This window comes from Schistocerca nitens, chromosome 7, assembly GCF_023898315.1.
Source record: "Schistocerca nitens isolate TAMUIC-IGC-003100 chromosome 7, iqSchNite1.1, whole genome shotgun sequence".
In the NCBI taxonomy this organism is placed as follows: Eukaryota; Metazoa; Arthropoda; class Insecta; order Orthoptera; family Acrididae; genus Schistocerca; species Schistocerca nitens.
This window is the reverse complement of record NC_064620.1, coordinates 521996945-522141123: the sequence shown is the minus strand read 5'-3', so window position 1 is coordinate 522141123 and position 144179 is coordinate 521996945. Positions and strand designations below refer to the sequence as shown.

General features: G+C 43.7%; 1 protein-coding gene across 1 annotated transcript; it reads right to left on the bottom strand.

Moving 5' to 3' along the window:
* Positions 1-37463: 37463 nt before the first annotated feature.
* Positions 37464-127073, bottom strand: LOC126195730 (facilitated trehalose transporter Tret1-2 homolog). Its single transcript, XM_049934359.1, has 5 exons — positions 127008-127073; positions 108181-108191; positions 105093-105372; positions 59369-59653; positions 37464-37964 (listed from the first exon to the last, which is right to left on the bottom strand). The coding sequence occupies exons 1-5, from the start codon at positions 127071-127073 to the stop codon at positions 37464-37466; spliced, it is 1143 nt and encodes a 380-aa protein (XP_049790316.1).
* Positions 127074-144179: the final 17106 nt, after the last annotated feature.

Here is a 144179-nt window from a genome sequence, read left to right as displayed (position 1 = left end):
CCTAAATATAAAACCATACGACATAAGCGAAGTAGACTAATTTTCGTGTCGAACGATCACTTACTTCAGATACCGTTCGAATAGTAACAATGGCAGCATTAAGCCTTTGAACAAAATCCTGAACGTGGGTTCAAAAATGGCTCTGAGCACTATGGGACTCAACTGCTGTGGTCATTAGTCCCCTAGAACTTAGAACTACTTAAACCTAACTAACCTAAGGACATCACACACATCCATGCCCGAGGCAGGATTCGAACCTGCGACCGTAGCAGTCGCACGGTTCCGGACTGCGCGCCTAGAACCGCGAGACCACCGCGGCCGGCCCTGAACGTGGGATTTCCACAACAGTTTACTATCTATCTGAACACCTATAAATCTGAACTGTTCAGTTTCACTAATCATATGCCTATTCTGATATAACGTGGTGTAGATTTAGGACTCTTATGCTATAAGCTGTTTTATGCTTTGTTGCTGTTGTTAATCGTCCTTCCTGGCATTTTTTTGTACCTAGAGGTTTTATCGTCAGATTTCACGTTGCCAGTAGTGATTGCTGGCTAAAGATGCTGGATGCTATAGTGTGTTGATGTTATAATTTTGGGTTTTACGTATGATTTTTGTAATAGATGTGTGTGTGGGTAGTTGTCTGTGCTCATCCGTCATCTTTGGTTAGGAGTTCAATAAAATGTTGTATGGAGGCGTTGTATTATGTATATGTAGATTTCTATCTCTTCAAGAGCGTTCATGATTAAATCTTTAAGTAGTATGTGTACAATTTTCATTACTAACTCCACTAGTTGTGCGTTGTGGTTATTGTTCTTTACGTGGTTGAAGGATGTAGATGGATTATTTTCAACGATTCTCGTGTGTTCTCGATATCGTATACTGAAGTTGCGACCTGTCTATCCTATGTAAAATTCATTGAAACCATGACACTCGATTTTGTATATGCCTGGGTTTGTGTGTATTGGTCATTTTGTTTTTCCTGAGCGGAATCTATGGTGGATATTGTTATTGGTTCTATGTTCGAATAGGATGCTTATACATTTAATTTGTTCGATATTTTGCCTAAATATGCTACAGGTATGTATGCTGGTTTGGTTTTTTTTGGCGTATTCCTGGAAAGTCTTATGTTCTTGCGAATTTTCACTTGCTTTCGCAGTTGGTCTGAAGATGGCAGTCTAGCCGAAATGGATCCATCAAAGTAAAAACACTACACTAATATAGCAGCAATCTGGATTTTATTACATAATCCTACTGTTTGTTGTGCAAATTATTAATCTAAGATGAAGAGACGATCCCTCTCAAATGATATTTCACCATTGGTTTTTGGCAAATTTACAGTGTGTTATTGAACTCTTTAGACAAACGAAGCCACTGCATGGCATTATGTTTGCCTCTGTTATGAGCCTTACACCTCATCACAATGAATGAAAAGCTGTAACTACAAGCTTCACACCTTTGGACTGCTGTGCACTCTTTCGAACGATAATCTTTGCGGCCGACAAGTAATTTTGCTGCGATTGATTGCTTCCTTTCAACACAATTTTATCAGCTGCCTGTGACTGCATGTTAGCTTTTCATTCTCTCACATCCCGTACTCAATTATTGGACGATGCTTCTAACGGACGTCACGAAAATTACTGGATGGTGCTCCTAACGAACGTTTAGAACAAAAAAGGTTTCTGGCTAGGTGGTGTAACTGTGCCGACTGCACCAGATCCCAGCTCAGTGACTGAAGAAACTTCTTATTTACACAGCGTTAAGAACAAAGGCACGAAACAGGTGAACGACTGTAAGACAGCACGCGATAATTTTACAAATAATCTCTTCAAGAAAAGTAAAGGATGGTTTTCTATATGTACTTCAATTCGTGAACCTGTGAACAACGTTCAGTAGGCGGTGCAAAACGTTAACCAAGTTTTATCGATTTGAGCAGTTGTGCATAGCGACTGCAGTGTATTTCAAAAACTGGAGAAGGAACTCAGCTATCAACAACAAATCCAATCTGTATTTTTATTGCAGGTCTAGATTTTAGCTATTGAACAGCTATATCTTCATTGTGTTTCAATCGAGCCATAAAGAATCGTCAGGCCTGTGACAACACATGTTACTATGCAGTTTTAAGACGTACATGGCCAGAGTCTGAAATCCACTGGTATAGCTACATATCCCCTTCACCTCTAGTTCAATTACCGTCTCATTAATTCTTCTTGCACTCCAGTCTGTTCCATAATCTATTAGTTAGTTTTCCTATCTCTCCTAGTATTTTACAACAAGCGAACAAGCGTCTCTCCATTGCTGTCTCTCCATTGCTCGTTGAGCTGTCCTCAGTTTTTGAATGCTTTCCCCATTAAAAAGCCAAGTCACACTGCCATTAACAAAAATTGGTAATACCTTTTCCTGTGAGAGTTACCGGGAGATTAATTTTGAAAACCACATTTAGCACTCCAGGCCATTTCCACTCTGAGGTTTAATTCTTTTCATATCCATATCTATATTTCTAAATTTCCCAGAACATTTTCCATATTTCGTCGATCAGATGATGTATTTCATCTGTTATCCATAGTTTTTTCGTAGTTATCTTCCTTGTACCTAAGGTCGTCTTTCCAATTTCTGTGACGGCCCTCTTTTCAGATGTGCATTCCTCTACAATTCTACTGTCTACTGAGCTATTCATAATCGCAGTGTCAACAGCCTCAGAGAACTTCAATCCTATCTCTTCATTTTTAGTACTTCCGTATTTATTTTTCCTGAATAGTCGCTTCAACTGCAGCCTACTCTTCATCACTACTACCTTGTGGTCTGAGATTATACACTTCTTGCCATTAAAATTGCTACACCACGAAGATGACGTGCTACAGACGCGAAATTTAACCGACAGGAAGAAAATGCTGTGATTTGCAAATGATTAGCTTTTCAGAGCATTCACACAAGGTTTGCACCGGTGGCGACACCTACAACGTGCTGACATGAGGAAAGTTTCCAACCGATTTCTCATACACAAACAGCAGTTGACCGGCGTTTCCCGGTGAAACGTTGTTGTTATGCCTCGTGTAAGGAGGAGAAATGCGTAACATCACGTTTCCGACTTTGATAGAGGTCGGATTGTAGCCTATCGCGATTGCGGTATATCGTATCGCGACATTGCCGCCCGCGTTGGTCGAGATCCAATATGAAATCGGTGGGTTCAGGAGGGTAATACGGAACGCCGTGCTGCATCCCAACGGCCTCGTATCGCTAGCAGTCGAGATGACAGGCATCTTATCCGCATGGGAGTAACGGATCGTGCAGCCACGTCTAGATCCCTGAGTCAACAGATGGGGACGTTTGCAAGACAACAACCATTTGCACAAACAGTTCGACGAAGTTTGCAGCAGCATGGACTATCAGCTCGGAGACCATGGCTGAGGTTACCCTTGACGCTGCATCGCAGACAGGAGCGCCTACGATGGTGTACTCAACGACGAACCTGGGTGCACGAATGGCAAAACATTTTTTCGGATGAATCCAGGTTCTTTTTACAGCATCATGATGGTCGCATCCGTGTTTGGCGACATCGCGGTGAACGCACATTGGAAGCATGTATTCGTCATCGACATACTGGCGTATCACCCGGCGTGATGGTATGGGGTGCCATTAGTTGCACGTCTCGGTGACCTCTTGTGCGCATTGACGGCACTCTGAACAGTGGATGTTACATTTCAGATGTGTTACGACCCGTGGCTCTACCCTTCATTCGATACCTGCGAAACCCTACATTTCAGCAGGATAATGCACGACCGCATGTTGCAGGTCCTGTACAGGCCTTTCTGGATACAGAAAATGTTCGACTGCTACCCTGGCCAGCACATTCTCCAGGTCTCTCACCTAATGAAAACGTCTGGTCAATGGTGGCCGAGCAACTGGCTCGTCACAATCTATTGTGCAATTACCATCGCAATGCTACTTGCAGGCAACTTCATTGACATTTAAGAAGACTGGGAATAAGGGGAGAAAATGAAACATATGCATGCATATAGCTATTTCTCGGTGTTCCAAGCCTTAAGATAAGTCCATTAGCCGGGACATCTGCACACACAACAGGCATGGCAGTATTGTGGGCTGCCTACCTCCGAGGCAGCCACTTCTTCGCTCTCCATCTAAAACAAGCAGAATAATGCACGACCGCATGTTGCAGGTCCTGTACGGGCCTTTCTGGATACAGAAAATATTCAACTGCTACCCTGGCTAGCACATTCTCATTTAAGAAGACTGGGAATAAGGGGAGAAAATGAAACATATGCATATAGCTATTTCTCGGTGTTCCAAGACTTAAGATAAGTGCATTAGCCGGGACATCTGCACACACAACAGGCGTGGCAGTATTGTGGGCTGCCTACCTCCGAGGCAGCCACTTCTTCGCTCTCCATCTAAAACATAAGCAGAATAATGCACGACCGCATGTTGCAGGTCCTGTACGGGCCTTTCTGGATACAGAAAATGTTCGACTGCTACCCTGGCCATCACTTTCTCCAGCGCTTAGTATGAAGGGGACCGTTCTTATTTCTTTTGAGTTACTGCTCCCTAACTCGTCACGTTACATAGTGTTAAGCATCCTTGTACAGCGCCATGTTGTCTGCTACTGTGTCTTCTATAACAAAAATTTAGTTGCTTCACCGCAATCAGTTTTCAGTTTATCGTTGAAATATCTCTACTCCATACCTTTCAGGATGCCTAAATCACTAAAAACATTACTTTGCACTCTGTGACGTTTGCATGTTCTTGTGCATTGGACCCAAGGAAACTATTCATAACGTGTTAGCACACAGTAATGAAACACCTTGTATGTGGGACTAATACGTTGCTGGATTTTGATTGGAACAGCATTTCCCGCATTTTGACAGTAAGACTCACCACGATCCACAACGTCTCTCGGGTAGAATGAACGACCGTGACAAAACGCTCTGCTTGTGTCTGTGGTTCATGTGTACTGTCCACATTAGTTGTATCTCATAAGTGTCACATCCTGTATAGCATTCCTCAAGCATCAGTTTTTGTAAGCTGCTAAGGAGGCATGCATTATGTTTTCTTTGGATAGCCGAAATTACTCTTGATTCCGGTATCTGCGTTTCCTACAAGTAGTTAACGCTCCACTTTAAAGCGTGACGGACCATAGCTCCTAAATATTTTATGGTTCAATGTCTTTTTGTGATTGATCTCTTGATGTAATCAAAGTAGCATGTGACTTCCCCACTTCTTCTTTCGTGAACTAGGTTTCTTTCCTTTAAGTTACGGTTCACTTGCTAGGCCATGCACTAATCTGGTCGGTATTCCATTTCTTTTTATCTTGTTCATTGGGGGGGGGGGGGGGGGTCACTATTGCGAGACTGTGTCGAACATTTTTCACGAGATACGAGACGACGAACATTGGAGGGAATTGGTTACTATAATCAGCTGCCTTTTAAATTTCATGGTTGATCACATGACCGCAGCTTGCGTCGTTGATCCCTACAGAGACGATTTCTCAGACCTTTCTTGGTGCGTTTTTGGCATTAATCCTCCACATTTGACATTGGCTGCTGACTTAATGTTATCTTGCCGCATTTTCTTGAAATGTATATATTCTGTTTCCAGTCATTGATCTCATATACACTTCATTATAATTACCGGTTACGGCGTCAGGGAGACTGGTAATCATAGTAAAGTGCGTTTTCGATCAATAACTGGAAATAACTGTAGTAAAAATAAAACCATGATTGCTGGCTCTGGGATTGACATTATATCCGTCTTTGCAAAATGTTATTTTCCTACCAGTTTTAACATTCCTTCCATCAAACAGTCATTTTATATTCGAACAGCCACTGGGCATTGATTACCTCCTCTACTTTAACTAAAACGAAAATTTCTAATCTGTTTCTAGGGGAGCTATGCCGCATCTGTCGCAAGTCGCTTCTTTAAATAATTTCTAAAAAATTGTTTTTTGGATGTGCTGAAGTGTCGAAGTATAACAAGGGAAACTTTTTCAAGGCTTATGAATGAAATAATGATAAAGAGTTTCCAAATATATTATACAGCATTTGTTGTAAGCTGCAGCCCCATTATCTGTCTACTTGGATCGTCGGAAGTGGTGATTGTAGTGTGGACAATGTCGTAACAATTCGATCTTTCAGCATGTGGTATTGCCTATACGAGAGCTCACGTAGGATTTTGATATCCCATGCGAAACTTATTCAGCCAAAAAGTAGGAGCCTGAGAAAAAAAGTGAAGTACCCGAAAGACATGTTCGAATGCCAATATATCTTCGTAAACGTGCATACACATGTCGGGTAAGTAAATGGTTAGTGTTGCAATTCCCTGTAATAGATAGAACGGCCACCAGAGTGCATCATCTTTGTTAATTTCCTTTGCTATCAAGTCTGGTAAGGTATATATGGGGCGTGAACAGCGTCACATGTTGAGTGATCACCATGAAGGACACGGAGATGTTGCGTACGTGTGTGAGACAGCGTTATTAGCTCCTGACAGGGTTTGAAAGCGGTCCCATTGTGGTCTCTATTTGACCAGCTGGTCGAACCTTGCAACATTCAGATTTATGGTGCATCTAAGACTTCCTTGGAGGTAGAAAACTTAGCGCTCTTAACGGAACAAAATCGACAACTGTAAAGGTAGTCTCGAAGGTATCCCAAGGGGTGTGACAGAACCGTTACAATTTATAATGTATACAAATGATCTAGTACAATGCGTCGGACCCTCTTTAAGGCTGTACGCAGGTTATGTAGTTGTGTATAACAAGATAGCAACTCTAGAAGACAGTATACAGGGTGGTCCATTGATAGTGACGGAGCCAAATATCTCACGAAATAAGCATCAAACGAAAAAACTACAGAGAACGAAACTCGTCTAGCTTGAAGGGGGAAACCAGATGGCGCTATGGTTGGCTCGCTAGATGGCGCTGCCATAAGTCAAACGGATATCAACTGCGTTTTTTTTTAAATAGGAACCCCCATTTATTATTACATATTCCTGTAGTACGTAAAGAAATACGAATGTTTTAGTTGGACCACTTTTTTCGCTTTGTGATAAATGGCGCTGTAATAGTCACAAACGTATAAGTACGTGGTATCACGCAACACTCCGCCAGTGCGAACGGTATTTGTTTCGTGATACATTACCCGTGTTAAAATGGACCGTTTACCAATTGCGGAAAAGGTCGATATCGTGTTGATGTATGACTATTGTGAACAAATTGCCCAACGGGCGTGTGCTATGTATGCTGCTCGATATCCTGGACATCATCCAATTGTCCGGACCGTTCGCCGGATAGTTACGTTATTTAAGGCAACAGGAAGTGTTCAGCCACATGTGAAACGCCAACCACGACCTGCAACAAATGATGATGCCCAAGCAGGTAGGTGTTTTAGATGCTGTCGCGGCTAATCCGCACATCAGTAGCAGACAAATTGCGCGAGAACCAGGAATTTAAAAAACGTCGGTGTTGAGAATGCTACATCACCATCGATTGCACCAGTACCATATTTATATGCACCAGGAATTGCATGGCGACGACTTTGAACGTCGTGTACAGTTCTGCCACTGGGCACAAGAGAAATTACGGGACGATGACAGATTTTTTGCACGCGTTCTATTTAGCGACGAAGCCTCATTCACCTTCAGCGGTAACGTAAACCGGCGTAGTATGCACTATTGGGGAACGGAAAATCCACGATGGCTGCGACAAGTGGAACATCAGCGACCTTGGCGGGTTAATGTATGGTGCGGCATTATGGGAGGAAGGATAATTGACCCCCATTTTTATCGATGGCAATCTAAATGGTGCAGTGTATGCTGATTTCCTACGTAATGTTGTACCGATGTTATTACAAGATGTTTCACTGCATGACAGAATGGCGACGTACTTGCAGCATGATGGATGTCCGGCACATAGCGCGCGTGCGGTTGAAGCGGTATTGAATAGCATATTTCATGCCAGGCGGATTGGTCATCGAAGCACCATACCACGGCCCGCACGTTCACCGGATCTGACGTCCCCGGATTTCTTTCTATGGGGAAAGTTGAATGATAGTTGCTATCGTGATCCACCGACAACGCCTGACAACATGCGTCAGCGCATTGTCAATGCATGTGCGAAAATTACGGAAGGCGAACTACTCGCTGTTGAGAGGAATGTCGTTACACGTATTGCCAAATGCATTGAGATTGACGGACATCATTTTGAGCATTTATAGCATTAATGTGGTATTTACACGTAATCATGCTGTAACAGCATGCGTTCTCAGAAATGATAAGTTCACAAAGGCACATGTATCACATTGGAACAACCGAAGTAAAATGTTCAAACGTACCTACGTTCTGTATGTTAATTTAAAAAACCTACCTGTTACCAACTGTTCGTCTAAAATTGTGAGGCATATGTTTGTGACTATTACAGCGCCATCTATCACAAAGCGAAAAAAGTGGTCCAACTAAAACATTCATATTTCTTTACGTACTACGGGAATATGTAATAAATAATGGGGGTTCCTATTTAAAAAAACGCAGTTGATATCCGTTTGACCTATGGCAGCGCCATATAGCGGGCCAACCAAAGCGCCATCTGGTTTCCCCCTTCAAGCTCGTGGAATGACCACAACGAGTGAGTTAGACAAATTATAGCTTACACAGAGGCTTACTGATAATCACTCTCCCCGCGAGCCATTCGCGAATGTAACAGGAAAGGGGAAAAACAGTTATTTGTAGCAGAAGTACCCTCTGCCACACACCGTCAGGTGGCATGCGAAGTACTGATGTGTATGTAGATGTAGATGCAGACCCTGAACCAAATTTAGACTGCATTTCCTGTAATACTGTCATCTCGTCGTCCTGTCGGAGGCTAGCAGCAGTGCGACTAGGGAATTACAGTCTCATGCATAGGCTGCCGTGAAAATCACAACACAGGTTGCTGCATTTGGAGCGGTGCCGTGACCCGAAATCATGCACTGCTGATGAATGGCTTCACATTGCTGTTCTATACTACGGTGGATGACCATCGTTGGCAAGTATGACGACAACATAGAGAGATGTGGGGAGCCATAGGGTATGACTTTAGGTTATGGCTGGCAGTGGTTGAAGGAATTTTAACCGCATGACGGTGTGTCACGGGCATCCTGCCTCCTAATGTGTTACCTCTCACGTGACAGTATCAAGTGATGTAGGCCAGTTGTAATATTTCTGGCTTTACAACCATTATAATCACCTACAAGAAGTGTAAGTAGGCTGTTTAGGTTTTTATGTTGCTTACACCATGTAGCGCTCTGATTTGCATTGTTGGAATATTTGCTATTGTAGCGTTGCGCAGTTCGAGGTGAACCGCCGGCAGTGGTGGTGTGGGGAGAGAGATGGCAGAGTTTTGAGAGCGGATGATCTGGACGTGTGTCCGTCAGAAAAACGGAATTTGTAAGACTGGATGTCATGAACTGATATATATATTATGACTTTTGATCACTATTAAGGTAAATACATTGTTTGTTCTCTATGAAAATCTTTCATTTGCTAACTATGCCTATCAGTAGTTAGTGCCTTCAGCAGTTAGAATCTTTTATTTAGCTGGCAGTATTGGCGCTCGCTGTATTGCAGTAGTTCGAGTAACGAAGATTTTGTGAGGTAAGTGATTCATGAAAGGTATAGGTTATTGTTAGTCTGGGCCATTCTTTTGTAGGGATTATTGAAAGTCAGATTGCGTTGCGCTAAAAATACTGTGTGTCAGTTTAGTGATGATCAGAATAAGTAAAGAGAGAAATGTCTGAGCACGTTCAGTTTTGCTCAGCTGTTTGAAAATCAAATAACGTAAGAGGTTTACCAGCACAGTAATTCATAAATTTTTCTAAGGGGCTGTTTCAGAAGATCTTAGTTGAGAAAGCTGTTGAGAAGGCTGTAGTGGGAAGATGAACTAACGTGATGTGAAGTTCCGGTGACAGATGGTTTATTCGGTACGGTTATCGTGCGAGTATTCGCGATTGGCTGCTATGTTCGGAAGTAGCGCTCCAAAAGGGTAAACTTCTGTTATCAATTGGAAAAACTAAACAGTGAATTTATTTACATTTCATGTAAAACATCTCTCAATAGCAGGCTATCATTCTATTATTTCAAAAGCGTTAATTACCAACAGATTAACAACTGCTAAACGAAAAGGCAGACGAAGCACTTCGAGTAGCGCCTAACTCGAGTGGCCGATGAAGTGGTTCGTCTGTAAGAATAGAGCTGGTTCGACAGTCTCGGAAAACAGAAATGCCTGTCTTGGTGACTATCAGTGAAGAACTTAATTTCACTGCTGGCAACTAAAATTGTTACACCAAGAAGAAATGCAGATGATAAACGGGTATTCATTGGACAAATATATTATACTAGAAATGACATGTGATTACATTTTCCCGTAATTTCGGTGCATAGATCCTGAGAAATCAGTACCCAGAACAACCACCTCTGGTCGTAATAACGGCCTTGATACGCCTGGACATTGAGTCACACAGAGCTTGGATGGCGTGTACAGGTACAGTTGCCCATGCAGCTTCAACACGATACCAAAGTTCGTCAAGAGTAGTGACTGGCGTATTGTGACGAGCCAGTTGCCCGGCCACCATTGACCAGACGTTTTCAATTGCTGAGAGATCTGGAGAATGTGCTGTCCAGGGCAGCAGTCGAACATTTTCTGTATACAGAAAGGCCCGTACAGGACCTGCAATATGCGGTCGTGCTTTATCCTGCTGAAATGTAGGGTTTCGCAGGGATCGAATGAAGGGTAGAGCCACGGGTCGTAACACATCTGAAATGTAACGTCCACTGTTCAAAGTGCCGTCAATGCGAACAAGAGGTGACCGAGACGTGTAACCAATGGCACCCCATACCATTATCGAAGTCGGAAACGTGATGGTACGCATTTCTCCTCCTTACACGAGGCATCACAACAACGTTTCACCAGACATCGCCGGTCAACTGCTGTTTGTGTATGAGAAATCGGTTAGAAACTTTCCTCATGTGAGCACGTTGTAGGTGTCACCACCGGCGCCAACCTTGTGTGAATGCTCTGAAAAGCTAATCATTTTCATATCACAGCATCTTCTTCGTGTCGATTAAATTTCGCGTCTGTAGCACGTCATCTTCGCGGTGTAGCAATTTTAATGGCCAGTAGTGTAGCAATCTATGGTTATGTTGTCATGTATCTGAGAACAGTTTGACAGTAATCACGAAAAAAGTAGTTCATTGTATTGGTTGTTTTCTACGAAAGTGTAAAAAATGGAAATTATTTGTGATTCGTATAGCGGACTACAATTTCACAGTTTTTCGTATTCTGACAGTAAAAAGCGAGTGGCATTTCGTCCGCAGCTCATGGTCGTGTGGTAGCGTTCTCGCTTCCCGCGCCCGGGTTCCCGGGTTCCATTCCCGCCGGGGTCAGGGATTTTCTCTGCCTCGTGATGACTGGGTGTTGTGTGATGTCCTTAGGTTAGTTAGGTTTAAGTAGTTCTAAGTTCTAGGGGACTGATGACCATAGATGTTAAGTCCCATTGTGCTCTGAGCCATTTGAACCATTTTTGAGTGGCATTTCGTATAAACAAATTAATTGAAAATTTAATTGTTTGTATAATATCTTTTCCTTGGTAACAGTTTATTACAGCCTAAAGATATCTCCCGACCTCCATGCTGTTTTCTGCGAAGGAGACAACTACAGAAGATGGGAGGTTTTTGAACATTATTCAGAACTTACGAAGTCCACTCAGGACGGTGTCCGGCTGGTGTGGCCGGCGCTTCAGTCCGGAACCCTGCTGCTGCTACGGTCACAGGTTCGAATCCTGCCTCGGGCATGGATGTGTGTGATGTCCTTAGGTTAGTTAGGTTTAAGTAGTTCTAAGTTCTAGGAGACTGATGATCTCAGATGTTAAGTCGTATAGTGCTCAGAACCATTTGAACCATTTGAAGTAACTAGGAACCTAGCGTGTACTGCAATATTGTTACAAATGAGATCAGTGACAAGCCATCTGTGGTAACATATAGGAGGTACGAAGGGAGGAAATTTTCGAGGGAAGGAATTTATCATATATACGTGAATCCATCTCACCCTATCATGATCTCTCTCTCTCTCTCTCTCTCTCTCGCTCTGTCTCTCTCTCTCTCCCTCCCTCTCCCTCACTCTTTCACCTGCCGAACATGGAATCCCTGGTAGGGAAATCTTTGAAGTGTAGCTGCTTTGGAATTGTGAGACTAGATTTCAGCAAGATCACAGATCTTTCCCGGATAGAAGATGAGTGGGACAAGCTTGGACATCAACTCCGCCAATATCCAGGATATCAAGGACCATTTAGCACAGTTGTGGGCCAACTTACCTCAGGAGAGGAAACAACGGCATTATGACAACCTTCACAACAGAGTCAGTGCATGCATCCAGGCCAGAGCGATGCAACGTCATTCTAATGTGGGCTCATATTGCCAAGTTCTTAGCAAATTTGACTCGGTTTTATAATTACTCAAGCAACGTCAGACACCCTCAACCAGTTTCGTTTTGGCTTCCCCTTCAAAATGGTTCACCTTTTTTGTCAGACTGTGCATTTAAGACTGATATCACTTCTGCCTACCTTTTAGTCTCTCCATGTTGAAAGTAATCGGTATATTTGGCATAATATTCCGCTAAATGTAATTGTGATGTCTCTTAGATATTCCATTTTTTTCAGAATGTCTAGGGTATTGAATGCTCGATGGAGAATGTAATTCGTTCGGCGTCGAAACAGTAAAACTAGAATTGAGGTAGAATTTTTGCATTCAATCTCCGTTACAAGGCAAGTAGTGCATATTTACTCTAATCTACCGCCAAAGTACATCAGAGTTGCACCAGAATGTATCGAATTTCCTTGACGATGTTAGGGAACTGTGCGATGCGGTTAAGGCACTGCAGTTAGTGCTAGATGGATGTGGAGTTAACATCCGTGTCTCAAAATCCCCGATCAACGTATCCATCATGTTCCAAAGTCACTTAAACCCATCTCTTGGCTGATCCCTTCTGCGTAACGCCCTTCCTCAGCTGATTGATGCCTGGCACCTAGTGACTAAACTCGACGCTACGCGGGGAGCAATACTCTCAGCTTCATTTTTCAACCGATGTTCAGATAGGTGGCCGTTCAACATGACGTAGTTGTACTGTTGCACCTCATGGAAACATGGCTGTTTTATGCTGAACGACCGTCTTTGATGTTAACGTTTGTTACGGTATGAAAAACATGTAATCATCATTTTTATAATCATGTGATATTACATCTTAACAGACAATGTGGTTGTTTTCATTTTCTTTTAAAATCACAAGTAAAGTAAATTGTTTTCGTCAGAGCACCAAACGACGCCCCTACGTACTCCTCTCTCTTCCTGCATCCTGATAAAAACTGACTATAAACACCAACAATACGCCCAGAGACTTTATTGAAGCGGATATCACACTGTTTATCGCACTTCGGGTTTAATATATAGCCCATTTATGTTCACGCTGGAAAAAGGTTAGGTCTATTTTTTTTCTGGTGTCACTTATAACGTTTAAATATCTCAGGAACTACCTCCAACGGAAATGAAATGTTTCTCCTTTTAATATTTATCACTGGAATAAGATCCAGAAATTTATTTCTGTTAACAGGGAAATGTCTGTGCAGTACCTATGTCAAAAAAAAAAAAAAAAAAAAAAAAAAAAAAAAAAAAAAAGCAACCGATTTCCATGATCAGTGGATGTCAATTACTTCTAAAGGTCTTACGAAAGCACAAGGAAAAGAAATTAATGTATGAGGAGCAAGGGTGAAATTTTGGGTGGGGGCGGGGGCAAATGATATGTCGCTTTTATGGAAAAATGTTGTCTAATTTTCCCTGCCTTCACAACTGCGCCAACTCCATCGGCAAACAGTTTAGATTGCATATGAATGATACATCGCACCCCGCCAAGAAAACTGACAAGTCGAATAACAGCAGTTTTTAGTTTGTAACTGAAAAAAAAGTGTGACGTGCCGCATCGTGTACAGAAATATAATGGAATTTATTGACAAAAAGCTTGTGATTTAAAGGATGCTTAAACTGATTCAATATAAGAATAATACAGAATTAGTTAAGTCGAGCTTTGCCGGGTTGTCTTCACTGGCGTCACGCAATGGCGTATTTTGAATACAGTGTGTTATTTTGGTTGAATACCGATCTGTTTTTATGAACGATGTTGTCTTTATATGGTCGCTGTTATTACCTTAGCATTTAAATTACAATTACATTGTAACTGTTTTTGTGTGCTGTCGTATAATCCTGTTTATCTGATTGATATGTACATTTGTTTTGAAGTGATTAAATGAGAAACGAGTTTGTGGGTGACATGTGGGGTTTCATCTAATACCGAAACAAATTTTGCAACTACTTTCTTAGGAAATGGGTATTGTGTAATTATTATACATAAAAATGATTGCGATACGTTTCCGACAGCTTTGAACCGTCTTCCCTTGATTTTTAAGTGGCATTATTTATTGCCTAGTATCTACTTACAGACTGGATCCAACACACTCGGTAATAATGATAATAGTAATAATAATAATACCCGTGGAGGCCCGGGAAAAGAATAGGCCTCCGGTATGCTCTGCCAGTCGTAAAAGGCGACGAAAAGAACAAACCACTAATAGGGCTAACCCCCCTTTTAGTGTGATTAGTAGGTTCAAGACAGAACTAATGAAGCCTCGGACAAGCGCTGTCATGGTCGGGGACGACGCTAGAACCCTATGCGCGTCCACAATGGTAACGACACTGCTAGCCACACGGAAAATGATTTAAATCCAAATAGAGATGTTTTGCAGGATATGCTTCCTGCAACCACTCTAGAAGGAAAACAAAGACAGAGGATGAGACGGTCAGATGAAGTTAACCGACACCTCATGTTCTGTTATTACGAAGCAACAAACTTAGGAACCAACACAACTGGATACAGATCACAAGTACACACAACATTTATTACCAGATAACCAGAATTAAAATTTTTAACAGAACAACGACTAGCTGATCAGATTCGTGTGATAATCAATTATAAGAGGATACCCCAGTCAGAATTAGAAAACATCAAACAACAAGTACTGATAATGGAACAAAATAATGTGCAATCAGAAGAAGAAGAAAATACAGTAATGGACTCAAACATCCCAGAGCAAACAAACAAAGAACAACACGAATCAATTAAACAATCAGAGGGAAACGAAATCTTAAGACAGCCACCAGAACAAGCACAAATAGAACACGAAGTGACACACATGTTAGATATAGAAAAATTTTTTCAGTTGACAACATAACAGACATGCACGGTGGATACAAGCAGAAACACTCATACAAGATGATACCACAAATGCCTGAAGTGATAATTTTGCAACATGAAGTCACCCGAGCAATTAATTCTACGCACAATTGGAAAGCCCCTGGAAATGATAAAATAGCAAATTCCTGGCTAAAGAAGTTCACATCAATACATTCACATCTAACTAAATTATTTAACAACTACATTGCAGACCCATACACATTCCCTGATACACTTACACATGGAATAACTTATCTGAAACCTAAAGTTCAAGCAAACACAGTAAACCCAGCAAAATATCGCCCCATAACATGCCTACCAACAATATACAAAATATTAACTTCAGTCATTACACAGAAATTAATGACACATACAGCACAGAACAAAATTATAAATGAAGAACAAAAAGGCTGTTGCAAAGGAGCACGAGGATGTAAAGAGCAACTGATAATAGATACAGAGGTGACATACCAAGCTACAAATAAACAAAGGTCGCTACACTACGCATACATTGATTATCAAAAAGCTTTTTATAGTGTACCCCACTCATGGTTACTACAAATATTGAAAATATACAAAGTAGATCCTAAATTGATACAGTTCCTAAACATAGTAATGAAAAATTGGAAAACCGCACTTAATATCCAAACAAATTCAAATAATATCACATCACAGCCAATCAGATTAAGCGTGGAATATACCAAGGAGACTCATTAAGTCCTTTCTGGTTCGGCCTTGCTCTGAACCCACTATCCAACATCCTAAATAATACAAATTATGGATATAATATCACTGGAACAATCCCACACAAAATCACACATTTGCTATACATGGATGATCTAAAACTACTGGCAGCAACAAATCAACGACTCAGCCAATTACTAAAGATAACAGAAGTATTCAGCAATGATATAAATATGGCTTTTGGAACAGACAAATGTAAGAAAAATAGCATAGTCAAGAGAAAACACACTAAACAAGAAGATTAGATATTGGATAACAACAGCGACTGCATAGAAGCGACGGAAAATAGAGATGCCTATAAATATCTAGGATACAGACAAAAAATAGGAATAGATAACACAAATATTAAAGAAGAACTAAAAGAAAAATAGAGACAAAGAATAACAAAAATACTGAAAACAGCATTGACAGCAAGAAACAAGACAAAAGCTATAAATACTTACGCTATACCAATATTGACCAATTCATTTGGAGTAGTGAAATGGAGTAACACAGACCTAGAAGCACTCAATACACTTACACGATCACAATGCCACAAATATAGAATACATCACATACATTCAGCAACAGAAAGACTCACATTAGGCAGAAAGGACATAAAAAACCTACATTATAGACAGGTAGACAATTTAAGAAAATTCTTTATAGAACGAGCATAAACTAGCAAAATACACAAAGCAATCACTCATATAAATACATCGGCTACACCACTGCAATTTCATAACCACTTCTACAACCCTTTGGATCACATAGCATCAACAGATACGAAGAAAGTAAATTGGAAAAAGAAAACACTACATGGCAAGCACCCGTATCATCTAACACAGCCACACATCGATCAAGACGCATCCAACACATGGCTAAGAAAAGGCAATATATACAGTGAGACGGAAGGATTCATGATTACAATACAGGATCAAACAATAAATACCAGATATTACAGAAAGCATATTATTAAAGATCCCAATACCACAACAGATAAATGCAGACTTTGCAAACAACAAATAGAAACAGTAGACCACATCACAAGCGGATGTACAATACTAGCAAATACAGAATACCCCAGAAGACATGACAATGTAGCAAAAATAGTACATCAACAACTTGCCATACAACATAAACTAATAAAACAACACGTTTCCACATACAAGTATGCACCACAAAATGTAGTGGTGAATGATGAATACAAATTATACTGGAACAGAACCATTATAACAGATAAAACAACACCACATAACAAACCTGACATAATATTCACCAATAAAAAGAAGAAATTAACACAACTAATCGAAATATCCATACCCAATACAACAAATATACAAAAGAAAACAGGAAAAAAATTGAAAAATACATCCAACTGGCTGAGGAAGTCAAGGACATGTGGCATCAGAATAAAGTTGACATTGTACCAATTATACTATCAACCACAGGAGTCATACCACACAATATCCACCAGTACATCAATGCAATACAGCTACATCCAAACGTATATATACAACAACAGAAATCTGTAATTATTGATACATGTTCAATTACCCGGAAGTTCCTAAATGCAATGTAACATATACCGTACAGTTAAAAGGAAGTGACGCTTGATCAAGGTCCGCGTCACTTTCCATTTTTAACCAGACATAACGTCTGAGAAAGGAAATATAATAATAATAATAATCACCATCTTCTGAGCCATTTGATAGCCACTAGTCCTTGCATTTAGATTCTCACTTATTCACATACAAATTGAGCTTGTATGTTTTCAAATGTCAACTACCCAGATCCCATTATATCGTCGCCCCCTTCATTCATTATCGCTTGAAACCCATTATTCAGCCACCTACCATTCATTCGCCTATCACAAAGTGTAACTTAGTTCTAAATATCCCGATTTCGTTCGACTGAAATCAGAAGATGAAGGCAAACGCTTGGAATTGAGTTGATATGTAAGAAATAACATGTAAACGTTACTGAAGGCGAATTTTTTTAATTTTTACCCGATTAAATACGTGATGTTATCTTAAACATTAGAAGCGGATGAAGTAATGTTAAAATTAATTTTTTTATACTGACGTATCATAACTATCAAGATGTAGTTGTGCCTATGGAAATAATAACGGATGTGTTTCTCCTTAGTGCACTACAGTGTGAAAATGGAATCACCATGAGCCTTGCACTCCTAGGGAAATTGCTAAATACAGGTCGCCACGACGCTAATTCAGTTCTAAGAACACCCAGTGTATAAAAATAAAACATTTCAACACATAAAATTAATTTTGTAGCATCCAGAGTAACAGAAGATATACTTCAGTTGATTGATGAAAGGAGGAAGTACAAACATGTTCCGGGAAAATCAGGAATACAGAAATACAAGTCGCTGAGGAATGAAATAAATAGGAAGTGCAGGGAAGCTAAGGCGAAATGGCTGCAGGAAAAATGTGAAGACATCGAAAAATATATGATTGTCGGAAGGACAGACTCAGCATACAGGAAAGTCAAAACAACCTTTGGTGACATTAAAAGCCACGGTGGTAACATTAAGAGTGCAACGGGAATTCCACTGTTAAATGCAGAGGAGAGAGCAGATAGGTGGAAAGAATACATTGAAAGCCTCTATGAGGGTGAAGATGTGTCTGGTGTGATAGAAGAAGAAACAGGAGTCGATTTAGAAGAGATAGGGGATCCAGTATTAGAATCGGAATTTAAAAGAGCTTTGGAGGACGGTCAAATAAGGAAGAAGGGATAGATAACATTCCATCAGAATTTCTAAAATCATTGGGGGAAGTGGCAACAAAACGACTATTCACGTTGGTGTGTAGAATATATGAGTCTGGCGACATACCATCTGACTTTCGGAAAGCATCATCCACACAATTCCGAAGACGGCAAGAGCTGACAAGTGCGAGAATTATCGCACAATCAGCTTAACAGCTCATGCATCGAAGCTGCTTACAAGAATAATATATAGAAGAATGGAAAAGAAAATTGAGAATGCGCTAGGTGACGATCAGTTTGGCTTTAGGAAAAGTAAAGGGACGAGAAAGGCAATTCTGACGTTACGGCTAATAATGGAAGCAAGGTTAAAGAAAAATCAAGACACTTTCATAGGATTTGCCGACCTGAAAAAAGCGTTCGACAATATAAAATGGTGCAAGCTGTTCGAGATTCTGAAAAAAGTAGGGGTAAGCTATAGGGAGAGACGGGTCATATACAATATGTACAACAACCAAGAGGGAATTATAAGAGTGGACGATCAAGAACGAAGTGCTCGTATTAAGAAGGGTGTAAGACAAGGCTGTAGCCTTTCGCCCCTACTCTTCAATCTGTACATCGAGGAAGCAATGATGGAAATAAAAGAAAGGTTCAGGAATGGAATGAAAATACAAGGTGAAAGGATATCAATGATACGATTCGCTGATGAAATTGCTATCCTGAGTGAAAGTGAAGAAGAATTAAATGATCTGCTGAACGGAATGAACAGTCTAATGAGTACACAGTATGGTCTGAGAGTAAATCGGAGAAAGACGAAGGTAATGAGAAGTAGTAGAAATGAGAACAGCGAGAAACTTAACATCAGGATTGATGGCCACGAAGTCAATGAAGTTAAGGAATTCTGCTACCTAGTCAGTAAAATAACCAATGACGGACGGAGCAAGGAGGACATCAAATGCAGACTCGCTATGGCAAAAAAGGCATTTCTGGCCAAGAGAAGTCTACTAATATCAAATACCGGCCTTAATTTGAGGAAGAAATTTCTGAGGATGTACGTCTGGAGTACAGCATTGTATGGTAGTGAAACATGGACTGTGGGAAAACCGGAACAGAAGAGAATCGAAGCATTTGAGATGTGGTGCTATAGACGAATGTTGAAAATTGGGTGGACTGATAAGGTAAGGAATGAGGAGAGGAAAGGAATATGTGGAAAACACTGATAAGGAGAAGGGACAGGATGATAGGACATATGCTAAGACATGAGGGAATGACTTCCATGGTACTAGAGGGAGCTGTAGAGAGCAAAAACTGTAGAGGAAGACAGAGATTGGAATACGTCAAGCAAATAATTGAGGACGTAGGTTGCAAGTGCTACTCTGAGATGAAGAGGTTAGCACAGGAAAGGAATTCGTGGCGGGCCGCATCAAACCAGTCAGCAGACTGATGAAAAAAAAAAAAAAAAAAAGCATCCAAGGAGTACGTGACAGTGCTATTCAACAGAGTGTAATGACGAACAGAAAGTCCCGGAATTTGTTTCGGTATGCAGCGAACCACCATCAGTATATAACGTGTGTGTTCCGGTTTAAACGCAATATGGATACATGTATAAAAAGCAACTCTGCCGAAGGCCTCATCAGCCTTGCCTTGCACGGGCTAGTGCAACCCAGTCAACACAACTGGTCATTGCGGTGTTAGCGAATCGTCAAAGCTAAATAATCCCTAATGAGGCGATCGTGTTCAACGTTTAGTATCAATAAATTTTAATTTACCCAGCTCTTCAGGTATCTTAACGAACACTAGAGTTCAGACAAATCTGCCCGAAGACTGATTCAACACAAAGTTTAAAGTAACACGAATGTATTTGTGCAGTAATGAGCAAATAAAGGAAAAATTGAGTCATTCATTCTAATATTTGTTACAGCGCACAGTCAATAAAAGCCACCAATGCATAAATAACAAAAAAATAGTGTATAAACTGATAAAGAACTTCCAAATATGGAAGTAGACTAGACAACATGACAAATATTTTAATTAACTGCGGATGATTCTTACGATCAAGGAGCAAGACTAATTAGACTGAATTTTTGAGAAATAACTTTCGCCAGTTATTCCATAATGGATATTACAATCTCAGACAGTCTAAATGTAATAAGTAAAACGTGAGTGGGTCAGCTACATGAAGGACTTGCATCTTGGCCAGGAACTGATCCAAGAGTAGTTTCCGCGCCTGACTGTGGCGGTAACAACCAGCTGACACTCGTCGCCAGCTTCGACATCAACAATGAACGATCCTGCAGCCGCCGGTTACAAGCCAACCCACAACGACGTGGTCGTTAATGATTCTTACGCTGTTCACGTGATACCATCACCGTCTCGACAACATTCGATATACTTAATGGATGCTACTCGCATGGATGCTACACTGTTTGGGACTCGGATTCTGGAACTCTTCTGCATACTACTGATTATGCGCTGTCCACTTGGGTTGGTTCAAATGGCTCTGAGCACTACGGGACTCAACATCTGAGGTCATCAGTCCCCTAGACTCAGAAGTACTTAAACCTAATTAACCTAAGGAAATCACACACATCCATGCCCGAGGCAGGATTCGAACGTGCGACCGTAACAGCAGCGTGGTTCCGGACTGAAGCGCCTAGAACCGCTCGGCCACAAAGGTCGGCCCACTCGGGTTGGTTTCTCTTTTTGCTCTCGGTTCACAGAGCTACAAACAGTCTACTCGGATCTGAACTTATACTGTGATTGTGTATGTATCTTGCATTCAGTCTTTCAATAAATTTGAGTTTGATGGTAGAAAAGAGAGAATAACGATCGTCAAATGAAGGCAGTTTTAGTTTTGATGCGCTTAAATTTTGAAATACATTGAGCTAGTAACAGAAGGAGCTTGAAAATCTGTAATTACCTGCTGAGGTTACAATACGGCGATTTTGCCTTCTTACATCGTGTAGATGGATGGCGGCGAAAATGAACATCCACGATTGACACAGTTGTACACACCCATTCACGCTCTTCCTTACACCATCGCTAGGCCCTCGATTCCAGTCGTGTTCTACTAATTCTTCTCTATCACCTATTAATCCAGCGGTGGAGTTGAATAATGTTTCTCTGTAGCATTTTGTGAACGATAACTTTCCTCTCACGTTTAAAATACTTTGCCTACCACACTAGTACTTTCCCAAAATCTCCACATATAAGGGACCATTGAATGAAAACAGGAGAGATCGAAAAAAGGAAACCGTTTATTATTTCAAAACTAATTCGCAAAATTGTCAATGCATTTGTCCCACCATGAGACAAGGCGGTCACTGCCTTCATGGAAAAGTGTTTGCGTTTGCATACGGAACCATGATTGTACCCAGGCGTGCACATTTTCGTTCTAAGCAAATCAACGGCTCCAATGTCTTTCTTTAGGGCTCCAAAACACGGAAATCGCAAGGAAAGAGATCGGGACTGTATAGTGGTTGTGTAAATGCTTCCCAGCGAAACTTCTTCGGGCGCATGTGTTGCCAAGGTTGTTTCGGCTGCAGAAGTTTCGCTGGGAAACCCTTACACATACTCCATACAGTCCTGATTTCTCCCCATAAGATGTCCAGATTGTTGGAGGCCTAAAGAAAGACATTCGTGGCCGTCGATTTGCTTCATATGATGCTTGGGTACAGTCACGGTTCCATAGGCAATAGCGAATATTTCTCCATGACGGCGATGATCATCTTCTGTCACAGTGGGATGAACGTATGAAAAGTTACGGCGATTACGTTGGAAGTAATAAACAGTTCCCTTACTCTTTTTCAATGTGTCTAGTTTTCATTTACTTCCACTTATACATTAAACTGTCACGCGGAAGTTTTTCTCTGTATTTCGGGCCAGGCTCAGCAAATACTATAGCGCTTTCGATACGGTTTTTAGTAATAGATAGACCGATTAATGAAGAAGATTTATGTGGACCCATCTACAAGAGGCAATAAGTATTGCAATACATTTTCTTCTGAAAGCAGCTTGGTTTTATTCAGGATTACAGTACATCATCTTATTCCCAACTCTTTTGGCTACGAAGCCGTATTTTTCAACATAACCTCTGCCCTACGTCACCTTACTGGAGAGCCTATATGGTTGCATTGTACAGCTCTACTGGCCCTTCAGTAAGTTACCCTTCATTGACCCAAACAGATGGAGGTTGTAAGGAGCGAGATCCGGCTATAGGATGGATGAGAAAGAACAGTCGTGTGAGGTCTTGTGAACTCTCTCGCGTGTGAAGACTTGTGTGAGGCCTTGCGTTGTCATAAAGAAAGAGAAGTTCGTTTGAATTTTTGTGGCGACGAACACTTTGAAGCCATTTCTTCGATTTGCCGAGGGTAGCACAATACGCTCCAGAGTTGATCGTTGCACCACGAGGGAGGACATCAAACAGAATAACCGTATCTGAGATCCATGACTTTGTCGTTTGAGGGTGCGGCCTTGAACGTTTTCTTCGGAGGAGAGGTGGTGTGACGCCACTCCTTAAATTGCTGTTTTGTTTCCGGTGAGAAGGGATGAATCCACTTTTCATCACCTATGACGACGTTTGAAAATAGTTGTCAAGATCAGCCTCGTAATGTGAAAGGGATTCCGCGCAGATGGTCCTTTATTCCTCTTCAAAGTCTTCCGTAAGGCTATGTGGAAGCCAGCAGGCATCTACATTTTAGTATCCCAACTGGCCAGTACCACCAAAAGAGACATCCAGTTGTGCAGTGAGGTGTTTGATTAAGGTCCGTCGATCGCCCTGAATGAAAGTGTCCGCACGTTTCAACATTGCAGGAGTCACCGCTGTGTGCGGTTGGCCGGACCGTTTTGCGCGACCTTGTTACGATGATGACGGACGCCTCGTACAATGACTCACCGTGCTTTTGTTCACTGCCAGGTCTCCGTAGACATTTTGCAAGCGGCTGTAAGTATCTGCGATGCTCTGGTTTTCCGCCAAAAGAGACTCAAAGATATCTCTCTGCTTGGAATGCACCTTCGTCACAGACGCCATTCAGGAAGGTACGTATAACGCTGCCACCTATCTGACTTCATGCAACTATAGGGGCTGAAGTGGGAGTATTCCACGATGTCCCACAACAAATTCCGCATTTTTTTTCAACCGAAAATGGCCGAGAAAATATGTGTTGCATTACTTAATGAACGTCTTTCGTATTATAAACAAGTCGTTCGGTCGTAGATGCTTACAAGGGAACCTCCCCATCGCACCCCCCTCAGATTTAGCTATAAGTTAGAACAGTGGATAGGCCTTGAAAAACTGAACACAGATCAATCGAGAAAACAGGAAGAAGTTGTGTGGAACTATGAAAAAAATTAGCAAATTATACGAACTGAGAAGTCCACGTGCAACATAGGCAACATCAAGGGTAATGTGCAGTCAGGAGCGCCGTGGACCTGTGGTTAGCATGAGCAGCTGCAGAATGAGAGGTCCATGGTTCAAGTCCTCCCCGAGTGAAAAATTTACTTTCTTTATTTTCGCAAACTTATGATCTGTCCGTTCGTTCATTGACGTCTCTGTTCACTGTAATAAGTTTAGTGTCTGTGTTTTGCGATCGCACCGCAAAACCGTGCGATTAGTAGACGAAAGGACGTGCCTCTCCAATGGGAACTGAAAAAATTTGATCGCAAGGTCATAGGTCAACCGATTCCTCCACAGGAAAACACGTCTGATATATTCTATACGATACTGTAGACGGCATGTGCGTCACATGACAGTAATATGTTGTCGACCCACCTAACTTGTACACTTGGCGAATGGGTAAAAAGATTCTTCTACCTTGCCCGATTTAGGTTTTCTTGTAGATGTGATAATCACTCCCAAAAAAGTGATCGCATCGAACGGACAGACGGACAGATAATAATTGCCTGAAAACAAAAAAATTAAAATTTTCAGTCGAGGGAAGACTTGAACCAAGGACCTCTCACTCCACAGCTGCTCACGCTAACCACAAGACCACGGCACTCCCGACTGCAAGTTACCCTTGAAGTTGCATATGTTACACGTGGACTACTCAGTTCGTATATTTTGCTAATTTTTTTCATAGTTCCACACGACTTCTTCCTGTTTTCTCGATTGAACGGTGTTCAGTTTTTCAAGGCCTATCCACTCTGCCAACTTATAAAAAAAACTGAGGGGGGTGCGATGGGGAGGTTCCCTTGTTAGTGCAATACGTGCGAACTTACACATCTGCGGAAGTTACGTATGTCTTCTGTAGAATTACGTAACTTGTTCTGAAATATAGTGCAGTGATACAGTGCAGTAGTTTGCCTTTTGATAAAAAAAAGTCTACTTTAAGGAAGGCAAGGATTTAGAAAAAAATGGTTCAAATGGCTCTGAGCACTATGGGACTTAACATCGGAGGTCATCATTCCCCTAGAACGTAGAACTATATAAACCTTACTAACCTAAGGACACCACACACATCCATGCCCGAGGTAAGATTCGAACCTGCGACCGTAGCGGCTGCGCGGTTCCAGACTGAAGCGCCTAGAACCGCTCGGCCACAACGGGCGGCAAGGATTTAGAAAGATCTCTTTCATGAAACCGATCCTTTTGTTTTGGCGCTCGAAAGGGTAGATGTGCGTTTGCCACGGCCGCAACATTTAGCAGTCTCTCGCCATTGATTTAGGTCTATAGTTTAAAACATCTACCACACTTATTATACAAAAAGAGCTCCGTTGACGGAAGCCAGCGAGTAATATGCGTCGCCGTTCCATCGTAAACTGTAAAGAGCATCACAGAGAACAATATCTTGCTTACAGTCTGAACAGACGATGTGTCCGTTTATTTGTGTTATGTATAGATTTACTAACAATTAAAACAATTTTTATTTGTTATTTCATCCCCCTCTCAACATAGTGGTGGGGGCTGTCAGGGACACCACATTTCGCTCTTCAGTAACGAGCCATTGTTTTTTTTAACAAAAAGTAAAATTTGCTAACAAGGATGATTAAAGCTGAAAATTTTGCAGATGGTTTTAAAAACGACAAAAAGGATGACTTTTTCAGGCGTCCACATAAAAGATATTAAGAGTTTTGTCTTTTTTTTAATCCAAATCATAGAACTAAAAGCTAAATAACAAAAATAAATATATATTAAAAATACAAAGAAAGGCGACATTCTTCGAAGAAGAAAGCACTGCACTTTCACATAATATCTGAATGACATTCTCTGGGAGATATGGATTTGGGAAGGAGAGAATATGTTCTATAGGGTTGAGGGGTTTGAGGAGTAAAAAAAAAAAAAAGGGTCCATTGTGTAAGACACTATGGAGGTGAAGGAAGGTATTGGAATGGAAAATGAGAAAACGGAAGGTGAGGAGGCGTTTGGTGCGTGGGTAGTGTTGTGTCGATTCCCTAAGGTCTCGACACAATGAGTGGCTAGGTGCACGCGAAACTAACGCAGACGGGCGTAAATTCTGAAACAGGAGACTGGATGAAAAACTATAAAGAAAAGAAGAGAGATTGTCATCTACTTAACTTTTAATGATGTTCTTCTTGTTGAAATACATCTCTTGCATAGTAGTAAGCAATTAGCAATGATACACATGGCGCCTTGCTAGGTAGTAGCGATGGACTAGCTGAAGGCTATTTAATCTGTCTCTCGGCAAATGAGAGGAAGACGTGATACGTCTTGTCGCAAGCTATGTCGTCCGTACAACTGGGGCGAGGTCATGTCCGTGTCTTGTGACCTGCCATGTGGTGGCGCTAGGTTTGCGATTACATAGTGGCGACACGCGGGTCCGACATGTACTACAGGACCGCGGCCGATTTAAGTTACCACCTAGCAAGTGTGGTGTCTAGCGGTGACACCACAGGTAGGACAGTGGTATCGGGAGGAAAGGGATAGGGAGCGATGGAGAGGTAGCAGAAAGGGGCACCCTGATGTGGAGTGGGACAGGTGGGTAAGATCTGTAGTTGGTAGGGCGGATAATCAGCGGGGCGGATCTCTTTGTCTGGGACAGGGAGTCGGTTGAAGTTCAGCTGGGATAGGATACGGAGTGTTTGTACAGGGTGTTTCAAAAATGACCGGTATATTTGAAACGGCAATAAAAACTAAACGAGCAGCGATAGAAATACACCGTTCGTTGCAATATGCTTGGGACAACAGTACATTTTCAGGCAGACAAACTTTCGAAATTACAGTAGTTACAATTTTCAACAACAGATGGCGCTGCGGTCTGGGAAACTCTATAGTACGATATTTTCCACATATCCACCATGCGTAGCAATAATATGGCGTAGTCTCTGAATGAAATTACCCGAAACCTTTGACAACGTGTCTGGCGGAATGGCTTCACATGCAGATGAGATGTACTGCTTCAGCTGTTCAATTGTTTCTGGATTCTGGCGGTACACCTGGTCTTTCAAGTGTCCCCACAGAAAGAAGTCACAGGGGTTCATGTCTGGCGAATAGGGAGGCCAATCCACGCCGCCTCCTGAATGTTTCGGATAGCCCAAAGCAATCACACGATCATCGAAATATTCATTCAGAAAATTAAAGACGTCGGCCGTGCGATGTGGCCGGACACCATCTTGCATAAACCACGAGGTGTTCGCAGTGTCGTCTAAGGCAGTTTGTACCGCCACAAATTCACGAAGAATGTCCAGATAGCGTGATGCAGTAATCGTTTCGGATCTGAAAAATGGGCCAATGATTTCTTTGGAAGAAATGGCGGCCCAGACCAGTACTTTTTGAGGATGCAGGGACGATGGGACTGCAACATGGGGCTTTTCGGTTCCCCATATGCGCCAGTTCTGTTTATTGACGAAGCCGTCCAGGTAAAAATAAGCTTTGTCAGTAAACCAAATGCTGCCCACATGCATATCGCCGTCATCAATCCTGTGCACTATATCGTTAGCGAATGTCTCTCGTGCAGCAATGGTAGCGGCGCTGAGGGGTTGCCGCGTTTGAATTTTGTATGGATAGAGGTGTAAACTCTGGCGCATGAGACGATACGTGGACGTTGGCGTCATTTGGACCGCAGCTGCAACACGGCGAACGGAAACCCGAGGCCGCTGTTGGATCACCTGCTGCACTAGCTGCGCGTTGCCCTCAGTGGTTGCCGTACGCGAACGCCCTACCTTTCCAGCACGTTCATCCGTCACGTTCCCAGTCCGTTGAAATTTTTCAAACAGATCCTTTATTGTATTGCTTTTCCGTCCTTTGGTTACATTAAACCTCCGTTGAAAACTTCGTCTTGTTGCAACAACACTGTGGTCTAGGCGGTGGAATTCCAACACCAGAAAAATCCTCTGTTCTAAGGAATAAACCATGTTGTCTACAGCACACTTGCACGTTGTGAACAGCACACGCTTACAGCAGAAAGACGACGTACAGAATGGCGCCCCCACAGACTGCGTTGTCTTCTATATCTTTCACATCACTTGCAGCGCCATCTGTTGTTGAAAATTGTAACTACTGTAATTTCGAAAGTTTGTCCGCCTGAAAATGTACTGTTGTCCCAAGCATATTGCAACAAACGGTGTATTTCTATCGCTGCTCGTTTAGATTTTATTACCGTTTCAAATATACCGGTCATTTTTGAAACACCCTGTAGGTACAGGGGCGGCGGGAAGTGTTTGTAAAGCCGCAGCAGCATACTGGGATTGTTTATCAGAGGAGAAAGAATAGTGTTATTGGAATCTAGTTTGCGGATAGTATAGACAAAGGTGTTCGATGTGGGCAAGGAAGGGTGGGCATTTGATGAGTATCCATATAGGGGAAGGTGAGCAGACGTGGAAAGAAAGACGCAGCGAATGACGTTCAAGGATTTGGAGGGACTTACAGAATTTTGGTGGGGCGGATATCCATGTAACATTAACACAGGAGAGGATAGGTTACTGCAAGGTTGTGTGAAGGTTATTATAAGTGTGTAATCCCCAGCTTCAAGCAGTTAATAGTTTTTAGAGAATCTATACATATTATAAATTAAAGTTAATAGTTTTTGAGAGTATCTATACGTATTATAAATTAAAACTCACTTCTCGTTTTTCTGTCTGTTCATTGTGGCTAATCTCATGAACTACGGTGGGGATTTTTATCTGATTTCCACAAATCTAGAAACTGATTCTTGAGGAAAGTTTGTGCATAAAATTAATTACCACTCAGTAATGATAAGTAGTACATGTATTGTTGTCCGTTACGTATTTCATTGGCATTTGGAGTGACACCTCAAGGCAGTGATGGGAGCTGGGAGCTGGTCAGCTGTACAGAAGGCGTGGAGGCGTGGAGAAAGCAGTAAACAGCCACCCCAGATCACTGAGCATCGAAGCTTGACAAGATTGAACGTCAGGTCTGGCGGTCTAGCGGTCATGTATGTGCCTAGAAACCAACAGGTCGTGGGATCGACTCCTGATCGGACCACGGAATTCAGTCTGCCTTTAAATCTAGCATTTAGATGTCAATGATGTGCAAATTCGCCAAGAACTACACGTGGTACGGATTCCACGTAAAAATTTACTTCCACTTACTCCGATTGGATGACTGCGGCAGTTTAGGGACACGCAAGTCGCCAGTCAGCCACATGAAATTATTATTACCAGAATCTATGCATGTCTTGTTCTTTTATACATATTATAAATCAAAGCCCCCTCTATGTTTTTCTGTTTGTATGTGAAGGCTAAAATGAGGAACAACTTAGAGGTTTTGATACAGTTTCCTGTAACAGATTGATTCACGAGGAAGGTTCGTGTATATTGTTACGTGGCATGACAGCTCTTTCCAAAAAATGTTGAGTAACCTGTTTAATAACCCAATATGCAGGTCCAACGAGTACCTCAAATCAAATGACTAATGCTGCATGAAAACTGCGGGCAGTAATAACGACTGCCAATGATTGCAGTTGTAGTTAACTCTTCCTCTTTTCCTGTTGGTACAGTGAAGCAGTCTTGTAAGCCTCGAGGCTTTTGGCTGTATGGTGAAAGGGAAGAGTCGCTAGGGGGAGCCATGTGTGCCATAAAGATGTTTCTGCTGAGAACGAGAGTTCCGTGCAGATAAATTCCGGGGAGAGCAATCCGCCGACCAAGCGCAGCAGGAGCAGCTAGCGATGCAGGCCAGCCTATCGTGAAACTCCTTTGCGTGTGAAGCGAAAATAATTCATTTTAGTGAATATACAGACCTGAAGACAGCAAAATATATGAGGCTATGAGTGTGGGATCAGCCATTAGGCCTGGAGGAGACATGCTGGAAGGTTTGTTTAGAATTTTCTAAGGAGACTTGTGATTTGGTCTTAGTAATTATTTTGGTAGTGGGAGAGAGTTGACATGTATGTGCACTTGCCTTCTCATTGGTCGTACCTAGTAATCTGTTACATAATGAGGGATATTTTCTGCCCTGTTCCCCACATCAAAGACTTTCAACGGAGAAATAACACAGCCAACTGATTGCAGATAATTTTCTAATACATTGACCTAGGTTTTGACACCTCAAAGTTGCCTTCATCAGTATTGAATTTTAACAACAGCGAAGTTACATTGCGAGAAGGAAATAGTCAAAGTTTCGGACAGACAAGCTCAAGTGAAAAACTAAAAATTATAAATGTTACAGCCTTTGGAACGTATACCTGATAACAGACATCAAACAGTCTGATATTCATTGCAAGGAATACGAGCGAAAGGCTGGAGTGTTATTAACTTTTCTCTACTCGAAACTTTGGCTGTTGCCTTCTCGCAAAGTACTTTTGCTGTTGTTAATATCTCATTTTTATGAAGACGTCCTTAGAGGAGTCTAAGCCTAGGCCAACGTATAAAAAAATTATTTTCAACTGGTTGGCTGTTTTATTCCTCCGTTGAAACTTATGTACGGTTCCAGAATGAGATTTTCACTCTTCAGCGGAGTGTGCGCTGATATGAAACTTCCTGGAGGATTAAAACTGTGTGCCGGATCGAGACTCGAACTCAGAACTTTTGCCTTTTTCGGGCAAGTGATCTACCATCTGAGCTACCCAAGCACGACTCATGCCCCGTCCTCACAGCTTTACTTCCGCCAGTACCTCGTCTCCTACCTTCCAAATTTTACAGAAGCTCTCCTGCGAACCTTGCAGAACTAGCACTCCTGAAAGAAAGGATATTGCGGAGACGTGGCTTAGCCACAGCTTATGGGATGTTTCCAGAATGAGATTTTCAATCTGCAGCGGAGAGACTCGAACTCGGGACCGGCACACAGTTTTAATCTGCCAGGAAGTTTTATGTACGGTTGCTGAAAGAGAGCCTTGTTGAAAACTGATAAATCAGATTGTTATAGTGACCCTTAGTTTCCTTTCGTAGTTAGATGGATCCCATTTTCAATATGTCCATGTGAGGTGTGGTACCCATTCTGCCATGCTTAATTGGTCCACCACTGGTAATTTCATTAGATTAGCCGTCATCCGCGACCTTGCTTTCTTTTAATTCGAACGATCCTATAGGGAGTTTTCTATCAGTGGGGGTAAAATCTGTAGCACCTCAGGGATGTACTAAGCTGCTCAGCTAACGCTTCACAATACGATAAGTCGTCCGGCCATAGGTACCCATAGCTAGCGGTGTGAAACTTCGGCAGTTCGCTGGTACACCATAGTACTCACAAATACTTTGCATGCACTTAGCATGGTACTAGTTTTGAAATACAACCCCAGAGAAAATGATTGAAACTACATTATACTTTGCAAAAGATAACGAATTATTTTCAGGCATGGTGTAGGCAAGTTATATACGTCTGCAACAGATGGCAGTGATTGTATTACACAGGTTAAAACGCAGATGCCAGACTAGAGCTCCTTGTCGAGGCCGTGAAGGCCCAAGGGATGTTACCGTCCGCCGTGTCACCCTCCTCCATGCAGCCTCATGCGAATCCGGTGTGGAGAGGCGTGAGCCGGGCCTGGCTCGTGTTCCCTCCATCATGTATTTTACACCCTGTTTTTAACGTCCTCCAGCCGGCCGAAGTGGCCGTGCGGTTAAAGGCGCTGCAGTCTGGAACCGCAAGACCGCTACGGTCGCAGGTTCGAATCCTGCCTCGGGCATGGATGTTTGTGATGTCCTTAGGTTAGTTAGGTTTAACTAGTTCTAAGTTATAGGGGACTAATGACCTCGGCAGTTGAGTCCCATAGTGCTCAGAGCCATTTTAACGTCCTCCCATCTCAGTACGTTAAGTTACTACTGTCACTGAATTGCTGCTTTGCTTGACCATGAGCGGCGTTAGCAGCGCGTATCGATATATCCCCTCTCGTAGTATCTTTGCTCGACTGCTATTACTTCCCGTTCGTTGTCTGTTGTAAGTTGGTTGGTCGCAGTTCGGGTTGCGAGTTCAGGTCTGCCAGTCAGTGGGAACGCGTCTGCAGCGCAGTCCGGACTTGGCAGTTGGGGAATTGCAATGCGGCAGTACTGCAGTCGGGCTGGAGCAGTGAGGTCTACGTCGACATGGCTCGCCCGACCATTGCCGCCACCCATCACTTGAGCCGGGCCACTGTCATGGTGGATCGTCGGTCGGCCGTCCTACCGGACGACACGTTTTGGCTCGCCGATCGTTCATGAGTCGGATGTGTGTGTGTGTGTGCATCGACTCCTGATTTGTCTTCGTGTGTGCTTAGTTACTGTTGGGAATCGTTCAGGTCTTCGTGCAAGTGTTTGTCAGGCTCTGTGTGTAGCTGTGTGGTTTTGATTGACAAGTTGTTTTAAATCTTGACGGCGTATTGGCTCTGAGAGGTCGGTCTTCTCATTGGGCGACGTGTAACTGGTTCTCCGAGCTCTTCTGGGCCCCTTCAGTTACCATCTTGTGGAAATTGGGTTGGTTCTTTCTTGGTGCAGGGACGTCGTTTAGCCGGTGGGAGTGTTTCCTCTGCATGGTTGGGTCCGAGCCAGTATTTCCGCTGTCGTGTGTCTGGAAGTGAGTGGGAGACGGTGCAGTCGCGACGGAGCAGCAGTCGCGGACGGACCAGCAGGAGTCGGTCGGTTGCTCCGGACGAGGGAAGTTATATCCGCGCGGTGCAGTCGCCTGGGGCCGATGGCGGTCCCTGCGCAGTGTCGGAGCGAGTGTGGAGCTGTCCGATCGCTACAAGCTTCGTGGTTCATCGACCCAGAACGTCAAAGTTGAGTAGTGGTTTCAACTACACAAGCCATGTCCATTCATGTTGTGGTGGTTAGTTTCGATGGTTTGCTGTTGGGGAGGTTTTCCTGTGAGCAACACTGAGTGTTTCTACTGCTAAAATTTAGCCGCCATGCGGTGCAATTAACTATTTTGGTCGACTACAATTTGAGTGCACCAGTGGAATTTTCTGTCTTGTGGCCATTAGTGTCCTGGTTATCTGCCCTGGGCACTAAAGTAATTGCAGGCAGCGTCCTTTCCTCACCAGTTGTCGCTGTCCAACATAGTGTGTAATTTTGACAGCTAATACATACATCATTGAGGATTATCACGTACGTAACATTTTGTGTTTGAGTTCTCATGTACTGATTGATGGCGAGCAAGTCGGTTGGTCCGTGGCTGTCCCCTGGTTGGGTTCCGACGGATCAAGTACAGTTGAGCTCACCATCTTTCTCGCCTAAGTGAACGAGGGCAGACCGACCTCCCTGGAGGCTTCTGGGTGCCACCGGTGTTTAATTATACACTCCTGGAAATGGAAAAAAAGAACACATTGACACCGGTGTGTCAGACCCACCATACTTGCTCCGGACACTGCGAGAGGGCTGTACAAGCAATGATCACACGCACGGCACAGCGGACACACCAGGAACCGCGGTGTTGGCCGTCGAATGGCGCTAGCTGCGCAGCATTTGTGCACCGCCGCCGTCAGTGTCAGCCAGTTTGCCGTGGCATACGGAGCTCCATCGCAGTCTTTAATAACACTGGTAGCATGCCGCGACAGCGTGGACGTGAACCGTATGTGCAGTTGACGGACTTTGAGCGAGGGCGTATAGTGGGCATGCGGGAGGCCGGGTGGACGTACCGCCGAATTGCTCAACACGTGGGGCGTGAGGTCTCCACAGTACATCGATGTTGTCGCCAGTGGTCGGCGGAAGGTGCACGTGCCCGTCGACCTGGGACCGGACCGCAGCGACGCACGGATGCACGCCAAGACCGTAGGATCCTACGCAGTGCCGTAGGGGACCGCACCGCCACTTCCCAGCAAATTAGGGACACTGTTGCTCCTGGGGTATCGGCGAGGACCATTCGCAACCGTCTCCATGAAGCTGGGCTACGGTCCCGCACACCGTTAGGCCGTCTTCCGCTCATGCCCCAACATCGTGCAGCCCGCCTCCAGTGGTGTCGCGACAGGCGTGAATGGAGGGACGAATGGAGACGTGTCGTCTTCAGCGATGAGAGTCGCTTCTGCCTTGGTGCCAATGATGGTCGTATGCGTGTTTGGCGCCGTGCAGGTGAGCGCCACAATCAGGACTGCATACGACCGAGGCACACAGGGCCAACACCCGGCATCATGGTTTGGGGAGCGATCTCCTACACTGGCCGTACACCACTGGTGATCGTCGAGTGGACACTGAATAGTGCACGGTACATCCAAACCGTCATCGAACCCATCGTTCTACCATTCCTAGACCGGCAAGGGAACTTGCTGTTCCAACAGGACAATGCACGTCCGCATGTATCCCGTGCCACCCAACGTGCTCTAGAAGGTGTAAGTCAACTACCCTGGCCAGCAAGATCTCCGGATCTGTCCCCCATTGAGCATGTTTGGGACTGGATGAAGCGTCGTCTCACGCGGTCTGCACGTCCAGCACGAACGCTGGTCCAACTGAGGCGCCAGGTGGAAATGGCATGGCAAGCCGTTCCACAGGACTACATCCAGCATCTCTACGATCGTCTCCATGGGAGAATAGCAGCCTGCATTGCTGCGAAAGGTGGATATACACTGTACTAGTGCCGACATTGTGCATGCTCTGTTGCCTGTGTCTATGTGCCTGTGGTTCTGTCAGTGTGATCATGTGATGTATCTGACCCCAGGAATGTGTCAATAAAGTTTCCCCTTCCTGGGACAATGAATTCACGGTGTTCTTATTTCAATTTCCAGGAGTGTGTGTTGTCTGCTACTTTAAATTTAAGGCTTATGGTTATTGTTTTTATTTTATTAAAAATTTTGCAAAATTAATTTTGAAATTTATCTTTCAAGCCTGACATTGCGGCCTTCTGCCTTTAAAATATTATGGTTGGCTCTGAGCACTATGGGACTTAACATCTGAGGACATCAATCCCCTAGAACTCAGAAGTACTTAAACCTAACTAACCTAAGGACGTCACACACATCCATGCCCGAGGCAGGATTCGAACCTGCGACCGTAGCGGTCGCGCGGTTCCAGACTGTAGCGCCTAGAACCGCTCGGCCACTCCGGCCGGCAAAATATTGTGGTAATATATTTTAAAATTCTGAAACTTAATTGCGGCTCTCAGCCATTTGTATTGCACTTTGCATATGTTGCTGTTTTTTTAAATTATTTTATTGCTACCTTAATTGGTTTTTATCTTGTTGTTTGTTAAGATTTCTTGTTTGGAGCCGTGAAAGAGTTGCATTCAGTGAAGGTCCGGCTATGTGCCGCTTAGGTTGTAAAGGTTATTAAATTACAATAAATGACAATTAGATGGAGAAACTGACCTGAACCTTTGGCCCTTCCACAGTCCTATTACCTATTCTGCCCAGCGGATTTAGCGGGCGTACCAAGGCGTTCTGCAGACTTTTAAAACCGTGGAGCTGCTACTGTTCGGTCAAGCAAGTCCTTAGTTGGCATAACGAGAATGAGTGCATCCCGCTGCCGGACTAGAGGTCTACAGTAATATGGAAAAATAGAAAGAACAGTAATTCTGTGAGAATATCTTTACAAGAAGTCTTGTTCAAGTCAGAACGGACTCTTGTCATGTTGCAAGTTGTGACGTATATATATATATATATATATATATATATATATATATATATATATATATATATATATATATAATTTGAGTGCCTACAGTGTCACGTCTTTCACTGTCACACAAATTTTTATTTTTAAAGGGGATCACTTAAGACTAATTCCATGGGTGCGCCCCTCAAATTTCTCCCTCATATCACAAAATTGTCGTCTGATGTACTACAAACTGAAAAATAAATTCCTTTTAAAGCACAATTTAGTATATAATTTATATTAAAAAACTTACACCTGTGTCACAGAACAAATCCTACATCGAGGATACTTTACACAAGTTTAAGGGAAGAAATGCTTCCCATAATTGTTACAGTATTTAAAGAACATCAAAATATGAACAGGCTGAAATGAACAAACAGTACATGAGACTATGTTAATCAATTCAATCGCAAAAAGCTACGGAGAATATTATTAGCAAAATGAGAAATATGCAAAAGTGAAATGCCAAAATGAGCACTTCTCAATTGGGAGTTAATCAAAATAATCAGAATGGCTGAAAGAGAGCACAATAGAGCCATAAACGAATGAGAGCTAAGCAACTAATCAAATAAGAGAATAGGCAAAAATGAGATGCCAACAAAATGAGACCTGGCCGAACTCCGTCGGCACTTATATGCGGTTGCGCTTGTGGCGGCACCTAGCGGCCCCTACGCAACACGCGCGCCTGCGATCGCAGTGCACTCTTAGCGCTCGCGGCGGCGTCTAGCGGGCCGTACGCAAGTTGTGCGATTGCTGTCGCAGGTCGACCCTTAATCTATGACAGGCTCATCCAAGGCGCCCCGCGAGCGCAAGTCAGTGTAGTTCAGCGCCCCGTCCGCGACCGTGTGTCGCTAGTGCCGACATAGGAGCGAGAGAGAGAGAGAGAGAGAGAGAGAGAGAGAGAGAGAGCTGCAGAGCAAGTGAGACCACACAGCACTGCTCTGCGCTGGACTGTCCCGCGGTCAGATCAAACGTAAACAAAATATTCTATTTTAGAATTAATTTTATGTAAGGGATGTAGAGTCTCATTCTTACTGTTAGTAGTTACAAGTATTTTTTGTTATACTTCGTACTACAATTTTTGGTATCCCTTTTCAGAGTTTAGAACTCGGATCCTTAGTTTGCTGTTTTGTACGTAATAATTTTAACTGACCAAGTTAGAAAACTTATTAAAATAGAATTGAGGTTATAAAGCTCTTTAATTCTTACAGTCAACATTGTTAAAGAAGACAATTAACATTTTATTTCTTTTTCGAGGAAACGATTTTGTCTAGGCTTGGTACAACATTCCGTGAGACTACTAACTTCAAAGAATTGGTCAAATTTTTATCGCCAAGGAATGAACGGTTCTTAGTTTTAGCAAGCTTTAAAAGAGCGAAAAAGCGCCCACAAATATACGTGGAAGCAAACATTGAGAACTTTGGCCGCGTGCTTGTGCAAAAGAGGATATTTCTCTCGTGGAAGACAGCTGTAAAAGTCATCCAAAGTTTTACACATAATAAAGCGGTCCTTCAGGCGGATATGGCACTGTAGGACAATCAGCTCTAGTTGAAGCACTTGTGAGACGTCGTCTGCCCGAAGGGAAAACGGGCGAACAAATATATCTGGCGTTCGGACGGTCCGCACGGCCAGTTAAGCGGCATGGCTCGGCCACTGCAGCAACATACGAATTCGCCCGGGGCGCTGGCCGCGCGTTAGCGCCCCAGGGGCACAGTTTAGACGAGCCTGATCTATGATGTTACATAGTGTAATGGGCAAAAGGAGGAATTTGCGAATTTGCGAGGTCGGTAGATCACTATGTACTGCTGATATAGACATCCTTGCCACCGTTGAGCTCCCTGAGGATGTCCTCGATGGGACGACCCTTTGTTTCCGGCAATACGAACCACGCAATAAGGGTGGAGAGGGCGCACACGGCAGCGAAGAACCAGAAGGTACCGTAGGTCCCCATGCTTTCCGACATAAGCGGGTACAGCTTAGCCATGGTGCCACCAGTGAAGCAGCTGACGAAGTAGCCGCAGGTGGCAATTAAGCCTCTAATTCTCGGAGGCACAATCTCGGCAATCACGACGTACGGCAGTGCGGCCAGTCCAAAGGCCACCATCACCACGTAGACTGAGAGGCACGAGACGGGCAGCCAGCCGATGCTCGACAGGTCCGCCTGGGTCTCCGCCTTGAGGTACAGGTACACGCCCATGACCGCCACTGAGGCGCCGACGGCCGCATTGGAGAGGAACAGCGTCGGGCGACGACCCATGCGGTCCACCAGCGGCGCCGACAGCAAGCCGCCAACCACCTGCACAAACGACAGGCGGCAGAGACGCTGGTAGTCGTACGAGGAATGTACCAGAGCTAGAGTTGTGCTCTACCAAAACTACGGCTTTGCTACACTACCCAAATGGCGTAGTGAATGGTAGGATTATCGGCAGTATTGGTAAAATTGATAAGGAAAGAAACATAAATCATGTGTAAGAGAGAAATGTTGGAACACGTGAGGCAATACTGACCTTACGCCATATCTTAGAAGAAAGATTAAGGAAAGGCAAACCTACTTTTCTAGCATTTGTAGACTTAGAGAAAGCTTTTGACAATTTTGACTGGAATACTCTCTTTCAAATTCTAAAGGTGGCAGGGGTAAAATACAGAGAGCGAAAGGCTATTTACAATTTGTACAGAAACCAGATGGAACTTATAATAGTCGAGGGGCATGAAACGGAAGCAGTGGTTGGGAAGGGAGTGAGACACGGTTCTAGCCTCTCCCCGATGTTATTCGATCTGTATATTGAGCAAGCAGTAAAGGAAACAAAAGAAAAATTCGGAGTAGGTATTAAAATCCATGGAGAAGAAATAAAAGCTTTGAGGTTCACCGATGACATTGTAATTCTGTCAGAGACAGCAAAGGACTTGGAAGAGCAGTTGAACGGAATGGACAGTATCTTAAAAGGAGGATATAAGATGAACATCAACAAAAGCAAAACGAGGATCATGGAATGTAGTCGAATTTAGTCGGGTGATACTGAGGGAATTAGATTAGGAAATGATACGCCTAAAGTTGTAAATGAGTTTTGCTATTTGGGGAGCAAAATAACTGATGATGGTCGAAGTAGAGAGGATATAAAATGTAGACTGGCAATGGAAAGGGAAGCGTTTCTGAAGAAGAGGAATTTGTTAACATCGAGTATAGATTTAAGTGTCAGGCAGTCGTTTCTGAAAGTATTTGTATGGAGTGTAGCCATGTATGGAAGTGAAACATGAACGATAAATAGTTCAAACAAAAAGAGAATAGAAGCTTTCGAAATGTGGTACTACAGAAGAATGCCGAAGATTAGATCGGTAGATCACGTAACCAATGAGGAGGTATTGAATAGAATAGGGGAGAAGAGCAGTTTGTGGCACAACTTGACAAGAAGAAGGGACCGGTTGGTAGGGCATGTTCTGAGGCATCAAGGGATCACAAATTTAGCATTGGAGGGCAGCTTGGAGGGTAAAAATCGTATAGGGAGACCAAGAGATGAATACATTAAGCAGATTCAGAAGGATGTAGGTTGCAGTAAGTACTGGGAGATGAAGAAGCTTGCACAGGATAGAGTAGCATGGAGGGCTGCATCAAACCAGTCTCAGGACTGAAGACCACAACAACAACAAGAGAGAAACAGGGAACCAACAACTTCTCTATGTTTCTTTCTTTTCGTTTGGTTGTCTGTTTTGCAGGTTGTCTGTTTTGCACGTAATTAGGACCGAATAACTTTCAGTGTTAATCCATTGAGTAATTTGTATCCTTATCTAATATGAATTGCATTTTATAAGTAATAAAAATAAGTTGATAGTGTAGTCTTTTACGTAACCATAGTAATTACTTTTGATTCAAGTACAGTTTAATGCACAAACATAAAAAAAAACATATAATTATCGTAAAATTTTGTACATGGCTCCACGTTCAGAGAGCGTGAATAGTTACAATTGAAAGAAAACAGCCCTCGGTCACTATTTTTAACGAATTAACCGGGTCTCAACACTGCTAGGAGTGTGTTCGTCAGAATTTAAATCAAAGAATGGTCTATAACATGGTCACAGAATTATTACTAAAACGTATGATACAGAGTATAAGGACAGAATCATCGTGAAAGACTGGCAGTACTTATATGTCATTTATTTTATAGATGACATATAAATACTGCCAGTCTTTCACGATGATTCTGTACTCACACTCTGTATCATACGTTTTTAGTCATAATTCTGTGACCATGTTATAGACCATTCTTTGATTTAAATTCTGAGGAAACCCGGTTAATTCGTTAAAAATAGTTACCGAGGGCTGTTTTCTTTCAATTGTATAATTATCGTTGTTATTTTGTACTCAATGGAACGTTCATCATAATCAAAGGCAAGAGTTTCCTATTGGTAGTGATAAACGCGGAAGTTGTTTATGAATAACAGATACATGTTTTATATAATTTCATTGAAGTGTTGAAGCGACGTTTGATATAGTTTTGTTTTGCGTTTTTTTATTTTATCTTTTAGTTGAGGAAATTGACTTTTATAGCACTATATGATGGATCTTTGTTGTTTTCTTTATTTTTACCACAAAAGCCCTTTGTTTCATGTTACAAATCAACAGTTTTCGAATAAAACTTGAATTAAACATTGAAAATTTCAGTTTTGCTATCAATACTGTTTAATTTGAAGTAACAGACAGGAAGATAACTACACAGAACAAAAATTTTCTGTAGCAAATGAAAAGAACTAGTTTACTTTTGTTCTACAGTATTACTTTTACTGTGTTAACCGTTTTTCGGCTTACAAGGCCATCTTCAGACAATTACTGAGTATTGACACCAAAGAAGTTATAATATTTATAAACAACAATGGAAGAGAAGTTATATCTCTAGATTGAAGCAGAAACATACAGTAAGTAACGTCTTTGACAGTATGGCGGCAATGCAACATAAAAAGTAAAAATTCAACAGTAAATAAATAAAACCGGAGTAGACAGGAAAAAACTTTAACACAAAATAGGAACAGCATGCCTACATAACAGTTTCTATTAATAAACAAAACTAATAAAATAAAATAAAATAAAATAAAATTAGTACTTGACAAGACTATTTCAGGAGGTATAAAACATGGAGAGTGATACACAAACCAATTAAAAGAGGAAAGAATTATCAATATAACTGCAGAATACATATATAAGGAGCTTAAGCAATATCAGTAAGATAAACAGAAATGGATAAATACAGGAAAATGGAGGAGCGTGAGGGAACATACAGTAAATGCAATCTTTGAGAGTGTGGCGGTATTGCATTTTAAAAGGTAAAAGGCGGAACAATACAGAAATATAAAAGGAGCAAACAGGAAAAAACATTAACAGTATGTAAGCGGACTAGACAAGGGCGGGGGACAACCCTGGTGAAGATAAGGCCTGCTTGCAAAAGAGAAAATCCATTGAGATAAGCGACTTCGACAAAGCGTCGATTATTATTAGACAGGGCCTGTGAACGAGTATCTCGAAAACGGCGAAGCTGGTCGAATGTTCACGTGCTACTGTCGTGAGCAAAGAAGTAGAAGGACAGTGAAACTACCACTAGCCGCTCTATGGTAGGACGTCAACAGCTCTTCACAGAACTTGGGATTCGGAGGCTTGTTTGCTCTGTAAAGTAGGATAGGCAGTGTTCCGTGGCATTTCTGCCGAAAGAGCACAATGCTGGTGCACGCAAAAGTGTTTCGGAACATACCGTTCACTGTAGATTGTTGAAATAGTGTTTCGCAGTAGACAACCCCAACAAGTAGACGCAACGACATCGACAATTACGACTGCAGTAGGCAAGAGACCACCGGGATTCGACCGTCGACCAATGGAAACGTTACGGCTCGTCGGCTGAATCACAATTTTGCTACACTAGGTCGATGGTAGTATCCATAAACGCCGTCATCGAGGTGAACGGCGGATCGAAACCTGCAGCGCACCACGGACGCGAACTGGTGGGAGAAGTACTCGTATTTCGCTATGAGAGACATTCCCCTGCGCTTGCGTGGGATCTGTGGTAGTAAGAGCCATAATCGTGCTACAGTGGTTTGAGGGGCATTATAGTAACGGACGTTGATGTGTCGGCGACCAAATTCGCCGGCCGTAAATCCTGTGGAATCCCTCTTGTGTCGCTTACGTGCACCATCACTGCACACGTTAATCAGCTGATCGTTATTTACGCGAAATACATGACCTGTGTGTACACATCTAAAGCCACATACTTCTACAAACCAACCAACAAACTGTCGGATCCCTGATATTCTGAATCAGTGATGTATTTGGTTCCAAAGGCGGGCAAACAACCTGTTAAACAGGGGATCATAACAGTTCAGCTTATCAGTGTATAGCCAAATATTACTAGGATTAATGTAGAACTGTAACTGTTTCTTGGTGAATAACTTGTCTTGACACTTATGTTTCCAAATCTGTTTCCTCTCCTCTTGTCGGAAAATTCTCTTTAAAATTCCTCACAATACTCATGTTCAGCGGACGATAGTGCTACATGTGTGATATCTGTGTTATTATGTGTTAACGTAGCCCGTTATCTTAAAAGTAGAAGCGAACCGTGTTGAGCGATAAATAGCGATCTGGGGTTGTAACAGGGTGGAAGGAGGAGTGGAGGTTAGAAGCGCAACGGAAGATAGGTCGCCTGATTGTGGTCATCCACTTACCCCTCCGTAGATCTGCAAAACCAAGAGTGAATGGGCAATTCCCCACTCTTTCTACCGCAGTGTGTCACTATAGGGTGTCCCACAAAGTTGTACCAACCCTTCTGGTGCTCACCTATTGAATCACTGATGGCGAAGTGTGTAGACAAGCCTAGGGGTGTTTATTTTCAGCAAAGTGAGTTAAAAATACATCAGATACAGATATGAGTTACTAATAATAACAACACAAGAAGCACATATCGACAGAATCTACATAATATTTGCAGACTGTTCTACACTGCTAGAGAACAATTGATTTTTAGTCATCATGTATGGCAATTTTAGTGTTCTTCCGAGAAAGGCGACTTCCTGCACCGTGAACGCTGTTCGCTTTTCAGTTTGCAGACAGACTGTATCTTCCCAGCATTTCCTGTCCAGTTCTCAAACTGAGTAGACAAAATCAAAATAACTTAACTGAGCTCGTGTTTATATACTGGGTTTATGTTCGGTTCATTAAGTGAGTACTTTCTTGCAATTGTTAAGTGAGCAGCAAAATGTCCTGGTACCCCGTCATGCATGTACCGCATTGGGTGTACCGCTATGGGTGAAATTTGCAAAAAAATTAGATGGGGACTTTATCGAAAAGTTTACACTTCCAATATTTTTACGCGATAAGTCACACAAATCTGAGGGCTGTAAATTCAACTAAATACTTAGGGATTACAATTACAAATAACCTAAATTGGAACGATCACATAGATAATATTGTGGGTAGATCAAACCACAGACTGCGATTCATTGGCAGAACACGTAGAAGGTGCAACAGGTCTACCAAAGAGACTGCTTACACTACGCTTCTCCGCCCTATTCTGGAGTACTCCTGTGCGGTGTGGGATCTGCATCAGGTGGGACTGATCGATGACATCGAAAAAGTACAAAGAAGGGCAGCTCGTTTTGTATTATCGCGAAATAGGGGAGATAGTGTCACAGGCATGATACGTGAATTGGAGTGGCAATAATTAAAACAAAGGTGTTTTTCGTTGTGACGGGATCGTCTCATGAAATTTCAATCACCAGTTTTCTCCTCCGATTGCGAAAACATTCTGTTGGCAACCACCTACATAGGGAGAAATGATCATCACGATAAAATAAGAGAAATCAGGGATCGCAAGGAAAAATTTAAGTGCTCGTTTCTCCCGCGTGCCGTTCGAGAGTGGAACGGTAGAGAGACAGCATGAAGGTGGTTCATTGAACCCTCTGCCAGGTAATTTATTGTGAATATCAGAGTAATCACGTAGATGTAGCTGTAGATGTTTTGTACTAACAACATTTCATATTGTAGTTTCGTAACCACACTGTCTCAATTTTCTTGAAAACGAATCGTTTGTGGATACTTTCATCCTCGTCACTTTCGCTGTTAATTATGATACACTCGGTACATTCAGCTAATATGATAAATATGTCTGGCTTTCGTAAACAGCACAGCACAAACACTGCGTTAATTAAGGTAACTGATGAACTGAAATATGCTGCGGGCGACCGTGATGCCACAATTTTGGCAGTACGAAATTTCAACCGATCGTTCACAAGCGGTACTGCTCACAAAAATACAACAGCTAAAATTTTGGGAGAGTACGTTGGAGTGGTTTGAAAAAGACTTGAAAAACATACAACAACGTGTTGCCTGTAGGAATTAAATGTCATTTAAAAGCATGAACTCTCAGGAATATCCCAGCGGTGAGTGTTAGGACTAATATTGTTTTCCTTGTATGTCAAATGCATCTCGTCGGTTCTGTCCTCCTGTAAATATTTTATATATCAACGGGCTCTAGCTTTGCCTGATGAATGACAATATGTTGGTAAGAAGCGGACAAACTACATGCGATGATATTCCAAGTAATATTAATATCCCATCAGTAACTGACAAATTCAGAATTGTATGAACATTTGCCTCCTACTCTCCTTGACGGTATTCCAGTACCGTATCAGCAGATAGTAACAGTTTGGGTATGAACTGAATGACAATCTCAACTGGGCAGAAAATACTGTTCCCACAGGAAAGAACAGTTCCTCTAGCGTCTATGCCCTCAAAACACTTCTGAACATATTTCCACTGGATATGAAGCGTAAACCTGTCCAATCATTGGTTATACCGAACCTACACTATGGCGACGTAATCCAACACGGACGTGAAGCGACAGCATTGTGGTTGTTACTGACCACGATTGCTTGTGTGCTCTACATCTGTAACGTCTGTTTGGCTATGTCAGTGCTTTGCGCGCCCAATTAGTTTGGTTTGCCATCAGTCAAGTTACGTGTCACACGCTGTGTCTACCTCATCGATTCCTCCGTGCGCATGCGTGCTAGTACCACGCATCAGAGATTACCTGTCGTCTCATCGTAGCCGAAATACAAGATCTCACTGATGTAATATCCTAGCTGTGCTAATTCATGAAGCAAAAAACATGTAACTTGCCCATACGAGAGTTTCTACAGCTTGTATTAGTGCTTACCGAAGCCTATCTCGGCCAGTATGGTCGCCGGATCTCTCCACAGTTGAGAACGTTTCGAGCAATACGGGCACGGCCCTCCAACCATCTCGGGCTTTTGACGACCTGACGCGCCAGTTGGGCAGAATGTGGCACGGTACTCCTCAGGACGATATCCAACAACTCTGCCAATCAATGTCAAGCCAAAAAATAACTGCTTGCATAAAGGACAGAGGAGGACAAAGGCGATACTGACTTGCTCAATTTGTGAAGCTCTTTCTCTTGAACGAATAATCCAATTTTTCTGAAGTTGTAATCATTTGTTTGTCCGCACATTCGTGATGTGTCGTTTTTTTTAAAAAAAATTTTGTGGGTAACTGTTTACAGTGGTCATGTATTTGAAGGAAAGCATTCTGAGCCACCAGCTATACATAAACTCCTTCATTCTCAACCCGTTTCAATTTTAGCAACCATTATCACGAAGAAGTATAAAATAAAGAAAGAAAAAAAAAACATACGAAAAGAAAAGAAAAAACTGAAAAATAAAAATTCCTTATAATTTCACTGAAATTTTACAGCTTGAGCAATAAAGTATTTTGTTCATTGATTTACAATGTAGGTTTTTTGATAATAATGAGGGCTGCATCAATACATAGCCTTATAGCAACCTTCTGCAATTATATACATATAGTTTTTGTTAATATCCAGATAGAATATTCAAGTCACAAGGCGTTGCTGTCATGAACTTGTCATGTTTTATGTTTGTACCGTGTGCATCGGTTTTATTGTATTCTACCGGGATGGTTTTCGTATAACCTGATTTTTGTAATCTTCTGATATAGACTGAATGAACAACAGTTATAACATGCTCTTCTACGAGGGGCGTTCAGAAAGTAAGCTCCGATCGGTCGCGAAATGGAAACGACTATGAAAATCCGATAAAGCTTTGCACAGATGTGTTGGGTAGTGTCTCTAGTATAACCCCAGTTAGCATCACGTCGCTCTTCTCATTTCTGAGCTCGCAGTGAGTGCGTAAAGATGTCTAGAAAATAGTGTCTGCCGCCAAGTACGAGGGCCTGGTGAGAAATTTCGCCTGAAGCTATGCAGCTAACATTACATAACTGTCGTGCTGTTTCGTCTTCAAGACAATTCTCAGCCGCATTCTGCAGGGGCAATGAAGATGCTCCTGCATCGTTTGCAAATGGAAATGTTAGATTACCCACAATACAGTCCGCAATTGTCTCCCCCTGAGCTTCATCTCTGGTCACATGAACCGCTGTCTTTGACGACAACATTTTGACACAGACAACGAGGTGTAGGCCAGCGTGGAGAATTGGCGGAAAGCACTGGCGGCTGCCTTCTATGATGAGGCTATTGAAAAGTTGGTACAACGCTATGACAAAAGTCTAAGTCAGAACGGCGACTACGTAGAGAAGTAGCTGAAAGGTGTAGCTAATTGTTACAAGTAAAACATTTCTGATGTTCACTGTGGTTTCAATTTGGCAATCAATCGGAGCTTACTTTCTGAACAGGCCTCGTATATATAATTATTATTATGTCCTGCTGTAATATATGTAACATGATGCTTACATCAATATTTTTAACAAGATATATATTTTAGTTCATAAATAAATTTACATACAACTTGAGAGCTTGTATTATAGGGAGCTCATATACGATGGTACACTCTGTTTCTATGAAAATTGTAACGTTATTTACAGGCACAGTCACCTATTTGTATTCAAGTAATGATGCTCTTAAATAAGACAGACATGTTGTAACATGTGTTGCCCAATGTGTTATTAGTGTTGTTAGCTCTGAGTTTAGTGAATCTGTTAAGCACTTTCGTGTTCGGCTTTTACCTGAAGATTAGCCTAAGTTTATTATTTCGCTTTATACTTATCTATATTTCATTTATGGATTATATAAGTGATAACTGTCATTTAAATCCTTAGTTGCCTGGGGTCTAGGTTTAATGAGCCCATGTAACTGAGTTTAGTTTTTGATGATTATAAGCTATATTCAGGCATGTTGAACCCAAAGAGTTCCTGGAGGAGTATATACATACTCGCAAGTGTTGCTGTCCTATACTTATAATGACGTCTTATATTTGTTCCTGGTGCGTAAGTTTTACATTTTATTTGAACGGTCTTCATGTAACATAACATTTGTAATCTTCTGATGAAATCTTAATGATCGACAGTTACAACTTGTTTTTTTTCTATAGTTTTTGCTGAACTCTTTTGTAACATATGTAGCTATATGGTTCAATCATTTTTAGACCTGAGTGGCTCTTGTTTTCGGTTACTGTTATCTGTTATAAAATCTGTAAACATAATGTCACACGACACCCTACTGACAATTTTCACATCTCTTTGTCCATGAAAGAATCAATAATGGGGATGTTTCGTTTTTATTATTGTTTGCAAACCGTGTAACGGAAAAAGAAGATTGATGCTGTACTTCATCATTTCAAGAATGTTATTATATTTTCCTGCCATTATTGTGGCTTCCTGATTTAATACCTGTTAAACATACCATTTGTTCTACACAAGGTTCTTTTAATCACATTTCAATAATCTTGATTGTGTCAAATCACTATAGACTTCTGTAACACGTCGATGTCATAGACGCTGTTTGTTGACAACAGTGACGATTATTGACAACTTTGACTAAAGCATAGATCCTGCATTCTTTTTCTGTAGCTCTTCATTTGCTTTTGTAATCTTTGTCAGTACTGTCTTTGACAGTTAATCTGTAATACGTGCCTCTGTAAGCTGCATTCTTTATTTGTAGGTCTTCATTTTTTTTTTGTAATTGCTGACAGTACTGTCTTTGACAGTTAATCTGTAATACGTGTCTCCGTAAGCTTGAATTTACTAGTAGTTACCAGCATAGGGTCATCTAATACCAGTATTGGGTTTTTATAATACATAGTGTTTTGAGGGTTATTATGGAGCATGTACTAGACATGCAGCTACACCCTGTTTGAATTTAATGTATTTTTGAGCAATCGATGCACAGCTTTGGGGGTACTTCCGAGATGATTTTTCGGCACAGATGTGTTTCGTTATTTTAAAAGCTTGGCTGTGCATACTACATTCGTTTGTTCTGTTTCTTTATTTTATAATCTCGCATAATGATGATTGCTAAACTGAAACCGGTTGGTAATAAAGGTGTACACTAAGGTGAGGTGTCGGACCTCCTTTTGCTCGGCGTGGTGCAGCAATTCGTCGTGGCATGGACTCAACAAGTCACTATAAGTCTCCTACAGATGTACTGAGCCATGCTTCTCTATAGCCGTCGATAACTGCGAAAGTGTTGGCGGTGCAGGGATTTGTGTACCAACTGAACTCTCGTTTATGTCCGATAATTGTTCGACTGGATTCATGTCGGGCTATCTGGATAGCTAAGTAATACACTCGAATTGTTCAGAAGCTTTTTTTTTAAACCAGTCGCGAACAGTTGTGACCTGGTAAGATGGCGCATTGTCATCCACAAAAATTCCATCGTTGTTTGGGAACGTGGAGCCCATGAATAGCTGAAAATGGTCTCCTATAGCCGAACATAACCATGACCCAGTCTGTTCCATATAAACACAGCCCAAACCATTATGGAGCCACCACCACCTTGCAAAATATGCTGTTGACAACTTGGGTCCATGGCTTCGTTAAGTCTGTGCCACACTCGAACCCTTCCATCAGCTCTTTCCAACTGACATCGAGACTTCTCTGACCAGGCTACGGCTTTGCAGCAGTTTAGCGTCCAACAGATAGGGTGACGAGCCCAGGAGCGGCGCTGCAGGCGATGTCGTGCTGTTAGCAAAGGCACTCACATCGCTCATCTCCTGCAATAGCCCATTAACGCCTACGTCCCACATTGATTTCTAAGATTATTTCACGCAGTGTTACTTGTCTGTTATCAGTGACAACTCTACGCGAATGCCGCTGCTCTCGGTTGTTAAGTGAAGGCGGTCGGGCACCGCGTTGTCCGTGGTGAGAGGTTGTGTCTAAAATGTGGTGTTCTCGGCTCACTCTTGACACTGTGGATGTCGGAATACTGAATTATCTAACGTTTTCCGAAATACACTCCTGGAAATTGAAATAAGAACACCGTGAATTCATTGTTCCAGGAAGGGGAAACTTTATTGACACATTCCTGGGGTCAGATACATCACATGATCACACTGACAGAACCACAGGCACATAGACACAGGCAACAGAGCATGCACAATGTCGGCACTAGTACAGTGTATATCCACCTTTCGCAGCAATGCAGGCTGCTATTCTCCCATGGAGACGATCGTAGAGATGCTGGATGTAGTCCTGTGGAACGGCTTGCCATGCCATTTCCACCTGGCGCCTCAGTTGGACCAGCGTTCGTGCTGGACGTGCAGACCGCGTGAGCCGACGCTTCATCCAGTCCCAAACATGCTCAATGGGGGACAGATCCGGAGATCTTGCTGGCCAGGGTATTTGACTTACACCTTCTAGAGCACGTTGGGTGGCACGGGATACATGCAGACGTGCATTGTCCTGTTGGAACAGCAAGGTCCCTTGCCGGTCTAGGAATGGTAGAACGATGGGTTCGATGACGGTTTGGATGTACCGTGCACTATTCAGTGTCCCCTCGACGATCACCAGTGGTGTACGGCCAGTGTAGGAGATCGCTCCCCACACCATGATGCCGGGTGTTGGCCCTGTGTGCCTCGGTCGTATGCAGTCCTGATTGTGGCGCTCACCTGCACGGCGCCAAACACGCATACGACCATCATTGGCACCAAGGCAGAAGCGACTCTCATCGCTGAAGACGACACGTCTCCATTCGTCCCTCCATTCACGCCTGTCGCGACACCACTGGAGGCGGGCTGCACGATGTTGGGGCGTGAGCGGAAGACGGCCTAACGGTGTGCGGGACCGTAGCCCAGCTTCATGGAGACGGTTGCGAATGGTCCTCGCCGATACCCCAGGAGCAACAGTGTCCCTAATTTGCTGGGAAGTGGCGGTGCGGTCCCCTACGGCACTGCGTAGGATCCTACGGTCTTGGCGTGCATCCGTGCGTCGCTGCGGTCCGGTCCCAGGTCGACGGGCACGTGCACCTTCCGCAGACCACTGGCGACAACATCGATGTACTGTGGAGACCTCACGCCCCACGTGTTGAGCAATTCGGCGGTACGTCCACCCGGCCTCCCGCATGCCCACTATACGCCCTCGCTCAAAGTCCGTCAACTGCACATACGGTTCACGTCCACGCTGTCGCGGCATGCTACCAGTGTTAAAGACTGCGATGGAGCTCCGTATGCCACGACAAACTGGCTGACACTGACGGCGGCGGTGCACAAATGCTGCACAGCTAGCGCCATTCGACGGCCAACACCGCGGTTCCTGGTGTGTCCGCTGTGCCGTGCGTGTGATCATTCCTTGTACAGCCCTCTCGCAGTGTCCGGAGCAAGTATGGTGGGTCTGACACACCGGTGTCAATGTGTTCTTTTTTCCATTTCCAGGAGTGTAGAATGTACAGTGCGTCTAGCTCCAACTGTCACTCCGCGTTCAAAGTGTGGTGTCACCGCCAGACACCACACTTGCTAGGTGGTAGCCTTTAAATCGGCCGCGGTCCGTTAGTATACGTTGGACCCGCGTGTCGCCACTATCAGTGATTGCAGACCGAGCGCCGCCACACGGCAGGTCTAGAGAGACTTACTAGCACTCGCCGCAGTTGTACAGCCGACTTTGCTAGCGATGGTTCACTGACAAATTACGCTCTCATTTGCCGAGACGATAGTTAGCATAGCCTTCAGCTACGTCATTTTCTGCGACCTAGCAAGGCGCCATTACCAGTTACTATTGATGCTGTAAAACATGTACCGTCAAGAGCGATGTTCACCAATTATGGATTAAAGTTAAGTATTCCACAGCTACGTCCTTTTTTTGCTAGTCTCACTTCCTTGTCCTGTTCCAGACCTCACGCCAGCCTGCGTGAGCTAAAACGCGTGTGTTTCGGCTTCCTCTCATAGTGGGTTGGCTCTCTTGCCAATCCACAACACAAAGCCTGTTAATTCTCGTCGTCTGGCCATAATCCCGTCGGAAGCCTTTCACGTGAATCACCTGAGTACAAATGTCGGCTCCGGCAGTTCACTACCATTTTATACCTTGTGTATGCGACACTATTTCCATCTGTATATGTGCGTATCGCTGTCACATGACTTTTTTTTCATCTCGAGGTAATAGACTTTTAGAAAGAGCAGATTGTTATGCTCCAGCTCTTGCGATCGTGCTACTCGAAAACGGCGTTCTTGGTCGGTTTTTCGCTTGTTATTTCTTGAGTATCTATGGAAACTGGTTGAAGGACGGTTAAAGCACGAGTAGATGACAATATATTGTACGTCGGCACCTCATCACAGCACGTGGAGACCTAAGGCTTGTCCGACCTGTAATGCAGAACAGCCAGCGATCTGTGTCAGGTCTACCACAGTATACAAAGTAGGTGCAGGCAGAAGTTTCGAGGACCATACCGTTCACCGCACATTGTTGATCTTGTGGCTCCACAGCAGATCCATGTTAACCCCATATCAGCGCCAATGGACGCTGAGAAGCTGTCATCTCGTTGGATGAATAATGTTACTACGCTGTCATCCGGGCAACCACCTGCTGGAAACGCAGCGCGCCACAAAAGCAGCCCGGCAGTGTTAACAAAATGCTAGGGGGTACTTCGGTATACCCAAGGTTTCGGGGTAGCACCTGTCACTAGTAATCAAAACATACTCGGCCACGAGTTCTAACCCTATCACCGCTTAAATTCTAAATAAAAATCGTCAGCATTGGCGGCCGAATGCTTCTGGCATACGAAGTCACCCACATTCAGCCAACAGGCTCTTCAGTGGGTGCGGAGGAGCGGATAGAGGTCCAGGAAATGCTCTTGCCCTTGAGGTGCGAAACTGCAGCAATGATTAACTGCATGAGGATACAGAAAGTAATGAAAACCACTGCAATAAAGACATATAACGTTTATACATAGGACATTAGGCCAGTAATTGAAAAAGTGTCATGATGATCTCTCCATTGGCAAAAGATTGGAGGCTAGTCTCCCATTCGGATTTCTGGGGGACTACCAAGGGAGAGGTGACCGTGAGGAAAAGACTGAATGATCAATGAAAGGATAACGTTCTGCGACGTGGGGTGCGGAATGTCAGAAGTTTGAACGTGGTAGGGAAGCTAGAAAATCTGAAAAGGGAAATGCACATGGTTCAAAAATGGTTCAAATGGTTCTGAGCACTATGGGACTTAATATCTGAGGTCATCAGTCCCCTAGAACTTAGAACTACTTAAACCTAACTAACCTAAGGACATCACACACATCCATGCCCGAGGTAGGATTCGTACCTGCGACCGTAGCGGTCGCGCTGTTCCAGACTGTAGGGCCTAGAACCGCTCGGCCACCCCGGCCGGCCTTCAGTTAGTAATAGCGAATAACCAGAGGAGGAGATATACTTGGAAAAAGACGAGAGATACAGCAAGATTTCAGTTAGATTACATCATGGTTAGGCAGAAATTCCGAAACCAGGTACCAGACTGTAAAGCGTACCAACGAGCAGATGTAGACTGGAATCACAATTTGGTAGTGATGAAGAGCAGGCTGAAGTTTAATAGACCAGTCGCCAAGAATCAGTGCACAAAGAAGTGGAATACGGAAGTACTAAGGAATGAAGAGATATGCATGAAGTTCTCTAAAGCAACAGATACTGCGATAATGAATAGCTCAGTAGGCAGTACAGTGGAAGAGGACTGACCATCTCTAAATAGGGCAATCACAGAGGCTGGAAAGAAAAACGTTGCGCAAGAAAGGTATCTGTGAAGAAACCATGGGCAACGGAAGGAATACTTCAGTAGATCTATGAAAGAAGCAAGTACAAAAATTTAAAGGGAAATTTAGGAATACAGAAATACAAGTCGCATATGCCAGAAATAAATAGGAAATGCAGGGAACCTAAAACAAATAGGCTGCGTGGCAAATGTGAAGAAATCGAAAAAGAAATGATTGTTGGAAGGACTGGTTCAGCGTATAGAAAAGTCAAAACAACCTTCTGTAAAATAAAAAGGGATGGCGGTAACATTAAGAGTGCAATGGGAATTCCATTCTTAAATGCAGTGGAGACAGCGGATATGTGGTAAGAGGACACTGAAGGCTACTATGAGGGGGAGGGCTTGGCTGATGACGTGAAATAATACTCGACAGGAAGACGTAGGGGAGCCAGTATTAGAAAAAGAATTTAAAAGAGCTTTGAATGACTTAAAATCAAACAAGACAGAAGAGATAGACAACATTCTATCAGAATTTCTAAAACCATACGGGGAAGGGGCAACAAAATGACTATTCACGTTGGTGTGTAGAATGTATGAGTCTGGTGATATACCACCTTTCGGGAAATCATGATCGACACAAGTATCGCACAATTACCTTAACAGCTCATGCATCCAAGTTAAGGACAAGAATAATACAGAGAAGAATGGAAAAGAAAATGGAGGATGTGTTAGATGACGAAAAGTTTGGTTTCAGGAATGGTGAAGGCACCAGAGAGTCAGTACTGTCGTTGAGGCTGGTAATGGAAGCAAGCCTATAGAAAAATCAACTCACTTTCATAGCAGCCTCTACGTGGAAAAAACGTTCGAGAGACTCAAATGAAAACAAGGACTAAGCTGTAGGGAAAGAAGTACTGTATATAAGAGCCAAGAGGTATCAGTACGAGTGGAAGATCAAGAACGAAGTGCTCGGATTAAATAGGGTGTAAGACAGGGGTGTAGTGCTCGGATTAAATAGGTTGTAAGACAGGGATGTAGTGTTTCGCTCCTACTGATCAATCTATAGATCAAAGAAGTAATGACGGAAATAAAAGAAAGGCTGATGAGTGGAACTAAAATTCAAGGCGAAAGCATATCAGTGATAAGGTTCGCTGATGACATTGCTGTACTCAGTGAAGGTGAAGAAGAGTGACAGGATCTGCTGAATGAAACGAACGGTTTAATGAGAACAGAAGATGGATTGAGAGTAAATCGACGAAAGATGGAACAAATGAGAAGTAGCAGAAATGAGGAGAGAGAGAAACTTAATATCAGAGGATTGGTGATCACAAAATGGACAATAATAATTAGCGTATGGCATTGGTAGCCGGGAGACCCCTCGCGGGGCGACTCGGCCGCCGCTCCGCAAGTTCTTTAACGCCACTACGGAGACTTGCGAGAGAATGGGGATGAAATGATGATGAAAGACACACAACACCCAGTCATCTCGAAGCAGAGAAGATCCCTAACCCCGCCGGGAATCGAACCCAGGACCCTGCGCGTGGGAAACGACAACGCTACCGCAAGAGTACGAGCCGCGGACACAAAGTAGATGAAGCTACGGAATTCTGCTACCTACGCAGCTAAATAGCCCATGATGGACAGAGCAAGAAGGGCATCAAAAGCAGACTAGCACTGGCAAAAAGGGCATTACTGGCAAAGAGAAATCTACTAGTATCAAACACAGGCCTTAATTTGAGGAAGAAATTTCTGAGAATGTACTTTTGGAACACAGGATTGTACGATAGTGAGACACAGCCTTTTAGAAAACCGAAACGGAAGAGAATCGAAGTATTTGAGATGTGGTGCTACATTAGAATGCTGAAAAGTAGATGGACTGGTAAGATAAGGAGTGAGAAGTTTCCCCTTAGAATCGGCGAGGAAAGGAGCGGTCCGCTGAGATAAAGAGGTTAAGAGGTTAACACGGGAGAGGAATTCGTGGTGGACAGCAACAAACCAGTCAAAGACTGATGACTAGAAAGAAAAAAGAAAAAGAAAAAGGCGGGTGGTGTCATTCACCTTGGTCTCCTTGGGACATGTGGTAATGGTAACAGGCACCATGACAGATGTGGATTATGTGAACATTATTGCTGACCACCTGAATCACACTTGACATCTTCACCGTTAGAGATGGTATCTTACAGCGGGGTAACTGTACATATCAACAGGCTACAAGGTGCTACAGTGGTTTGAAGAGCACGTTGATGTTTTAGCTTCCAAATTCATCTGAACTGAAACTGATGGAGCATTCGCCCATCATTGTAAATAATCCTCATATTACATACTACTCTACTGGCCATTAAAATTGCTACACCACGAAGATGATGTGCTACAGACGCGAAATTTAACCGACAGGAAGAAGATGTTGTGATATGCAAATGATTAGCTTTTCAGAGCATTCACACAAGGTTGGCGCTGATGGCGACACCTACAACGTGCTGACATGAGGAAAGTTTCCAACCGATTTCTCACACACAAACAGCAGTTGACCGGCGTTGCCTGGTGAAACGTTTTTGTGATGCCTCGTGTAAGGAGGAGAAATGCGTACTATCAAGTTTCCGACTTTGATAAAGGTCGGATCGTAGCCTATCGCGATTGCGGTTTATCGTATCGCGACATTGCTGCTCGCGTTGGTCGAGATCCAATGACTGTTAGCAGAATATGGAATCGGTGGCTTCAGGAAGGTAAGACGGAACGCCGTGCTGGGTCCCAATGGCCTCGTATCACTAGCAGTCGAGATGACAGGCATCTTATCCGGTTTGCTGTAACGGATCGTGCAGCCACGTCTCGATCCCTGAGTCAACAGATGGGGACATTTGCAAGACAACAACCATCTGCACGAACAGTTCGACGACGTTTGCAGCAGCATGTACTATCAGCTCGGAGACCATGGCTGCGGTTACCCTTGACGCTGGATCACAGACAGCAGCGCCTGCGATGGTGTACTCAACGACGAACCTGGGTGCACCAATTGAAAACGTCTGGACAATGGTGGCCGAGCAACTGGCTCGTCGCAATACGCCAGTCACTACTCTTGATGAACTGTGGTATCGAGTTGAAGCTGCATGGGCAGCTGTACCTGTAGACGCCATCCGAACTCCGTTTGACTCAATGCCCAGGCGAATCAATGCCGTTATTACGGCCAGAGGTGGTTGTTCTGGGTACAGAATTCTCAGTATCTATGCACCCAAATTGTGTGAAAATGTAGTCACATGTCAGCTGTAGTATAATATATTTGTCCAATGACTACCCGTTTGTCATCTGCATTTCTTCTTGGTGTACCAATTTTAATGGCCAGTAGTGTATTTCCCGATTAAAATTAGTTGATAGTTGATACCCAGTTTCCTCCAAACAGAGCGTTCAGCGTCACACCCGAATTTTTCAGCGTTGCCGAACTGTCACAATTAGTCCACTTCGAAATTCTTGTTAGGCTTTCTTTCTTGATGTTTTTGAATCCCGAATCCTGTGTCTACCGCTTTTATCTCATATTTCAGCACACTTAACACTCACGCACATAGGCAGGCACACACACACACACACACACACACACACACACACACACACACACACACATACACGCACAATGAACGAAATACACACTTTTCTCACACAACACTAACCAAATAATACTGAATCCCTCAGCAAAAGACGGGATCAGCATCACGTATACATTTATTGTAATCACATAGATCAGCTTACATTAGATAAGCTTCGCACGGCGTTGCAAGAAGCCGAATTTTTGAAGTCTGCAGTTTATCGTCGAGACTGGGTCACCGGAGTCGTAAATGCAATAGCCTTCCGCTGTGTAATCGCTTAGGGTGGTGGTTAGCATACAAACTTGATGTGTAGACGGTCGTAAGTCTGAATTTCATATGAATCGAAATTTTATATTTTTCTAAATCTAATTAAAAAGTTTGGATTATTATTAATCAGTTAATTGATCTTAAATGTAATTTTTTATTTATAATACTGTACCAGGACATTTTCATCATCGTATTACTCTTTTTATTTGCTCTTATCTTTTTCCTATCATTCTTTTTCTTCTGGAATCTGCTTGTGTCGCCTATAATGTGTAAGCAAGTGCCAACCAGAACTTCGTAACGCGGCAGTATGAGAATAGGTAGTTTCAGGTAACCAGTGACAACGAGATATTACAGTTTGCTTTTACCGCTGAAACGCTTTTAGCCTTAAACGCCGTGAACAAAGCGGCCGTGATTTTAATTCTGCCGCCTATTGCTGACCGCCGTTTTTGCGGATACACTGCACTTCACGAAGTTGTGGTTAGGTTAGGACATAAATTTAATTTCAAGGCTACAATACGCGTTGTCTGCCGCGGTTCGATCATTCTTCACTGAACATCAGCTGTCGGCAGAGAATCTCCCACTTCCATCATAGCTCGCGGCAGCCGCTTCCCACATTGGTCAACGTTAGACGTTAAGAGCATAGAGAACGAGAACGGAAGTCAGCAGCAGATGTGGCAACACTGTAGCGACAAGTGACATAAGTAAATTATCAAGTACACTACTGGTCATTAAAATTGCTACACCAAGAAGAAATGCAGATGATAAACGGGTAGTCATTGGACAAATATATTACAATAGAACTGACATATGATTACATTTTGGGTGCATAGATCCTGAGAAATCAGTACCCAGAAGAATCACCTCTTCCCGTAATAACGGCCTTGATACGCCTGGGCATTGAGTCAAACGGAGTTTGTATGGCGTGTACAGGTACAGCTGCCCATGCAGCTTCAACACAATACCACAGTTCATCAAGAGTAGTGACTGGAGTATTGTGACGAGCCAGTTGCTCGGCCACCATTGACCAGACGTTTTCAATTGGTGAGACATCTGGAGAAAGTGCTGGCCAGGGTAGCAGTCGAACATTTTCTGTATTCAGAAACTCCTGTACAGGACCTGCAACATGCGGTCGTGCATTATCCTGCTGAAATGTGGGGTTTCGCAGGGATCGAATGAAGGATAGAGCCACGGGTCGTAACACATCTGAAATGTAACGTCCATTGTTCAAAGTGCCGTCAATGCGACAAGAGGTGACCGAGACATGCAACCAATGGCACCCCATATCATCACCCCGGGTGATACGCCAGTATGGCGATGGCGAATACACGCTTCCAATGTGCGTTCACCGCGATGTCGCCAAACACGGATGCGACCATCATGATGCTGTAAACAGAACCTGGATTCATCCGAAAAAATGACGTTTTGCCATTAGTGCACCAAGGTTCGTCGTTGAGTACACCATCGCAGGCGCTGCTGTCTGTGATGCAGCGTCAAGGGTAACCGCAGCCATGGTCACCGAGATAGCCCATGCTGCTGCAAACGTCGTCGAACTGTTCGTGCAGATGGTTGTTGTCTTGCAAACGTCCCCATCTGTTGACTCAGGGATCGAGACGTGGCTGAACGATCAGCTACAGCCATGCGGATAAAATGCCTGTCATCTCGACTGCAAGTGATACGAGGCCGTTGGGATCCAGCTTGGCGTTCCGTACTACCCTCCTGAACCCACCGATTCCATATTCTGCTAACAGTCATTGGATCTCGACCAACGCGAGCAGCAATGTCGCGATAAGATAAACCGCAATCGCGATAGTCTATAATCCGACCTTTATCAAAGTAGGAAACGTGATGGTACGCATTTCTCCTCCTTACACGAGGCATCACAACAACGTCTCACCAGGCAACGCCGGTCGACTGCTGTTTGTGTGTGAGAAATCGGTTGGAAAATTCCCTGATGTCAGCACGTTGTAGGTGTCGCCACCGGGCCAACCTTGTGTGAATGTTCTGAAAAGGTAATATTTGCTTATCTACATCTACATCTACATCCATACTCCGCAAGCGACCTGATGGTGTGTGGTGGAGGGTACCTTGAGTACCTCTATCGGTTCTCCCTTCTATTCCAGTCTCGTATTATTCGTGGAAAGAAGGACTGTCGGTATGCCTCTGTGTGGGCTCTAATCTCTCTGATTTTATCCCGGTGGTCTCTTCGCGAGATATACGTAGGAGGGAGCAATATACTGTTTGACTCCTCGGTGAAGGTACGTTCTCGAAACTTCATCAATAGCCCGTACCGAGCTACTGAGCGTCTCTCCTGCAGAGTCTTCCACTGGAGTTTATCTATCATCTCCGTAACGCTTTCGCGATTACTAAATGATCCTGTAACGAAGCGCGCTGCTCTCCGTTGGATCCTCTCTATCTCTTCTATGAACCCTATCTGGTACGGATCCCACACCACTGAGCAGCATTCAAGCAGTGGGCGAACAAGCGTACTGTAAACTACTTCCTTTGTTTTCGGATTGCATTTCCTTAGGATTCTTCCAATGAATCTCAGTCTGGCATCTCCTTTACCGACGATCAACTTTATATGATCATTCCATTTTAAATCACTCCTAATGTGTACTCCCAGATAATTTATGGAATTAACTGCTTCCAGTTGCTGACCTGCTATATTGTAGCTAAATGGTAAGGGATCTTTCTTTCTATGTATTCGCAGCACATTACACTTGTCTACATTGAGATTCAATTGCCATTGGGTGCACCATGCGTCAATATCACAGTATCTTCTTCCTGTCGGTAAAATATCGCGTCTGTAGCACGTCATCTTCATGGTGTAGCAAATTTAATGGCCAGTAGTTTAATATGGGAAAATAGAAATCTGGCCTGGAGAACGTGCGATGGTACCTGCAGTACGCCTAGGATGATGGTTGCGGCTTCAGGTGACAGGGAGCCGCCAGCTTCGTTGAAGATGAAGACTGCGTAGCTGTCGACGCAGAAGGTGCCGCAGAACTGCTGGTTGAGGAACAGCAGGAGGACGATGGCGACGGCCACGAGGGTGGCCCGGCAGCGCAGTAGCTCGCGCAGTGGCCGGCCCTGCTTGGAGCCGCCCACGTCCAGCAAGGCCTGGATGCACGCCATCTGGCGCTCCACCTCCTCCTCGGAGATCCCGCGACGGAGCCACCGCAGCGCCTGCCATTAGGTTCACGTCATCGATCACACGTTCCATTTACTTGCATAACGATTACTGGCGCGCACTTCTGCTTTTCACTTCGTAAACCGTAGATCGATTCCCGCATTTTCTCTGCTACATCGAATACACATAGGTTCCCCTGCCCCCTCCCTTTGGTCTTTCGAGCGAATCTACATTAGCCAATGAATAGCGAGGACGCGGTCGCCTTACTTCGACAAACTTGTCTTCGAAATGAGGAAGTGGAAGTTAAAGTGTAGCAGTCTTTGGGGGAAAACAAGGAGGGAGGAAAGGAAAAAACGAAAAGGGGGGGGGGGAACCAAAGGAGGGAGAGGACTCATAAGGGGAGAGAGGGGCAGGGCAGACGCGAGAGGGAATGGGAAAAGGCAGATAGGGGAAATGCAAAAGGACTTGGAGGAGAGAAGGGGGCAGAGAGAGGGGAGGTGGGGAAAAAAGAGGATGGAAGGGGGGAGAGGGAGCCCGGGAAAAGGACAGAGGAAAGGAGGGGGAGTGAGGATCAGAGTTGATAGGAGGGATAAATGGAGGGAGAGAGGCCATTATCTGGGAGGGGGAGTTGATGGAAGCCACCTTGGGAAAGGAGATGAAGGGTGTAGAGATGGAGGGTAGGGGGGACACGACAGTGAAGACGTGGCAGGGCGCGGGACGGGAGAGGAGAGGAGCAACCAGGGGGTGAGGGGGATTAAGGCGGCGGGAGGTGTAGGGGATGTGGATATGTTCGAGGAATAGGAGCAGATGCGGGAAAAGAATGAGGTCATAGAGGATCCGCTTGGGGGACGGGAGGTGTATACGGAGGGCGAGGCGGAGTGCATGACGCTCAAGGATCTGGAGGGACTTATAGAATTTGGGGGGGGGGGCAGATATCCAGGCGGGACTGGCATAACAGAGGATGGGACGGATTAAGGATTTGTAGGTGTGGAGAATGGTAGCGGGGTGCAACCCCCATGTCCGCCCAGAGAGGAGTTTGAGGAGTCAGAGGCGGTTGTGGGCTTTTGATTGGATGGAGCGGAGATGAGGGATCCAGGTGAAGTGACGGTCAATGGTGAGGCCAAAGTAGGTGAGGGTGTTTGTTGTTGTGGTCGCGATCACGCAAACAGTTCTGGCCAGGGTGCCTATTCTGTATCTTTCGGCTATTGTGCCGGTCGTTTCGGTACTCAAGAGCACCGAACGGTCTAGTATTCGAATTAGAGCCACTGCGTTATTCAGTATGCATTTCGGAAGCGATACCGTTCGGGTCTAGAGAACCGAAGCGCTGTAGTCGGTTCGCGTCGCGCAAGCCAATCAAAAGCAAGCGGCCCCGCATGCGTACTGCAGCGCACACAGCGCCACGAACACAAAGCGGCTAGCAGACGACACAGGCGCGATATTCTTCCAAGTACCGAAAAGATAGCGTATTTGACTGTATTCTGTAGATTGTCGTAAATGCCGCATTATGTCATCTTATTCTCGTTCACACTGACATCGTGTTTCGGATTTTGCGTTTCGGAAAATGAGTTAGGAATAGTATGTAATATCCAAATGACTAAGTAGCCCAATTTCCTATATGATACGTCAACGATTTGGGTCTTAAAAACAAAACTGAAAAAAAACGCATTTTCGAGAGCTCCTGCGGTTCGTCCAAATTTATAACATGCTTCTCATGAATGAAAATGTTTCGTATATGGTGCTACAGTCTAAAAATATTACGGCAGAGATATTTCATCTCTGTCTACTGTTGTTGAGGATTCGATAGCAAATAAATACTTGTGACAAGCAAGATTATGAAGATGACTGCTGCTACTTACATTCCCAGTATTTTAAGTTGTTTTCTTACATTCATGTCTAACCGCATACTCGGAAATCGCAACCTTTTCGGTAAGAATGGTGAATTATTACTGAGAAGAAAAAAAATATAAAGGTCAATCTCCGTTGTTTCACTCACAGCAATTTCATATTTCGATTTTTAAACACACAGAAATCACGAAATCATTACTGAGGAAGTGCGGTCTTACATGTGAGTAATAACAAATATTGCAGAAAAATCTTCACTTATAATGTAATAACATTGTCTTAGAACGTGTTGCATATATGAAGAGGGAAAAAGTATTTTGTACCCCATCCATGCTCGAAGCCGTGACCTTTCGTATCGCATACCCATGCGCTAGTCTCTTAGCCACGCCAAACAACAGTAATGTTGAAAGGTGGCTACACTGAGCCACAGCGACAGAGATCGCTAGAGAGCATTGTTCCGCCGCCTCCACGGGAGTGATTATTGAGATGTCGTAGGGGCAGTGTTTGTCGAGGACTCGTAGTAGTCAGTTCGTGTTGAGATGTGCTAGTAGGGTGTGCTTTCTGAGATGTGATACTGAAAGGTTCTTGTTGAGATGTGGTAATAGCGAGTCGGTGTGGAGATATATTGTAATGATTAGAGTGATTTTGGTCAATATATGAAGGTAACGAAACTTGATTTATTTTTCATTATTTCCATGTTAAATAATGCGTCATTACAGGTTCAGTCAACAAAGCATCTGGCTTGTGTTATTGTATTAGAGTGTAATTCTGGTTTTCTTGAGTAATTATGGTATTTTTATTTTCTTTAATTAATTCAGTATGAATGATATTTAAAATTTCTTGTGTTATTGAAGAAGAACCGTGCCAGATGCGTACGTTGAGTCATACTTCCACACACAGAACAGTTATACTTGTGCTTTGGTTTCGTAGGTTTTATAGTTGCTGGGGACTTAATTAATTAATTAATTGTGTTAATGAAAATTTCCATTTCATTCTTTGTTGTTGTTCTAAGCAGTCAGATTGCGTAATAATAACAGTCAGGGCCAACCGTTACGAGACTTCGTAATCGGACAGATAGCTACTAAACCGAAAAACTAAAAATATTTGCATTTCATATAATTAAGCCCACATGCACGTGGCGACCACTGCTTCGGATCGTCCCTTGGAATTCTTCTGATTGTAGAAATAGTAGACAGTAGGATTGTTGTAGTAATTTGTAATTTAGTAATTGTAGTCTATATTGCATGTGTAGATTTGGTAATTGGCATTTTTCTAATGGTATTCTTTAAAATTTAATTTTTGTTGTCTTGTCTATGGGTTTGACAATTTAGTGCAATTATTTCAATTGTTCGATGATCGTGATTGAGGGAAGCATTTCGTGTGAATGATATAGTGTCATTGTGTGTAATTTTTTTATAGTGACGAGTTTTGTATATTTTGTAAATGATCACGCGATCAATGAAAAAGGCAAAAATGATGGATAGTCAGAATGACGAAATTGTTGACATGGCGAACTCGCCAACACAAGAGAACAGTATGTTGAATAATGAAGTGGAAAACAATGTAATAAGTCGGGAAAATAGTCCGGAACCATTTCAAAATTTTTCTCAATCAGAAAATTCACAGAATCCGAGATTAACGACAGAAGATTCTGGAATAGTATCGAACACAGATAGCTTTACAGCTATGACGAAGGAAACTGGTTTTGCGGGAAATGTTAGGGGCGAAAGGAGTTTCGAATCAGTTACTATGGAGCAGTTGATGAGTGCTATATTAAAAATGGAAACACGGTTAGACTCACAAATGGAAACACGGATGGAAACAATGGGATCTCGGTTAGACTCACAAATGGGAACAATGGGATCTCGGTTAGACTCACAAATGGAAACAATGGAAACACGGTTAGACTCACTGGGATCACAGTTGGGATCACAAATAGGAACAATTAAAACAGAGATGGAAACAATGGAAACACGGTTTGACTCACGAATAGGGACATGTTTCAAAAATATGAAAGATGAATTAAAGAAAGAAATTAGAGAAGAAGTACAACCGATTTTGAATTCTCACAATAATAGATTAATTGCAGTAGAGATTAGACAAAGGGAACAAGATAGAGAACAGGAAGAAAGAGATCGCGTGATAGTACAGAAATTTTCAGAGTTAAATTTACAACGTGCACACGATAAGGAAGAAATATTTGAGAGAATCGAGGAATCCGTACCAAATGACAGATTAAATAACCTAACACAACAGTATGAACAGTTAACTACTAAATGTGTTAATACTGAAACCCGAGTCGCGACACTTACGGAAGACGTAGGTAAACAGAAAGAAAAAATAGGTGACTTATCGGAAAGAGTTGAGGAGATTTCAGATAAATTGACAAATCTTAGTTTACATGGGGACAGAGATTCAGATGATACAGCTCCATTACCATTTGCAGAAACCGAAGAGTACCAGAACATAAATAAGCATGTTGAAAATCAGGGAAAATTTAATGAACGCGTTAAAAGGGAAGTAGAGGCATTACGAAAGCAAGTCAAACAAATTGAAGGCGAAATCGTAGGAAAAGACAGCAGAAGAAATTTAGAATCACAGATAGCAGAGGGCTTTGAAGAAGATAATTTGTTTCATTTACGGGACGCAACAAGGGAGCGCCAGGCGCGCGAACTTGACAATAATCGACATTCAAACTGGGACAGACGCGGTAGGTCTTTGTCGCCAAGAGGCGAAAACTTTGACTATAAACACTTTTTGACTGTTCGGAAATTTAAGATCTTCCGCAATTCTAAGAATGACATACATCCATGTGCATGGTTAGATCAATTTATGTATGCACTCCCACCAAATTGGCCACTAAGTCACAAACTGGAATTTATGTGTGGATATTTAGAAAACGAACCGGCGACGCGGATGCGCGCACTCATTAGAGAGTGTAATAATCTGAATGATTTTTATCATGCATTTCTATCGGCATATTGGTCCGAAAACACACAAGACAGAGTCAAACATAGTCTGATTATGCAGCGTAATTTTAAACAGTCTGAGTTCCGCACACCGGCAGATTACTTTGAAGACATGATTCGAAAGAATCAGTTCCTGTCCAACCCTTATAGCCCAACTGAATTAATTCGGATTTGTTTAACTAAGCTGCCACAATCCATAAGACAAATTGCTTTAGCCGGAAGATGTAAAGACGACATTGAGACTTTTAAGACTTTGCTACAAGAACTTGAGTATGACAACGACGACGGGACTTCTTGTAATTTTTTCAGTAGCAGTAATTACAATACATTTTCAGAGAAAAGGGATAGTGATCGGAACGGACGTTATTTGGGTAACTTTGAGAATGACAGACGTAACAGACAGGACAATAGATACCAGCCTTATGACAATAACAGACGTTCTAACAGAAATTACACAGACAATTATAATAACGGTAATTCCTACCGGAATGTTCAACCATACGGAAACAGTAATCGGTATCATCAAGATAGAAATTATTCATACAATAACAGAAATTCTTACTACAGAAATAACCAGGGTAGTAGATACAACAATAATTTCAGAAGTGACAGTCGAAATTACACAAGAAGTAGTTATGCAGACAGACAGGAAAACAGAAATTTTAATAACAGACACAACCAAGAATTTGCATCTAACAGACAGGAAGGACCTAATTGGCATCCTCCACGTGACAGAACTTCAGAGAGACAAGTGCAATTAGTAGAAATTGATCCGCGAAATGACGCGAATAATCAAAGACGTGACGCAAACAATCGACAATGACTAGCAGCTTCGGCTTCTGGCAGCAATATAGACGGTTCAGAAAGTAATGACACTTCGACTTTACACTACGTACGACTGGAAGACATGAGAGACATTTTGTTAGACGAAAAGGAAACTAATGTAGACGCATTTTTACATCCTGTTATTGAAGTATGTGTGGGTAAGAATAAGTTCACTGCAGTTTTAGATTCTGGGAGCCCATTGAACGTCATTAGTGAATCAGTTTTTCGTATATGTGAAAGAACTAGTGCCTGTCCCGTGTTACCTATTTCTAAAACTACAATTCGAGGAGCGATTTCTGGAAAAGGTGTGGAAGTTAAACAACAGACCAACCTAAATTTCATTTGTCAAGGATACGAATTTTCTGCTAATTTTATTATTGTTCCATTACTCAGTACACAGATTATTTTAGGTATGGAGTTTCTTAACGCACATAAGGCAATTTTGAACTTTAAAGAAGGAAGTGTGAATTTGACTGTTGCCGGAATGCTGAAATGTTTGAAATTTTTCGAGTGTTTAGCAAGATCTGAATCAGATACAAAATGTTTAAGGTTTCTTACTTCTGATGCTTTTGTTGAGCATTATGACGACAGTGTGTTTATTCATGACAATGACAATAGATACAGGGACGCGATGGATGATGTAATTAATAGCGAAGAATTAATTAATGAAAAGGTTAAGAAAGCTGAAGTGCCAGATGACGTTGCAAGAGAAGAGCTGCACCATATTTTGACTTCACATGCTACAGTGTTTAGTCATCACACAGGAACTATACAAGGCTTACAATATTTATTTAAAGTAAAAGAACACACACCATTTCGCGGAAAAACGTACGCTATTCCTTTGGCTTACAGAGACAAGGTTAAGAATGAACTTCAATACATGTTAGATCAGGGCATTGTTGAGCCAGCAGTCAGTCCTTATACCAGCCCATTACACGTTGTTCTTAAAAAGGATGGGTCAATTCGTTTGGTTCTGGATTCCAGACAGATAAATAATATTATTATTCCTGAAACTGACCGTCCACAAAATTTAGATGAACTTCTTCAACATTTCCATGGAATTAAAGTTTTATCCACGATTGATATGCGCGCAAGTTTTTGGCAAATAGAACTCCACCCTGATTGTAGAAAATATACTGCTTTTTTAGCCTTTGGTAACTGTTACCAGTTTCGGAAATTACCGTTTGGACTTACTGTATCTTCAGCAGCATTCATTCGTAGCTTAAATGAAATTTTACCTGTTTATCTTCGTGACAATATTACTTCTTATGTTGACGACATTCTTATTGCTAAACGTTCTTGGAGTGAGCATAACAAAATTTTGGATTCATTATTACGTATTTTTGCACGAGTTGGCATGACAGTGAACTTGGAAAAATCTGAATTTGGTCGTTCTCAGGTGAAATTTCTCGGTCACATTATTTCTACAGAAGGTATTCTCCCTGATCCAGAGAAACTAGACGCTATTCATAATTATGCTGTTCCTACCACAAAACGTGAAGTTCGTAGTTTCCTTGGTGTCTGTAATTTTCTTAGACGCTTTGTTAGATTGGACAATTTGGCCACACCTCGTTTATGTGAATTATCTGGAAAAAATTCTAATTGGTGTTGGGATGAGGAAGCTCAGTCAGAATTTGAACAACTTCGTGATGCTTTAGTTGCTGCCCCACTTCTTTCACATCCGGATTTATCTAAAGATTTTTGTTTGGCGACGGACTCATCATACAAAGGCCTAGGTGCACATTTATTTCAAGAGATAGAAGAAAACGGCGTTGTAGTACAGAAAACTGTTGCCTTTGGAAGCCGTGTTCTCTCTAAATCAGAGAAGAATTATTCGATTACGGAACTTGAAGCTTTGGCTGTTGTATGGGCCTTCACAAAATTTCGCACATTTTTGTTTGGCAGACATACTAAGGTTTACACCGATCATCGAGCTCTGGAATTTCTTATGTCGACAAAATTAACTCATGGCAGATTGTCACGATGGGCGTTGTACCTAGAGGAATTTGATTTTAGTATTGTTTACATACAGGGATCTTCAAATATTGTTGCTGATGCTTTATCACGTGCACCTATGGGTTTGAAACAAAGTGCCGAAGAGGACGGCAAAGAAAACCATTATTGTTTGATGTACATTCAAGGTGTTGCGTTTGAGAACTTTATTTCGTCTTCGCTCCAGGACATCGCTAAGGAGCAAAATAAGGATCCAATCTGGAAGGACATTAAGGAGAAGTGGAGGAGAAAGGAAAGCGTAGCGATCAGACAGTATTATTTAGTTCGCAATGATATTCTTTTCAAACGAAAATCGGTCGACAACTCTGTTTGGTTAGTTTGTATTCCTGATGAGTGGGTCAATAAATTGATTTGGTACACACATTTCAGTTATGCGCACTTTGGTCCCAGAAAATGCTTTCATAAATTACGAGAAAATTGCTACTTCAGTAATATGGAAAAACGTATTCGATCTGTTCTTGCCAAATGCAAATTATGTCAAAAGGCTAAGCCGCCAACAGTTTCTCAAAAAAATGGTTCAAATGGCTCTGAGCACTATGGGACTCAACATCTTAGGTCATAAGTCCCCTAGAACTTAGAACTACTTAAACCTAACTAACCTAAGGACATCACACACACCCATGCCCGAGGCAGGATTCGAACCTGCGACCGTAGCAGTCCCGCGGTTCCGGACTGCAGCGCCAGAACCGCTAGACCACCGCGGCCGGCACAGTTTCTCACAGAGCACCGTTGTTTCCTATCATTCCAGCGAAATTAAAGGAGATGGCTGCAGTCGATTTGTTCGGTCCAGTGGTTCGTTCTACTAATGGTTTTGCGTATATTTTCGTAGCAGTGGAATTAACATCAAAATATGTGTGTTTTACACCTTTACGCAAAGCAACAGCTCGTTCAGTATCTAATGCTTTCATCAAACATTTTCTTAAGGAAGTTGGTCATGTTGATAAGGTTATATCAGATAATGGATCACAGTTTCGCTCTAAAATTTGGCTTCGTACTCTACGGCGTCGTAAAATTAAACCAATTTTCATTTCACTTTTTCACCCTCAATCTAATCCTTCAGAGAGATGGATGAAGGAAATCAATAAATTGTGTCGTCTTTATTGTCATCAGAATCACAGAACGTGGGATCAGTATCTTCATCTTTTTCAAAACATTCTGAATGAACTTCCTAATGATTCAACTTCTTTACCGCCTATACTGATATTAAAAAATAAAGCACCGATAAATCGCATTTCTGAAATCGTTTCTTTTCCGCCTTCACGGAAACTGCGGCATTCTGAAGTTGTCAACCTGGCTCTACAAAATATTGCATCTGCGGCTGCTAGAAGAGAGAAATCAGCTAAACGTCCTGGTCGTTTAAAAATCTTGTCAGTTGGTCAGAAGGTGTTAATTAAATCTCATCGTTTGTCTCATAAAGGAAAAGGCTTATGTCGCAAATTTTTTCTGCTTTATAACGGTCCATATAGAGTTCGCAAAATTATTCATGATAACACTGTTGAAGTAGAAACTCTTAAATCTCGGCGCTCTAAGGGAATACATCATATATCGAACGTAAAAATTTTTGTGGAATGACATACTTTTGAGAAACCAACAGCTACATGTAAACACGAAGAGAGTACAAGGATACCGCGCTGTGTTTTGGCGGCGGCACATACTCAAAGCAACAGTCAAGTCGGCGCGCCGCACAAGGCAGTCGTTGACCGCAAACAATCGCTTCCTACGTCACGCGCCTACAGCTGATCGAGCGCTCAGTGCGAATGCACTGACAGACGTAAACAAATACACAGTCTAATTTCTCCGAATAAATTCTGTATAAAGCTATGATGACTTCATAAATTATGTTATTAACGTTCAGTATTTTTCAGGATACGATTGTGTAAAATATTTAAGACCTTCAGGTAAATTCTGTGCGTGTCCGACGTTAAGACGACTTGCTTTGGAGAAAATTTCAGGAAGAATGTAATTTCGAAAAAAAAAGGTAATAAACTAAAAAGGGTAACTATTAATTGAGTTTATTTTTCAGGTAACATAATTCCACTTAGGTACGTACTTTAGACGTAATTTGCTGCTTGCGATTACGTGACTCATACTTTGTGCTAATTTCATGTTCTATGAATTTACTTGTGAAGTGACGTGCTTGGGCACATTAACTGATTTTGACAATGATTGACTAATGAACAGGGTTGTTATTTGTATATATTATGCATCGCTTGGCTGCTATGCTTTTTCACTAATGATATATTTTTTTATTATGTGCCTGCTGTGCTTATTTATTTAAATTATAATTGTCACCTGATTAATTGTGCTAATGTGGTTAGATATGTAAGTTATACTTTATGATTTATCTGCTTGCGCCTTCATTGGTACTTATTAAGATTACATATGAGCATTTATTTGCTTATGTCGATGTGATGCTAATGACCTGTTTATTGTGTAAGGCATGTTTGCTGCTGTGCGTATGGATTGCATATTTACACATTTCTGTTTTGTTGTCATAACTACTCTTCAATTTAGTATATAGAAATGCTGATATACTGTGTACGAACATAGAGTTTAGGTTACACTGTGGTATTAATTATAGATTGTTCGCTTGGCAGAGCCTCGTTGTAGGAATTGTGCTGCATCCACTTGTTGACATTCTGTTGTCTACTGGTATATTTGCTCGCTATTGCATGTTTTGCTTACGCTCAGTGCCTTATATTTTTAAGATAAGAAAATGAACTGCTATAATTCGACGAACGACATTAGTACAAGAGAGTCATAGAAGTCACATGAGCTGAGGTTTTATGGAAGCTGTATAAATTTATGCTAACAGGAAGGAAGCTAACGACATGACATACCAAAACTAGGTTTAGACCATTGACAGTATTACACTGCATTTTTCGTGAGCAATTGAAATAGGAAGTGACACTTGACACAAAAAATACTCCACATGTTTGCTTCTGCTATGATTCTTGAAGTGGTGTACACACTGTGAAATATTATGATCATTCACACTCCGTAATCGTACTTAATTACTGAGAGTTATTCGAACTAAAGTCTGTTAGAGGTCATGTATGCATTTCTTTTATTTAATGATGGACAAGGAACCAAAATGTATCTTATAATTTATAATGAGTAGAAAATTTGGGTCAGATGGATTACACAGAGGTTGTGTGTGGACACTGTGTCTTCGGATTGTATGGGATGATGAATTGAAGTTGCACTAGGATTTTGTCTGTACTTGTTAGAGGAGACTGACTAGAGGAAAGAGTTGTTATGGAAGTGAAATGATATTGGTGCTGAGGTTTATATGTATCGACGTATTATTGAGGTATTGAGATTAGGTGAAGTTGATGATTATTGGAGTTTTGGTGGATAAGAGGTAAAGTAAATGAGGAGCATATTGTTTTGTTGGTTTATATGGAACAAGGAGGATGAAGATGGCAGACTAGAACACTAAAGTGGAAGGAAGATTGTCTATACACACACTTGTTAAATCACTAAGCAGTATATACTTTTTTTTGAGAGAGGAAGCATGTGCATATCTTGGCTCACTGACAGTTGTTCAGCAACCGTACATTTTGATCTGGCTTGGCAAACATTGGTCTTGACATGATGACTATGACGTTGACTTAACTATTATTGACTGTTATACATTGCTGCCACTACTACTTGATACACATGATGAACATAAAATTTTGACAGAATTGCATTTACACAGTTAACACTATTCAATTACACAGTAGCACTAATGTGGATGAAAGATGAGTGAGTGTGTTTTGTGTGTTTTCCTTTTATAATCCCAGAGAAGTGATCCCAACCTATCTCCTAAATATTATTTCACTTGTTTGTTGTGGCTTGCACTGACACCCATAAATATTATAGGTTAACTGTTATTGTGTACTGTAATAGTTAATAGGACAATTACCTGATATCATTTGTGTGTTTATTATGATTTGTATGTTTAGTGTAAGAGCATTGATAATAATTTGTTAAAGAAATTGTATGTGCATTCAAACTATTGTTCATGACTGAACTGTCTCAGTAGTTATGGTGAATAGTATGGACTGTTACTTGCACTTTTTCTACATGATTGGTGCCACAAGGACATGTTTAATTTCTGCTGATGAACTGTGTGATCAGTGATTGTAAAAATTATGGACCGTTACTTGTACCTTTTCTACAATATTGGTGCCATTAGGACATGTTTCATTTCTGCTTATAAACTCTGATGAACAGTGTGATCAGTGACAGTGTATTTTATGGAACTGCTTCTGCTGAGAAATGTGACTTGTTGCTGTGTGTACCTGCTCAGCTTTGCTGGTGCCACTAATGGACTGCTTCTACTGAAATGGTGTTACTTGTTGGTGTCTGCACCTACTCAACATTGCTGGGTGCCACTGATGGACTGCTTCTACTGAAAAGATGTCACCTGTTGATGTCTGCACCTGCTCAACATTGCTGGGTGCCACTGATGGATTGCTTCTACTGAAAGGAAGTCACCTGTTGCTGTGTGCACCTGATCAACATTGCTGGTGCCACTAATGGACTGCTTCTACTGAAATGGTGTTACTTGTTGGTGTCTGCACCTACTCAACATTGCTGGGTGCCACTGATGGATTGCTTCTACTGAAATGAAGTCACCTGTTGCTGTGTGCACCTGATCAACATTGCGGGTGCCACTGATGGACTGCTTCTATTGAAAAAATGTTACTTATTGGTATTTGCACCTGTTGACCATTGCTGGGTGCTACTGCTGGAACTGTCAACTGCTTATTCTTGGGCTATGGAAAGCGTTTATGTGAATATTTGTATAAACTGATTTTTTGTGTATTACTGTTTGTGAAAAGCTATGAGACTCTTACCTGCACATATTCGTCATTGCTGACGCTATTGATTGAACTGTTTAACCACATAATACTTGTGTAAACTTATGTAAAGTCACATGTATGAAAGAAATTGTATTGCTTACTGTATTTTATATATTAGGTTATTGAAAGGTCAGTGCAAAGCCAAAATTTTATCTAGTTATATGATATTTACGTATTAATATTATCTTTTATTTTTGTCTGTATTTTTTGACGAATTTGGTGGTATTTTCACCACCAATGCTGGCAAAAATACCATCAAATTCTAGCCGTGGAGGAAGGGCATATGAAAGGTGGCTACACTGAGCCACAGCGACAGAGATCGCTAGAGAGCATTGTTCCGCCGCCTCCACGGGAGTGATTATTGAGATGTCGTAGGGGCAGTGTTTGTCGAGGACTCGTAGTAGTCAGTTCGTGTTGAGATGTGCTAGTAGGGTGTGCTTTCTGAGATGTGGTACTGAAAGGTTCTTGTTGAGATGTGGTAATAGCGAGTCGGTGTGGAGATATATTGTAATGATTAGAGTGATTTTGGTCAATATATGAAGGTAACGAAACTTGATTTATTTTTCATTATTTCCATGTTAAATAATGCGTCATTACAGGTTCAGTCAACAAAGCATCTGGCTTGTGTTATTGTATTAGAGTGTAATTCTGGTTTTCTTGAGTAATTATGGTATTTTTATTTTCTTTAATTAATTCAGTATGAATGATATTTAAAATTTCTTGTGTTATTGAAGAAGAACCGTGCCAGATGCGTACGTTGAGTCATACTTCCACACACAGAACAGTTATACTTGTGCTTTGGTTTCGTAGGTTTTATAGTTGCTGGGGACTTAATTAATTAATTAATTGTGTTAATGAAAATTTCCATTTCATTCTTTGTTGTTGTTCTAAGCAGTCAGATTGCGTAATAATAACAGTCAGGGCCAACCGTTACGAGACTTCGTAATCGGACAGATAGCTACTAAACCGAAAAACTAAAAATATTTGCATTTCATATAATTAAGCCCCCATGCAATGTACAGCTCAATTTTTGTACTATTGCGGATAGGAACGTAGGCTGACTTCGTTGCCAAACGGGGCTGCGTAAGTCAGAAATGCGTGATAGTTTTGAAGGTTTCCAATATCAGGCTTCACATAATTGCTTTCCATTGTTACTTGAAAGTTCTAAACACGTTTAGATAATTACTAACTAAACCATTCGTGGGAAAAAGTGCACAAAGTCTCTAGTAACGTCAGTTCACACTCATGTAATGTACGTTAAGTAGAGCCGATGTCTTGATATTTAATGGTCTTTAAACTCTTATTTGCATAAAAAGTAACACGTATTTTGAAAGAATATTGACCTAAAACTTTTTTTTGATGTAATAATTCACAACAACAACGTAACCTAACCATATTTCTAACGAAGGAAAATACTCTATTATGAACTCCCTTTCCAACTGGATGCGTCCTCTGGTGATTCTTTAGTAACACAATCACTAAATCCATAGCTAAAACCGCTAAATATGTTTAAAATAACAAATTATTGGTGTACATAAACCACTGCTCACCGATCGACAGGGAAACACCGAAATCCAAAACCTCTCATTACAATTGTCGTAACATCGGTGGGAGAACCGTTCGGTAACAGGTCTCAGAAGCTTACTGAATATTATATTTCGACAAAGAACCGAAAATGACGTCACTACCTAGGCTAACCTACTACACCGATCGGTATGAACGATACAGAATAGGGCCCCAGGGCGTGGTCGCTAGAAGTTGCACGTGATGGTCAGACAGTTGTCTGACTTACACAGAGTTGACAAAAGTCATGGTAAAGCGTTATGCACGTATACAGATGGCAGTGGTGTCAAGTACACAAGATATAAAAGATTCGTGCAATGGCAGAGCTGTGAGTCGTTCTCAGGTGAGTCATGTGAAAAGGTTTGAGACGTGATTCTGGACGCACGACGGGAATCAACAGACATTGAACGCGGAATGGCAATTAGAGTTAGACGCCTGGGACATTGCATTTCGGAAATCATTAAGGAATTCAGTATTCCGATATCCAAAATGTCAAGAGTATGTCGAGAATACCAAATTTCAAGCATTCCCTCTCACTGCAGACAATGCAGTGACCGACGAGGTCCACTTAACGACCGAGAGCAGCGGCGTTTGCGTGAGTTGTCAGTTCTGACAGACAAGCAACCCTGCGTGAAACAGCCGCAGTAATCAATGTCGGACGTACGACGAACGATTTCAATTGGTACGAGCTGATGGTAGGGTTCTAGTGTGGCGCAGACCCCACGAAGCCAAGTTGTCAACAAGGCACTGTGTAAGTTCGGGGTGGCTCCACGATGGTGCGGGCTCTGTTTACATGGGAGGGACTGGGTCTTCTGGTCCGACTGAACCGCTTATTGACTGGAAATGCTTCTGTTCGGCTACTTGGGGGTCATCTGCAGCCATCCACGACTACATGTTCTCAGACAACGATGGAATATTTATGGATGACAATGCGCCATCTCACCGTGCCACAGTTGTTCGCGATTGGTTTGAAGAACATTCTGGAGTGTTGGAGCGAATGATTTGGCCACTCAGGTCGCCCGATGTGATTCCGATCGAACATTTATGGAACACAATGGAGGGATCACTTGGTGTACAAAATCCTACATGGGCAACACTATAGCAATTATGGACATCTGTAAAGGTGGCAAGGGTTAATATTTCTGCAGGGGCTTGCAACGATTTGTTGAGTCAGTGCCACGTCGAGTTTCTGCACTACGCCCGGCAAAACGAGGTGCCACATGATATTAGGGGGTATCCCATGACTTTTGTAATCTCAGTGTAAAGTGGTAATGAGTATCGCTGCGACAAGATGCACTGAAATCAGCAAAGAAAGCTATGCATGAGTGCAGTAAGACGTGAGAAAAAAAAACATATAATGCTCTTCACTGTCTACTTAGCAACAAAAGCTAAAGTGTACTATTTTCTTGCTACTTGGCGTGTTTCATGGAGCTGTGTGCTAGGTTAGGTCTTCTTGCCGAATATGTATAGTCTACTGCAGTCAGAGAGGGAAGTTGGTAGTAGTATCGGAGGAGGCAGCAGAAGTGTGCTCCCTGACGCCGTTGAATAAGCAGCTGCAGCAGCAAGTCGTATACCCCTAGCTTACTTATTTGTTACATAGTTTAATTCTTAATTTCTTTGCGTGTTTTTGGGTACTTTCATTGTTTAATTCATAATTTCGGGCGTATTATAGTATTTGAGAGTTGTAGCATCGCGCTTTAGTGTTTACTTCGTAGATTCTTACTTAAATTGCGTGTGAGTTTCGTATAGGAGGTGTAATTTCGAGTTTTAGTTACTGTAATCGTAAATTCAGGCAGATTGTAGCGCAGTCGTTAGGCATTTGTACAGGTTAGTTCATTCATTCTTTGCGTGTTTCCCTTGCGTTATCTAGGCACGGACTCGTCTTTCAGTAACTGTTGTTCAACATCGATTAGAATGGACAGGGACTGTGATTGCTGTGTTCGGACGAGGGCTGAGTTGGCATCCCTTCGCTCACAGCTGCAAGCGGCGCTGACTTCGGTCGCGCAGCTTGAGGCTGTTGCCAATGTGCACCACTGTGTGGAGCCGGACTTGGGTATCACGGGGATGTCAACCTCGTCCCGTCTGTCCCCAGATCGGTCTGCCGCTGTGGTTGCCCCGGTTGCTGCCCGCAGTGGGGCTGAGCCTGTGGTTGATTGGGAGGTCGTTCCAAGGCGTGGCAGGCAGGGAAAGACGTCCCCGGAGGCTGATCAGAAAACCTCCCTGGTGCGTCTGACAAACAGGTTTCAGGCACTGTCTCTGGCTGAGCCAGATGCACCTGCCTGCCTTGTTTTAGAGTATGATTATCAGCCTTCAAGGTCCGGGCAATCGCAGAGGGTGGACTTATTGGTAGTTGGGAGCTCCAATGTTAGGCGCGTAATGGGGCCCCTTAGGGATATGGCGGCTAAGGCGGGGAAGAAATCCAGTGTGCACTCCGTGTGCATTCCGGGTGGAGTCATTCCTGATGTGGAAAGGGTCCTTCCGGATGCCATGAAGAGCACAGGGTGCAGCCAGCTGCAGGTGGTGGCACATGTCGGCACTAATGACGTGTTTCGCTTTGGATCTGAGGAAATTCTCTCTGGATTCCAGCGGCTATCTGATTTGGTGAAGGCTGCCGGTCTTGCTTACGAGATGAAGGCAGAGCTCACCATCTGCAGCATCGTTGACAGAACCGACTGCAGACCTTTGGTGCAGAGCCGGGTGGAGGGTCTGAATCAGAGGCTCAGACGGTTTTGCGACCGTGTTGGCTGCAGATTCCTTGACTTGCGCCATAGGGTTGTGGGGTTTCGGGTTCCGCTGAATAGGTCAGGAGTTCACTACACTCAGCTGGCGGCTACACGGGTAGCGGAGGCTGTGTGGCGTGGACTGGGCGGTTTTTTAGGTTAGAAGGCCTCGGGAAAGTACGGGGTGGGCTGCAATCTCAAAGGGTGCATGGCAAATACAGGACGTGCTTGGATCAAGGAACAGTCGGAATTGTAGTTGTAAATTGTTGTAGTTATGCTGGGAAAGTCCCTGAGCTTCAGGCGCTAATAGAAAGCACAGAAGCTGAAATCGTTATAGGTACAGAAAGCTGGCTAAAGCCTGAAATAAGTTCTGCAGAAATTTTTACGAAGTCTCAGACGGTGTTCAGGAAAGATAGATTAGGCAGAATTGGTGGCGGAGTGTTTGTGTCTGTCAGTAGTGGTTTATCTTGTAGTGAAGTCGAAGTAGATACTCCGTGCGAATTGGTATGGGTGGAGGTTATACTTAACAGCCGAACTAAGTTAATAATTGGCTCCTTCTACCGACCCCCAGACTCCGATGATATAGTTGCTGAACAGTTCAGAGAAAATTTGAGTCTCGTAACAAATAAATACCCCACTCATACGATTATAGTTGGTGGGGACTTCAACCTTCCCTCGATATGTTGGCAAAAATACTTGTTCAAAACCGGTGGTAGGCAGAAAACATTTCCGCGATTGTTCTAAATGCTTTCTCCGAAAATTATTTCGAGCAGTTAGTCCACGAACCCACGCGAATTGTAAATGGTTGCGAAAACACACTTGACCTCTTAGCCACAAACAATCCAGAGCTAATAGAGAGCATCATGACTGATACAGGGATTAGTGATCACAGGGTCGGTGTAGCTAGGCTCAATACCGTTTCTTCCAAATCCACCAGAAACAAACGCAAAATAATTTTATTTAAAAAAGCGGATAAAGTGTCACTAGAAGCCTTCCTAAGAGACAATCTCCATTCCTTCCGAACTGACTATACAAATGTAGACGAGATGTGGCTCAAATTCAAAGATATAGTAGCAACAGCAATTGAGAGATTCATACCTCATAAATTGGTAAGAGATGGAACATCCCCCATGGTACACAAATCAGGTCCGAACGCTGTTGCAGAGGCAACGGAAAAAGCATGCGAAGTTCAGAAGAACGCGAAATCCCGAAGATTGGCTAAAATTTACAGACGCGCGAAATTTGGCACGGACTTCAATGCGAGATGCCTTTAATAGGTTCCACAACGAAACATTGTCTCGAGATTTGGTAGAAAATCCGAAGAAATTCTGGTCGTATGTAAAGTACACAAGCGGCAAGACGCAGTCAATACCTTCGCTGCGCAGTGCCGATGGTACTGTTACCGACGACTGTGCCGCTAAAGCGGAGTTATTGAACGCCGTTTTCCGAAATTCCTTCACCAGGGAAGACGAATAAATATTCCAGACTTTGAAACACGAACAGCTGCTAGCATGAGTTTCTTAGAAGTAGATACCTTAGGGGTTGCGAAGCAACTCAAATCGCTTGATACGGGCAAGTCTTCAGGTCCAGATTGTATACCGACTAGGTTCCTTTCAGATTATGCTGATACAATAGCTCCCTACCTAGCAATTATATACAACCGCTCGCTCACCGATAGATCTGTACCTACAGATTGGAAAATTGCGCAGGTCGCACCAGTGTTTAAGAAGGGTAGTAGGAGTAATCCATCGACGTCGGTTTGCAGTAGGATTTTGGAGCATATACTGTATTCAAACATTATGAATCACCTCGAAGGGAACGATCTATTGATACGTAATCAGCATGGTTTCAGAAAACATCGTTCTTCTGCAACGCAGCTAGCTCTTTATTCGCACGAAGTAATGGCCGCTATCGACAGGGGATCTCAGGTTGATTCCGTATTTCTGGATTTCCGGAAAGCTTTTGACACCGTTCCTCACAAGCGACTTCTAATCAAGCTGTGGGCCTATGGGGTATCGTCTCAGTTGTGCAACTGGATTCGTGATTTCCTGTCAGCAAGGTCGCAGTTCGTAGTAACAGACGGCAAATCATCGAGTAAAACTGAATTGATATCAAGTGTTCCCCAGGGAAGCGTCCTGGGACCTCTGCTGTTCCTGATCTATATAAATGACCTGGGTGACAATCTGAGCAGTTCTCTTAGGCTGTTCGTAAATGATGCTGTAATTTACCGTCTAGTAAGGTCAACCGAAGACCAGTATCAGTTGCAAAGCGATTTAGCAAAGACTGCTGTATGGTGTGGCAGGTGGCAGTTGACGCTAAATAACGAAAAGTGTGAGGTGATCCACGTGAGTTCCAAAAGAAATCCGTTGGAATTCGATTACTTGATTAATAGGACAATTCTCAAGGCTGTCAATTCAACTAAGTACCTGGGTGTTAAAATTACGAACAACTTCAGTTGGAAAGACCACCTAGATCATATTGTGGGGAAGGCGAGCCAAAGGTTGCGTTTCATTGGCAGGACACTTAGAAGATGCGACAAGTCCACTAAAGAAACAGCTTACATTGCACTCGTTCGTCCTCTGTTAGAATATTGCTGCGCGGTGTGGGATCCTTACCAGGTTGGATTGACGGAGGACATCGAAAGGGTGCAAAAAAGGGCAGCTCGTTTTGTATTATCACATAATAGGGGAGAGAGTGTGGCAGATATGATACGCGAGTTGGGATGGAAGTCATTAAAGCAAAGACGTTTTTCGTCGCGGCGAGATCTATTTACGAAATTTCAGTCACCAACTTTCTCTTCCGAATGCGAAAATATTTTGTTGAGCCCAACCTACATAGGTAGGAATGATCATCAAAATAAAATAAGAGAAATCAGAGCCCGAACAGAAAGGTTTAGGTGTTCGTTTTTCCCGCGCGCTGTTCGGGAGTGGAATGGTAGAGAGACAGCATGATTGTGGTTCGATGAACCCTCTGCCAAGCACTTAAATGTGAATTGCAGAGTAGTCATGTAGATGTAGAAGAGAGTAGCCAGGCAGGGCAAAGCACAGTTATCCGAAGTAGCTGCAGCGCAGTTGATGGAATTCTGCTCTTTTTGCTAAGGACTTCTACATGTCGTGTTGTGGATGTGGGCTCAGCTACTACTGACAGATTCATTTTAAGTACACGGAACGGTGCTAGTCAGTCACCGTATTTGTGTATAGACTTGGTCTTTTCGTGGTTACAGTTCTTTCAGAGCAAGCATATAGGGAATTGTAACTGTTTTCTGAATAAAATCAGAAGTTGTAAAACACTCACAGTGTTTGTCATTTCAGTACTTATTCCTTGCCTTACCCTTTATAATGAGGCAAGTAATGTTGTTCACGTTTTACATCCTCATAGAGACGCTACTAGCACGAAATCTGAACAGATATCTTGCGAAACGCGCCTGCCAACTTTCACTTATGTCGCACAGCACCATCTTGGTGTTTATCAAGGAAGATCACCAAACAGTCGTACGTATTTGAGAAGTTATTTTACTTTATTTTGAAAATCAATTTCGGCGTTTCAGTATGCCACCTTGTAGCTCCTTTATATTAAAACAAATATAGGTGTAGTGCGTATCAAGGTATACCACAGTTGATTTTATAGAAAATGAAGCATAATGACAAAAGTTCTTAAAACCTACAAAATACAGTTAGCAGCGTTAAGGCATGTACCTGTGCGCGTACAGCACAACAGTGTAGGATATGTACACATACTGGTTAGCAACGTAACTATTTTAACATCACAAAGTTGTAACAGAACATGCCAAACATCACAAAAGAACAAAAACAGACAATATGTAATCAGAAGCACAAATGAACAAATTTTTTTTGAAACAAAAACCTGCATGATTCTTATAGATGAGAAAAACCCTAGTTCATATGAAGTCTGACCTCATTCGAAGTAAAACATCGCGGTATAATCTATGAAGGACAGGATAGTGTGCATATCCATCGCCTGCGTATTATCACTACTGATGATGTATCAGAATTAGTTGTCACAACATCAAAAACAAAACCAGAAGCAAAACCCAACGGCAGGCGACATATTAAGTGGAAAACGGTATGCAAAGAACATGCGAGGAACATTTATAAAATGACTCGAGAGCATATTAATATAGCAAATCAAAATAAAAAGATATGCCTTGTTGTCCAATACATGAATTAATATGCGGGCAAAAACAAGTGTGTAGTAAACAATGATCTCAGACCCATATCGTTAAGAGGATATGATAATGTAATACTATTTCCCTGGGAGCGTAAGGTATCACACTATCGACCCAGCTATAAAATGACGGCCCATCCAAATAGGAACTGACGCATTGCAAGCCATATCGCGACAGATAGTGCGGAAACGGAGCAAGCTAAAAGTAAGGTAAGTGTGCGAAGATCAACAGGACACCAAAGTATAAGCCCAATAATTGAGAAACGTCCTGGCACAAAAAGCACTGTGTGTGTGTGTCTGTGTGTGTGTGTGTGTGTGAGAGAGAGGGGGGGGGGTCAGTGAGTGAAAAAACTGAGTTGTTAAATTGAGCCGGCCAGAGTGGCCGTGCGGTTCTAGCCGCTACAGTCTGGAACCGCGAGACCGCTACGGTCGCAGGTTCGAATCCTGCCACGGGCATGGATGTGTGTGATGTCCTTAGGTTAGTTAGGTTTAATTAGTGAGGTCGCTTGACGGCGCGTTCGGCGCGGCCCTGCCCGATGCCGGCGCGCCGTAAGGCACGGCGGCTCGCACTGGGGCGTATCGCTTCTAGTCGGGCGTGCCGCTGCAGTCCTCACAGGGGAAGTGATGCGTCTCTCATAGCCTCTCCTTCCCAAGTGGCTCTTTCCGCCTTCCCGTGGTGCCAGATGTTAAGCTCGGCATTCTGCCTTGCGACAAAAGGGAGAGCTGCGATCCAACCCGATGCGAAAGCGAAGGGTGCGCGGCACAGGGGGAGCTGTGTCGAGGGACCGAACACCAGTCCCTTTCTGTTCGCAGGGCACAGACCAGCAGGTGCTCTGCATGCCGGCGATCTCGTTTGTCGGCGTGGGACCGCGGCGCGAGTCGGCAAGGGCGCTTCACCGCGCCCCTGGGTAACCGGGGCGTGTTCTGCCAAACCCAGGAGGTGGTGACATCGCCTGGGCCAGGTTAGACGGGTCCAGACCGCCGAAGGTCTGGGGGACCGGCCCGCCACCTGAGTAGGAGTGGGTCCTTGGCCGAGAGGTGGAAACTCGGACAAGTAGGCGGCGAAGGGCGAGAGGTGCATCCGCGTCTCCGGAGTGCGGGGTGCAGTTGCCGAGGAGCATCGCGTGAAATCGTCGATGACGGGGTTACCGACGGGGACCAGTGCACTGGCGACGGTGCGCTGAACCCGGCAGTTCGGAAGTGCCCTTGACCTAGGGGCGAGGCCGGTGGGCGAGCTGCAGAACTCCCCCCCCCCCCCCCCATGCCAGAGGAGCCGGTCAGGGGCAAGAGACGGGCTCCCACCTCCTTTTTATCACTCGTACAAAATGGCGACACCAGAAACGAGTGATACGAGTGAGCTTTCGAGAGCTTCTCTTGCGCCTGATCCCTCTCCACAGGACGAGGTGGGACAGGCAGAGGAGAATTACTCAGTGATGAAGAGGCACGCTAAAATTACGCTGCTCCTGGAGCAAAGCATAAAAATGGGAAAATAAGCCAGGCAGCAATATCGCAAATAAAAAATGAATTGGCTGCATGGGGCAATTGCTGACGCAAAACTGGAAGGACGTGTAGAGGAGCTAGAAAAAGATAATACCCGATTGAGACAACAACAACAGCAACCGAGCAAGACCTGGGCGGCTGTGGCTGCACAACACGAAAGAGACAATAGACAGGGTGACTAAGAAACAAGAGACGGCGGTCTTTCTCAGGACCTTGCCTGGACAAGATACAAGCGTCAAAAGAATCCAGGAACTTTTAACCACCACAATTGATCCTGTGAAAGACAAAATAAAGATTAAGCGAGTTAAACCAAGCCGCAACTCGGTAATTGTAGAAGTTGCGTCTGAGGAGGACAAAAACAAGCTGCTTGAGAACCCGAAATTAAACGCAGTTGTAAAGTGTGAACCGCCATAAAAGAGGAACCCCCTAATCATACTGTACGATGTTTCTACAATAGTGACAAACGAGGAACTACGTGAGGCAATTAGGAAGCAAAATTTTGAGAGCATGAACGAAAATGATTTCAAGAGCAACTTCAAATTGAGATTTAAGACGGGTACTCGGGACCGTGATGTACATCACGTTGCCGAGGTCTCCGCAACAATGTGGAGGCAAATAACAGCAATGGCAAGACTCTACGTGGGATTCCACGCAATAAACACTAAAGACTACATTGTGGTACCTCGTTGTCACAATTGCGGCGACTTGGACCACATTCTGAGGCACTGCACCAGGGGGTCGGCCTGCTCCAAGTGCGGTGATAGTGGTCACACCCGAAAAGGTTGTAAGGCCACAGGCGTCTGCATCCCTTGCAAGAGTCGTGGCAAAAGGTCTTGTGGAGCCACAGGACGGAACTGCCCTACCTACAGGATGCTCGAACAAAGATTAATATCGCGAATTGATTATGGTTGAAAACGGCATACCAAGCAGGATGCCAAAGCATAAATCCCCGAGCAAAAGGAGGAGGGATGCTATGAGAGCAAGTAGATTCAGGAAATTCCTGAAGTCGCTTACCAGCGCTGACGTACCAACAGTCGACACATCAATACAAACAGAGTCCCCCTCTGGGGACATTGGCATTCAAACTGAGCTCCCCCCAGTGGTCAGAGCACCCTCCTCCCAATGCCGGGACACGCTGCCGACTAAAGATGCAGAACGGCAAGAGCATCCTGTGGTAGCGACAGATAAAGCTGCAAAACCTGTTCAAGTAAACAAGATAACAAGCTCCACTGCCAACTCCGTCACAAAAGGTCAGGTTGCCACCCGTAGATCCGGTGAGGGTGTACCCGCTTCTCGAGTACACCATGCAACTAGCCAGACTGGAGCAGCCAACTACCCTGACCACTGCCTTACGACATGTGGTCCGAGTAGGACATGACAACGGACGGAGGGTAACCTTCTCGGTGATGGAGGCTGTGGACAGAATACAATTAAAGTCAGTGAACCTCCCCACTGACTTCGGAGCACTGCGCGACCTACTCAAAAAGGTTTTTGAAAGACGAGGAGAAAAATTTGACCTGGATGAAATCTACCATCAATCAGTGATGGACGACTAGCATATGACTGGAACAAAACCTGGCCACATGACCACATACACACTTACTTTCCATGACGACCAAAATAAAAATAGGACAACTCAATACTCATAACAGTCGACTAGTAATGCAGGAGCTCCGTAAGGAAGTGGAAAAGAGACTGGACATACTCTGTTTACAGGAGCCGTACTCTCTGGCTGGAAAAGTTGCGTTCACTGCCGCAACATGGCAAACCGTCAGCAGTGGGGATACCCCCAGAGCGGCCATCCTGGTAACAAACACCGCACTGCGTGCAACACCTCTGTCACAGTACTCTAATAGTCACTGCAGCGTCGTGGAGATACAATCTCCTGCTGGAATTGTAATTATCATTAACATGTACTTCCAGTACGGAGACAGAATCGAACAGCACATAGACCATCTAGTGAGTGTGGCCATGGCGTTGCGGGGACGCAAAATCATCATAACTGCTGACATAAACGCCAAATTCCCCCTATGGTACAGTGGCACAAGGGATGAAAATGGTGCTAAAGCAGAAGAAATGATTATGGCTCTTCAACTAGTGGTGGCAAACAGACCAGGCAATCCCCCACCTACGTGGCCGGAGGGGGTCAGAGTACAAACATTGATGTGACGTTGGTCACGCCAAACGCAGTAAATATGGTCCAAGAGTGGAGAGTGGTAGACAACGCCACCACTAGTGATCACAATTTAATTATCTTTATTGTAGGAGATAGAGAGTGCCACTGGGCCATGGGCTGGGAGGTGCAAAGAAACTTTAGGAAAACAGATTGGGAACGCCTAGCAAGAGAGTTCGACATTCCTCCATTACCAGAAGGGGACGCACGACAGGACTTTAACGTGGACGACAGAGCCGAGGGGCTGGTACGCGCAATAACAAGGGCGATTAAGGCGGCCGTACCAACCAAGAGGAGGGCCATGGCGGCCACACCGTCACCATGGTCAGCCGAGCTACAAGAACTGCGTCAGTCTGTCAGAAGACTGAGAAAGCACTACCAGTGCAGTGTCGTCTGGTGGGAAAAGCAAAGATGGCAAAAGATAACTTCCAAAAAGAGCTACAGAAGACCAGAATAAAAAGTTGGGAAACTTTTGTAACCAACCAGTTGACCCTCGACCCTTGGGGTGTGCCATATAGATTGGTGAGGGAGACGATCCGCTCCCCAACGATGATATCAACTATCAGGCACGGGGATGGGATGACGGAATCCTGGCAAGAAACTGCCGAGGTCCTCCTCCGGTCCCTGTTGCCTGACGATGACAGGAATGATGACACTGAAGAGCAGCGTCAATTACGGAATGAAGACCTTGCTAGGTATGTAAATGACGAAGCGGTCCTCCCCTTCTCTGAGGAGGGGGTTGCTGCTCTCATCAAGTCTCTAAAGAAAGGAAAAGCCCCCTGGCCAGACGGCATTGTGGCGGAGGTGGTGCAGTTCTTAGCCCCACAGCTAGTTGCGCCGCTCACATATCTCTTCAACGAATGCCTCAGGCAGGGCAGATTTCCAAAAATATGGAAAGCCGCAAATGTGGTAATCATTAAGAAAGGCCCTGAGAAGGACCCTGCTGAGGCCAAATCCTACAGGCCCATTTGTGTGCTGGATGGCTTTGGCAAACTTCTCGAAAAAGTATTAGCTGACAGACTGACTGCACACCGCATGCTGCATGGGATGAGCAACAGGCAATTCGGTTTCAGGCTGGGGCGATCTTCATCTGATGCAATCGCCTTGGCGGCCGAGGTCTGCGGCTCAGCCCCGTGTAAGTATGTTGTTGGCATCATGGTGGATATCATTGGCGCCTTTGACAACCTGTGGTGGTCTTCGCTTTTCTCCTGCCTTCGGGAGAAAGAGTGCCCAGGGCTACTATATGGCTGTCTGAGGAGCTATTGTGAGGATCGGGAGGTATGGCTGTCATCCCCTAGCGGGAAAGTTGGGAAAACTATCACCAAGGGTTGCCCCCAGGGCTCCGCGTTCGGTCCCCTTTTCTGGGACATCCACATGGAGCCTCTTCTGGACAGCCTGCAACAGAGCGAAGAGGTGCTAGAGGTGATAGCCTACGCTGATGACCTCCTCCTGCTGGTAGGCGGCCGAAGTCGCGAGGACATAGAACCGAAAATAGAGAGAGCAATAGACAAACTACAACTATGGTGCCGCAACACCAAGATGACTATCTCACCAACCAAGTCGACTTATCTATTACTCAAAGGACAGCTAATGAGAAATCCGACCGTGAGAATTGACGGTACGCCGGTTCTTCGGAGACGAGAAACGCGCTACTTGGGAATCATCATCGATGAAAGGTGGAACTTCGCAAGGCACATTGAAACCGTAACCCAGAAAGCACTACAACTACTAAATAACCTGATTTCCATCGGACATAAGAGATTTCACCTTCCGCCTCATCTAATTAAGCTTTATCATAATAGCATACTGACGTCAATAGTGGGTTACGGCTCGGGAGTCTGGGCTCACAGGCTCACGATGGTGGTGCCCGCCGTGACGGTGAGAAGAGTACAAAGGAACATGTTACTAAGGTCCGTGGGAGCATACAGAACATCTCCGGGAGGAGCCCTGTTAATCATAATGGGGCTCTGTCCCCTGGATATAAAGATAAGGGAACAGGCCGCATGGTACTGGGCCAAGAAAGACAATATCACAAAAGTAGAGGAAATTATGGGGGCACCAGTTAGGGAAAAAGGGGAGATACGGGGAAGGGGTGAAGATCTATGGCAGGAGATATGGGAATCAGATGAATCTCGTAGAAGAACCTTTCAGCTCCTACCAGATGTTAAGGAAAGAATGAAAATGAAATACTTCGAGCCAACTCGGGGTTTGTTCCACTTTCTCACTGGTCATGGCCCCTATCCGACTTATCTATGTCGGCTTGGGAATAGGGCGACGCCCGCGTGCGACTCTGGCGCATCGGAGGGTACTCCTGACCATGTGGTTTACGAGTGCCCCCTTTTCGATGATGTAGCCGACACACTAAGACGACAGCTACCAAGTACAAACACTTATGACCTTCTAAGACAAGAGGAGACCTTTCAAAGACTGAACACGCTAGCCAACGAGGTATCACAAAAAGTATTAACAACTTTTCTGAGAGACCTTCGTGACTAGATAAATAGAAATCACCCATTGTGACCACTACCCCAATCCCGTACCGCCTGTTCGTGGATAGGTCGACCTTACAGTTGGAATCCGCCACGTGCAGGACTAGGGGGACTGGGGTGATCCTCATCACGAACTGAGACAACGCACCGACTATAACGTAGAATAGGTAGTAGATTTAGTTAAATAGAATAGGATAGTAAGTTAGAAACCTGCAGCGTTAAATAACTTCTTGCCTGCCCTGTGCCAAGGGCATACTCATGGGGATTAGCTCTGTGAGCGAGGCATCCAAGTAGGTTTATATTATTAACACTGGCACAACTGTAACGCTGCAGGCAGTTAATACTAACCTTTCGTAGATACTAGAAATTATGCTAACACTAGCAAAAATTAGAAGTAGTCTGCCTAGTAAAAAATATGGTACTGTCTGTAGTCAAGTAGAATGTAGAAGCTGCTATTATAAAACTAGAAACATAAGACCCACTAATCATTAAGGTGGTGGGTCATTTTGTATAATTATTGTTGTTGTTATGAAATAAAGAATTCTTTTTTTTTAAAAAAAAATGTGCTAGGGGACTGATGACCTCAGAAGTTGAGTACCATAGTGCTCAGAGCCATTTGAACCATTTTTTTGTTAAATTGGTTCAGACTAAAAACCAATCATGGGGTGGAAAAATACTATATCAAAACCTTGCAAAATCTGGGGAAAATCAAGCTGATAAAATAAACAATGTATTGTCAGAATCGTAAATATGCCAGAAGTCTCGAGCCGCACAGAAAGAACTTGGACTCACAACAGTAGCTATCATCAGGTCTATATCAATCCAAAATCCATAAACACCGTAAAATGTGCGTATATGGTGAGAGCATCGTATCATTTCCTGTCAGGTGTACAGTGAAGCAAAAGTCACAAAGTTAGAACTATGCTAAACTAACTCATCGCTAGTCATGACATGCAGTCAAAAAAGTACCGAATATCCCACATGCGACCTGATGAGTATGTCAGTTTGAGTCTAGAAATGTAATGGGCTAAAAACGATACGCAGAGAAATTGATTACAACAAACCACACAATAAGGAAACAGTAACAACACCACCGTCCTAAATATGAAGAAGTCCTCACTATCTTAAGGACAGTCCCCTCATTGAAGTTTACAAACTTACAAAAGGACTAAAACATGGTCAATATTAAAAACGACCTACATACCAATAGTATAAAGCCTTACAGCACGAGATACAAAGAGGTGCAGAAACAACCAAGATCTATGAGATAAATCACTATATTCGTGTAGCGACTTTTTTCCATCGTATATTAATTGGGTGTCCATCAGTATATGTATATATTAATTGGGTGTCAACCCTGTCTTTCACTGCGGATGTACACCCGATCTCTTACGGGAATCAGGAACTGCGAGTAAATGGTTCATGGGTAGGTGACGCTATGTCAGTAGTGTGTAACAGGCTGGGAACTCGGGAGCCGGCCGATATGGCCGAGCGGTTCTAGGCGCTTCAGTCCGGAACCTCGCTGCTGCTACGGTCGCAGGTTCGACTCCTGCCTCGGGCATGGATGTGTGTGATGTCCTTAGGTTAGTTAGGCTTAAGTAGTTCTTATATCTAGGGGACTGATGATCTCAGATGTTAAGTCCCATAGTGCTTAGAGCCATTTGAACCATTTTTTTTTCTGGGAACTCGGATGGCCGAGACAGTTAAGGTGACAGCTCGCGTTAAGTGGGCGATCCTGGTTCGAATCATAGTCCTTCACATCTTCATCTTTTACCATTCATTCATTTGAAATCCCAAATGCGGCTGACGTCATTAACGGAAGTTACCGGTGAAATTTCAACGCAGTCCTAAAAAAAATCGTAGGGGGCTGAAAATTTGTTTCATAACATAACTTGGCGTGCTGAATTCAGTGGGTAAATCTAGTTTTCTAAACAACTTTTTCTTCAGACTTTTTCAGATCCATGCATGGAGTTGTTGGTAATCATGGTGTGTATTCACAAAAAAAAAGTTTGAGCCAAAAATGTTTAAAATTGACAGAGGAGTAACATTTGTTTTATTGTGACCAATTTGACTTTTTTCATAAAGTTGAAGTACAGTTATTTTTCTGTCAGTAGATAGATGCATATGGTGCAAAAATTTAATTGAAACGTTAAATCTATGTGAATATATCTGTATATCTGCATAGTCCGTACGAACAACCGTAATCGCGGATGCATATGTGCCTAATATACACTCCTGGAAATTGAAATAAGAACACCGTGAATTCATTGTCCCAGGAAGGGGAAACTTTATTGACACATTCCTGGGGTCAGATACATCACATGATCACACTGACAGAACCACAGGCACATAGACACAGGCAACAGAGCATGCACAATGTCGGCACTAGTACAGTGTATATCCACCTTTCGCAGCAATGCAGGCTGCTATTCTCCCATGGAGACGATCGTAGAGATGCTGGATGTAGTCCTGTGGAACGGCTTGCCATGCCATTTCCACCTGGCGCCTCAGTTGGACCAGCGTTCGTGCTGGACGTGCAGACCGCGTGAGACGACGCTTCATCCAGTCCCAAACATGCTCAATGGGGGACAGATCCGGAGATCTTGCTGGCCAGGGTAGTTGACTTACACCTTCTAGAGCACGTTGGGTGGCACGGGATACATGCGGACGTGCATTGTCCTGTTGGAACAGCAAGTTCCCTTGCCGGTCTAGGAATGGTAGAACGATGGGTTCGATGACGGTTCGGATGTACCGTGCACTATTCAGTGTCCCCTCGACGATCACCAGTGGTGTACGGCCAGTGTAGGAGATCGCTCTCCACACCATGATGCCGGGTGTTGCCCCTGTGTGCCTCGGTCGTATGCAGTCCTGATTGTGGCGCTCACCTGCACGACGCCAAACACGCATACGACCATCATTGGCACCAAGGCAGAAGCGACTCTCATCGCTGAAGACGACACGTCTCCATTCGTCCCTCCATTCACGCCTGTCGCGACACCACTGGAGGCGGGCTGCACGATGTTGGGGCGTGAGCGGAAGACGGCCTAACGGTGTGCGGGACCGTAGCCCACCTTCATGGAGACGGTTGCGAATGGTCCTCGCCGATACCCCAGAAGCAACAGTGTCCCTAATTTGCTGGGAAGTGGCGGTGCGGTCCCCTACGGCACTGCGTAGGATCCTACGGTCTTGGCGTGCATCCGTGCGTCGCTGCGGTCCGGTCCCAGGTCGACGGGCACGTGCACCTTCCGCCGACCACTGGCGACAACATCGATGTACTGTGGAGACCTCACGCCCCACGTGTTGAGCAATTCGGCGGTACGTCCACCCGGCCTCCCGCATGCCCACTATACGCCCTCGCTCAAAGTCCGTCAACTGCACATACGGTTCACGTACACGCTGTCGTGGCATGCTACCAGTGTTAAAGACTACGATGGAGCTCCGTATGCCACGGCATACTGGCTGACACTGACGGCGGCGGTGCACAAATGCTGCGCAGCTAGCGCCATTCGACGGCCAACACCGCGGTTCCTGGTGTGTCCGCTGTGCCGTGCGTGTGATCATTGCTTGTACAGCCCTCTCGCAGTGTCCGGAGCAAGTATGGTGGGTCTGACACACCGGTGTCAATGTGTTCTTTTTTCCATTTCCAGGAGTGTATGTTCTCGTCTTTTCGAAGAAACAGGTTATGTTGAGGAACTTGCTAAACGTGCTAAATTTATAAAGAAAAGGAGTATTTAGGACATGTATTTACATCGTGCCTTCTTGCCTTGTAGTGATGGCCCGCCATTTCCATCAGAAGTAAGTTATGAACGTTTTAACAAATGTGCTATACGTAAATGAAGCCTGAAGAGTTAAGGAAAGCTTTCACCATGGAAGAGGAAACTGTTAAATGTACATTTATTGATGTTGTTTGTTATCCTCTAGATACAGTTAGTTAACAGAGTTCCTAGTGACACTGTTAATTCACAAATTATTACGTTTTACAACAGAACACTGAAATTTAGCCGTCTCACTGGATATCATCAACAGAGAAGGCAAAGAAGAGGTACTTCACCCCCATATAGCAAGGTTGTAGTATACATTATCGCTTTACAAGATTTGTGTAAATACTGTGTAATAACTTACATTAGATACAACAGTGAAGATCACTGGCAGTACAAAACCGTTGAGGCTTTCGTGGTCAGTTGTCGACTCCAGTCCACCACCAAAAATGCTGGGTGAGCCCTTCAAAGTGCCAGCCACTTGCGCTGGTGAAACATTAGAAAAGTCGTTAAACCAACGTCGTGCGAAGATCTCGAGACAGAAGTCAACAGGCTGTGTTCGTTTGTCAACATTGGAACTCCAACTATCTAGCAACATTCTTCGATCCAAGATTTGGCGTCTTTCACATACCACATAGCAGCTTTTCTGAACGGAAGCCATGGTAAGTGAACTCGCCTATGTTTCCTGTGAAAAATGTTTTCCAGAGCTGTTAACAAATGGCTCTGAGCACTATGGGACTTAACTTCTGAGGTCATTAGTCCCCTAGAACTCAGAACTACTTGAACCTAACTAACCTAAGGACATCACACACATCCATGCCCGAGGCAGGATTCGAACCTGCGACCGTAGCGGTCGTTCGGTTCCAGACTGTAGCGCCTAGAACCGCTCGGCCACCCCGGCCGGCAGAGCTGTTAACGTTTTCGAAGTAATTCCCTGTTATGTGGCTGAAATCCAACAACATGCATCAAGTTGCTGAAAAATCCAAGGGTGGTGTTACAAAAGTATAAAAACGTGTGTAGAAAAATAGCTAATTCAAATGCTTTCTAGAATTATGGAAAACTGAAACGATAGTATTCACCTACCAATTAAAGTTTTATTAATGTTGTGATGCATTCAAACTGAAAATTGCCTTATCTAGATCTCCTCACTAAAACATGTCTCAGAGTCAACTTAGAAAAGCTTGTGTTCGTTTCCTACATTCACTTGATAGAAACCGGCAAAAACAAATTTTGCGGTTTTGAGCCCTATGTGTGTTTCGTTTGATAGTTGCTTGTAGCAAAGAAAGGAAAACTGGAACATGGAAAGAGCGTATAGAGGGTCTATACAAAAGAGATGAACTAGAATGCTATAGAAAGAGGACGTAGATGGACATGAAGTGGGAGATACGATATTTCGAGAAGAATGTGACAGAGTACTGGAAGACCTAAGTTGAAACAAGGCGCCGGGAGTAGATGAGATTCCGTCAGAACTACTGAAAGCCTTGGGAGAGCCAACCACGACGAAACTCTTCCATCTAGTGAGCAAAATGTATGATACAGGCGAAATACCCTCAGATTTCAAGAAGAATTTAATAATTCCAATTGCAAAGAAAGCAGGTTTCACAGGTGAGATTATTTTCGAAGTATAAGTTTAAGAAGTCATGGTTGCAAAATTTTAACACGAATTCTTTGCAGAGGAATGAAAAAACTGGTAGAAGCCGACCTCAGAGAAGATCAGTTTGGATTCCAGAGAATTTAGGAACACATGAGGCAATAGTGACCCTGTGGTTGTCTTAGAAGATAGGTTAAGGAAAGGCAAACCTGTGTTTATAGCGTTTGTAGATTTAGAGAAAGCCTTTGACAATGAAGAATGGAATACTAGCAAGGGTAAAATACAGGGATCGATAGACTATATGGAACATGTACAGAACTCAAAGGACAGTTATAAGAGTCATAGAGTTTGAAACGGAAGCTGAGGTTTGAGAAGGGAGTGACATAGGATTGTAGCCCATCCCCGATATGAGTCAATCTGTACATTGACCCATGGTCGTGGTCCAGGGCTAGCTAGCGTCTTTGATTCGTAATCAAAACGTCTCCGGCCCCGGGTTCGAATCCCGCCTCTGCTTAATTCTTGATTAATAATCAGCATTGGCGGCCGAAGACTTCCGGCATAAGAAGTCACCCTCATTCTGCCAACGGCCTTGTCAAAGAGGCTGGAGGAGCGGACAGATGTTCGGGGAAATCTCTTGTCCTAGGGGTGGGAAGTGCCCCTAAAGGCGGAAGAATCACCAATGATCAATGGCATGAGGCTGATGAAGACAATGGAAACTACTGCATTAAAGACACGTAACGTGTATCCACAGGACAAAAATGGTTCAAATGGCTCTGAGCACTATGGGACTCAACATCTTAGGTCATAAGTCCCCTAGAACTTAGAACTACTTAAACCTAACTAACCTAAGGACATCACACACACCCATGCCCGAGGCAGGATTCGAACCTGCAACCGTAGCAGTCCCGCGGTTCCGGACTGCAGCGCCAGAACCGCTAGACCACCGCGGCCGGCTCCACAGGACATGTGACCTGTAATTGAAGAAGTGTCATGAAAACCTCTCCATTGGCAAAAGATTCCGGAATAGTCCCCCATTCGGATCTCCGGAAGGGGACTGTCAAGGGGAAAAAGACTGAATAATCAACGGAAGGATAACGGTCAACGAGTCGGGGCGTGGAATGTCAGAAGCTTGAACGTGATAGGGAAACTAGAAAATAGGAAAACGAAAATGCAAAGGCTCAATCTAGGTATAGTAGGGATCAGTGAAGTGAAGTGGAAAGAAGTCAAGGATTTCTGGTCAGATGAGTATAACGTAATATCAACAGCAGCAGGATTCGTTATGAATAGGAACGTAGGGCAGAGAGTGTGTTACTGTGGACAGTTTAGTGAAAGGGTTGTTCTTATCAGAACCTACAGCAAACCAACACCGACGACGATAGTTCAGGTTACATGTTGACGTCGCAAGCTGAAGATGAAGAGATAGAGAAAGTGTATGAGGATATTGAAAGAGTAGTACAGTATGTAAAGGGGGATGAAAATCTAATAGTCATGGGCGACTGGAATGCAGATGTAGAGGATGGAGTAGAAGAAAAGGAGAAGGGCTTGGGACAAGGAATGAGAGAAGAGAAAGACTAATTGGTTTCTGTAACAGGTTTCATCTAGTAACAGCGAATACCCTGTTCAAGAATCACAAGAGGAGGAGGTATACTTGGAAAAGGCGGGATGATACGGGAAGATTTCAGTTAGATTACATCACGATCAGACAGAGATTCCGAAATCAGATACTGGATTGTAAGGGTTACCCAGGATGAGATATAGACTCAGATCACAATATAGTAGTGATTAAGAGTGGGCCGAAGTTTAAGACATTAGTCAGGAAGAATCAATACGCAAAGAAGTGAGATAAGGAAGTTCTAAGAAATGACGAGATACGCTTGAAGTTCTTTAGGGCTGTAGATACAGCAATAAGGAACAGCTCAGTAGGCAGTACAGTTGAAGAGGAATGGACATCCCTAAGAAGGGCCACACAGAAGTTGGGAAGGAAAACATAGGTACAAAGAGGGTAACTGCGAAGAAACCATGGGTAATGGAAGAAATACTTCAGTTGATCGATGAAAGGAGGAAGTACAAAAATGTTCCGGGAAACTCAGGAATACAGAAGTACAAGTCGCTGGGGAATAAAATATATAGTAAGTGCAGGGAAGCTAAGACGAAATGGCATCGAAAAGGAAATGATTGTCGGAAGGACAGACTCAGAGACTCAGCACAACCTTCGGTGACATTAAAAGCAATGGTGGTAACATTAAGAATGCAACGGGAATTCCACTGTTAAAGCAGCGGAGAGAGCGGATATGTGGAAAGAATATATAGGCCTCTATGAGGGGGAAGATTTGTCTGATAGAAGAAGAAATAGGAGTTGTTTTAGAAGAGGTAGGGAATCCAGTATTAGAACCAGAATTTAAAAGAGCTTTGGAGGGCTAAAGATCAAATAAGGCAGAAGGGATAGATAACATTCCATCAGAATTTCTAAAATCATTGGGGAAAGTGGCAACAAAACGACTATTCACGTTGGTTTGTAGGATGTATGAGTCCGTCGACATACCATCTGACTTTTGGAAAATCATCATCCACACAATTCCGAAGACGACAAGAGCTGGCATGTGCGAGAATTATCACACAATCAACTTAACAGCTCATGCATCCAAGTTTCTTACAAGAATAATATACAGAAGAATGGAAAGGAAAACTGAGGATGTGTTGGACGACAACCAGTTTGGCTTTAGGAAAAGTAGAGGCTAGAGAGGCAATTCTGACGTTCCGGTTAATAATGGAAGCAAGACTAAAGAAAAATCGAGACACGTTCATCGTATTTGTCGACGTGGAAAAAGCGTTCGACAATGTAAAATGGTGCAAGATGTTCGAAATTCTGAAAAAATAGGGGTAAGCTATAGGGAGAGACGGGTCATATACAATATGGACAATAGCCAAGAGGGAATAATAAGAGTGGACGACCAAGAACGAAGTGCCCGGATTAAAAAGAGTGTAAGACGAGGATGTAGCCTTTCGCTCCTACTGTTCAATCTGTACATCGAGGAAGCAATGATGGAAACAAAAGAAAGGTTCAGGAGTGGAATTAAAATTCAATATCAATGACACGATTTCGCTGATGACATTGCTATCCTGAGTGAAAGTGAAGAAGAATTACATTACATGCTGAAAGGAATGAACATTCTAATCAGAACACCGTATGGACTGGGAGTAAATCGAAGAAAGACGAAGGTAGTGAGAAGTAGTAGAAATGAGAACAGCGAGAAACTTAACATCAGGACTGATGGTCACGAAGTAGATAAAATTAAGGGATTCTGTTTCCTAGGCAGTAAAATAACCAATGACGGATGGAACAAGGAGGACATCAAAAGCAGATTAGCTATGGCAAAAAGGCATTCCTGGCCATGAGAAGACTACTAATATCTAATATCGGCGTTAATTTTAGGAAAAAATTTCTGGGAATGTACGTCTAAGTACAGCATTGTATGGTAGTGAAACATGGACTGTGAGAAAGCCGGAACAGAAGAGAATCGAAGCATTTGAGATGTGCTACAGACGAATGTTGAAAATAAGGTGGACTGAGGTTCTACGCAGAATCGGAGAGGAAAGGAATATGTGGAAAACACTGATAAGGAGAAGGGACGGGATGGTAGGATATCTGTTAAGATATGAGGGAATGACTTCCATGGTACTTCATGGAGCTGTATAGAGCAAAAACAGCAGAGGAAGAGAGAGACTGGAATACATCCAGCAAATAATTGAGGACGTAGGATGCAAGTGCTACTCTGAGATGACGAGGTTAGCACAAGAGAGGAATTCGTGGCGGGCCGCATCAAACCAGTCATACGGCTGATGGAAAGTAGTATTACCAAACAGAAAACAGCCAGACCTTCTTTAATAACAGCGCAGTTAAGTAAAATTATCAAATAGAAAGCAGGCAGGGCTTGAATCATAACAGCTTCAGTTAAGCAAAATTACCAAATGCAAACAGGGAGGTCTTCAAAAAAAAATAGCTTCTGTTAAGTTATATTACCAAATAGAAAAGAGACAGGTCTCCAATAATAACAGCTTCACTTAAGTAAAATCACCAAATGGAAAACAGGCAGGCCTTCTTTAATAACAGCTTCAGTTAACTAAAATTACTAACTAGATAACAGAGTAGGCCTTCATGAATAACTGTTGTTGTTAAGCAACCAAGAGTGCGAACTGCCTCCTCACAGGATGTGCAACAGAAGGCTTATACGCAAGGAGCACAAGACTACACCAAAATTAAAGGCCAAGATAGATTACAATGGGAGGACCGGCCTTCCAAAGCGCTTTTCGTTCGGTACAGACCGGCAAAAGAAATATTAACACAGCAAGGTTAATTACGTGCAGGCAACAAGAATTAGACAAACGGTATAGCCGCATCACTGCGAGATGCTGCCTTTACAACGATGGGGAAATGCCCGAAAGAAAACTAGGCTGCCAAACCCAGTTATACAGCCTCAGTAATTGCAAATTTTAGACCCAAGCATCTTTTAAGCCAATATAATTAACAGAGCGATGACGTCAGCAATGCCTGAGGATATCTCGAAGCCGCACCCGTCCGTATTATTAGACAAAGCTACTTATCTGGTGTCCGAAGGCGTTTAACAGGGAGGTCGAATAAAACCCAACCATCTAGGTACTGAGCGACGACGGGGAATCGGGCCACAGCGTCGAAAAAACACGTTATCTCTCCGACTCGAGGAACACAATCGGCTGACACAGTTTAAGGTATCCTGTTGACAAACAACCAAGCCCAGTATCCACTTTGGAAAACTAACAATTCCCGGCGGGGTCAGGGATTTTCTCTGCCTCGTGATGACTGGGTGTTGTGTGCTGTCCTTAGGTTAGTTAGGTTTAATTAGTTCTAAGTTCTAGGGGACTGATGACCATAGATGTTAAGTCCCATAGTGCTCAGAGCCATTTGAACCATTTGAAAACTTAACAACAGCCACAATTCAAGGAGCCAACTGGCGGTGAAATAGATCAGCTATGAAATTGCAATGATTGCAACAGTCCTATAGCTAACAACAAAAAAATAACAGTTAAGACTTCAAAATCCAAACATAACTGAAGTTCGCGAATAGAAGTTGAAATTTGCCGGTTCCAAAGGGGACCCAGATTTCAGCACAGCGGAACTGACTTCAACTCTCTCATCGGTGTGCCACGTTCCATAGCTGCTTGACGAGGCTACGCGTGAAGACGACACTCGAAGTCAGCCACGGATTGAAATCCGACCGTCAAAAATGCCCTGCAATCACTCGTCAGACTCTGTGCCCAAGACATTTGTTCAAGTGCTCGTCTTACTCGCCGGGCGGACCTCTCACACGGTCCTCCCCCCTCCGTTACCACTCCTCAGCTCCCACGCTGAAAACACCTCCCGTGCCTATCAACAACCTCAAGTAAAGATCACAGTGGCCTCAAACCAGAGGAAATCACACGACAGATCGAGATAGTGGCGCCAGGAAACCGAAAGGCGACGTCAGCAACCACGCCACGGCTCAAACCCCCCTCCCCCTCCTCCTTAAACCACTGGACCCCAGTCGAGCCTACAGAAGAAAAAGGAGAAGGTTAGTTGACGAGCTTAAGTTGATTAAGGTGCACCCAGAGGACCTTACCAGTGGCCAGATGCCTGACAAACAAGTTAACCGGACCCAGAAGTTGGATGATAGAGAATGGGATGAAGCGAGGAGTGAACTTCCAGAGCTTGGCACCACCCCTCGCCTGACTGGCACAGTTCTTCCCGAATACCTTATCCCCTACCTTGCCTTGAAAGGGACGTCTATTCCTATGATAACGCCGTCCCTGTCGGCGGTGGGCTAACCTAATGTTATTCCCGGCCCGTTCCCAATTTTCCCTAAGATTTTCAGGAATATCGTACGAAGGTAGGAGGTCGTTGATATCCCACAAGTTGGACAGAGCGGAATTGATGGGATACGCAAACAAGAGAGCGGTAGGAGCTGCCCTGGATGCTTCGTGCTGCGCAGTGTTAAATGCAAAATTCAGCCAAGGCAAGGTGGTCGCTCACTTACCCGGCGACTTATGATGGTAAATGATAAAAGTTAACTTAAGATTGCGATTCAGTCCCTCGGCAAAAGATGGCTGGTGATAATATGCCGTAATGGTTAGGTGCTTAACAGTGTTACGAACGTAAGACACCGGAGCGTTATCGGTAGCAAGAGCCTTAGGGGGTCCAAACCAGCTGAAGATGTTGGTCAGATACGCAATGGTAATGGCCGCCGTGAGCCCACGACTAGGGATTAACCATAAAAATCTGGAAAAAGTGTCAACAACCTCCATAATACATCGGTTCTCGTTCTTGATACGAGAAAGAGGCCCTACGTAATCGATAAAGAGTTTGTCCACAGGATTCTCCTCGCACTCGGATTGTAACAACCCCTTCGGAGGACTATTACTGGTTTTAGCATTTTTACATGCGTCAGACACACCTACTAATCGCCTGATATCCTTATACAATGCAGGCCAAGTGAGGTGAGCCTTGACTTTTTACAAGGTCTTCTAAAGGTCCAGATGTCCTCCCACTAGAGAATTATGAAATAATGGAATAGGGAAGGCACCAGAAGGATACCATTGGATTCACAGCAGGCGTATTTGGTGGCCAAAACATCAACATGATTTCTCTATAATGTTCCTCAGACCACTCTAGCATGGTTCTGGCTCCCAGACACGGACAGTTTGACTGTTGAAAGATGACATCACCGTCAAGAAAGACATCAAGCATCAAAGGATGCTGGTGGTCCGCACCTGAAATGATGTCTTCGGTTACTACGCAGGTCTCATGCAAGCACAGGAGGATGTTTTCCATAGCATAATACTGCTTCCACTAGCCTGCGCCCGTGGTGTGCTGAATGTTTGGAGCGGACATTCGTCCGGATGACGGCGTTTGTGGAGACGACCATAGACCTGGTGTAGCGAGAAACACGGTTCATTCGTAGAGCCGACACGTCCCCATCGATCCACGGCCGAATTCGGCTAGTCCCGTGCCCACTGCAATCGTGACTGACGATGTCGTTGGGTCAATACGTGAACGCTAGGAATCGTCTGCTGCGGAGCTCCATGTTCAACAATGTACCATGAACGGTGTGCTCCAAAACACTTGTGCGTGTCCCAGCATTGTGTACTTTTGGCAGAGACACCACAGATCACCATGTATCCTACTCTACGGAGCAAACAAGCCTATGAACCCCACATTCTGTGAAAAGTCCTGGGCGTCCAATCATTTTGCGCCTAGCGGTAGTTTCACTGTTCTTCTACCACTTTCCGTAAATGCTCACGACATTAGAACGAAATATTCGGCCAGCTTCGCGGTTTCAGAGATACTCATTCACAGGCTCTGCATGATAAATATCTGCCCTTTGTCAGGGTCGATTATCTTAATGGATTTCCCCATTTGCAGCCCATATCTTCGTTAGCGTGATCCCCCATCCGTCTCAGCTCCGCTTAAATACTTCCGTCATCGCGTTCAAAAATGGTTCAACTGGCTCTGAGCACTATGGGACTTAACATCTGTGGTCATCAGTCCCCTAGAACTTAGAACTACTTAAACCTAACTAACCTAAGGACATCACACACATCCATGCCCGAGGCAGGATTCGAACCTGCGACCGTAGCAGTCACGCGGTTCCTGACTGAGCGCCTAGAACCGCGAGACCACCGCGGCCGGCCCGTCATCGCGTCACGTGCCTGCAACGCCACCAGGCGGCATCCAGTGCCTTGGTGAGCAGTGGTCGTTATGTTTTGACTGTTCAGTATACACGGCACTAAATGATGAAATAGTAATACATATACAAATTGGAAAAATCTATTGAGCAGGATAGTCTGTCGCCGCTTATTGTGCCAGGCGCCAACTAAAACATGTAATTGTCTTCATTAATGCAGAAAAGCTGTAATACAAGTAATACAGCAAATTAACATACATATAGCGACGAGAGAAAAATAGCAGTGAACACACAAAACAAACAACACTAAATGTAAAAATTGTAACACAGACAAAACGGAACAGAAACCTGTCAACAGGTTAAGTTAGATAGATCGTAGCCAGTTATTGTTCCAGGAGTCACGTTAATACTGTAATTAGATTACATTAATATAGAAAAACAGTAAATCAAGCCGCGTGGAGTGGCCGCGTGGTTTGAGACGCCATGTCAAGGACAGCGCGGCCCGCAGGTTCGAGTCCTCCACGGGCATCTGTGTATGTGCTGTTAAAAAGAAATGGCTCTGAGCACTATGGGACTTAACATCTGAGGACATCTGTTGTCTAGACTTAGAACTACTTAAACCTAACTGACCTAAGGACATCACACACATCCATGTGCGAGGCAGGATTCGAACCTGCGACCGTAGCGGTCGCGCAGATCAAGACTGAAGCGCCTAGAACCGCTTGGCCACAACGGCCGGCTGTGTGTGTTGTTATTAGGATAAGTTAGTTTAAGTACTGTGTAAGTCTAGAGACCGATGACCTCAGCAGTTTGGTCCCATAGGAATTCACACACACACACACACACACACACACACACACACAGTAAATCAAGTAATACAGCTAATACATACACAGTACAAAAACACAAAATTTAAAAATTAGAATAATTATGCGAAACATGAATCTTCTTGTGACATCTGAGACGTGGAATATTTCGCGTAATTAACTAACAATTGGTGTCGCTGCCCTGGGACATCGGGGTCAAGTACACATTACGAGACCAACTTCTGAGACCAGCTTTCTTAGCAGCGCCAGTGAGGGGACGACTATCTCTGACAATAATCTTTCCTATCTTCCGTTTTCTTTCTATCCTTAAAAATTAATGTATTATAATTTTCCGTTTTGTTATTTCACGTAATATAACAAATGGTTCAAATGGCTCTAAGCACTATGGGACTTAACATCCGAGGTCATCAGTCCCCTAGAACTTAGAACTACTTAAACTTAACTAACCTGAGAACATCACACACATCCATGCCCGAGGCAGGATTCGAACCTGCGATCATAGCAGGCGCGCGTTTCCAGACTGAAGCGCATAGAACCACTCGGCCACAGCGGCCGGCATCTAATATAATTTCAAGAAGTAATCACAGCTGTAACTTAAACAAAAAGAGAAAAAAGACCTCCAAGCAATCCCCCATCCACGCTGTGCTGCATGGGCTACAGTGCCCGTGGCCTGCGCTGCGTAATCAAATTTCATTGTGTGGTGAGGCGTGGCTACCAGCTAAGTAGAGCGGAGCACTACGACTTGAAAGAATTTATCGGATGGCGAGTACTACTTGTCTAAACGCAGCCTTGAAAATAAAAATGCAGCCAGCCTTGTAAATCCGCGTGAATTAATAGCTGTAGAAATGTTTTTAGCATTCAGACTGCAGATAAAATTGCACTGACAGTCACAAATCTTTGGAAATGACAAATGAAAAAGATTTGTGTTCAGGAATGTGTGATAACAGATTATGATCGTGTCGTCACAAGACGTCACTCGTCCATGGCAGTTTGAAAAGCCGCGCGAACAGAGTTGAGGCTGTGTAAGCACGACTCCATGAGGGCCCTGTTAGCAGGAGCGCCACGACTCCAGCGCTGGAGTGTTGGTGTGCGAAGTCGCTGTACACATCGGCCGGAACTGGAGGTATGACTGAGCGAGTAACGTGAGAGGGAATACAGATTTCCACCGAGCAGCCGAACAGTACGGGTTTAACTAGTCTAGTCGTCGGTCGATAACAAGAGTACGCTGCCCGAAGTGGGAGTAGGGCGTGCCCGCTGCTGTTAGCCACAGAGCACTCTGTTACTGGCGCTTCCTGGAGCGCACAAACTGGGGCAGCGTCTTAACCCATAGAGCTGCATCGGATATCAGGAGGTGCAATGTGGTGCAATGTGGCTCAAGATAGGCAGCCAGTAGTGGGACTAGATCGTATTGACCCACTAACCTCGTTAAGTCGTACATATATCTTTTTTACGTGTGGGCTGTTAAGCTAGAAAGGAGCACAGTACTCTGTTGCTGAGTATACCAAAGCGAGTGCTCATACCTGGACAATGTCTGCTGACGATCCTCAACGAGAGCCACAGAGATTATGGAGAACGTTGTTTCTAGTTTTGAGCTTAGCAGATTTTCGTGTCAAGTGCTCCTTAAAAGAAAGCGTCCTATTTAGAAAGCGTCCTATCTAAAGTGATACCATGGTATTTTGGATGCATATTATGAGGGAGTTTGTCTCCTTCGTATAAGTCGATGGCTCTGGACAGATGAAGACATGAAACTTCTGTTTCATTTGAATTTAGTTGTAGCCTCCGTTTACAGAAACAGTGGCTTAAGATGTCTATATCAGGAGTTAGGATTTCTTCAGTTGTTCCAAAGGTTTTGTGTTTGGTACTATTGCCCAGTCGTCTTCACAGGCAAACTTTCTGGACTGTGTTGGAGGAATATCAGATATATATAAATTAAACAAGAGAGGAGCAAAGACGGAGCCCTGTGGTAAGCCGTTATCCAATACTTTTGGGCAACTAGTGTCTTTTTCTGTAGTCTCTGTAATTGACCTTCCAGTTGACACGTTGTCAATTAATTTTGCTGTTCGTCTGCATGGGACGATTTGCAATAATTTATAAAGAATCTCTGATAATAAGATTGTGCTTGGTGCTCTGATTGATGTGTAGCAAATTTATTTTTAAATATGGTACGTCTTTTATAGTACTCATGGGAAATCGTCAAGTCTTGTGAGTTCTAAACATAACAAACGGGAAGTTGCGAGACAAGAGATAACAATCGCCTATGAGTGACTGCAGCAAGGCAAGGAGCAAGGATAAGAAAGGGATAAAGGGAGAAGGAGTCTCTGAAAGGGGCACCTGTACGTCACACAGAGTCTATAGCAGACCGTCCACTCGGCCTCCGAAGAAAAGTGCACAGTTAGAGCAGAGGAATGATGAGCGCCCTTCGACTCCAGCGGGTGACGACGAAGGGGAAAACTGAATAAGACTCGGGAGCAGGACATTCTGAGAGGTCTATTACAGCCAGAATAGGAATCACACAGTTACATTCAATGTTCCGATAAAAATCAGTGAAGCCAACTTCCGAGACAATATCGCTGCATCACAAACAACTGGACTACAGATGATTAACGGGTATTTGAGGGGTACTGGTTTTCTGGGAGACACCTTGTACTTTTACGAACTCTTTGGTCCACTTGGGATTTCAAGGAATGCAAGGAGAGCACTAGCATGGACACGTTGGAGTGCAAGGAACGCAGTTAAGTGACGCTCATTCTAAGACCTCTGATTCCAAGACGACGGGAGTGATAATCATTGCCATGTGACAAGCCCCTCCATCCTTATCCGTGACGTCATCGCTTTTATCACTGATATCTTTCTAATTATCAGTGACGCTATCAAGCCACGCGCTCTTTCCACCTCCTCGTTTGGAATCGAAATAGCGCAAGTGTGATAATGCCCTGCATCCCCACCCTTCTTTTTGGAAATTTTGTGGTAAGATCTTATGGGACCAAACTGCTGAGGTCGTCGGTTCTTAAGCTTACACACTACCTAACCTAACTTAAACTAACTTACACTAAGGACAACACACACCGAGGAGGACTCGAACCACCGATTGGGGGGGGGGATCCGTGCGAACCGTGACAGGACGCCCCTTCTTTCCAAGCAGTCACACTGAAGTATTAAAACGGCCTATCTAATCAGCATGCTCTAGCCTACATGTTACAGCGCTGTTTCAAGGCTGAGACAGTTCCTCAGTGATGCCACAACGCCAGCGAGTAGCAGCACAGAAGACTTAATGCACAGCCTTATTTCTGCTACACATCAGCATACCTTTCTGGTATGCTGATGGAAACTGGTGTTGGCCAGCTTGTACGGCATTTTGGGTACAAAGTAATATACATAGTGGTGTTATGAACACTTTTGTCCACACTGAAATTCAAGGAATGCAAGGAAAGCAATGCAATGTAAGGAATGCAATCAAGCTGGTCTGATTCAAAGACCTTTCATTCCAAAATGGCGGCAGCCATGATGCTTGTCATGTGACAAGCCCCCCCCTTCTTATCTGTGATGTTATCACTCTTATCAGTGATATCAACATACTTATCACTGATATCATCAAGCCACACACCCTATCTGCTCCCCCTTTTAGAATAGAAAGCCAAGATGGCAGAAATAGCCCAAGTGTGTTAATTCCTTGCATCCCTGACTGCCTTCTTTCCAAGCAATTAAAATGGGGTATCTAATCAGCATGCTCTAGCCCACACGTTACAGAACTGTCCAAAGCTGAGGCTATTCCTCAGCGATGTCTCAATGCCAGCCAATAGCTATGAAGAATGCTAAACGCACAGCCATATTTTTGCTACATATCTTGTCTCAGCAAACCTTTCTGGCACCTAGATGGTGGCCGGTGCTGGCCAACACACACAGCGTTTTGGGCACGAATTAGTACAAGTTAGCTGGCCGGAGTGGCCGAGCGGTTCTAGGCACTACAGTCTGGAACTGCGCGACCGCTACGATCGCAGGTTGGAATCCTGTTTCGGGCATGGATGTGTGTGATGTCCTTAGGCTAGCTATGTTTAGGTAGTTCTAAGTTCTAGGGGACTGATGACCTCAGAAGTTACGTCCCATTGTGAACAGAGCCATTTGAACCATTTCTGAGCACAAGTTGTACGGTTAGGGATCCTTTGGTCCACTTTGTAATTCAAGGAATGCTGTAATGTGACCGCTATGGAGTGCAAGGAATGCAGTCAAGTGGCCCAAACCTCTGATTCCAAGATGGTAGCAGCCATGACCATTTCCACGTCACAGTTCCCTCAATCCTCATCTGTGATATCATCGGTGATGTCATCATCCGTATCAGTGGCGTCATCAAATCACATGCCCTTTTCGTTTCCCCTTTTGGAATCGAAATACAAGATGGTAGCAATAGCTTATGTATGTTAATGCCCTGGATCTCCCACCCCTTCCTTCCAAGTAATCACACTGAAGTATTAAACCGAGGCAGCTAATCAGCGTACCTTTCTGGCGTCCTGATGGCGGCCGGTGCTGGCCAGCCTGTACGGCGTTTCAGGCACGAAGGGGAAGCAGATGACGTACAGGAGGAGCGGCACCATGTTGGTGTAGAGGACGGTGCGGTAGGACAGGCAGGCACCCAGCACGTAGCCGCAAAGTATGCCGCAGTTGCAGAGTAGGGACAGCATGCAGCCGATCGCGCCGCGCACCCCGTCGCTCGCAGTCTCCCCCACGTAAAGCGTCGCCAACAGTACTGCGCACGTGCCGTGCACACTCACCAGAAACCTACCGTCACACCATCACCCGATGTTAACTACATTCCCTCCGTGATAATAATAACTGAAAACTTACAACATTTATTTTCCGACAAAATAGCCTGGAGCTTCTCGAACCATCATCACCTGTCAACGTGCAATGTCCCTTGCGCTTTTTGTGAACTACAATTCCTGATCACATACCATTTCTTGCCAATCCCGATCAGCCTAGAGACCGACGCTCTGTCCAATTTAACCGTGTAATATGCTATGGACTGCATTGTAAGCTACTGGCAAATACGTTCAGGGACAAAAGTCAAGGGATAGCGATATGCACATGTGCAGATGACAGTAGTATTGCGTACACAATGTACAAAGGGGCATTGCATTTCCGGAGCTGTCATTTGTACTCAGATGATTCATATGCAAAGGTTTATGAAATGATTACGGCCGTACAATGGGAATTAACAGACTTTGAATGCAGAGTGGTAGTTGGGGATATCCCATTTCGGAAACCGTTAGGAAATCCAGTGTTCTGAGATCCACAGTGTTAAGAGTGTGCTGAGAACGCCCAGTCTGTGGCATTACCTCTCACCACGGACAATGCAGTGGCTGAAGGCCTTCATTTAACGACTGAGAGCAGCAGCGTTTGTGTAGAGTTGTCACTGATAACACAGAAGCAACACTGTATGAAATAATCGCAGAAATCAATGTGGGACGTACGAGAAACGTGTTCTTTAGGACAGTGCCGCGAAATATGGCGGTAATGGGCTATGGGAGCAGACTGTAATGTTATGTGAGCCTCACTGCCCTTTTTTTTTAACTAATTTCTGGCTGATTTTATTTTGAGTAGCTCAGTAATGTATGTAAATACCGTAAATTAAATGCGATTCAAAAAGTACTTGAAGTGAAGAGAAGCGCAGCTGGTCAGCAAGAAATTCTTTAGAGTGCAATCCCCACAACGATAGTGATTGTGAATCTTCGAGTATGGCCTTTAAAAAAAAGACTATTTATTAAAAAAATAGAGGACTGTTAATCTGTATCTTGTGGAAAGAGGACATGTTGTTAGGCCGTCGCTCAGAACGTATTGTTACATGTAATGAAAATTTTTATTTTAGTGATAAAACCGAGTAAAGTATGTGCAACAGTTGCCAAACATTTATGTATACAAATTTTCTGGAAGTGAAGAGTGGAAATATCTTGTTTTTGGAAAAGGAGGTGAACTTAATTGTCGTCGCCGTCTATCAATCGACAGAATTGTAAATGTACAAAGTTCACTAAAATACAGGAAAAGAAATGCATTCTCTATAGTTTTCATTCAATACATAACAACCTCTCATAATTTCTTAATGACAGTAATTGGATTATGTTCTTGTACAATATCATGGTGCTGAACTCCACTGACCAATTTTGATGTAGCAGGACGTGTAGTTTGAAGGAAGTTTGTGTGCCAAGCAATCTCCTTTTCTCACGAAAAGCAGATTGCTGTTCGATCTTGTTAACTTACAACAATGGTCCCTTAGGTATGAAAAGCTACGAAAACTTGGGCTCAAAGCTATCCGCAATACGGCTAAGTAACTAACAGAGTCGTATTTTAAGCTTTAAACAACAATAACTTCCTCCAAATTGTAATACGTCACCAACCGGTGCAGAAACTGATCATTCATGGAGGCAGCAACCAAAATTCTGTTACCAACTACGACTTAAAAATCTCAATCAAAAATCAATCTCTATCTCTCTCTCTCTCCAAACACATATATAAATATTCATATTATTAAGATAAAAGTCATTTTATGCTAACTGCATGACATCACTTGCAATGCCTCTCCTGGGCCCTCTGATCATATTGATAACACCCTAGACGACTGGATAACCATGGGCTGTTCAGATGATTCCCGATTTAAGTTGGTAAGAGCTGATGGTAGGACTCTAGTGTGGCACATACCCCATGAAGCTATGGGTCTAAGTCGTCAACAAGTCACAGTACAAGATGTTGGTGGCTCCATAATGGTGTATGCTGTGTTTACATGGAATGGACTGGGTTCTTTGGTCAAAGTGAACCTATCACTGACTGGAAATGGTTATGTTCGGTTACTTGCAGACCATTTGCAGCCATTTACGGACTCCATGCACCCAAAGACCTGTGGAATTTTCGCCGGGCTACAGTTCATCACGACTGGTTTCAGAAACATTCTGGACAATTCAAGCAAATTATTTGGTTTCCCAAATTGCACCACATGAATGACATCAAACATTTCTGGGACATAATCAAGAGGTCAGTTGGTGCACCAAATCCTGCACCGGCAACAATTTCGCAATTATGGACTGCTATAGAGATAGCATGACTCAATATTTCTGTACGGGACTTCAAGGGACTTGTTGAGTCCATGCCACGTCGGGCTTCTGCACTACGCTGGGCAAAAGGTGGTCTGACACGATAATTGGAGGTATCCCATGACTTTTTTCAACTCAGTGTATGTTTCCCAATCAGTCTTCATTTCTGTTCAGTCGTGATCAATCGCTGAACCGACGCCCTTTCGAATTAAATCCCGTAATCTGCTATGGACCACATTGCACACAAACTGGAAAATACATCTTGCAAAACAAAAACCGTATACAGTGTATGATAATCTTTAATGGGACATTGCTGGTTTCATGGCCTATACAGCCACATCCTGAGGTATACATCTAAACAGAAAAAAATCTGAATGGCAATCCACATGGTTCAGCAGAACCACATCATAGCAGTACAATCCCAAAACCCAAATAATGCCAATCACTAAACAAACACATAGTATTTTAAGGCATTAAAGATATGAGTGTAGGAAAGAAGAAATACCTATCCTTCACCTGAAAAACGACATTACCAGCCAAAAATCAGAGGCTAGTGTTTTAGTAACCAATATAATGGAACACCCAAACACAGTGGAGTTTCATCTTGACTCTCCCCAAAATGACATAATTATTTGTTCAAATATTATGTTTGCAGTATTACCACATCTAAAATACGTCAGCGACACACACACACACACACACTTACACACACACACAAAAACACGCACACACAATCCTGTATTACGAAATATGACGCCAAAAGTATTTTAAACTATATTCTCATTACTGACTACAATAAATCCTGCCATCCTGTCTAAGACAGACAATGGCACGGCCTTATGGTTTGAGGTGCAATAAATACAATTTTCTTTCACCTTTGGTGTTCCTGGAGGGTACGCTAACCAGCACTTGATATGTGCAGAATGCTGTGAGACCCATTCTTTTGCTGTTCTTGCAACTGGAAGATAATGTTTTGTTCCAACAAGATAATGCTCTGCTACACACTTCCTGTGAAACTTAACGTGCCCTACAAGACGAACAGCAACTCCTCTGGCCAACACATTCTCTGGTCTTGTTTCTGATGAAGCATGTGTGGGATATGATGGGACAAGAAGTGACTCGTGTGACTCATCAGCCACCGGACACTGTGACCGAGCGGTTCTAGACGCTCCAGTCCAGGTTCGAATCCTGCCTCGGGTATGGCTGTGTGTGATGTCCTTAGGTTAGTTAGGTTTAAGAAGTTCTAAGTCTAGGGGACTGATTACCTCAGATGTTAAGCCCCATAGCGCTTAGAATCATTTGAACCATTTTGAGTCATTAGCCAATCATGATAATGACCTGTAAATGTAAGCATTTAATGTACTCCATATGCACTTTTTCTACTATTAATCTTGAATAAATTGGAAATCTCTAAAAGTGTATGCTGATTTTTTTTTTTTGACAGTGTAGTTTGAAGGGAATTTTGATATACATTGGGGCAAGTTGATGCAGTTTGAAGGGCAAGTTGATTTACTTTTGGAGCAATCTGATTCAGTTTGAAGGGCTACTTGATACAGTTTCAGGGACAGTTTGATACAGTTCATGGGTAAGCTGTACAGTTTCAGAGGCTAGTTGCTACATTGTAAGGGAGGTGGGGAAGTAGATACAATTTTGCTGTGGCATGAAGGGTAATTTCAGTGACCTGTTCCATTTCTTTAAATAATGATTCGTTCTATTTTTTTAAACATTGACTGGCTGTGCTTCTGAAATGGTTATCTGTTTCGTTTCTTAGTCATGTAGGAGAGTGGTGTCCACTCAAGAGGGAATGTTGGCCATACAAGGAGGAACAGTGGTCACCCATGGTAGTCAACCACCATTACCCATTTACTGTCACCTGTTATCCTTCACCCACTGCCTGTTAACTTTTTACCATTTACTGTTACCTCTTACCCATTTACTGTTATCCATTAGCTGTTTAACGTTTACTGTTACTCATTTTCCGGTTATCATTTACTGTTTACCTGTCACCATACACCAGTCACCATTTATAGTTTACCATTTATTGTTACACATTACCTGTTCACAATTTCTTGTTACCCATTACCTTTTATCCATTTACCATTACCCATTACGCACTGATCATTCACCATTTACTATTACAATTTCGTATTGACCATTTATTTTTCACTATTTACCATTGTGCATTTACCATTCATGTTTGCAGTTCACAGTTCACCATTCATATCCATTCTCTTTTGAGCATCATTCTCTGCATTGACCACAACTCTCTTGCCTATCCATCGACAGCCATCATTCTCTCCACTGACTATAATTCTCCAGTGCCCATCATTCTCTCCATTCACAATTATTTTCTCCATTGCCCACGAAACTCCACTGACTATCTTTCTCTCAGCGACCATGATTCTCCACTGATCCTCATTCTCTCCACAGACAATCATTCTGTCTACTGACTATAATTGTCCACTAGGCATAATTTCCCATTAACCATTATTCTCCGCTCAACATCATTCTCTCCACCTGACAGTACACCGGGTAACAGTGATCAGATATTTCCACACCTACCTCATCTACTGTACTGCCCCACCTTTATCTTTAATCACACATGCACAATGGTTCCACATTTTCCTCATCATCATCTACCTGATTTATACACAACAGTAAATTTCCTCTCACTGTAATGCTTAGTTTAATGAGGTAACAACGTTACATATTACAGAGGGGAAGGTAGGCTGTAATATCTACTTTAATGAGGAAACGACATTATAATAAATTACAGGGGGCATACAGATTTCCCCCTCTAGTTTCCGCAGCTTAACACAGAAGATAACAACGTTTTGTACTGTGCCGGGGGTAGGCATCTTGATATTACTGTATGGATTCCAAAATGTATGGTGAGTTGCTTAGTGCTCTGTTGTCATCGTTTACTTTGCTAATTATTGGTGTCCGTTAGGCTTTAGGTTAGATCTGCAGTAGTGTTTGTATCTGTGTTTTTATATACAGTTTTTACTTATTTAGATGAGTCTAATGTCTGGTACAGATGTCGTACTACTGCCTTCTACTAATCTGTAATTGTTTAAATAGTGCCAATAAGCGACCTAGGTGTAAAGTAAGTTCCACAGACAATTTACATGTGGAAAAATTTAATTTGAAGGTTCATAGAGCTTGAAAAGTTTGGTACCTCGGTCCAGCGTTCGTCGTAATGAGTGTTGTTTAACATAGAAGTTTATATTAGCAGTATCGATATGCAAGCTTTGTTCATTAAGTAATCCATAGGATTTAGACGTAGCAATATTAATCTGAAGATCCACTGTGGTTACCAATTGAGAGAAATCCTACGTATTTAGAGAAATAATACAAAGTTACTTTGCTCTAATTTTCGTAGACATATGTAATCATACTTGCATATTATGATAATCAGCCTCCATGTGTGTTTATATTTTTGCACTGCATAAATGACAAATAATTTTATCAATGAATTTACTTGCGAGATATCGATTCTGTCATTGTCTTTAGTGAAGTTACGTCTGTGCCGCTGCCTTTTGTGTGTGTTTTTATTTATAAACAAAGCAATCATTTTTCAGTGTAAATGATGTATTGATGAGTCCTTGTCACGCTGAGTTGCTGCACTACGCTTGGAAAAAGAACATCCGACACGGTATTGAGATGTCCATTACTTTCGTCACGTCAGAGTACAGCGCCGACATTGGTGCCCTTGTTCGATACCAAAGGGCTGCGACTTCGATACCCAGTGCTTCTTGGAAGTTACTAGTTGTTGAGTGTCAGTTATAGATCGAAAGTTTAAGGTATAACAGCATAATGTAAGGATGCGGTAATCTGAACTCAGTTTTTAATTGGTGAGTGGTATTCCGAACAGATTGAAAGTGTCCTGGTGGCCAATCTATTTACGGAAGATTTTGACGAAAAAAGTGCTCTGCAATTTCAAATCCGTGGTTACCCTGGAGATGTGTTGGTGATATATTCGTAGTGTGGCCCCACGTTGGGGATAAAATGCTGGAGGCTTTGGAGAATCTTACCTACATTGAGACAATTTCAAGTTTACCATGGAGTGGGAGAGGAATGGCTGTCTACCTTATCTGGACGGAGTAGGTTGACGGATGGAAGTTGAGTGTTACCTTAATGCCAACCATGAAGATTTATATTTGCTGGTCCCAGCTGCAGACTAAGCCAAGGAAGTTGAAAAGTGAAGTGATTTAAAGCCTACCATGTTCCTACGATATATGGTAACTGTTTCTTCAAAAGCTTCCAGAAACTTAAAGAAGGATAAAGTGCGTGTGATACGTTTCCGTGGTCAGGCAGGCTGCTCAGACGAGACAAGGGCTTGCATCTCTATTAATCATGTAAAACGCTCGTTTCTCGTCTGCTCTCTGAGGGAATGTTTTGTTCTGGACCTTCGCTGCCTGTCAGTCTGATAGATGCCACCAATTTTAATGATTAACCCATTTGATAAACAGTGCGGGTAGAGGCTCCATGTATTTTTTGAGTATTTCCGTTTTTGTTGCATTAGTTTTATGCAGACTGGCGCTGATATGTCGACCGTATTATCTGCGACGCGTGCGCATGTTGCTCCAATGTATAGCTTTATATCTAGTGGTTTCAGCCTTTACTTATTTAACTAGGCATCCTTGGTCACTCGAAAATCAGTCGCCGACTCGCCTTTTAGATGGCCGTGAGATTAACCGGCGAAATATCAGAAGATTAGTTGTTTGTGTCCCGGACGCATACGGAGAAACATTGAATATTCTTCCACCCGGGAAAATTTCAAGAACCATATCATGAGATACTTGAATTGCTTCACTCTGCCCATTTCAAATAAAAAACTAAAAGTGACTGGAGATTTAGAGAGGTAAGCTAAATACACTCCTGGAAATTGAAATAAGAACACCGTGAATTCATTGTCCCAGGAAGGGGAAACTTTATTGACACATTCCTGGGGTCAGATACATCACATGATCACACTGCCAGAACCACAGGCACATAGACACAGGCAACAGAGCATGCACAATGTCGGCACTAGTACAGTGTATATCCACCTTTCGCAGCAATGCAGGCTGCTATTCTCCCATCGAGACGATCGTAGAGATGCTGGATGTAGTCCTGTGGAACGGCTTGCCATGCCATTTCCACCTGGTGCCTCAGTTGGACCAGCGTTCGTGCTGGACGTGCAGACCGCGTGAGACGACGCTTCATCCAGTCCCAAACATGCTCAATGGGGGACAGATCCGGAGATCTTGCTGGCCAGGGTAGTTGACTTACACCTTCTAGAGCACGTTGGGTGGCACGGGATACATGCGGACGTGCATTGTCCTGTTGGAACAGCAAGTTCCCTTGCCGGTCTAGGAATGGTAGAACGATGGGTTCGATGAAGGTTTGGATGTACCGTGCACTATTCAGTGTCCCCTCGACGATCACCAGTGGTGTACGGCCAGTGTAGGGGATCGCTCCCCACACCATGATGCCGGGTGTTGGCCCTGTGTGCCTCGGTCGTATGCAGTCCTGATTGTGGCGCTCACCTGCACGGCGCCAAACACGCATACGACCATCATTGGCACCAAGGCAGAAGCGACTCTCATCGCTGAAGACGACACGTCTCCATTCGTCCCTCCATTCACGCCTGTCGCGACACCACTGGAGGCGGGCTGCACGATGTTGGGGCGTGAGCGGAAGACGGCCTAACGGTGTGCGGGACCGTAGCCCAGCTTCATGGAGACGGTTGCGAATGGTCCTCGCCGATACCCCAGGAGCAACAGTGTCCCTAATTTGCTGGGAAGTGGCGGTGCGGTCCCCTACGGCACTGCGTAGGATCCTACGGTCTTGGCGTGCATCCGTGCGTCGCTGCGGTCCGGTCCCAGGTCGACGGGCACGTGCACCTTCCGCCGACCACTGGCGACAACATCGATGTACTGTGGAGACCTCACGCCCCACGTGTTGAGCAATTCGGCGGTACGTCCACCCGGCCTCCCGCATGCCCACTATACGCCCTCGCTCAAAGTCCGTCAACTGCACATACGGCTCACGTCCACGCTGTCGCGGCATGCTACCAGTGTTAAAGACTGCGATGGAGCTCCGTATGCCACGGCAAACTGGCTGACACTGACGGCGGCGGTGCACAAATGCTGCGCAGCTAGCGCCATTCGACGGCCAACACCGCGGTTCCTGGTGTGTCCGCTGTGCCGTGCGTGTGATCATTGCTTGTACAGCCCTCTCGCAGTGTCCGGAGCAAGTATGGTGGGTCTGATACACCGGTGTCAATGTGTTCTTTTTTCCATTTGCAGGAGTGTATACAGAAGACTTAGTGTTATTGGCTAATACAGAAACACCAGAGTGAACTTGAACTCCTTGACACTGAACCACATGTAGCCTGTTGTGTCGCTACGGTTCGTCTTCAAAATGGTTCAGATGGCTCTGAGCACTATGCGACTTAACATCTGAAGTCCTCAGTCCCCTAGAACTTAGAACTACTTAAACCTAACTAACCTAAGGACATCACACACATCCATTCCCGAGGCAGAATTCGAACCTGCGACCGTAGCGGTCGCGCGGTTCCATACCGAAGTGCCTAGAATCGCGCGGCCACATCAGCCGGCTGTTCGTCTTGGATTTGGCGCAAACGACTAGTGAGTTTACTCCATAGAATTACTATGCACATTTACTTTGGACGAGGACCTGCAGAGAATGGACACTTCGTGCTGGGATTGGCTGTTGACTCGTGAGGTGCTGCGCATAAATATGCCGAATGACTGTCATTATAAGGTTACATGATTGCAGAAAAATAACTGACAGCAGTCAGATCCATCAAATATCCAGGAGTATGCGTACAATTGCGATATAAAGAGAAACGATCACGTGAAACTAATCGTGGTCAAGGGCGCCGACTTTCCAAAGTATCTGTGGGTGCTTATCAGTGGCGGAGCTCCCACATCCTTTGAAGCCATTATCTCAACAATCAAAACGATAACAATCCAGATTACGTGAAAAAAAAACACTGAAATCTTAAACCACCCCGCTGTTATGTTAATAATAATAATTAAAAAAAGTTGTTCACGTAGTCTGTAACAAGCAGCTTCCTTGTATCTTGCGCCGGCCGGGGTGGCCGAGCGGTTCTAGGGACTACAGTCTCGAACCGCGCGACCACTAAGGTCGGAGGTTCGAATCCTGCCTCGGGCATGGATGTGTGTGATGTCCTTAGGTTAGTTAGGTTTAAGTAGTTCTAAGTTCTAGGGGACTGATGACCTCAGAAGTTAAGTCCCATAGTGCTCAGAGCCGTTTGAACCATTTTGAACCTTGTATCTTGGATTACTCTTTATTGCTGCTCAATACTGATAAGCAAATATTTTAAAACAATTATTCACGAATGTAGCATATTGTAGCGCGTCACTTGTACGGAAACATGAAAGCAATCCGAAAAGGCGGGATCCGTTCACAGTATAGTACGACTGTTATTCTGGGTAGTTGATTCGTGGGAGAGGATCAAACAGCGAGATCATACTTCTCCTCGGATTAGGGAAGGAAGTCGGCTGTGCCCTTTCAAAGGAACCATCTCAGCATTTGCCTAAAGTGATTTGGCGAAATCAGGATTACCGGACGTGGGTTTGAACCGTTGTCCTCCCTAATGCGAGTCTAGAGTGCTAACCACTGCGCAACTTCGCTCGGTATTCTGGTGAGTGCCTTTGACTTGGCCAGAGAAAGACAAGCAACGGGGAGGGGGGGTTGCTTCGTTGCCTTTGCTCAAAGACGTCCGAAACAAACATATATGTCCTAGAGGTCAGAAATTTTTACTTTCATCTCAGTGTTTCAGTAGGTGACAAAATTTATTTTCTTTTCTTTTTACCAAACCAAACATTTTATGGGCGCGGCGCACCCACAAGATTGTGTATGTGGGTCCTCGAGCCCTAGCGTACCCAGGTGGTCGACGAGCATGATCTTGGTAGTACAGACGCCCGACTGAGGTTCACTGAAAGAATCTCAGGAAGTGTGGTCCACCTGCAGAGAGATAACTTCCTAAACCCTCTTTCAACCAATACTTGAATTATACCTACTTCGTCATTCTGGGACCCATACCAGATAGGGCCAATGGAGGAAACAGAGAAAATCCAAAGAAGAGCAGCGCATTTCGTTACAGGTTCATTCAGTAGGCGTGAAAGCAAGCAACATGGTTATTCTCAGGCAACTGCAGCGTCTGCTACAGGAGAGGCGTTCTGCATGATGTTGCCGTTTACTGTTTGAGTTCAGACCGCAGAATTTCCTAGAAACGTCAGCCAGTATATTGCTGCTGCCTACGTATATCTCGCGAAAAGATCGTGAAGATAAAATTGGAGAGATTCGAGCTCACACAGGGGGTTTATCAGCAGTCGTTCTTCCCGTGAACCATACGCGAAGGGAACAGGAAAAGGGAGAACTGACAGCGGTTCACAAACCACACTCCGTCACCGCTGTAAGGTGGCTTGCGGCATATGCAAGAAGATGTAGCTGTGCATATACTCTTCCAAACAACATCAAACAAAATACATGTTCTGGACAGCTTCATTCCTGTCCAGTTGTTGAGTAAACAACCGTGCCCTCGACGTCGTTTTGATGCGATAGCTCTCTCACAAACTTATTAATTGGTAAATTTTCTGTAATTAAACTCCGCTTGTCATGACTGATGTAAAATTCTTGTTTTTTCGGCGTGTTATTTATATAGTGCGTCAGAGAAGCCTGCGTACTTCTTTTAACTTTTCAGTAATGAAGTAGTTGCTCCAACGGTACTGCTTTGAAACTGACGAAAAGCGCTGTTGTTAGTATTGTTTTGTTTCGGCTCTGTATAGAATTGTTTCAGTTGCGAATCATGGCTGATGTTATCGGACGCAGTTACAGTGCTGAGAGGCGATTAATGGTGGCTCTGTGGATGCACGAACGCACACAGACGCAGCAAAAAAGAACGGAAATAACGAGGAAGTTTAGACGTCGGTTTCGCAAGGCCCTAAGTCGTTAAGCAACTTGATTTCATTGGGAAAAACGTAATTTTATTTCAGGCAGTGTCGAATACAGGCTGTGTACGTGACGTACGAAAATGAGAGAGGAGACGTGTGCCGCAGTCGCTCAGTCCGTTGTAATGTCTCTGATGTTTGGTCACTTAACAGTGATATAAAATGTCTGACAGACAGCGAAGTGAAATTTGAAAAGGAACTGAAAATGTTTTTCTTGACAACTTTTCGTATCGCGTCTGTGATGTGATAGTGATACGCAAAAGAACAAGGGGTCCAAGCGCTCCCCCCCCTCCCCCCCCCCCCATGAAAAGCACGACGACACCATAACACCACCGCCTCTGAATTTTACTGTTGCTACTACACCCGCTGGCAGATGACGTTCACCGGGCATTTGCCATACCCACACACTGCCATCGGATCGCCACAGTGTGTACCGTGATTCGTCACTCCACACAACATTTTTCCACTATTCAATCGTTCAATGTTTACGCACCTTACACCAAGCGAGGCGTCATTTGACATTTACATGCTTGATGTGTGGTTTGTGAGCAGCCGCTCGACCATGAAATCCAAGTTTTATCACCTCCCACCTAACTGTCTTAGTACTTGTAGTGGATCCTAATGCAGTTTGGAATTCCTGTGCGATGGTCTGTATAGATGTCAGCCTATTACCACATTACGACCCTCAACGACTGTCGGCGGCCTCTGTCTGTCAAAAGACGAGGTCGGGCTGTACGCTTTTGTGCTGTACGTGTCCCTTCACGTTTCCACTTCACTATCGATTCGGAAACAGTGGACCTAGGGATGTGTAGGACTGTGGAAATCTCGCGTACAGACCCCAATCACCTGACCACGTTTGAAATCCGTGAGTTCCGCGGAGCGGCCCCATTCTGCTCTCTCACTATGTCTAATGACTACTGAGGTCGCTAATATGGAGTACCTGGAAGTTGGTGGCAGCACAATGCACCTAAAATGAAAAGCGTATTATTTCGGGGGTGTACGGATACTTTTGATCGGATAGTGTAAGTGATTTACATTGCAAGATCACAGGTCAACGTAAGTGCGAGGTAAGCCATTGCAAATATGAAATGCTGGTACATTAATAAACTGTTTAACCGCCAGAATGTAGAATGCGAGCATGCTAACGTACATCATTTCGTTGTACAAGTACCGAATTTCAGAGTGTGTGATGAAGTTCTATGCCTGTCGCACTGGGTCGGGCAATACAAGGACGGTCAGTGACGCTTGTGGATGACGCTGGAGTTGTCGTTCGCTGATGTCCCACATGTGCTCTATCGAAAACAGATCTGGTGATCGAGTAGGCCGAGGCAGCATGTCAACACACTGTAGAGCATGTTGGATTACAACAGCGGTATGTGGGCGAGCGTTATCCTGCTGGGAAACATCCCCTGAATTGCTGTTCATGAATGGTAGGACAACAGTTCGAATCATCAGACTGACCACAAATTTGCAGTCAGGATGTTTGGGATAACCACGAGAGCGCTCCTGCTGTCACAGAAATCGCACCCAGACTGTAACTCCAGGTGTAGGTCCAGTATGTCTCGCACGCAGACAGGTTCTTTCCACGCCGTCAACTGACAACTTTCTAACCAACATATTGCCATCACTGGCACCGATGCAGAACGCGCTTTCATCAGAAAATACAACAGACCTCCACTCTGCCCTCTAATGAGCTCTCGCTTGACACCAATGAGTGGAACGCACGATACAATGCGTCTGGCTGGGAACTGTACTTAACGTAATCGATTTGTAGCAGCCTGTCGTGTCACTGTGGTGCAACTGCTGCAGATGTAGTATAATGTGTCAAATGTGTCAGTCATATGCCGAACACGATGGTCTTCCCTCCCGGTAGTGCCACGAGGACGTCCGGAGCCCGCGGTCTTATTGCGACAGCACACTCTCGTGACCGCTGCTAGCAATCACGTACATTGGCTACATTCCTACCAAGTCTTTCTGCAATATCGTAGAAGGAACATCCAGCTTGTCGTAGCTCTGTTACTTCCCTTGCCGCAAGACAAGTAAGTTTCTGGAAAACATGTTGAAAAATCGCTACTTCAGGGTGAACGTAGGTCAATCTACGAGTAAATCCTACTCAATAAACATTGAGCTCCCACAGGGATCAGTGTTGGCTCCCCTTCTCTTCAACCTATACACGAGCGACATGCCAGCAACTAAATCGCAAAAATTCTGCTATGCAGATGACATTGCAATAGCCACTCAGAGCAAGACATTCGAAGAGGTGGAAGCTACTCTGTCAACGGATCTTCAACTTCTTAACCAATATTATACGAAATGGAGGCTCTGCCCAAATCCAAATAAAACTGAGGTAAGCGTATTCCACCTGAACAATCATGAGGCAAGACGAGAGTTACAAGAAACATTCTGCAATGAGCGATTGACGCACAACAGCCATCCAAAATATCTAGGAATCACTCTGGACCGGTCAATAACCTATAAAAAACATCTAGAAATAACCAGTCGAAAGATAAAATATCGAAATAATATATTAAGAACGCTGACTGGAACCTCCTGGAGAACTCAAGCTAACACCCTACGCACCGCAGCACAATCTCTTGTTTACTCGGTGGCACAATATGCGCCCAGTCTGGTAGAAGAGCACACACACGAAGAAAATAGATGTCCAGCTTAATACCACCATGAGGATTGTCTCAGGAACTCTGCAATGAACTCCGCTAGCCTGGCTTCATGCCCTTTGCAATATAGCTCCTCCTTCCTTCATTAGGCAACAAGCAGCAATCCGAGAATGGAAGAAAAAAAATGGTTCAAATGGCTCTGAGCACTATGGGACTCAACATCTTAGGTCATAAGTCCCCTAGAACTTCGAACTACTTAAACCTAACTAACCTAAGGACATCACACACACCCATGCCCGAGGCAGGATTCGAACCTGCGACCGTAGCAGTCCCGCGGTTCCGGACTGCAGCGCCAGAACCGCTAGACCACCGCGGCCGGCAATGGAAGAAAATTAATGACCCCTCTGCCTCTGAAGATATACCTATCCGAAAAATATTGAACCATCTACCAACTACCCGCCTAAAATCCAGGTAACCTATATTGGAAGACGAAGTCCTCAGATTCCCAGAAAGGTACGGCACAGCAAGGGAATGGAGGCAATATTGGCCGCTGAATAATCACCATCCTCTCATCACTGATTTTGATCCTTCGATACCGGTGGAAGGAATGCAAATGCCCGGAAGAACTTGGTGCAGACTTAACCGTGTGAGGACTAACCACGGCAGGTGTAAGGCCATTCTCCACAAATGGAAACTCACTGGTGACCCACGATGCGACTGTGGTGCAGAAGAACAAACAATTCCTCACCTGATCTTCGAATGTCATAGGAGGAGGTTTGAAGGAGAATGGAGGGATATGATGAATGCTACTCCACGTGCTGTTCAGTGGTGACCTGCTTAGATGTGGACTTGTAATAGCTGCAGTGGCTGTCTCCCTAATATTTCGCATGTGATTGCTTGCAATCAATCATTTAATAAAATATTTGTAATTCGTTGATTATATTAATTAATAGTATGTGTGTAATTTTACTCTGTAGATGCCACGCGCTAAATAAAAATAAATAAAAACGACGTCCAATCTCGAAGCTAACTAATGCTCACGACCGTTACAGCATGAATATTAAAGCAAACCTGATTTGCGTCCTCATAGTGGGGCTACAAGAGCCACTCTTATGCGTCTGGTGCGAAATTTGAACAGACACCATGTTTCAGATGTAGAAACAAGCCTACCGACTTTCGTTTATGTCGCACAATTCCTTATTGGTTTTGTGACTTTTCTGCCGTCGGTGTATGTCTGACAGACAGCAAATTGAAATTTGAAAACGAGCTGAAATCGTTTCTCCTTGACATCTCACTGTGTTGAATAGTTTAATTCCTGTTATTGTCATGTGTAGATGGTGTTGGGTAGGAATTGCTAACTCGTACCTATACTTTTCATAATAATAATAATGAAAATAAAAACAATACAAAAAACTTATAAATGAGCAGCATATAGCCGTGTTTACAAATTAATGTGAAAGTAGAATGACTCGATCCACACCATAACGATATACAGGGTGGTCTATTGATAGTGACCGGGCCAAATATCTCACGAAATAAGCGTCAAACGAAAAAACTACAAAGGACGAAACTTGTCTAGCTTGAAGGGGGAAACCAGATGGCGGTATGGGTGGCCCGCCTGGCGCTGCCATAGGTCAAACGGATATCAACTGCCTTTTTTAAAATATGAACCACCACGTTTTATTACATATTCGTGTAGTACGTAAAGAAGTATGAATGTTTTAGTTGGACCACTTTTTTCGCTTTGTGATAGATGGCGCTGTAATAGTGACAAACATATGGCTCACAATTTTTGACGAACAGCTGGTAACAGGTAGGTTTTATAAATTAAAATACAGAACGTAGGTAAGTTTGAAAATTTTATTTCGGTTGTTCCAATGTGATACATGTACCTTTGTGAATTTATCATTTCTGAGAACGCATGCTGTTACAGCGTGATTACCTATAAATACCACATTAATGCAATAAATGATCAAAATGATGTCCGTCAACCTCAATGCATTTGCCAGTAAGTGTAACGACGTTCCTCTCAACAGCGAGTAGTTCGCCTTCCGTAATGTTCCCACATGCATTGACAATGCGCTGACGCATGTTGTCAGGCGTTGTCGGTGGATCACGATGGCAAACATCCTTCAACTTTCCCTAGAGAAAGAAATCCGGGGACGTCAGATCCGGTGAACGTGCGGGCCATGGTATGGAGCCTCGACGACTAATCCACCTGTCATGAAATATGCTATTCAATACCGCTTCAACCGCACGCGAGCTATGTGCCGGACATCCATCATGTTGGAAGTACATCGCCATTCTGTCATGCAGTGAAACATCTTGTAGTAACATAGGTAGAACACTACGTAGGAAATCATTATACATTGCACCATTTAGATTGCCATCGGTAAAATGTGGGCCAATTATTCTTCCTCCCATAATGCCGCACCATACATTAACCCGCCAAGGTCGCTGATCTTCCACTTGTCGCAGCCATCGTGGATTTTCCGTTGCTCAATAGTGCCTATTATGCCGGTTTACGTTACCGCTGTTGGTGAACGACGATTTGTCGCTAAATTGAACGCGTGCAAAAAATCTGTTATCGCCCCGTAATTTGTCTTGTGCCCAGTGGCAGAACTGTACACGACGTTCAAAGTCGTCGCCATGCAATTCCTGGTGCATAGAAATATGGTTCGGGTGCAGTCAATGTCGATGTAGCATTCTCAACACCGACATCTTTGAGATTCCCGATTCTCGCGCAATTTGTCTGCTACTGATGTGCGGATTAGCCGCGACAGCAGCTAAAACACCTACTTGGGCACCATCATTAGTTGCTGGTCGTGGTTGACGTTTCATATGTGGCTGAACACTTCCTGTTTCCTTAAATAACGTAACTATCCGGCGAACGGTCTGGACACTTGGATGATGTCGTCCAGGGTACCGAGCAGCATCCATAGCACACGCCCGTTGGGCATTTTGATCACAATAGCCATACATCAACACGATATCGAACTTTTCCGCAATTGGTAAATCTTCCATTTTAACACGGGTAATGTATCACGAAGCAAATACCGTCCGCACTGGCGCCATATACACTCCTGGAAATTGAAATAAGAACACCGTGAATTCATTGTCCCAGGAAGGGGAAACTTTATTGACACATTCCTGGGGTCAGATACATCACATGATCACACTGACAGAACCACAGGCACATAGACACAGGCAACAGAGCATGCACAATGTCGGCACTAGTACAGTGTATATCCACCTTTCGCAGCAATGCAGGCTGCTATTCTCCCATGGAGACGATCGTAGAGATGCTGGATGTAGTCCTGTGGAACGGCTTGCCATGCCATTTCCACCTGGCGCCTCAGTTGGACCAGCGTTCGTGCTGGACGTGCAGACCGCGTGAGACGACGCTTCATCCATTCCCAAACATGCTCAATGGGGGACAGATCCGGAGATCTTGCTGGCCAGGGTAGTTGACTTACACCTTCTAGAGCACGTTGGGTGGCACGGGATACATGCGGACGTGCATTGTCCTGTTGGAACAGCAAGTTCCCTTGCCGGTCTAGGAATGGTAGAACGATGGGTTCGATGACGGTTTGGATGTATCGTGCACTATTCAGTGTCCCCTCGACGATCACCAGTGGTGTACGGCCAGTGTAGGAGATCGCTCCCCACACCATGATGCCAGGTGTTGGCCCTGTGTGCCTCGGTCGTATGCAGTCCTGATTGTGGCGCTCACCTGCACGGCGCCAAACACGCATACGACCATCATTGGCACCAAGGCAGAAGCGACTCTCATCGCTGAAGACGACACGCCTCCATTCGTCCCTCCATTCACGCCTGTCGCGACACCACTGGAGGCGGGCTGCACGATGTTGGGGCGTGAGCGGAAGACGGCCTAACGGTGTGCGGGACCGTAGCCCAGCTTCATGGAGACGGTTGCGAATGGTCCTCGCCGATACCCCAGGAGCAACAGTGTCCCTAATTTGCTGGGAAGTGGCGGTGCGGTCCCCTACGGCACTGCGTAGGATCCTACGGTCTTGGCGTGCATCCGTGCGTCGCTGCGGTCCGGTCCCAGGTCGACGGGCACGTGCACCTTCCGCCGACCACTGGCGACAACATCGATGTACTGTGGAGACCTCACGCCCCACGTGTTGAGCAATTCGGCGTTACGTCCACCCGGCCTCCCGCATGCCCACTATACGCCCTCGCTCAAAGTCCGTCAACTGCACATACGGTTCACGTCCACGCTGTCGCGGCATGCTACCAGTGTTAAAGACTGCGATGGAGCTCCGTATGCCACGGCAAACTGGCTGACACTGACGGCGGCGGTGCACAAATGCTGCGCAGCTAGCGCCATTCGACGGCCAACACATTGGTTCCTGGTGTGTCCGCTGTACCGTGCGTGTGATCATTGCTTGTACAGCCCTCTCGCAGTGTCCGGAGCAAGTATGGTGGGTCTGACACACCGGTGTCAATGTGTTCTTTTTTCCATTTCCAGGAGTGTATATAAATGACCTAGTAGATACTGTCGGATGTCCCATGCGGCTTTTCGCGGATGATGCTGTATTATACAGAGAAGTTGCAGCGTTAGAAAATTTCAGCGAAATGCAGGAAGATCTGCAGCGGATAGGCACTAGGTGCGGGGAGTGGGAACTGACCCTTAACATAGACAAATGTAATGTATTGCGAATACAAAGAAAGAAGGATCCTTTATTTTATGATTATATGATAGCGGAACATACACTGGTAGCAGTTACTTCTGTAAAATATCTGAGAGTATGCGTGCGGAATGATTTGAAGTGGAATGATCATATAAAATTAATTGTTGGTAAGGTGGGTGCCATGTTGAGATTCATTGGGAGAGTCCTTAGAAAGTGTAGTCCATCAACTAAGGAGGTGGCTTACAAAACACTCGTTCGACCTATACTTGAGTATTGCTCATCATTGTGGGATCCGTACCAGGTCGGGATGACAGAGGAGATAGAGAAGATCCAAAGAAGAGCGGCGCGTTTCGTCGCAGGGTTATTTGGTAAGCGTGATAGCGTTACGGAGATGTTTAGCAAAATCAAGTGGCAGACTCTGCAAGAGAGGCGCTCTGCATCGCGGTGTAGCTTGCTGTCCAGGTTTTGAGAGGGTGCGTTTCTGGATGAGGTATCGAATATATTGCTTCACCCTGCTTATACCTCCAGAGGAGATCACGAATGTTAAATTAGAGGGATTCGAGCGCGCACGGAGGTTATCCGGCAGTCGTTCTTCCGCGAACCATACGCGACTGGAACAGGAAAGGGAGGTAATGACAGTGGCATGTAAAGTGCCCTCCGCCACACACCGTTGGGTGGCTTGCGGAGTATAAATGTAGATGTAGATGTTAGTGATACCACGTACTTATACGTTTGTGACTATTACAGCGCCATCGATCACAAAACGGAAAAAGTGGTCCAACATTGATATTTCTGTATGTAGTACACGAATATGTAATAAAAAGGGGGGGGGGGTTCCTATTTAAAAAAACGCAGTTGATATCCGTTTGACCTGTGGCAGAGCCATCTAGCGGCCCAACCATAGCGCCATCTGGTTTCCCCCTTCAAGCTAGACGGCCGGCCGCGGTGGTCTAGCGGTTCTAGGCGCTCAAAAAAAATGGTTCAAATGGCTCTGAGCACTATGGGACTCAACTGCTGAGGTTATTAGTCCCCTAGAACTTAGAACTAGTTAAACCTAACTAACCTAAGGACATCACAAACATCCATGCCCGAGGCAGGATTCGAACCTGCGACCGTAGCGGTCTTGCGGTTCCAGACTGCAGCGCCTTTAACCGCACGGCCACTTCGGCCGGCTCTAGGCGCTCAGTCAGGAACCGCGCGACTGCTACGGTCGCAGGTTCGAATCCTGCCTCGGGCATGGATGTGTGTGATGTCTTTAGGTTAGTTAGGTTTAAGGGGCTCCGGAAAGGCTCAAAATCATGAAAAGTTCAATTTTTACTTTTTTGCGTTTTCTGAATCTGCAGACTATTACCTTTTAATAGATATATAATTTATTCAATTCCGAAGACTACAACAATTTTTAAATTTTTTTTGAAATGTGTTCTACATGGGCGTGACCCACTGTGGCGCTGTTAAACTGCTGTCAAATGGTGTTATTATTAACGTCCGTGTTCATCAGGTACATTTTAGTGATGTGAGATAAAGTATGTGTTGTGGCTAACCTGTGATGGTTCAATATATATCGCTGGTGTGACTGTCAATTGTTTCATGTTTATTTACTCTGTCGTTATCTCGAAAATATTCGTAATTAATTCTGTTTCTTGAGTCTCTGTTTTGTTGAAGTATAATAATGAGTAAAAGTAAAGTTATTAGAAATCCTCTGAAGGCTTTTAAGAAAAGGATAAATGTTGGGAAGACGATGAAAATCCCCAACATAGCTTGTGTCCCAAAGAAGAAGACAGTTGGTGTAAATATAACAAAGGATTGCTAACTGGTGAAGTGTACACTCATAAGCATAGTCTGCCTCATGCAATAATGGAGGTGATAAAACCTATTTTCAGAGACTTAGCAGCACCTGAACTGTTGAAAAAGTGTATTCACGGAAAAACTCAAAACCCCAATGAAAGTGTAAATAGTGTTATATGGTCGAGAATCCCCAAGACTGTATTTGTTGGAATAGAAACACTTCGCTTTGGTGTGTATGATGCTGTTGCGACTTTCAATGATGGCAACATTGTAAGGTGCAAGGTATTTAGAAATATGGGAATGAAGATAGGTTCTAACATGGTACGAGCGAAGCTTGCTTTAGACAAGGAACGCCTTCGGGCTGCAACAGGGCTGTAAAGAGTCTAGAAATACAAGCAAGAGTAAACAGGAGGAGGAACAAGAGGAAGCTGGAGGAGGAGTTTGCAGAGGACGAAGATAATCCATCCTATGGACCTGGAATGCACTAAAAAGTTAATCCAATCTTTGTCGCTCGATTCCCAAAACTTTTATTTTCTCATACTAATTACATGTTTTCTAAGGATCTTCCAAACATATTTGTTTCAAACTTTCAGTAAATGTTACACAGTACCTTCTGCATAATTTAACACAGCCTTTTTCCAGAAAACTGTATATTTTTGAATATATAAATAAAAAATTGCAAAAAAATGTTGTGAATTTTCATTACAATTGAAAAAAATCATCTTTAATAACTGAACTAAAATTTTGTAAAATCCCTGTGTTAAGTTGTAGCCCATATTCCAATAAATAATCTGTAAAAAGTTCAACTTCCTACCTCAAATACTTTGTGAGGAAAGATGTAATTTATAAGCGTTATTTTAACATTGCAAGTATAGGGCGTTCCGGAGTCCCTTAAGTAGTTCTAAGTTCTAGGGGACTGATGACCTCAGATGTTAAGTCCCATAGTGCTCAGAGCCATTTGAACCATTTTTTTCAAGCTAGACGAGTTTCGTTCCTTGTAGTTTTTTCGTTTGATGCTTATTTCGTGGGATATTTGGCCCTGTCACTATCAATGGACCACCCTGTGTAGTGCAAATGCTGCATGGATCATGAAACTGACTAACTAACTTGCCTAGCGGTATAGAGAGCTGCGACCTCGGTGGACGACACGAGGACGACTGACGCCGCAAGCTGTAGCGGCGCGGCGAGGTATCCGAGTGTCTTGCGGTCGACGTGCGAGCCGAGTGCGGCAAACAGGGGCAGCACGCAGAGACCGCCGAGCGCCAGCAGCGACGCCACCTAGGATGCCTGGTCCGCCGTCAGCGGCTGGGCGCGGAGGCCGCTCTCTGCAGACATCAGCTGCGGCAGCGCCATCGCCGTCCACGCCACGTGCGTCCCCAGGGCGAATGTGTTCAGGTTCACTGCACATTAGCAAATGACTCCATGATTTTGTGACATTATTACCATGTTTCCTGTTCTGCCTCTCACAAGGGAACCTCCCCACCGCACCGCCCTCAGATTTAGTTATAAGTTGGCACAGTCGATAGGACTTGGAAAACGGAACACAGATCAATCGAGAAAACAGGAAAAAGTTGTGTGGAACTATGAAAAAAATAAGCAAAATATACAAACAGAGTAGCCCATGCGTAAGATAGGCAACATTAAGGAGAGTGTGAGCTCTGGGGAGCCGTGGTCCCGTGGTTAGCGTCAGCAGCCGCGGAACAAGAGGTCCTTGGTTCAAGTCTTCTCTCGAGTGACATCTTTACTTCATTTATTTTCGCAAAGTTATGATCTGTCCGTTCGTTCATTGACGTCTCTGTTCACTGTAATAAGTTTAGTGTCAGTGTTTTGCGACCGCACCGCGAAACCGTGCGATTAGTAGACGAAAGGACGTGCCTCTCCAATGGGAACCGAAAACATTTGATCGCAACGTCATAGGTCAACCGATTCCTCCACAGGAAAACACGTCTGAAATATTCTATACGACAATGGTGACGCCATGTGCGTCACATGAGAGGAATATGTTGTCGAATGGGTAGAAAGACTCTTGTACCTTGTCCGATTTAAGATTTCTTGTGGATGTGATAATCACTCCCAAAAAAGTGACGAAAACATAACGGACGGACAGATAATAATTGTCTGAAAATAAAAAATCTAAATTTTTCGCTCGAGGACAGACTTGAACCAAGGACCTCTGGCTCCCCAGCTGCTCACGCTAACCACGGGGTCACGGCTGCCCTAAGCTCACACACTCCTTGATGTTGCCTATCTTGCCCATGGACTACTCAGTTTGTATACTTTGTTTATTTTTTCATAGTTCCACACAACTTCTTCCTGTTTTCTTGATTGATCTGTGTTCACTTTTTCAAGGCCTATCCACTGTGAAACTTTTAACTAAATCTGAAGGGGGTGCGATGGGGAGGTTCCCTTGTCAGCAGACAATAACTGGCACATCCGTTCTTGATATGACGCACAAGGAAACACCATCAACTCGGCCTCGATCCTAAATAATGAAAAGTGTGAAGTCATCAACATGAGTACCAAAAGGAATCCGCTGAATTTCGGTTACACGATAAATCACACTAATGTAAAGGCTGTAAAGTCAAATAAATACCGCGCGCTCAAAAAGTCAGTATAAATTTGAAAACTGAATAAATCACGGAATAATGTAGATAGAGAGGTACAAATCGACACACATGCTTGGAATGACATGGGGTTTTATTAGATCCAAAAAAATACAAAAGTTCATGTGGTGTGCGTACTGTAAGACCTTCGGTACACACACCATCAGATTATTTGACTTGTCGCTCTAACGATGTAGACGAGTGTCAGCAATATGTCTCGTGGTCTTATCGTGGCGTGTTTATCTTCTGCCGTTAGGTCAGACGATAGAAATGCCACTCTCACGCTTAGAGTAGCAGATTGACGGTGACCAACTTTAAACAGAACTTGATTAATTTTCACACACATTTATTAAAATAATACCAAGCATAAAAATAACTTAAGTTGGTTCTGGATGCCATTTACAATTGACAATCTGAAGTTCCTTTGGTCTTGGTACGTTAATCTTATTCTCACATATCTCTGATACTTGATGAAGTGTCTATCAATTTATCTTCATGGCTATGTACAGGAATATGGTAATCTTATTAGGCGCAGACTGAAACTTGACAATAGACTGGTACAGATAAATGCAGACTACTAATGCAGACTAATGCAGACTGACTAATCGGAGGTCTGTACACTCGTTATAATACCTCGCGCGTTCAGGTATCACTGCGCGAGTGCGATCCGCGAGAAGAAAAGGTTATACGTTAGCAGCAATCTCGTTGGCTGCGTTACATATTAATACGCGGATCGGCGGAAGCAGAATATGGTCCGTCTCTATGACAGCGTCATCTCGTAGTGCGGAGGCGGACGAGCGCTGAGCTTAGCGGGGCGCGCTCTAGTGGGAAAGTTGTGTACGCGGTGACTACGCCGAACTATGTACACAACATCGGCCTCGAAACTAAATTACGAAAAGTGTGAAGTCATCAACAAGAGTACCAAAAGGAATCCGCTGAATTTCGGTTACACGATAGATCACACTAACGTAAAGGCTGTAAAGTCAAATAAATACTGGGTGATCAGAAACTCAGTATAAATTTGAAAACTGAATAAATCTCGGAATAATTTAGATAGAGAGGTACAAATTGACACACATGCTTGGAAGGACATGGGATTTTATTAGAACCAAAAAAATACAAAAGTTCAAAAAATGTCCGACAGATGGCGCTTCATCTGATCAGAATGCCAATAATTAGCATAACAAAGTAAGACAAAGCAAAGATGATGTTCTGTACAGGAAATGCTCAATATGCCCACCATCATTCCTCAACAATAGCTGTAGTCGAGGAATAATGTTGTGAACAGCACTGTAAAGCATGTCCGGAGTTATGTCGAGGCATTGTCCGGAGTTATGGCGAGGCATTGGCGTCGGATGTTGTCTTTCAGCATCTCTAGAGATGTTGGTCGATCACGATACACTTGCGCCTTCAGGTAACCCCAAAGCCAATAATCGAACGGACTGAGGTCTGGGGACCTGGGAGGCCAAGCATGACGAAAGTGGCGGCTGAGCACACGATCATTACCAAACGACACGCGCAAGAGATCTTTCACGCGTCTAGCAATATGGGGTGGAGCGCCATCCTGCATAAACATCGTACGTTCCAACAGGTGTTTATCAGCCAGGCTGGGGATGATGCGATTCTGTAACATATCGGCGTACCTCTCAGCGTCACGGTAGCTGTTTTGCTGTCCAGCGCCATTTGTCGGACATTTTGTGAACTTTGTTTTTTTTTTTTGGTTCTAATAAAACCCCATGTCATTCCTAGCATGTGTGTCAAATTTTACCTCTCTATCTACTTTATTCCGTGGTTTATTAAGTTTTCAAATTTATACTAACTTATTGATCACCCTGTACTTGCGGATTACAATTACGAATAACTTAAGTTGGAACGATCACATAGATAATGTTGTGGATAAAGCAAACCAAAGACTACGATTTATTGGTAGAACACTGAGAAAATACAACAGGTCTACTAGGGCGGACTCCTCTACGTCCTCTTCAAGAGCACTGCTGTGCGTTGTGGAAGCCACATCAGATAGGATCGACGGGGGACATCGAAAAAGTTCAAAGAAGGGCAGCTCGTTTTGTACTACCGCGAAATAGGGGAGAGGATGCCACTGATATGATACGTGAATTCGGGTGACTATCATTAAAACAAAGGCGTTTTTCGTTAAGCAGGATCTTCTCATGAAATATCAATCACCATCTTTCTCCTCGGAGCGTGAAAACATTTGATTAGCGCCCACCTACGTAGGGAGGAATGATCATCATAATAAAGTAAGAGAAATCAGAGCTCGCACGGAAAGATTTAAGTGTTACTTTTAGCGCGCACTTTTCGACAATGGAACGGAGGCGAAACAGCTTGAAGGTGGTCCGATGAACCCCCTGCCAGGCACTTAATTGTGAATTGCAGAGTAATCATGTAGATGTGGACGTAGATTTAGGTGCAAGGGGAAAAAAAGCACACGTGCAAGATATCAGTCGCAACAATCGATCCCGCGTAAAAGTATGCAATTATGAGTGGTTTTTAAACACTCGATGCAAGACACGCCACCCTCCAAAACCCCCATTTCCACAAATTCACCAGAAGTGTCTCAGTTTAGCAAGTGAGTCAATAGAGGATGTTATACGAGGGGTACAGTATGACTGGCCGTACTTTTCAGTCCGACCTCTTTGCGGAATTAAGACAATCTTTGCCGAGAATTATGTCTTTCGCAGAAGCGATGTCAGAGCCGTCGGATGCTGTGTGAGTGCAATTCTACTTCCTGTTATTCTAAGTGATGAAGGGGTAAGCTATATCATTCGGAATAACGTTCAGAAGAGATCCCTTTATGATGTATTTATTTACTAAACACCATAAACCACTAACATCGACACAATAAGCATTAACTCATCCGCGTCACGGATTGCGCGACCTTCCCTCCGGCGGTTCGTGTCCTACCTCGGGCAAGGGTGTGGGTGTTGTTCGTGGCATAAGTTAGCTTAAGTTAGTTTAAGCAGTGTGTAAGTCTATGGACCGATGACCTCTGTAGTTTGGTCCCTTAGGAATTCACATACATTAGAACATTGGATTAGGTAAAACCTGACAGTCTTCTGAGAGCATGATCTTACGACAGAACTAGATCGGAAGGCATCCTGTCAGTGAGTGCCGACTACGGCTCGCAGCCTGTACCTCGTGATATTTCGTAGCCATTCGTACATTTTCGTTAGCTTAAACATTAGTCATTTATTTATTAAGATGATCGATTTCTGGCGCTTTAATATTGATGTAACGACCTGTAGGCTTCTCCTAATATCTGTATTGGTAAAAGCTACTTTTACTAGCAAATATTTATTAATCAAGGGATTACTTGCTTCGCACCAGAATAACTTGATTTCCCAACGTACCTCGCTGCTGAAGTAACGGGCGTTCTCATGTCTAGCCACAGCGCCCCGCACAACCGTCCCTGGCTACACCATGTGGTCCACCGGCTCCTTCAGCCGGCGCGGGAACTGAAATCTTACTCTTGACTGTGTCCGTTCTGCAGTGCCGCTTTATTCACTGAAAGCTACTTGATATCTGCAGACGCGATACAAAATTGTACAAGTGAAATAAGGAAATAAGAAATAAAATATGGCTTGAACAGAACGGTACCATAAAGCGCGATCATCGTTTTTTTTTTGTCACTCAGTCCTCTCGCCCACCATACCCGCTCAGTGCCCGAGAACTAAATACTGGACAGTGGATTGAAGACCAGTGTCAGAATTGCAGTCCAAAGAAAATAGCGCACAACATCGATTTTAATAATAGCACTACGCTACTTCTTTAACGACACATTCATTCGTTTCATTCATTTGCGCTACACTTGTGAATCGCAACATGAAAATGGTCAAAACAAAGAGATCTCCGGCACCAGCTGTGTGTTCGGAACTGCTCTCTTTGACACAATGAACAAAGTGCGTTACCACCGTCAAAAGAATATATCACTGGATGTAAGATGATATGGTCGGTCACTGATGTAGTCGCCTCGACACCAAGCGTACTAGAAGATTGGTTGGAATGCTGATGCACATAACTGCCTGTAAGTAGGAGAATGCCTTTGAAGGATATTGTTAAGCTGGCGAAGTTCACGTCCAGAAGTCGTATCGAGTTGGTAAACCTGCGCACAAAATCCCTGTATATGCAAAAGTGAAATATATCCATCTGCTGACAGTTTCTTGCTCCATCTGGTGGTATCGTCAATGCAGAAACTGCCTTGTCTTTATCTCTGTCCTCTTAGTGTGTTGTTAATCTCTAGTTGTCGGGAAACGAGTCCACTGTTAAAAATACTCTGTTACCATCTTATACAATTTTAGAAAACACCGGCTGTCGCCATTTTCAGAAGACGAGGCGGCTGCTACAGCACGAAACAAACTTTTGACTTGCTGCCCAAAAATCCTAACTGGCTCTGTTAGAACTAAGAACAAAGGTGACATCTAATGCTCATCTGCAAATACCGTTGGCACTATTATATAGCTCCGCGTCGTGTCCCCGATGGACTGCAAGACGTGTCGACGTCTTTTGTCCCTTTTTTTGGAAAAGATCGACCAGACGTTGTTTCTAAATTAAAATCTCCGTGATACATATTGTACATGTTCTGTCTACCGACAGTGTTTTCGTAATAGCTCTGGCGTTAGCGACAAACTTCTCACATTCAGTAAGTATGGCTGCCTCATGTTTTTTACTCGTAGTAACATAAGTTACTTTCCTTCTAGAAAGCGTACATCCACCCAACCGATGATTCAAACATTTTTAGCCTAACTTCATTGCGGCGTGAACACCACACTGCTGTATATTAACGTGGATAATCTTTTTCCTGAATACGTTATTAAATTTATCTCGACAATAGAAAGCTTTTGTTAATGCATACCCTGGTTTTCAAGGTCTCTACTCCAGATGTACAGATATGTTTTTTTGTTTTAATTACTTAAAGTTCCTTTTGACGGTCCTGAGAGACAGATTCTCCTTCTTTCCATTTTTCCAAAAGGCGACAGCTATCTCTGCTACGGACAGGAACAAATCGCTATCCGATGATATCACATCTTCAAAGCGGGGTTCATCATAACTTACTTCCGCGTTTTCGCACTCCTGTCCCTCTGTACTAGTGTCGCTGATCGATAGCACAGCACAACGTAACTATGTAATGGCCACCACACTACTGTAGGGCTTACATTGCATTTTGTTCCTTTACTGCGAATAGACCATCTGCAAATACCGTTGGCACTATTATATAGCTGCGCGTCGTGTTCCCGATGGACTGCATGACGTGTCGACGTCTTTTGTCCCTTTTTTGGAAAAGATCGACCAGATATCAGTTCTTCATTCTTTGTTCTCTTTTCTTCCAGTATCCAGTCATCTGTTTATTATGTTTCTTCTTTCTGTCCTCAGATCGTCCTACCTCGGAATCCTTCCATTTCCAATACTTTTTCCCGAAAGGCTTCTCTGTTGTTTACATCTACTGTTTTTACATTGTTTCTTTCTCAATCCTTTTTAACTTCGTTGACCCAGCTTGTTGTGGACTTCTCCCCCACAAATATTTGAAAATATTAATATTTAATTTAAAGTCTTGCATTGGAAATAAATGTCCATTTGAAATATTTTCTATATTTTGGTACATTTCAGCTTTACTTCGCAATGTCCGACCTTCTGCTGCTTTATATGAATGCGTGATGTCTGTTCCTTCAGACATGTCCAAAAGAACAGACACCACGCATTCATATAATTGATTTGCCTGAGATGGGCAATGGATCCAGCTTTTTCAGTGCGGGTGCACAAGTACGTCCGACCTCCTGCGGGAATCACAGAGTAGCGAGAATGGAGGAAATAAACAGGGACTCCGGATAGGTGGCCCTCAGTGGGAATGTGCGTCGGTTGTGAGGCGTGCGGAGGTAGTCCGCATATTTGCGATAACACTGTGTCCCGCTTGGCGCAGTGGTTACCGCAATTGCCTCGTAAACAAGAGATCCTTAGTTCGAATCCCCGTCTAGTACATATTTTCACTCGTCGCCGCTGATTCTGCGTAATGTCGAGATGCAGATAACAGCAGTGCTCCCTTCCCTTCTATTTCCTTTCTCCTACCCTCCAACTTCCATTTACACTTAATTTCCTCTGTGTTTTGTGATCCTGATGTTTTCCTTATAATTCACCCTTCTAGTACTTCTAATTTACCTGAATTATAGTTCAATTCCAGGCATTCGTCTGCATAAAAGGCATTCTGGCTTCACTACTGTGTTGTAATGCCTCATATTTGCATTTTAGGATAGGCATCTTTTTGTAGAGGTCTTTGGTGACACCATAATGCTCTCCTCATTTTACGCAGCCTTTCCTCTATTGCGAATATTTCCAAAGCATTTTCTTGGAATATGTCCCCTAGATATTTCAATTTCTTTTTAACCTTCCTATTTGGTCAATATCTGTTTTTAGGAATTTTGGAGTCTCCTTAACGTTTGCTAAAAACTTTGTTTTTCTGCAGAAATTCTTAAGCCAGTTCTGCTGGTTATTTCTTCCAGGAGGTTCATTTGTGTTATAGCAGTTGCCACATTTTCAGAAAGTATAGCATAATCATCTGCAAATGGAAGACAGTTGATTTCGATCTTTTTACTTCCTCTTCCTAACCATGTCAGCGAAATATTGAGTTCAATACGTTTTTCGTTCCAAATTCTCACAGTGTTCACAAACACACTATTAAAAAGGATTGAGGATAGGCCGTTACTTGTCGTACACCTATTTTTATTTTGAGAGGTTGTGAAATTTCTCCCGTACATTTTGGTTTACAGACTGTATCTGTGTTTCAGAGATTAGGTTTGCCAGTCTAGACTTTATGCCAGATTCTCGAATTATTTTTCCTGTAGTTTCTCTGTCAATAGAATCAAAAGTATTTTTGAAATCCACAAACATAACTACAATGTCCTTTGAATTAAGTAATGTGTGGCGAATTACTGACTTGAGATTAAATATTTATTCTGAGCATGACCTTCCCTTCCTAAAACCACTTTGATACGGTAAAACGTGAACTAGGCAGCTGAAGATAAACCCGTCGTTTCTAAACCGGTAACGAAACTATTTAAATAAATAAGTAGCACTGTAAAAAGTGACTGGTTATCTTTTATATTTTATGTAAGAGTCAATATATTTTGTACACAGCCACTGGTTCAAAATGTCAGTTTTTGACAAAATAGCATTAACCTTGATAGTTACCTAAACGGATTTGTAGTGTTGTTTCTACTCTGATTAATAAAATCTTGGAAAATACTTTATACGCTACTGGCAGTAAAGAGATTCCTCGGTAGTTGTTTACATCATGTTTGTTACCTTTTTTGTGGACTGGATGTACCACTTCAAAGCTTCAGATGTAATAGAATTTTTCCACTAGCTTTGTTGTTTTTGAGGATATAATTACTTCTTCAATTTCTTCTACAGTTGGTGGTAAATCTCCTGCCTACATTGTATTATTATTATTACTATTATTATTATTAACAGAAGTGATCAAACACAAAGCATTGACAGACTCGAAGACCGCGAAAGGGTAGCGGTAAGTGAGAAGACACTGAGTTTGGGTTGTCGCCTATCCCTGATGTTATTCGGTCTGTAAGTTTAGAAAGCGGTGAACGGAAACAAGGAGAAATTTAGAAAGGCAATTGAAGTTCATGGAGAAGAAATGGAATCTTTGACATATACCGAAGACATTTTATATCCGTCAGAGAGGGGAAAGGAATTGGAAGCACAGTTGAACGGATTCGTCAGTGTTTTGAAAAGATGAACATAAAAAAAAATTAAAAAATAATGAAGGAACATAGTCTAATTAAATCAGGTGACTCTGAAGCAATTAGATTACTAAATGAGACGCTGAAAATATTAGATGGATTTTCTTATTTGGGCAGAAAAACAACTTACGGTAAATGTAAATGTCGTGTGGCTAGGGCCTCCCGTCGGGTAGCCGGCCGCGGTGGTCTAGCGGTTCTAGGCACTCAGTCCGGAACCGCGCGACTGCTACGGTCGCAGGTTCGAATCCTGCCTCGGGCATGGATGTGTGTGATGTCCTTAGGTTGGTTCGGTTTAAGTAGTTCTAAGTTCTAGGGGACTGATGACCACAGATGTTAAGTCCCATAGTGCTCAGAGCCATTTCCCGTCGGGTAGACCGTTCGCCGGGTGCAAGTCTTTCGATTTGACGCCACTTCGGTGACTTGTCCGTCGATGGGGATTAAATGATGATGATTAGGACAACACAACACCCAGTCCCTGAGCGGAGAAAATCGCCGACCGAGCCGGGAATCGAACCCGGGCCTTTCTTTTTTTTTGGCGCTTTGTTCGGTATTGTTGGTTGTATTTGGTGATAGCGGACGTCACATGACATCCGTTTTGGTTCGTTGTTGATCCTTTCACTCAGTTTTTTATTACAGAGACCAGCCAGTTCTCTGACCGAACACGTTGAGTTACTGTGCCGGCTGGCCCTTCGGAGTGACATTCTGTCACGCTGACCACTCAGCTACCGGGGGCGGTGAGGTGTGCGTACTGTAAGATCTTCTGTACACACCATCAGATTATTTGACTTGTCGCTTTAACGAAGTAGGCGAGTGTCAGCAATATGTCTCGTGGTCTTATCGTGGCGTGTTTATCTTCTGCCGTTAGGTCAGATGATAGAAGTGCCGCTTGCACGCTTAGAGTAGCAGATTGACGGTGACCTACTTTAAACAGAACTTGATTAATTTTCATATACATTTATTAAAATAATAACAAGCATAAAAATTACTTAACTTGGTTCTAAAATTGACAATCTGAAGTTCCTTTGGTATTTCTACATTAATCTTATTCTCACATATACCTCTGATACTTGACAAAAGTGTCTACGCATTTATCTTCATGGCTATGTACAGGAATATGGTAATCTTATTGGGTGCAGACTGGAACTTGACTATAGACTGGTACAGACGAATGTAGAACTTGTACAGACTGTTGCAGGCAAATGCTGACTGGTACAGACTGGTGCAGACAAATGCAGACTGACTAATCCGAGGTCTGTACACTCGTTATAATACCTCGCGCGTTCATGTATCACTGCGCGAGTGTGATCTGTGAGGAGAAAAGGTTCTACGTTAGCAGCAATCTCATTAACTGCGTTACATATTAATACGCGGATCGGCGGAAGCAGAATTTGGTCCGTCTCTATGGAAGCGCCATCTCGTAGTGCGGAGACGGACGAGCGCTGCGCCTGCGCTGTTGTGCTTAGCGGGGCGAGCTCTAGTGGGAAAGTTGTGTACGCGCTGACTACGCGGAACTACGTACACAACCGGCGGACAGCTTATGGTGGTGACGTAGAGAGGATATAAAACGCAAACTGTCAGTAGTAAAAAAAGCAGTTCTGAAAAAAGAAGAAATTTATTTACACCAAACATGAATTTAAATGTTGGGAAGATTGTTCTCGGAAGTAGAGTTTTCAGGAAGTGAAACGTGGACCCTAAAGAGTTTATATAGATGAAATGTTTTCATAGTTGCGAATACCAACAACAATCAACTGTATAAGGGAGCGATGACGATAAAGAATCTGTGCCACACCGGCACTCTAACCCAGATTTCCCGCTTTGCTCGAGTTGTCGCCTCAACCGCTTTGCTATGCGTGTTCTGTATGTCATCATTTCTGTACCTGTACTACATAGTTTCCATACAGGGATGACATTTTAACTGAAACTCGGTGCCGGGTATCGGCGGATAAATACTGTAGTGCCTGAGTTATTAAGAAACATGATGCAGTGTCCCTTCATGTACGTTTGCTTGAAGCTATTTTTTTGTGTTACCTATGGTATTGTTCAAAGTAAGAGAAAGAAAGAAAATGTAAATATATTAATGGAAGCAAATCTATGGAGTAGGTTTCCAACAAGAAGCATTTATTGGTGTGATATGTCCTGAGACGTATGGCAGTAATTAAATTGCGAGTCGAGAAATACTGTAGCGACAGATGTCGAAGATTGAAATTTTGAAATTAGATGATGGCAATTACGAAAAAAAATGATCAGAGGGTAAAAAGAGCTCACGTAGTCAAACCAGGTGCAGGAACGATTATTGACAAGTGAAGGCCACGACGTCGGGATCACGGATTTACTTCATACTTTGTACATCTTTAGTAGGCCATTAAAACAACATAATGTGCAAGTAGTAAGTTCCACTAGTCTGGCAGTTCCGAGAAAATCGTAAGAGAAGTTTTACGCGTCTATGATGTAACTGATGTATGTGTGTGCAGATACTGCACGTTAGAGTTCATGGTGGTGGAGTGGTCAGCGTTCGAGCGTCGCCAAAGGCACCTGTATAAGACGACGGTTAGACTCCTGCTCCAACATTCCTTTCTGTATTACCACCGTAAATTCTGTGATTTTCAGAAAATTTGCACCAACTCTATTCATTCTTATTGCATTAGAAATATCTCACCGCTACACAGGTTAACTTCCAAATAGGGCCTGCCACTGTGTCTGCAGCCCGAAGCTTTGAGGTGGAAAGTAGTTCCGGGTACGTTACCAAATCGTATGTATAAGGGATTTCGTAAATCACGACAGGCACACGTTTTCAGGAAAACTCTATTCGTTTCTTCATTTACTTGTCAATAGTTATAAATATGTTTGTTCTAATAATTAAATTTAATTAAAATTGTAAGTAGTCAACCAGTTCCGCTTCGAGCACCGAGCGAGAAGGTTCTTGTTTACTTCACTTGCCGCAGCGTTGTTTATGTGGAGTTTTCCTCGTTAGTATTGTTCTGTCTGCCGAGTGAGTCGTAGTGCCTCGGCTCCGCGTTACTGTCTGTGTTCGTGTACTTGCAGCGGCGTCGGCCGCTCCGCTATGACTACCATGGTTTCCACAAGTATTCCACGAAAAGGTACCGTGACCTTTACTGTCGATAAAGCAGCTCGACACGTGCAGCCCGAGTCTCTAGAAATCCACGATTGGCTTGTCGATACAATTCATGTGAACTCTAATCAGGTCCACACCGCTTATTTTGATGCCGACGAGTAAGTGTTTTACGTTAATTTTATGGATCCCCTTCACGTTGAAAGATTACTGTCGCGACATGGTTCTCCAGTCCCGTTCAAGCATCGTGATAGTTCCGTTAGTGTGGTGTTACTTGCAGATGCTGAAATAGAATATACCAATGTTCGAGTGTTCAGCCTCCAGCCGGAAGTTGATGGCAATTTTCTAAAGAACATATTGACTCCTTATGGTAACGTGAAAAACGTCTGTCGTGAACGCTGGTCTACTCAACACAGATTACAGTGTAATAGTGGGGATTCGTTCCGTGGAAATGCATATCAAACGCAGTAATCCATCACATTTACAAGTGTGTGGCTACAGCGTTCGCGTCATGTATACTGGTCAAGAGGGAACCTGATTCCAATGTAATGAAAGTTGATATGTTCGGACTAATTGCTCGGCATAGGTTTTTGTGTTAAAACCGTCAATAGTGCAGCGTCGCAAATTGACAGTTGCTGATCTTGTTCCTTCTACTCCCGACGTCGGACCTATTTCTGCTTCGGATCATAATGAACAAAAAGTCAGTTCTGATAGTTGTTGTGGCGTAACAAGCTAGCTACGCCACACTGAAGTAGCCGAAAGGGCACGCGTCAACTCACGCCGTCTTGCGTTAAGTCTGAAACAGGATACTCTATGAATGCTATAAAGAAAAGAACGGAGTTTCTCGTATACTTAACTTTTATTCACTTCTGCGGTACATCGCTCTTGATAATACAAGTGAGACTCTCTCCAGATATGGTTAACTGCGCCTTGCTAGGTCGTAGCCATGGACTTAGCTGAAGGCTATTCTGTGTCTCGGCAAATGAGAGAAAGGCTTCGTACGTGTAGTCGCTAGCAATGTCGTCCGTACAACTGGGGCGAGTGCTAGTCAGTCTCTCGAGACCTGCCGTGTGGTGGCGCTCGATCTGCGATCCTGACAGTGGCGACACGCGGGTCCGACATGTACTAATGGACCGCGGCCGATTTAAAGCTACCACCTAGCAAGTGTGGTGTCAGGCGGTGACACCACAATAGTCGTATAAACGATTTTTCGCCCTTAACTCCGCAGCAGATTCAAAATCCTATTGCTCCAGGGTAGAACTTTTAACAGTGACAAACAAGCGACGTCGCACTCAAGATGGTGAGGGTGAGGATTTGGCTGTGCCTTCTGACCCAACCTCCTTCGCATCGATGCTACGATACCTCCAGTCCGTGGTACGCTGAGTGGTGAAGAAATTATCTGCAGCATCCCTATTGCTCGCGAAGTGGCTCCTTCTGAAGTGCCTGTGTGTGGAGAGGGAGCGGAGTCCTCCCTTTCTTCTTTGTGTCCTCCGTTACAGTCTGAGACAATGAAATATCCTCCTGCTCCTTCGTCTTCAGCCGCCGACGGTTTCCCGAATTTGCCACCTACGGCCACTCCCGAGGAGAATAAAGTTAACGACCAAGTATTACCAGTTGCATTGTTAGTTCCACTGAATGCTTCCGCCTTAGAGACTGGACCTGCAATACATGTTCCTTGTTTTCAGGGGCAGGAGGCTGTGCCTATAACCACTCCCACAACTCCGTCTGCAGAGACTGCCATGCCACGTAGTCGACAGAAACCGCGTATACAACCTGACCGTGCGGTGGCACGTAAGAAAGCTAAGAGAAAAGGTTATGATGATTGGGGTTCTGGTCCACCGATATCTGATTCATCTGTGGACTCCGCAATGGACCTTGACGCTCAGCAGTCTACTTAATTCTGCTCGATACCATCCGAACATCCCTATATAGCTGAGATCAATGACCCACGTGTACATGTTCCTTTCCTTAAATGTTAATCGTGTGGAATCAGAATTGCGACTGCCACTGCGTCAGTTCATTTATGATTCGTGAGCCGGCCGCTGTGGCCGAGCGGTTCTATGCGCTTCAGTCCGGAACCGCTCTGCTGCTACGGTCGCAGGTTCGAATCCTGCGTCGGTCATGTATGTGTATGATGTCCATAGGTTAGTTAGGTTTAAGTAGTTCTAACAAGGGAACCTCCCCATCGCACCCCCCTCAGATTTAGTTATAAGTTGGCACAATGGATAGGCCTTGAAAAACTGAACACAGATCAATCGAGAAAACAGGAAGAAGTTGTGTGGAACTATGCAAAAAATTAGTAAAATATACAAACTGAGTAGTCCATGTGATGATAGGCAACATCAAGGACAATGGGTGTCTAGGAGCGCCGTGGTCCTGTGGTTAGCGAGAGCAGCTACGGAACGAAAGGTCCTAGGTTCAAGTCTTCCCTCGAGTGAAAAGTTTAATTTTTTATTTTCAGTTTATGTGACAAACTCTTATGTTTTCATCACTTTTTCGGGAGTGATTATCACATCCACAAGAAAACCTAAATCGGGCAAGGTAGAAGAATCTTTTTACCCATTCAATAAGTGTACAAGTTAGGTGGGTCGACAACATATTCCTGTCATGTGACGCACATGCCGTCACCAGTGTCGTATAGAATATATCAGATGTGTTTTCCTGTGGAGGAATCGGTTGACCTATGACCTTGCTATCAAATGTTTTCAGTTCCCATTGGAGAAGCACGTCCTTTCGTCTACTAATCGCACGGTTTTGCGGTGCGGTCGCAAAACACAGATACTAAACTTATTACAGTGAACAGAGACGTCAATGAACGAACGGACGGATCATAACTTTGCGAAAATAAAGAAAGTAAAATTTTCAGTCGAGGGAAGACTTGAACCAAGGACCTCTCGTTCCGCAGCTGCTCACGCTAACCACGGGACCGCGGCGCTCCTGAGTTCACATTTTCCTTGATGTTGCCTATCTTGCGCATGGACTACTCAGTTTGTATATTTTACTAATTTTTTTTCATAGTTCCACACAACTTCTTCTTGCTTTCTCGATTGATCTGTATTCAGTTTTTCAAGGCCTACCCACTGTGCCAACTTATAACTAAATCTGAGGGGGGTGCGATGGGGAGGTTCCCTTGTAAGTCTAGGGGACTGATAACCACAGATGTTAAGTCCCACAGTGCTTGGAGCCATTTGAATTTTATGATTCGTGTGCGGACATAGTGTTCTTGCAGGAGGTGTTATTTAGACATTTCTTCTTACCTTATTTTCGTATGATCTTTATCACCCGACTATTCTACGGGGTCCGTCTTATTGTTTCGTTAAGGCATTCCTATTGATCAGGTGGGAATGTTGGATTCTGGCAGGGGCATAGGTTGTCAATTTCTAGCACTGGTAGCACAGTATATCGTTCGCGTTTTTACAAAGATGAAATTGTGGATCTGCTGCGTAAGAGTCCTCAGGGTGTTTTGTTGGGTCGTAATTTTAACTGTGTGTTGAGTCCTGCAGATCACTCTCCAGATTGTAATTTCTCTCTGAATTACTTGAATTGGTCCGCTCCTTACGCCTGAAAGCCGTCTGGATACGTAAATACCCAAAGAGAGTTAAATTTACCCACTTTACTGCGACTTCTAGTAGCACGTTAGATAGTATTCTTAATGTCGAATTCATCCCAGCTTCCTTTACGGATCACTGTGCTGCGACTACAGCTCTTAATCTTGAACGGCAACCAGTCAAATTGTTTCGCACTCCGCGTATGTTAAATGTCGCTCGCCTAACTGAGCCCTCGCTCGATGACGTGACGCGAGCCGTGTGGGAGCGTACTCTGCGGTCCACTGGGAAGTACTCTTCCATGGACACAGCTGGCAAAACCGAGGCTCAGGCGAACTTTGATACTTTTTCCTGCTGCCAAAGCGCGGGACTTTCGGAGAACTTAACGCCTATTACTGTTCCATCCTGCGTGAAATTTATGCTGCTTCGGATCACGCCGCACTGCGAATAGCTGATGTTAGGCGTGTAAAAGCAAAATTGTTGAGCTTGAAGAGAATACACATGGAAGGTTTGAAAATCCGATCCAAGCCTCGTTCATTGGTAACGGAAGAACTGACTGCCTTATATCACTTGTTTCGACATCAGACCCGCGACGGGCTTGTATTCATTCTCTCACGACACATGATAGACGTATCGTAATGGAGCAAGCTGATATAATGCGTATCTTACACCAGTACTATGTAGACATGTACGACGTCGGTGAGTCCAGTGAAACCTTTTACGACCCACTAATCAACATCTTGGATACGACAATTACACTTCAACACAATGCAACGCTCTTAGCTTCGTTTCAGTCTGAGGAAGTTTACAAATCTATTGTGGGATCGCCTTCTCAAAAGTCCCCGGGTCTGGATGGGCTTCCCAAGGTATTTTACGTGAGCTTTCAGCCGTTGTTGAGGGCTGCCTTTATGTCCCTTTTGAATGAAATGTTACAGGGTAGAGTAGTTCAAAGTGGGAAAAATTGTTTTAGTTCCTAAACGTCGTGGACCGCCTGCCCCTGATAGCTTTCGCCCAATTGCTTTGTTAAACTTTGATTTTAAAACTGTGGCGAGGGCAGTTAATCGTAGAATGTCGGCTCTGATGTTGACGATTGTTGCAAAACATCAAAGCTACGTACCTGCTCGTACCATTCATACTCCTATAGACAGTTGTCGTTACGTGGTTACGGTTGCTGCTGTAATGTTCGTACCTTGTGCAATTGCTTTTCTAGACCTTGATAATGCATTTGATCCTGTTAATCACGAATTTTTGCTTCGGATCTTGGAGGCAGTTGGCACACGGCGAGTGCTCTGAAATCTGTTTGCCGGTATTTCGGCTTCGGTGGTTGTTAAAGGCCAACTGACGCCCCAGATAAATACCGTAGGGGAGTGCCTCAAGGAAGCCCGCTGTGAATGACTTCGTTTGTATTGTCTCTGGAGCCCCTACTTCGGATGCTAGCATCTCAGCTGACAGGCTGAACGCTTTCCGGCTGGACT

What these genes read in the sequence shown, in the direction of transcription:
- LOC126195730 (XM_049934359.1), bottom strand. Translation starts at nt 127,073, where the DNA reads ATGGCGCTGCCGCAGCTGATGTCTGCAGAGAGCGGCCTCCGCGCCCAG. An exon ending in GCCATCAGGACGCCAGAAAG is followed by an intron (nt 59,654 to 105,092) that starts GTACGCTGATTA and finishes ACCTAATGGCAG; the next exon opens with GCGCTGCGGTGGCTCCGTCG. An exon ending in TCATCCTAGGCGTACTGCAG is followed by an intron (nt 37,965 to 59,368) that starts GTACCATCGCAC and finishes TCGTTTGTGCAG; the next exon opens with GTGGTTGGCGGCTTGCTGTC.